The 120869-nt window shown below is 39.5% G+C and overlaps 2 protein-coding genes and 1 pseudogene across 33 annotated transcripts in view; 1 reads left to right on the forward strand and 2 right to left on the reverse strand.

Moving 5' to 3' along the window:
- Positions 1–19387: 19387 nt before the first annotated feature.
- Positions 19388–72356, reverse strand: SREK1 (splicing regulatory glutamic acid and lysine rich protein 1). 6 transcript variants are annotated; one of them, XM_023751299.1, is made up of 14 exons: positions 72084–72184; positions 60903–60930; positions 60797–60825; positions 55324–58349; positions 54922–55037; positions 49258–49422; positions 48961–49139; positions 47665–47795; positions 46673–46787; positions 38991–39110; positions 37871–38257; positions 28789–28884; positions 25298–25442; positions 19388–24185 (listed from the first exon to the last, which is right to left on the reverse strand). In XM_023751299.1, exons 5-14 carry the CDS (start codon positions 54982–54984, stop codon positions 24036–24038), a joined length of 1551 nt encoding a protein of 516 aa, XP_023607067.1. In that variant the 5' UTR covers positions 54985–55037; positions 55324–58349; positions 60797–60825; positions 60903–60930; positions 72084–72184; the 3' UTR covers positions 19388–24035. The 6 variants fall into 6 exon arrangements, with proteins under 6 accessions (XP_023607067.1, XP_023607068.1, XP_006081449.1 ...); XM_023751300.1 differs by having other exon boundaries at positions 25298–25439; positions 55324–55447; positions 60797–60930; positions 72084–72305; XM_006081387.3 differs by lacking the exon at positions 55324–58349 and having other exon boundaries at positions 25298–25439; positions 60797–60930; positions 72084–72356.
- An 11639-nt stretch (positions 72357–83995) lies between these two features.
- Positions 83996–86269, forward strand: LOC102425597 (annotated as a pseudogene).
- A 7269-nt stretch (positions 86270–93538) lies between these two features.
- Positions 93539–120869, reverse strand: part of ERBIN (erbb2 interacting protein) — a 106895-nt gene continuing 79564 nt past the window's right edge. For 11 of the 27 annotated variants that reach the window (XM_023751311.1, XM_023751317.1, XM_006081393.3 and 8 more), the window contains 9 exons: positions 115681–115795; positions 113750–113933; positions 110100–111645; positions 105415–105558; positions 102686–102802; positions 99705–99914; positions 98627–98719; positions 97445–97519; positions 94687–96743 (listed from right to left, as the gene is read on the reverse strand). In XM_023751311.1, coding sequence (XP_023607079.1) covers positions 96636–96743; positions 97445–97519; positions 98627–98719; positions 99705–99914; positions 102686–102802; positions 105415–105558; positions 110100–111645; positions 113750–113933; positions 115681–115795 — 2592 coding nt within the window. In that variant the 3' untranslated portion in view covers positions 94687–96635. Of the gene's footprint in view, positions 96744–97444; positions 97520–98626; positions 98720–99704; positions 99935–102685; positions 102803–105414; positions 105559–110099; positions 111646–113749; positions 113934–115680; positions 115796–120869 lie in introns of all 27 variants that reach the window. The other 16 variants (XM_023751337.1, XM_023751349.1, XM_014452261.2 and 13 more) reach the window with 12 other exon arrangements.

Below are 120869 nucleotides of genomic sequence, written 5' to 3' on the forward strand. Positions count from 1 at the left end.
TAGAAAGAAGGACAGAGGGGAGGAGAAGCAGGCAATGAGACGCGGTATGCTAACTGCCCCTCTCCCGGGCAACATCAGAGGGAGCTGGTGTATCAGATGGAGTGTAGCCCAGCCAAGGCAGGGAGCCCTCGTGCCCTGCTCCCCACTGGGAGCTCACCGTGGGGCAGAGCCCTGGCAGGGCACCTCCCCACCAACATGGGTGATCACAGAGCTGGCTCCCCTGTGGCCCTGAGGTTTTCAGAAACTTCCACATCCCCGTGGAAGACGGTGAGATATGATGAACAAATTGGAGAACAATATGCAGGGCACGATAATTTTTGTAGTTAAAAATGGATTCTCTAGTGTGTCTGTGTATAATCCTTTACTTGTGCAAAAACAAAAATACAGTGCAGCCCACTGGTGTGGCTCAGTGGTTGAGTGTCCACCCAGGAACCAAGAGGTCCCAGGTTCGATTCCTGGTCAGGGCACATGCCCAGGTTGTGGGCTAGATCCCCAGTAGGGCGCATGCAGGAGGCAGCCAATAGATAATTCTCATCATTGATGTTTCTATCTCTCTCTTCCTCTCCCTCTCTCTCTAAAAAATCAATTTTTTTTAAAAAAAAATTAAAAAAAAGGTCTGAGGTTCCATGTCAAATTGAGAGCAGTGGTTACTTCCCCCAGGAAATGGGGGGAGTCGGAGCAGAGGAACCTTCACTTCTTCAGGTATAACATTCAGTGTCATGTGAGGTTTAAGAAGTGAACATGGCCGAAACCGGTTTGGCTCAGTGGATAGAGCATCGGCCTGCGGACTGAAGGGTCCCAGGTTCAATTCCGGTCAAGGGCGTGTGCCTTGGTTGCGGGCATATCCCCAATAGGATGTGTAGGCAGCAGCTGATCGATGTTTCTCTCTCATCGATGTTCCTAGCTCTCTATCTCTCTCCCTTCCTCTCTGTAAAAAATCAATAAAATATATTTTAAAAAAAAAGAAGTGAACATGAACTTCTTTTGGAATAGAATAAAAATCTTTCTGCCTCTTCTTTCTTCACAGCTGTTAGCCAAATGGGAACAGCAAGTGTGGGAAGGTGGTGTCAGGAGGGGTGATCCGCTCAAGAAACTTTCTATTCAAACTTGGCCGTTACACAGACACTTGAATATTCTAAAAGTTTCTCCTCTGTTAGTCCGGAGAAAACATACATCGGTGGCATCAGATTAAAAAGTGGGCCTGTGCCCTAACCCCGTGGTTCGCAAACATCAGAATCACCTGGAGGGCTTGTTAGACCACAGATTGCAGGGGGGTCACCTCCACAGTTCCTGTGGCAATATATCCAGGGTTAAGCCCAAGAGTTTGCATTTTGAGAAAGCCCCCGGGATGCTGCTGCTGCTGCTGGGTGGCCCACACAACATTGAGACCCTCTACGCTAGCCCCTCACTGCTCAGCCTGTAGTCCCAGACCCAGCAGCATTAGCCTCACTTGGGAATTGTTAAAATTCAGAATCGTGGGCTTCCCCACACCTACTGCACCTGCTAACAAGATCCCAGGTGTCCGCGCATGTGGGCTGCAGAGCCCTCCTCCAGATGCCCGGAGCTCTGAGCCCAGCACGGGAGATGTTTCCACCGGGCACAGAGCCCCCTGGAGCTCCCCTCCGGGCCACGGCCCCATACTGCTGAGGCAGGACAGTGTCTTCTCACTGTCAGTGTAAGAGGAAGGAGGCCCCGTCCACCACAGGAGAGACCTCGGCCACAGCCCCCCAGTGACATGTAGCAGGAAACTCCCAGCTTAGCACATTTCTGCAGCCATGTCAGGCTGTCTTCTCAACGGCGCTGCCAATTTATACCCTGCTGACCCAGTGGACAGGCAGAGAGCTGGACCCCACTCGGATGGAGCCCCAACAGCACCAGGCTGGAGACACCACTCCACGGGACCTCCACCTCTGTCAGGTACTCCCAGAAACGTGCGGTCTGCAAAGCTACTGCCCAAGCAGAATACCACCCAGCCCAAGGGAGGGCCTTCTGGGCATTTCAGAGACAAAACAAGCATGAATCCAATGCTCACTTTCATCCCAGAGCCCACACAACGAGGTCAACTGTGCAGGCCACAGGCCGAACTCAGATGCATTGCCTTATGGTGGTCAAGCTGGCTGCGTCTAGATCTTCAACACCATCTGATTAGCCAACGAACCTCCTCACAAAGACACTTTGTTCCTACAGTCCAGTGAGACTCAGGGGGTAGTAGCGCTGTTTGCCCTCCCACCCCACCCAGACCTGCCATCAGGAGTCACCTCATTAAAATAAAAGACACTCCACTACCCAGGAAAACACAAGGATGGGAGAAATATTCAAATGCCTCTGAAAACACAAGAGGGGCACATTGCCTTTGTGTACAGGTAATCCATGCATGACATATGCCCATGGTATGGCGTTTTTAGGGCTACGGTAAGGATGTCCAGGTGGCTCATATATTGTTTAGATAAATGGGAGGCAGTCACTCCCATCATTGGGAAGAAAAGCAAAATTATGCCCTACATTATCCCAATTATGCTTTTAAAAATTATGTGTATCATTCTATAATATACATATGTGATATGCAGATAAATAGACCATCCATATTAGAGCGTCGGCCTGCGGACTGAAAGGTCCCAGGTTCAATTCCGGTCAAGGGCATGTACCTGGGTTGCGGGCACATCCCCAGTGGGAGATGTGCAGGAGGCAGCTGATCGATGTTTCTCTCTCATCGATGTTTCTAACTCTCTATCTCTCTCCCTTCTTCTCTGTAAAAAAATCAATAAAATATATTTAAAAAAAATAGACCATCCATAGACATCTATTCTCAATTGAATAGTCACTACACAGAAGATCATACCCAAATAATCTATGTAAAGATGCTCAGTCACCTGGAAATGTAAATTAAAGCCATAATGAAACACCGTCACCCACCCATCAGAATGGCTAAATTAAAACAAACAAATATTAAAAATTTGACAATACCACATTTTGGTGAGGTATGGAGTTACTGGTACTTACACTGCTGGTAGGAATATAAATTGGTGGAACTACTTTGGAACTTGTCCATATCTACTCAATTAAACATATGCACACTCTATGACCCAGCAATTCCACTCCTAGGTATATACCCAAAAGAAATGCTCATATGTAGATGAAAGAACATGTTTAAGAATACTCACCAAAATGTTCATCAACAATAGAATGGGCAAATTAAGAGGGGTTTTTAAATGGAATACTATACAGCAATGAAAAAATAAACACTGCTACTAGCAACAACATTGATAACTCTAACAGACATAATGTTGAGCAAACAAAACCAGATTTTTAAAAAAGGTATATACCTTACAAAGCCATTGAACACACAGAAAACTAACCTGTGGCTATAGAAATCAGAAAAGCCATTACCTTTGACAACAGGGTGATCCAGATGTGGCACAAGGTGCTTAGCCTTGATCTGGGTTTGACATTGCCTGGTGAAAATTCAAGGTACTTTTCTGTATGTATGTTATACTTACGAAACAATATTTACAAAATAATAGTAAGAGTTCTATTCCTTTTTAAGTGTTCCCAATTAAAATCCAAATGCCTCTCAGGAAGATGCCTCATTTAAACTCACCTCAGAGCCCCTGAAGAGGAACTGGCTGGTGCAGGCTGTGATCTAGGTAAGAGCCTGCAGAATTGGCTGTTCTGAGAGCCCTGGCCTCCTCTGTGGGGTGTGGCAGCAACAGCACAGGGCCCCAGTGAATACACTGCAAACAGCCGGCCTTCATTTCTAGCGAAACCAGTGCTTTTGGCTTTAGACAGCCTCTTTGTTACCCAGATCCCTTGCTACCCAGCTCCCCTCCTCTGACTAAGCACCCTGCTCAGCTTTCCTGCTCCTTCTGGCCCTTTAAGTCGGCAGCACACAACAGAGCAGAGTCCATAATAATGCCTGTTTTAGTGAGAGTGCTGCCAAAACGTCAAGGGAAGCCACAGCAAGTCTGAAGTACCCAGAGGTACCCGGCTGAAAGGTCTTCTTTAGAGCTCTCTTCCATCTTCCCTCTCCTTTTCAACTCTAATTTTCTCCATCTAATCCCTCATTGTCAACACACCCAGGATTCTGTCGTGGATAAAAAAGAGATCCATGTTCCCTAGGCTTAAGGCTGCCTAATGGATATTCGGGACAAGCTGCCAATATACAAGGAAGGATATAAGTAAAAACACAGAGCTCATTCAGGATTCTGCAGTCAGGCAGATTATTAATACAAATCACTGCATTTCCATAACAGCTGGGGAAATTTATCATTCCATTTACACACACTTTGCTCAAGAATTTTTAAAATGTTCCACAGTTTGCCCTGTAAGGGTCTTAAAATTCATATGATTTTAACCAGTGTAATGTTTGAGTGTCTGGTTTCTATCTAGCTGGTTATTAATAAACTTGAATTATTCAATATAGCAAAGTGGAGCACTGTTGTCTGCAAATATTGCTCTCAATAATCAAAGGAACATAAAGATTAAACGATAGGAAACTACTTTTCCAGGTGAACATCAAATGCCGTGCCTTCTCTGGACTGATAAAGCCTGCTGCGAAAGGGCACAGATTTGCTTTTCAGCCACAAGAACCTATTCTCCGTATAGCCATGCTAAGTCGGAGGATAAAGTAAAGAAAATCAGGAACCATTTGGTAAGTAGGGTCTTGGGAGGTTATTTTGACCTCATTGTGTCCCACACCATGTGAACCAAGCAATGCCCAGCTAAATTCTAACCCAAATTGATAGGGATGGCACACAACTTTTTTTCCCCCAGTATTTTTTTTATTGATTTCAGAGAAGAAGGGAGAGGGAGAGGGAGAGAGAGAGAGAGAGAGAGAAACATCAATGATGAGAGGGAATCATTGATCAGCTGCCTCCTGCATGCCCCCCACTGGGGATTGAGCCCACAATCCAGGCATGTGCCCTTGACCAGAATAGAACCCTGACCTCCTGGTTCATAGGTCGACGCTCAACCACTGAGCCACGCCAACGGGGTGGCACACAACTTCGTATAGGCCAAAGTCACAGTAACTTCCAAGTAACCCCCTGGTGATCCCACCCACCTCCAGACACAACACCCACATAACAAAGGAAGGATCGTTATCAGGATGTCCCGCTCCCTCGTTTATAATCCAGAGAAGTCTGATGTCCCAAATAGGCGGCATGCTCAACCTCCTTAGCACCCCAGATAGCCTCAAAGATAGTAAATTCTAGATTCTATATACCAGTTAAAGAAAACATAGTTTCTTCTATCTGACTACAGCTATGTCTAGCAAGGGCTATGACTGGGTCCAAGGCCAGATTGAGCAGGTTTATGTAATGAAGATTGTCTAATACAAGGGCTGGACATGGAAAGAAACAGGAAAGAAATGGAAAAGCCACAGTGCAGATGTCTGAGAAACCCAATCTTATTTTAATTTTCATGGGATTATTAAATCTCCACAGCACATAGATTACAAACTCTGCCTTGCCAATCTTCATTTGCTCACCAGTGAGTGTGCCCTGACCATGAGCTGTGAGCTGCAAACTGTGCTAGGGGTGAGGAAAGCAGTGAATGCTAGTAAGACACAGTCTCAGGCCTTGGGAAGCTCAGCTCATAGGGAAGACCTGTGTGTGAACACAGGCTCAAAAACAGGCCTTTACGAGTGAGCGTGCAAGTACTGCAAGTGGGAATGAGCGCTATGCTACAACCCACATTTCTAAGGGCCTCTAACAAGTGTAGTAATCTGACTGATGGCCAATAAAAGGTTGTGAACTGGTAGGTCTTGACTCTGGCTCTTAAGACACGCAAGACAAGGCTGAGATGGCTGGAGGGAGTTTTGTGCAAACTGCAGAGCCATTCGTGATTCTCGCTGAGATCAGACTGAAACAACTTACGTCTCTGAGCATCAATACCTTTGGCTGACCTTGCTGCTGAATGCTTATTGTGATTTTTGTGCTGCGGCACATTCCAAGTTCAAAGTAAGATGGATATATCTTAGTAATACATGCTGGAGAAAAATCAATTTCTATGATAAATGGTGTGATGCTTGCCTTGTCCTGGGGCTGTGTGGGCAGCCCCCTCAGAGCACAGCATACCCACTCCTGAAAGGCCACAGCTCTCTCTCTGAAGCCAAAAGTGCTTGTTGCCTTGGAATGTTTGGGACTGGGCTGCATGCCCAGGGAAAGAAACAGTATCTCACCGCTTGATTATAATACTTGCCATGGTCTGAATGTATCCCCCCAAGAGTCATGTTAAAATCCGACCCCCAGTGATGGTGGTATTAGGAGGTGGGCCTTTGGGAGGTGCTTAAGTCCTAGGGGTGGAGCCTTCGTGAATGGGATCAGTGTTCCTATAAAAGAGGTTTCAGAGTGCTCCCTGGCCCCTTCCACCTTGTAGGGCACAGTGAAAAGGCACGGCTATGCACCAGGAAAGGAACTGTGAGGTTTTGCACCTGGAGCTGGTAACTTGGGACACAACAGATTTACTATGACAGGGAGATGACTTGGGTACAGTGGGGGCACAAGAGGGAAGTAGTGTTCTCTGGGAGCCTCAGGAAAGTGTCACAGAGATGTTGCTAGTGCTGAGACTTGAAAGGGGAGCAACTGTTGACCAGACCAACAAGACCAAGAGGAAGAGACATTGAGGCTGAGAATCGGGCCGATGAATGGACGGGCCAGCAGCAGCCTGGCTGGTCTGGATAGCACGAGTGCAGAGATGGAGAAGGGCAGGCAAGGCCAGCTCAGTCACCCGCTGGCTTGCACACCCCGGGGAGGGGGGGGACTTCACTCTGAGGGCAGTGGAAAGCCACTGAAAGTATATGCAGAGAAGTGGCATGAGCAGCCTTGAGTTGAGAAAGACCAGTGTGCCAAGTACAGAGAGAGGGAGGAAGTCAGGAGGCTCCTAGCATAACGTGAACAAGTACGGGTGGGGCCTGAACCCAGGCAGCGGCGGGAGGGTGGAGAGGGTTTCTCACAGGGGAGGAGTGTTCCCACGAACAGGACTCAGTGAGAGTGGGAGTGCAAGTCGGGGCTGCTGGCTGGTGCTCTGGGCTGGAGGAGAGGCTACGGGAGGAGGAGAGCCTTCTTGAGGTCAAGTCTTAAGCTATAGGGTCTCTATAACCAGTGTTGACTTTCCCCCACCAGTTAGGTTAGTTCCATCCACTGTGTCTGCCATTATGGGAATTGACCATCCCATTCGTACCAGGGAGGCCAGTTTGGTAGCAGCATGCCTACTGCCAACAACAGCCACCCTGAGCCTCTCGAAAACACCCAGCCCCCCTTGCCTTATACTTAAGGAAGTATCTCTGGTTCTCTCGAGCAAAGAGAACATTCTAACATTCCTGCCTCCCTCAGCACCAGCACCCTCCTCAGCACTGTGTCTAGGTGGCTCTATTATCTGCCTGGCTAGCTGCAGGTCACCCCTCTTGTCCCGATCTCAAAGGGCAGGCCAGCAGCCTGGCAGGACCAGCCCAGATGTCAGTCAGCTTCCCATTACCATCCTCATATTTCCCAGCCCCACGTCCTCCCTAGTGACCCATCCCCACACGCCCCAAGGCCCCGCGTCACTGTGACCTTGGACTTGCAGATCTCCCAGTGTCTGTGCTATTTCCCTGTGCACCTGGGCTGTGCTTCACTCCGACTCTGGTTCTGTCTAGAGGCAGACCTTCGTGGGCCCCCTGCAAGGCCACATCTGAGGACATGCCCACAGCTTCCTATAGGTGCCCTGCCATGGGTCAGGAGACTGTGAGCCTGAGCCTAAGAGGCATCTGTTTCCAAAAGGCATTTGCTCAGCAATCCAAACTGAAGTGCAATCTTAAGATTGCTAAAGAATGCTCTAGAAGGTTGCCGCCTTTGGTGAGCATTTTCTGTGTCTCGGACCCACTCTTTCACCTCCCCTTACTTGCCCTCCAGGCCTTCATTTCCCTCCTCCCAAGGCTCCCGCCACTGTTCTATCGGATTTGGAAAACAAAGACTCAGAGTACTGCTCAGAACAGAAGTGGGATGCTGGGCTCCATGGAGCCTGAGAGCATACTCAGTCATTTAAAAGCTTGTTATTTTTGAGGCCCCAAGCTCAAGAAATGGGTTCAGAGAGAAAATGAAAAAATAACAAGAGATATAGCAGGAGTGCAGCCGCCACTAACAAAGGCTGTCAGCTGAAACCAATTTGGACAGCTCAGCTCCGTCTCGGCTCATGAACTTCGCTTTACCTCAGAAAAGCCCTTCCGCAAAGCACGCGCGCGCGCGCGCGCGCGCACACACACACACACACACACACACACACACACACGCTCATGCACACACATGTGCGCGTGCACACACACACATCCGCACAGGCACATGCATGCCCACACTACAGAAGGCAGGCTGGGCCTCAGATCTCCTCAGTAGGAGTAACCATCCCTGTGGTTCTGACCTCAGAGGTTTAATATCTTTTGAAAAAGTTGTGGGTGGAACTAGCTGCCCAGCAACCCTGGGCCTGAGAAATTGATTTTTTGGAGATTCTTTGGGTTCCTGACCCTCAGGAGAAAAGTGGAAAATTCCAGAAGCTGCTCCTGGTGCCCGTGTTTACACTAGCCACTTGTCCCGAAAATACTTCATCTCTCCACCCCTTTATTTTTCCAAGCCTGGAAATGGAGGATTTGAAACCCTAAAATATGTAAAGTGTCCAAACCCAGAGCTTACATGAGAGTGCATGAGTCTGAACCTCCTGAAAGTAAGAGCTGGCCTGCTCCTTGGGAAGATCGGAGGGAGGTCTTCGTGCCGGCTGGCCTCTGTCACCGGGCCATGGGAGGAAGGCCACGAAAGGCATGTCTCCCAGTCCTAAGATCCCAGCCTTCTCCTACCTTCTCCTCCTAACCTTTGGAGAAACCAACCCAGCCCTCTTGGGTTTGAGTCCCTGCACCTCCCCCTCCCTGCCCCGAGGCACAGTGTGCTCACCAGCGACCCCTGGTGTCCACCCGAAGCATGGATGCTTTCCCTGGTGCAGGCTTCTCCTTCCCCTTTCATACATGACAGAAATGAAGTGGAGAAAATCCTCACTGTAAATTAAGTGAAAAAGGCTAAGTTCAGAGCCCTGTGTATGGTAAGCTACTGATTATATAAAAAGGGGAGAAGATGAATATAAATTAGTTTGCTTGTAGACAAAATACCTCTGGAAGGATACAGAAGAAATGAATTACATTGTCACTGAGGAGGGAAACCATATAAATGTAATACCTATTCAAAATGAATTAAAACACAATTTAAAATACATTTATTTTTAAAACATTTTATTCACCAGAATTTCAAGGTAAACTAGCCAACACAGGCCTGATACAAGTGAACTTGTGGGGGAAAGTCTTGGTCTAGAAACCACAGCAGAGGGTCAAAGGTCAGAACCGTGGACCTTTGGGAGACAAGTGGACTCAAGAGAAGTGAGGAAACCAGTGTGGTGCCAAATGGTTACAGTGACAGCGTAGAACTGTAACTCCTTAGACTTTCAGTGACATTTCTGAACTTACAAAATCTGAAGTAACTGGGTTTCTTTAAACAAAATGGGGACAGGTACAAGGCTAAGGAACTGGCTAGTATGGGGCCACCTGAGCAGCTCACTTGAACAGAGAAGCTGATTTTGGGAGACCTTGAGGAAGAAGGTCAACAATTCAAAGAAGTCACAAGGAAGGTACGGGTACACAGATCAGGGATTTGAGCCAAGTCCCACCCCCACACACACCCAGAACATGCCAAACCCAATACAGAAGTTTACGAGTTCCTGCTTTCACTGAGACCAAGGTTATCCTTGAAGGAAAATCGCTTCTGAGACTCATGTTAGAGGCCCGTGGGGCAGCTCCACTGCTGACCCTACAGAGCATTTGTGTGACGGAGGAAATGACACTCAAAACACTTTCCTGACATCTGCCAGGAAATGTCCATCCATGATGCCTGCCCTGAGAATGGCCCCCCTGGGGCTGTGCAGTCCACACTGTGGCTGTAGAGGACAATTCCCCGGTAGTGACAGGGAGCCGGCAGGGACCGTTTGTAACTCTCAAAGGGAGGCAGGATTGCCTGTCCTGTCCTCTAAACAGCGGTCGCCAACCTTTAGGACCTCACGGACCACTGGTTGGCGATTGCTGCTCTAGAAAGCCTAGTGAAACACACACACACACACACACACACACACACACACACACACACCTTCTTCCGCTTTTACAGAACAAAACTTTAATGGGTAACTCACTTTTCAAAAAACTATTTTATGAAAAAGACTAAAGAATAAGCTGGTTAAAAAAAAAAAAAAAGAATAAGCTGGTTTTCCCAGCTGGCATGGTTCAATGATTGAGTATTGACCTATGAACCAGAAAATCATGGTTTGATTCCTGGACAGGGCACATGCCTGGGTTGCAGGCTCAACCCCCAGTTGGGGCCGGGGGGAGCATGCAAGGGGCAGCCAATCAATTATTCTCTCTCATCATTGATGTTTCTCTCTCCCTTCCTCTCAGAAATCAATAAAAAAAAAATTTTTTAAATAAGCTGGATTTTTAGGTTGAAAATGTGATTTATTACTATGTTATTTCTTTTTTAAAAAATATATTTTATTGATTCTTTACAGAGAGGAAGGGAGAAGAATAGAGAGTTTGAAACATCGATGAGAGAGAAACACCGATCAGCTGCCTCCTGCACACCCCCTCCTGGGGATGTGCCTGCAACCAAGGTACATGCCCTTGACCGGAATCGAACCTGGGACCCTTGAGTCCGCAGACCGACGCTCTATTCACTGAGCCAAACCGGTTAGGGCTTACTATGTTATTTCTATATTTTACTATTCCTTGAGATTTAATTTGTGCCCAATTTCTCATGGCTCAAAAATGTTAAGACACTCATGGTTGAAAGACCCTTAGAGGTGAAAGAGCAGAGGCAATTCCTTTCCTAAGACACGCTTCACGAGGAACATGCTCTGTCAGCTTCACTTAGTGACAATGGGTGATTGAATAAAGCATCATTTTAGTGATCTAGTGTGGATAACAGCTTGCTTTTCAGCACACTGAAATGCTCACAAAGTCTAATCTGCTTAAGAATCAGCAGATTCCCACTCCTTCCATCCCCTTCTGATTCAGGAGGTGAGCCAGGATGCAGTTACCCTGTGAGCTTACTCTCCAGTGTGAACTCAACGGTGACCTTAACAGTGGTCTATTATTTTGCCAGTGGCTTTTAAATAAATATGCAAAAACCTCATGGCTCCATCAGGTACCTGAAGTGGTTAAAGCTAAAGTCCAGAAATAGTCAAAATTGCTTTGGATGGCAATTGGGCCCCAGATGAAGATATTAAATGGCATTTAGGAGTTTTTTTAAATGAGAAATAAATATCATTAAACGGAATCCCAGTAAGCATACCACATACAGAAAATGAGACTGACTCAGATTGGGCTCTCCCGATTCACACCAACCGAGGGATAAAGGAACATACATTCCCTCAACAGAGGAATTAGGTGTTAAATTAAATACCTATGCAATGCATTTTCTGTTTGGATGCCTTTAAGCAAAGCACTAAATGTTTTTTTCTTTTGTCCTCTCTTCTCTTCCCCATTGCAGCAGCCCAGAAACGCATGCCCAGGAGGAAAGAGATAGGAAACAACACTTACTAAGGCCCTGGGAAGCAGGGCGTCTTGTTCCCATTTTACAGATGTAGGAACAGAAGCTCAGAGAGGTTAAATGACTTGCTGTAGTCCAGGGCTAGGACACATCAGGGCTAGAATTCACACGCTGGGCTGTGGGAGTCCAAGTCTTCACTAACCACACCTTGCTCTGCACTATGCTATGCACACAATAATGGTAACTAATGTGCTTAGGGGTTTTTTTTCAGTTTCTTGAGGCTTACCCCCTTTTCTTCCCTCTACTCCCTTTCTTCAAACCTCACCCGTTTCCATGGCTTTAAATCTATCTACAGGCTGTCCCCAAAATATATGTTCACACTTTAACAGCTGAGAGCTCAATTTTGAAAATAAAATGTATTTTGCCCAGCCGGCATGGCTCAGTGGTTGAGTGTCGACCTATGAACCAGGAGATCACAGTTCAATTCTCGGTCAGGGGACATGCCCAGGTTGCAGGCTCAATACCCAGTGGGGGGGTGCAGGAGGCAGCTGACCAATGATTCTCTCTCATCGATGTTTCTATCCCTCTCCCCCTCCTCCCTTCCTCTATGAAATCAATACAAATATTTTTTAAAAATGAAATGTATTATAATAAACACTGCCTTTATAATTATTCAAAGTGGGTGTACACATTTTTTGGGACACCCTATATTTATATAGTCACCAATAACTAAATTTATATCATCAGACAGACCTTGTCTCTGAGCTTCAGAAACTTATTCACTAGGTGGCATATCCACTTGTCTAAAATTGAACATGTCAAACACTGAACTGTTTACAGCCACCCTCGCTTCCAACAAAATCTTTCTTCCCCCAGGCTTCACCATTTCACTGCCCTTGACCCAACTGTTCAAAATGCTGAGCATCGTCCTGAATTCTTTCACCCTCCCACACACTGGAGGTGCTCCCTCCAAAATAAGACTGAAAATCTAACTGCTTCTATCTACTCTTTACCATCCAGTTGCATATCTGTGCACATATGTACCTGTTTCTTAGCTGCAGGGTTGCTGTAAAAATGTTTGGCAGCCACTCACTGCCCATCAGGTATGGCTCCTGCCTATATCTTTGTTCTCATCTTCTATCGTCTCCCCTCTTTGTTCCTTCAGTCCCAAGAAAGTGTTGAGCTCTTTCCCACCTTGGAGGCTTTGCTTCTGCTGTGGCCTCCACCTGGAAGAGTCTTCTCCTTATCTGTCCCATATCTGGCTCATTGTCATCCTATAAGACCCAGATTAAATGTCATATCCTCCGAGGCCTCCTCTAACCACACTACATAAACCATGTCCTACACATACTCATTTTTCCTAACGAACACCTATTGGTTGACTTATCATGTTTTTCCATGAGACGATAAGCTTTGCAAGGACAAGAATGGTTTGTGGCCCTGGCTGGTTAGGCTCAGTGAATAGAGTGTCAGCCTGTGGACTGAAGGGTCCCGGTTTCGATTCTGGTTAAGGGCACACGCCTGGGTTGTGGGCTCCCCATTGGGGGGTGTGCAGGAGGCGGCTGACCAATGATTCTCTCATCACTGATGTTTCTCTCTCTCTCTCTCCCCCTCTCCCCTCCTCTCTGAAATCAATAAAAATGTATTTTTTTAAAAAGAATGGTTTGTGGCCCTAACCGGTTTGGCTCAGTGGATAGAGCATCGGCCTGCGGACTCAAGGGTCCCAGGTTCGATTCCGGTCAAGGGCATGTACCTCGATTGCGGGCACATCCCCAGTGAGGGGTGTGCAGGAGGCAGCTGATTGGTGTTTCTCTCTCATCGATGTTTCTAACTCTCTATCCATCTCCCCTCCTCTCTGTAAAAAATCAATAAAATATATTTTTTTTAAAAAATGGTTTGTGGACTTGTATGCATGCATATAAGCATAACCAATGGACATAAGACACTGGGGGGTAGGGGAGGCCAGGGGATTGTCAAGGGCGGGGGAAAAAAGGAGACACATATGTAATACCCTTTGTAATACTTTAAGCAATAAAAAAAAAATGGTTTGTGTAAGTGCTGATTCCCTGTATGCCACTTCCACCTCACTCCCAGAGCCCACAGGAAGGCAGGTGCCTAATGACTGCAGGAGTGTCATATTCATCGTAGTAGGGTTACATGCTGTAGAAGGTAGACTTGTGTCCCCCAAAAAGACAAGTTCAAGTTCTAAACCCTGGTGCCTATGCATATAACCTTAGAAACAGCATTTGCAGGTAGCATTAGTTAAGGGGAGGTCATGCTGGTTCTCTTCACCATCTTTCTTCCTCGCTGGCAGCCGCAGCCATGATGGTGAAGCTACACAGGAGGTACTGCGTGCACCAGGACTAATGGGAAGGTTTTCCGATTTCTTTTTTAAATATATATTTATTGATTTCAGAGAGGAAGGGAGAGACAGAAACATCAATGATGAGAGAATCACCAATTGGCCATCCCCTGCATGCCCCCTCACCGAGGATCAATCCCCCAACCCCAGCATGTGCCCTGACCAGGAATTGAACAGTGATATCCTGGTTCATAGGTCAATGGTCAACCACTGGACCAATTTCTTAATGCAAAATGCAAGTGGGAATTTGTGGGGAGCCGCTATAGGGTTAAACCTCGGACTGACCTGTTGGCAAAGTCACAAACAAGTCCCAGCTTAGAGGGCACAGTCCTCTTAAGCATAATTATGCTTGACCTTATAACGCTCCCTAGATCTTACCTGGGACAAGAACAAAAACAAGTGAAACTCACAAGAACAGTGTAAACAAGTGAAACTCACAAGAACAGTGTAACTTTGGTAACCACTACCTTTTTTACCTCTGACTATAAAAATAAAGGCTCAGCTTGCCTCGGGATCTTTCTCTGTGGCCTCAGCCAGGGACAGGAAGATCCACGGAGACTAAAGAGAACTAGAGAGTTCTGAACCCTGTCTCCGTGTAAAACATTCTTCGCCAACTCCGTCCACACCTTTGGGAACCCCTGGCCTGCTGGGGCTGGACCCCGGCAGGCATTCCTTTCCAAGAGGAGTCTTTGCAGATAAAACTGGACTGTCCTCTACAGAAGAAAACACAAAAAGGGACAGTTGGAAGAAATTCAAAAGAAAAGACCCTGCCATGCGGTCGAATTCCAGAGGGTCATGACCAGTGCATCTCTTGTTGATATAATGGCCAAGAGGAATCAGAAATTTGAAGTTAGGAAGGCTCAACAAGAACAAGCTATCAGGGCTGCCAAGGAAGCAAAAAAAGACTAAGCAAGTGTCTAAAAAGACAACAATGGTTGCTGCTAAGGCTCCCACAAAAGCAGCACCTAACCAAAAGACTATGAAGCTTGTAAAGGTTTCTGCTCCCTGTGTTGATGGAAAAGGTTAAGTTGGCAGATCACATCTTTAAATAAAGACCTGACTATAAAAAATAAAAAAAAATGATGTCATGCTGGACTAAGAGCCCTTAATCCAAAGACTGATGTCCTTGAGAATGAATTTCTGTTGTTTAAGCACCCAGTTTAGCTTACTTTGTTATGGCAACCCTATTGTCTGACACTTGAGTAAAATGAGGTACTAAATGATTTCTAAAATAAAATTTAGCTCTAAGATTTGTGGATTTTATGAATAGTAATTAGCAAGGGAGTGAAGTTAGGTATAATATAGGATTTGGAGAACCTGGAGATAATTCCTAAGGCAGGTTTTATTCCTTAAAGGTAAAATACTCTAAGAAAAACTCTAGTATTTCATCAATGCTAGCCAAACCCTTGGCGCAAAAATTAAGACATATTTGATTCATCAAATAATTAATTGCTCATTAAACTTTTGCCACCTGACCTGAAAAAACAGAAAATCATATTAGCGTGGTTAGATGTCTTACTGTTTAATAACTATTATACTTTTAAAAGTCACGTACTGGGAAACCAAGATGGCGGCATAGGTAAACACCGGAGATTGCTGCCTCGCACAACCACTTCAAAAATACAACTAAAAGACAGAACGGACATCATCCAGAACCACAGGAAGGCTGGCTGAGTGGAAATTCTACAACTAGAAGGGAAGAGAAAAGCATACTGAGACTCAGAGGAGGTGCGGTGCGGAAGTAAAATACAAAGGTGCGGAGGTGCATGCGGAGAGGGCTGGCAGCTGAGGACACGATTGTCTTTTTCAATCAGGAGGGAGTCTCAGGCTCTGAGCTCCAGTTCCGGGCGAGTCTCTGGGGACCCAGACTCATACAGGAGAAACGGGACTGTCTGGCATCGGTCGGAACTCAAGGGCAGCTTTCTCTCGGAGGCGCTCGCGATTGCCGGGGCCTCTGAAGGCAGGACTGAGAGCAGCCATACTGCTCGCTCCACCCACCCTGTTGATCCCCTGGGACCCCGCCCCGCCCAAGCCGTGCATATGAAAGGCCCGGCCCTTTGTAATCTGAAAATTACTTAACAAACTGCAGCTGCCCCAAGGCCCCAGGGCAACTTGCATTGCTTTACAGCTGGCTTCTGCTGGGTAGCCTCAGGCAGAGGCTAGATTAGCACCTCCTTAGATCCAAGAGCCAGTGTACCCAGTAGTCAGAGTGGGACCATCCAATTACAACCCCTCAGATCCATAAGGGACACACTCAGGGGGCAGACTCAGTGAGCACCAAAGCCCCACTGAGGCAAGTCTTGCCCCATAAGGGTGTCTTCAGCACAGAAGTTCTCCCACCATAGATACAGCTGATTCTCACAGCCAGTTGGCCTGGAGGTCAAATCCTCCCAGTGTTACCTACAACAATCAAGGCTTAACTACAACAAGACTGTGCACAAAGCCCACAAGGGGGTGCACCAAGAGTGTCTACCTCAGGTAATTGGGGAGGCTGAGCCACTGGGCCCTAAAGGACACTTAGCACAGAAAGCCACTCTATCGACACAGAGAAGCATAAAAAATGCCGAGACAAAGAAACAGGACACAAATGACAGAAATGGAGGAAAGCAAACTACTGGATATAGAGTTCAAAACCACACTTTTAAGGTTTTTCAAGAATTTTCTAGAAACTGCCGATAAACTTAATGAGACCCTCAAGAAATCTAGTGAGACCCTCGATGTTGTGATAAAGGACCAACTAGAAATTAAGCATACACTGACTGAAATAAAGAATATTATACAGACTCCCAACAGCAGACCAGAGGATCGCAAGAATCAAGTCAAAGATTTGAAATACGAAGAAGCAAAAAACACCCAACCGGAAAAGCAAAATGAAAAAAGAATCCAAAAATATAAAGATAGTGTAAGGAGCCTCTGGGACAGCTTCAAGTGTACCAACATCCGAATTATAGGGGTGCCAGAAGAAGAGAGAGAGCAAGATATTGAAAACCTATTTGAAGAAATAATGACAGAAAACTTCCCCTACCTGGTGAAAGAAATAGACTTACAAGTCCAGGAAGCGTAGAGAACCCCAAACAAAAGGAATCCAAAGAGGATCACACCAAGACACATCATAATTAAAATGCCAAGGGCAAAAGACAAAGAGAGAATCTTAAAAGCAGCAAGAGAAAGACAGTCAATTACCTACAAGGGAGTATCCATACGACTGTCAGCTGATTTCTCAACAGAAACTTTGCAGGCCAGAAGGGAGTGGCAAGAAATATTCAAAGTGATGAATACCAAGAACCTACAACCAAGATTACTTTATCCAGCAAAGCTATCATTCAGAATTGAAGGTCAGATAAAGAGCTTCACAGATAAGGAAAAGCTAAAGGGGTTCATCACCACTAAACCAGTATTATATGAAATGCTGAAAGGTATCTTTTAAGAAGAGGAAGAAGAAAAAGGTAAAGATACAAATTATGAACAACAAATACACATCCATCAACAAGTGAATCTAAAAATCAAGTGAAGAAATAATCTGATGATCAGAATAAACTGGTGATTATAATAGAATCAGGGGCATAGAAAGGGAGTGGACTGACTATTCTTAGGGGGGGAAGGGGTGTGGAGGATGCGGGAAGAGACTGGACAAAAATCGTGCACCTATGAATAAGGACAGTGGTGGTGGGGTGAGGGCGGAGGGTGGGAGGAGAACTGGGTGGAGGGGAACTATGGGGGGAAAAAGAGGAACAACTGTAATAATCTGAACAATAAAGATTTAATTTAAAAAAATAAATAAAAGTCACGTACTGATAATGAAGTTACGTTAGCCTTTTAGGACATCTTTAAATACAAATTGCATTAACCCAGATATCTTGGTTAGCTCATCAAGTGTAATAAAATTATTACTGCCAGAGCCACAATTCCATGGACATGAAAATTATATTTTTCCTAATACTATAAATAATGATGCTTGGAAGTCCTGTAATAATTGAATCAGAGAAATTATCTTTTTATCTGTATTTTTGAGATGGATTGTAATATAAGTGGCATTTAGCAGAAAAAAATCCATCCAAATTTTAATTTATAAAAATAGCAGTCAAATATTCTAAGGAAATTGCTGATAGCCAAGTCCTGGGTCGTGCATGGGAAGAACACATCCCAGCACCACAGCATTCAGGCCCTGAACAGACCCTGCTACTTACACGTGGTGAGACGTGGGGCTACTACTTGCTTCCTCTTTGAGTTTTGGGGTTCCAAGTCTGTTAAAGAGCAGGAAGGGAAAAACTAGTTCATTTCCAAAATCCTTTCAAACTCTAAACTACCGTTGTCTGTGTACATTTTATTCTTATTCCTTTGCATCATATTTTTATTGGCAAAGAATTTCAGAGTTGGGCTTTCATCCTTTTTGAAGCTAATAAATGTCTCACTGATCGCTCAGTCCCTCTACCTGCCAAACAGGCCAGGCAGTTTGGGGCTGGAGGAAGGCGGCTTGTTGAAGCAGCTTCCTGCCACTGGTGCCCACGGACAGCTGCAAAGACTGTTCTTTGCACAAAGATGCCCAGACCAGGAGACAAGGAAGCCTGAACTCCAAACTGAGCTCCTTTTGTCAAGCTGCGCACCCACGAGGTTGCACCACCCAGAGGCAGCACCTTTTCCTCACACAAAGGCACCAGAGGCTTGTGACAGCCCTGTTCCTACTTACTGGATTTAATAGTTCCTTTGGGAGGTTGCCAGAGGTTCAGAGAAAGCAGTTAAAGAATATAGCCTGCATTATTGCTATCACTTTATTAGTTTATTATCACTGTTCTTAAAAATGAGTGAAGAGCCTTCATGCACAAGAATCTAGGGAGCTCTCAGACCAAATACACTGGCTATATGATTTCAAAATTCTACTTGGTCTTATATCACCATACTCCAAACATGACAACAGTCTAAGTTGCTAGTTGAAGTTTAAATTATTTGGCTTAAATAGTTGTAATTTGTTCTATAATCATATCATTCTGATTAGGGTGCATATCAGTTCAACCTCAGCTCAGGTTACTGAAATTTGCTTGCTCCCACACTATGCAATTAGTAGGAGCTTGAAGTTAGAACAAAGATAAAAGGCAGGCAAGATCCAGCTCCCGTGCAGGTGGGCAACTTCTAGGGTGGATGGTCCCCACCTCAATCTGCTCCTGAGCCACCTGGACTCCAGGCCATAAGCAGACCAGACCCATTGGGTCCAAGCTACTGGCTGAGTGAATTCCCTGAATCTCTAAGAAAATGAATTCTTATGATCTGGCAAGAAATCAGTCCTTGTAAACACTACCTCTATTGTTGGTATTTCCTGGCACTTGGAGTCTGATCAGACTGAAGTCTCTAGAATCCTGCCAAATCTTGTCCTTCCTCTTTTGTTAAGATCCAAAATGCATTTACTATAAAGACAGTAAAGTTTAAGATGTAAATATACAAATAAATGTCTCAGAAATAAGTGAAATTACTACTCAAGACTGGCAAGGTTTTAAGATTTCCATTTTATTAAAAATATAGTAACACAATAGCAGCATCATTTGATAAATCTTTTCTAGTACCATTTAGTAGTCCTACTCACATAAACACACACCACCTATGCAGCACCTTCCTGCTTACATTTTAAACTCTTCCCTTGATAATTCATAGCATTATGTAAAGAACACTATGTATTAACCTAATTAAGATTAAGGAGAGTACTATTTAACCATTAAACTGAACTATCTATACAATTACACAGTATACCAAAATGTGAAATCTCCTGTGGAAATCAGGGAATTCTGTAGATTGTTCCCCAACATTTTTCTGCCTACCCGTAACCTTAAGTTGGTAGAACTAAATCTCAACTGTAATTCTTTCAGTGTGATTTTCATGAATTTGAACTTAATATACAGGTTGTCCCACCTCCCAAATGTGTACACACTTTGAATAATTATTAATTCCAATGGGTTAAATCTGAAAAGAAAGAAACATTAATTGATCTATCAGCTATTAAGTTGTGTATACATTTTTGGGGGATACCCTGTAGTTAAGAAAATATCTATCTAGCAAATAAATGTTAATCAAGAATGAAGGGAACTATTCATTCCAGTCCTGGGAAAATAAATATTTACTGTAAAATATGTGAAGCTTCCCAAAAGGTGGCAATTTTCAAAGTTAAAATGTTAGCTAGATACAAGTAAATTTAACAATCAGGCAACAGGCTACAAACCTGCTTTTAAAAATAATATATTAAGGAATATTGTATTAGATATAAACTAATAATTTTAAATTAATTGCCAGAAACCATAAAATTACCTGAAAGTGAAATGAAAAAAAAAAACACCTATTATTTATTAAATCCAACTTAACAGAATATGGACCAAAAGTCATTAATAGCTTTAGCTTTTATTTTTAAAATAATGTATCAGTCTTTAAGCAGAATCATCAATAAAAATGTACTAAGAGAAACAAATTAACCCACAAATCCAAGATTAAGTAGGGAAGTCCATTATATTTTAAAGTATTATTTTATTACACTTATACTGGACTCTTGCTTCCAGAAGTACAATTTAGCCCTTTTAGGGGCACTAACTTTTGAAATCTGAAAATAAACAATTCAATTTAAATGAATATTACATTAGCAAATAAGCATAAGAAAGTACTAAGTATATTAAGTAGCAAAGATTTTAAAAAAATTAAACATGTAGGAAACATAATTACTTTGTTGAAATGACTCTATTTCATGGCCAAGTTAAATTCAGATACTATTTTGTGAAAATATAAAAAATGACTAATTGAAATGTTAAGTTTTTCAATGCATCCCTCCAAAAGGATTCATTCTAATTGCTATTCCAACTACTAAAGATTTAAATCAAACCATCTCTAATAAATTTTTAAACTTTTAAAAGCCTATTACTATATATATGTACTAAATACATATATATTACTATATATATGTACTATATATATACATATACATATATATCCCTTAAATTTGAACATTATCTTCAGTTGAAAAATTTGGGTCATCTTTTTTTTTATGTTTTAAATAAAAATAGACACATATATAGGAATAAATGGGGTCATGAAAAAGACTAATATCACAAGATATTTTGACAAAATATTAATTCTAAATGTGTTATATTTGAGTATGCCAAAATTTAAGCCTCTGACACTTCTGAAGATCAACATAACATGCATTTTACCTCTTGAAAAAGTAATTCTAAACAGAAAATCACAAGCTGACTAGTGTTTGCAATTATAAGTTAGATTAGATGGAAAATAACTAAGGAGATGGTTACAGAAGTGAAGGATTTATACTTGTTTTCTCACATGAAACTGGCTATCTTATGAAGAGCCATCTTATATTATTACCTTTTCAGTGTGCAGTGCTGGACAGAAAGAACAAGAGGACCAACAGAATTTGTCCAGAATGATGAAGAGCAATTACAATTTAAGGAACAGAGTGTATGTACTCTCCATATGATCAAACAAAAAAAGATATTTACAGGAGCTTTCAAGTATAAAATGGCTATCATCTTGGCCTTACCTCAAGTTTTTCTGACAATATCTACCTGGGATGAACAAGAATAATCTTAAAGAAAAAAAACAAATTCCTTGAAAAAATAATAAACAAATGGAAACATTTCAGCTCTCATACGTGAACAAGGAGAACCCCCCCCCTTTCTCTCTCTCTCTCTCTCTCTCTCTCTCTCTCTCTCACACACACACACACACACACACACACACCCCAATATCTATAGACCTAGAAAGCTTTCCTTACATAAGCTCTAATTTAAGAAAATTATTTCACTTTCTCCAGATCTCTTGTATTCCTACTTATGCCTAACTTTTACAAATCAGTCTTTCATTATTTTAAAGCTGAATAAATATAGGCAAGAAAAATAATTAGTAGCAGGACCCAAATTAAATATGCTAATTATAACATAACAAACATTTAATAGAGCCCAGAACACAAGAAAACACTCAAACTTTAAATGATTGTTTTATAGACACCACACCAAACATGCACGCTCCATGTCAAAACTACTTCTATGGAAACTAAAAAAATAAAATAAAACTAAGATGCTGTTTTGAAATGCATAACAAATACTTTCCTCTAAAATACTTAGCTTTATTAAGAAATGGTACTAAAAATAACAGAGTCAAACATTTGCTCTATTCTACTTACATATCATAAATAAGACAGCTGTTGATGCAAGACATACGTACTCCTTCACGATCTTTCCATAGTCACCATACAAGCATTCTTGTATCAGAATAAGCTGTTTACCAGCCAACCGTATGTGGTTGAAGGATTAAAATGACCATCTATACTTTACATAGTAAAGCATTTTCAAAAAATTTAATGTACACAGTGACAAAAAGGGAAAAAATACCACAGTAATTCTGGACACATGAGGTGGAATTAAGCAGCTTCATAATCAAACCAGGCTTCATTATTTGCAATAAGGGCAATTCTTTCCATTCCCCACCCAATACTTAAGTTTCAATAGTATTAACCTTAAAAGAAAACTCAAGTTGAAACCAAATAACTGATGTGCTACCCAGCTTTGAAATCTATAAGTAACTCTTCCCGTGAGGTAAGGCAACTGAGTAATCTGATTGTATTATATTGTATTAAAATAATTATACTTGATTTTTCAATAATATGCTAATTAAAAGGTATATCTTTTTTGGAAATATAACAATAATGAAAAGAGTTCTGAAACTATGAGTTATGGTTTAGGGTGGTGGGGAAATATTAGCAATGTTGTCATTTTACTGCTTGCATACTTTCTATAAAAAGTGAACCTAAGAATGATGGATGACCTATATTTTAAATCAAGTAAACAAATCCTTAAAAATAAAACAACCTCATGTATTCTCCTTAAGTTCAATTTCTGCACATCATTTATGAGAAGATGATTGAGAGGTAATAATTAAGGCCATCCCATATAGACAACTAAAGGATTTGCTTTAAGTAAATTAAGAACATGCTTCATTTTCAATGATCACAGTATAAAACTGATGGTCCCAAAACTGCACTGTTGTTTTAAGCTCTAAAGTCATTCTTGAAAACAGGACTTCCCTCTCATATTAGGTGAACTAAGTAAGAAGCTCTTTTGACATATCACTTGCACACTTCTCTATGGGAGTGAATGGAATATCCATCTAAATTCCGTATGAGCTGAGAATGACTAGTACATATAAAATTCTAGAAAACAGTATACCACATTGTAGAAGGCACTAAAGCTTCAGCTTGTGCTCCCATAGCCCATTTTGAAAACCCAAGTTTTCTTTTTATAATGATACCTTTGCCATCTACCGCTGACAATACACACTACAATATTATTCATAATAAGCTTGGAAATGTCAAGAAAGTTAAAAAAGAAGTGCTTACTTTGTGGGGAAACCCAATGATTCTAAACACTGAATACTAATACATTATTATTAGTATTCAACACAGTTGTTCTTCCTTTTGAAAGAGAACAGTAGTAGCATGCATTGTCAGTTGTTATTTTAATCCACTTATTTAAGGAACCTGAATCTGTAAAAGTATTGTAAAGAAAAACTTGTCCTAAACAGTGAGAAAAAGAAACACAATAGTGAGAATTTAACACAATCACTATAAATCCTGTGGAGTTAAGTGTTAAAACTTCTTACATATTCTGCACTTACAAGGGTGGGTATATATTTGCACCGATTTCAAGCACATCATCAATCTGTATATGTTGAAATTTTAAAAAAAAGTAAAACAATACAAAATTCAGTAACTAACACTTTTTAAAAGAGCCTCCAATGTTTATCTCCAGTCTTTGAGGAGAGTACAAATTTGGATCTTTGATGTCCCATTTATTTGTAATGGTTCTTGGCAAACACTAACAAATCACAGGACAAGTGTGCCAGCCACCATGGAAATACACAGATTTTAGAAGATGAGTTTGGGTAACATCAGTTATCTTCATGATGTCCATGCTTTCTTTTCTTACTCACTAACAAGATGGCCACAAAGCCACCTAACAACTAGAAAAGCTGTTAGCTTATCTCTTTATGCTCAAATGGATTCTTCATTATTTAACATCTTGTTAAGAGTAATTAAAAGCTTTGGATTTTATTCCAGCGTGCATTTAGAGGTGCACTTGTCAGTCTTACACAGCTTCTGTTTTGGTAGAAAGGTTTTCTTCATTTGGCTGACAATTCCCATTTTGCTGTACTTGGTTTTCCTCAGTCCTTGGTGCATCCTTGTCATCTGCTTCTTTGCCCACACCTGATTCTGGTTCTTTATTGTGCTCCTTCTCCTACAATGAATATTAGGGGATACATTTAATATTTTTCTCAAGAGTTGCCTGTTACTACATCTGCTATGGCTAAAATATGTAACTTTATTTTTTTAAGAATTAATAAAACTGGGTTTTCTCCCATTACCATTTCATATATATAGGTTAAACAAATATGTATCCATATGTGTTTTGCACTTCTCATAAAAGATGGGCAATCCATGGAAATTAAATTAGAAAAAAATAGATCAACAGAAATTTTAAAGAAGTGTTCACTAAGTGTTGTTCACTGACTTCAAAAAATGTGACAGATCTGTGGAAAGAGTAAAATAGTTGCCAAAGACACCGGGATAGATTTGTAATCTGGAAACCAAGGAAGCAAAAGTAAGGGAATGTAGAAAAGCCAGTCACTATTCCTCCTAACAAAGACTGTTCAAGAACGTCCATGTTTTGCCCTCAGCTTAAGTGAGGATTAAATGAGAACATGAGGAATAGTGCTTGGCACATAGTAAGTGCTCAAGAAATACATGTTATTGACAATGATAAACTTCTATCAGTATGAGAGTAAATAAAACTGTATGATAAAAGCTCCAAAACTCATAATGATGTTCAAATACAAATTATACCAATATAACATAATTCATAAATTCTTAAAATATTCATCCCAAAACCCTTAATTGCTAGAATTTGGTTTTCCATTAATTATCTAATTCAACAAACCTAATTTCAGTATATATTACAAAACCAATAATGACAGAACATCTGTCAAATTTGTTGAAACAAAATACTGAGGAAAATGGCATCAAGTAGAAATCTGAATATAAATATCAAATACATTTGTTACATGTACCGTAAATAGTCTAAAATTTTTCTTACTATATGCCATTCCATGATTCTCTAAAATAGAGAATGTGGTTGTTTAACTTTTAATTAGCTCTTATCTATCTATCCCTTCAAAATTTAGTTTTAAAAAGACTGTCAATTTAACAAATACAAAAGAATACCAAAAACATACAAGACACAAGACACTGTTGCCCTCAAGGACCTTTTAGCCTAAAACTACTTCTATGCAATAAAGAACAATCTCAGTTATTAATTATTAAAAGTCGAAACACTGAATGACCATTGCTTACTTTAAGTGAAGTATTGTTCTTCTCCAATTTTTCTTTCCCATCTCTGTCATTAGAATTCTTTCTTGTAGAGGTTGAACGTTCTCTCTCTCTTCTTTCACTAATATGGTCCCTTTCTTTTTCTCTCTTTTTATCTTTCTTATTTCTGCTATAAGAATATTGATAATATGTCAGTTAACTTCTAAGAAATGAAAGACCTGCTCTATTGTTGACAAAATGTTACCTAACACTAAAGCATATCAGTAAATAAGCTTATCAGTAATCTAGTTTGATCAAGTAACATAAATGAGACCTATGATGCCACCTACTCTACCCACACTCCAATTAACTTTTAATTTAACTTTTATTTTTTTTAAGAATAGTTTTTACTGATTTTTAGAGAGAGAGAAAGGAAGAGAGAAACATCGATGTAAGAGTGCAACATTGATCGGCTGCCTCCTGCATGCCCCTGACCAGGAATTGAAACAGCAACCTTTCAGTGCATGGGATAATGCCCAACCAACTGAATTACACCAGCCAGGTGTTCACATAAAACAAAATTTAGTACTGTCAATTTATTAGTTCTGAAACATTTGAGAGTTTACCTAGCTACTATAATCAGGATAAAATGAAACCAAATATATATATGTGGAGTAACTGCTAATGGGTATGGGCTTTCTTGAAAATGACAAAAAATGTTCTAGAATTAAGTAGTAGTGATGGTTACAGAACATTGTAAGCATATTTAAAAAAAACACTTAATTGCACATATAAAAGGATGAATTTTATTGTAAGTGAATTATTTCTCATTTTTTAAAAAATAACTTGGGTGAAGGTGGGGTTGGGTAGTAACTGACCACACACACACACACACACTCACTCTCTCTCTCTCTCTCTCTCTTTCTCTCTCTCTCTGTATATATTATAGACTGTCCTTTGTGAAAAAAGGGAGAAAATCAAATATATGTATCTGCTCAATTTTGCAAAAAGAAAGGAAGGATAAAATAAACAATCTCTTACAGAGGGTGGAGGGGAGTAAGGTTAAAGGAATAGGGGAGACAGTGACACTTTGTAAATATATCTTTTTGTCTAATCTGAATTCAAAACTGAGAGAAGTCTTGACTTTCGTAAACAAAGCTTTTTTTTTTCAATAAAAATATGGCTACCTCTATCATATCCTATGTCTTTCATTATTCTCACCTAAAAACAATAGCCCACAAGCAAATAAACAAAACACCCCTGCTGGGAAACATGCTCCTTACACTCTGGCAAAGCTTTTTATAAAAACTATGACTTACCAATAAAGGAATGAAAAAACAAACAAAAATCAATACCTTCCTATGTACAAACCCAACCTCCAATTAGACAATGTAATGAAAGAAAAGAACTCATTAACAAAAGCAATAAAAGTAAAATATGTATAAGAATTTAGAAAATACATAAAATCTGTATCAAACAAACACGTAAAAAACACTAAAGATGGCCTGAATAAGCAGAAAGATATACTATGTTCCTGAATAAAAAGATTCACCTTCATTAAAGTCTTATGTATTAATAAAGCTACTTATAAATTTTCTCTAATAAATGTAACTGTAATACAAATCATCAATAGGTTTTATTTCTAGAACCTAGACAACTGACTCTGATGTTCAAAGGGAAAAACAGACATGCAAACATGGTCAGGAAAGCTCGAAAAAAGAGCCATGGGAAGTATAGGGGAGAACAGGCCTTATCAGCTATTAAGAAATACTATGTAATCTGAATAATTAAAACCATGACACAGAAATCATCAGTCAAAACAATCCAACAGCACAGAACTGTGATTTTCAACAGTGTGCTGCAGGAATTTTTAAAACATGCAATACCAGACTATTTAGTCAGGAGCACCAACCTTTTCTCCCTTAGATTATCAAATTAAAAAATGACAACCAACACAACACAACAGTCCTCCTATATGACTAAAACAAAACTATACTATTTTTTGTCTCATCAGCAAAAAACGTATTTTTTGGTGTGCCGCAGAATTTTAGTAATTAGATTATGTGTGCCATGAGGTGAAAAAAGTTAAAAATCGCTGGCCTAGAAGGCCCAGAAATAAACCCAAATAGAAAAATTTAGTACATAATAAAAGCAATCTATCAAACTAGTATTAGAAAAATTGAGTTTTTAATGAATGGTATTAGGACAACAGTAAAGCATTTGGAAAAATAAAATAAAATTGGATGGTACATTTGGATAAACTCCTAATGGATCAAAGATATAAATGTAAAAATAAAACCATAAAAGTAGAAGAAGAAACAATGGGGGAATTCTATCATAACCTTAGAATAGGAAAAGACCTTTCTAAATTTATGACAAAATCTAGAAATTAAATAGAAAAAAATTGAGAAATTAAGTTATATAAAAATAAAAAACATTTGTATTTAAAAGCTGGGATTTAAATATGACAAAGTAAAAAAAACAGTTACTGAATAATTATTAAAAACTATCCTATTTAACATATTAGCAAAATTACATACTCTAAATTACCTCATAAATAAAGGTGGTCAATCTAGAAACAATAACTTAGAAAGATAAGTTTTTAAACTAGGAAAGATACTTGAAATCAAATCACTAAAGAATAGTCTCCCCAATACAGAAAAAGCTTCTGAAAATATTAAAAAAGACTCCATAGGAAAACTGGCAAAATATATAGACAATTCACAGGAAATGGCCTTCAAATATAGAGATGATCACTTTTATTCTTAAGAGAAATACAACTAAAATAACTATAATGGTACCATTACTCATCAATTTAGTGGGCAAAAACCCAGAACTTTGATTACATAACCTGTTATAGCTGTAGGGAAACAAGCACTCTCATGCACAGCTAGTTAAAGTACAGGGATTGCCAATCCGTATGAAAGGCAATATGGAAAACTCTCAAAATTACAAACACAATCCTCTAACCCTACATTACCATTTCTGGAAAGTTTTCCTACATACGTACACATCACAAAATGAATTAAGTCCAAAGTGATTCATTACAGTATTGTATAATTTAGAGCAGAAAAACTAAGAAAGCCCATTCTACCGCAGGCTGGTTAGGTAAACTAAGGTACTATCATACAACAGAAGTCCATGCAGTTGTAAAAATGAGTAAAGCAGCACTCTCTGACAAATATGGAAAGATCTGGTTGTGAAGTGAAAAAAGCAAGTGCACAACAGTGTATATTTTGTACTGCCTCTTTTATTAGAAAGATGAAAATAAGTACATATCCTCACCTTGTATGTGTATATGAAACTGGAAGGATATACAAAAAATGAATAGTCATTACTTACGGGAACAGAGTAGATGGGCACATGGGCGAAAATTAAGACCTATCACTGTATAACCTTTTATACAGTTTTGATTTCTCAACCATGGAAATGTATTACATATTGCTCATTCAAAAATATAAAGTTTTAAAAATAAAGTGAAGAGAAAATTGTCCCTCCTGCTTCCTTCTTAGTATGGGCACATACTTTCAACCTACCTCCTAGGGGATGGAGACCTCGAAGATTTCCTTTTTATGGTTTTTGATGTTCTTGGGGATCTAGAAGAACTCCTGCTCCGCCTCCTTCGCCTTTCCCTGAAAGTTAACGATATGCCATATATTACTACAGCAATTTAAATAAAGTGCAATTCATATCAGTGGACGAGTGGATTAAAAAAGCTGTGGTATGTCTATACCATGGAATACTATGCAGCAGGAAAAGAGAAGGATATCTTACCCTTTGAAACAGCATGGAGGCATCTAGTATCATGCTAAGTGAAATAAGCCAGTCAGAGAAAGACAAGTATCACATGATCTCACTCATATGTGGAACCTAATTAACAAAATAAACTGATGAACAGAGTGGATCCAGAGACATGGAAGCATGGAACATAGTGCAAAACCTCAGAGAGAAAGCTGGAGAGGTGGGTGGGTGGGAGATAATCAACCAAAGAACTTGTATGCATATATGCATAATCCATGGACACAGACAATTGGGTGGTGAAGGCCTGGAGTGGGGGCAAGCTGGAGAGGATTAATAGGGGGGAAAAGGGGACATATGTAATACTTTCAACAATAAAGATTTTAAGGAGAAACCATGATGGCGGCATAGGTAAACACCGGAGTTTGCTGCCTCGAACAACCACTTCAAAAATACAACTAAAAGACGGAACGGACATCACCCAGAACCACAGGAAGGCTGGCTGAGGAGGGACTCTTCAACTAGAAGGAAAAACAACAGCATTGCGAGGCTTAGAGGAGGCGCAGTGTGGAAAATACAAAGGTACGGTGGTGCGGCGGTGTGCGCGCAAAGCGGGCTGGTGGCTGAGGGCGCGGTTGTCGTTTTCAGTCGGGAGTGAGTCTCAGACTCTGGGCTACAGATCCGGGCGAGTCTCTAGGGACCCAGACTCAAACGGGAGAAGCGGGACTGTCTGGCTACGGCCCCTCCGAGGTTTGCAGCGGTTGCTGGGACAGAGAGGCAGAGCCCCTGGAGACGGACTGCGAGCGGCCATAGCTGCTCCCTCCCCCCGCCCTGTTGAGCCCGCCCCGCCCAAACCCTGCGCACAGCCATTTGCCGATTGCCTCAAGCAAAGGCTGGACTAGCGCCTCCCCAGAGGACTGAAGTTTTCCACATAGCTGATTCCTACAGCCAGTCGGCCTGGTGGTCAAATCCCTCTAGTGTTAACTACAACAATTAAGGCTTGGCTAGAACAAGACTGCGCACAAAGACCACAAGGGGGTGCACCAAGAAAGCATAAAAGATGCGGAGACAAAAAAACATGACAGAAATGGAGGATATGGAGCTAAGAATCGCAATTTTGAGGGCTTGCTATAAACTTGAGCAGAGCCTCACGAAAACTAATGAGACCCTCGATGCTACGATAAAGAAATTAGAAAGTAAGCATACACGGACTGAAATAAAGAATATTATACCCAATAGCAGACCAGAGGAGCACAAGAATCAAACCGAAGAAGCAAAAAACACCCAACCGGAAAAGCAAAATGAAAAAAGAATCCGAAAGTGTGAAGATAGTGTAAGGAGCCTCTGGGACAGCTACAAGCGTACCAACATCAGAATAATAGGAGTGCCAGAAGATGAGAGACAGCAAGATATTGAAAACCTATTTGAAGAAATAATGGCAGAGAACTTCCCCCACCTGGTGAAAGAAACGGACCTACAGGTCCAAGAAGCGCAGAGAACCCCAAACAAAAGGAATCCAAAGAGGACCACACCAAGACACATCATCATTAAAATGCCAAGAGCAAAAGATAAAGAGAGAATCTTAAAAGCAGCAAGAGAAAGAGACTCAATTACCTACAAGGGAATACCCATACGACTGTCAGCTGATTTCTCAACAGAAACTTTGCAGGCCAGAAGGGAATGGCAAGAAATATTCAAAGTGCTGAATACCAAGAACCTACAACCAAGAGTACTTTATCCAGCAAAGCTATCATTCAGAATTGAAGGTCAGATAAAGAGCTTCACAGATAAGGAAAAGATAAAGGAGTTCATCACCACCAAACCAGTATTATACGAAATACTGAAAGGTATCCTTTAAGAAGAGGAAGAAGAAAAAGGTAAAGATACAAATTGTGAACAACAAACATGCATCTATCAACAAGTGAATCTAAGAATCAAGTGAATAAATAATCTGATGTACAGAATGAACTGGTGATTATAATGAATCAGGGACATAGAAAGGGAATGGACTGTCTATTCTTGGGGGGGAAAGGGGAATGGGAGATTCGGGAAGAGACTGGACAAAAATCGTGCACCTTTGGATGAGGACAGTGGGTGGGGAGTGAGGGCGGAGGGTGGGGCGGGAACTGGAAGGAGGGGAGTTATGGGGGGGGGGGAAGAGGAACAAATGTAATCTGAACAATAAAAATTTAATAATAAAAAATAAATAAATAAAGATTTTAAAAATCCTATATAATAAAAAGGCGAATATGCAAATCGACCGAACGTCGAATGACTGGTCCCTATGATCGCACTGACCACCAGGGGGCAGACACTCAACGCAGGAGCTGCCCCCTGGTGGTCAGTGCACTCCTACAGGGGGAGCGCCACTCAGCCGGAAGCTGGGCGCACAGCTGGCGAGTGCAGCGGCGGTGGTGGGAGCCTCTCCTGCCTCCACAGCAGAGCTAAGGATGTCCACAGCAGAGCTAAGGAAGCAGGCCTAAGCTGTCAGTTGGACATCCCCGAAGGGCTCCCAGACTGTGAGAGGGCGCAGGCCGGGCTGAGGGACCCCCGCCCCCTGCCACTGCACAAATTTCATGCACCGGGCCTCTAGTAAATAAAGAAATGACAATTCAAATACGCAAAAACAGAAGAGTCCTTAATGCTCTCAAGTGACCAGTATTCTCTGGAAGCCAGTTTAAGCACATGTCCTTTATGAGCACGTTCTATTATCCAATTTTAGTGCAGGTCAAATTATGAACCATAAATCTTACAGATTAATAAAAAGATCTCCTAACATTTCATCTTAGAAAGGGTAGAGGACCTCCAACTCATCTTGTTTATTTGAACAATAATTTCTTGAGTTGAAAAAAATATTAATGGATGTTTCAGATTCTCTCAAGTTAGATATGTTCTTCCTTAGCATCTAAAACATGTTTTGTTTATCAGATCCATTGTCATGCATCTAGCTCCTTGCTGCCCCACTGGGGATTATTTTGTAATAAGGACACTAACATGCCTTTTTCAAGAAATGAAAAATAAGTTGGCTTGAAAAATGTGAACTTTCCAGACCTAAGTATTCAGAGTATCTCTAAAAAAGTATTTACATTAACTCATCTTATGCTTTGCCCTCCCATCTCCTACCATTTCATTACTGTTGTTCTGTTCATTTAAAATTGAGTGCAGAGTTGCTTAGAGATAAGTAAAATACTTAAAACCATGGATTTAAATATGACAAAGTAAAAAACAATTACTAAGATTAAGTGTTTATTGTTATTAAAATTATTTTGCTTAACATATTAGCAAATATGAATACTCTAATTCATTAGTAAGGTGGTCAACTTAGAAACAATAAATTTCAATATGTTCATAATTCAAGAATGAAGTATGAGGATATAGTTATTAAATGACTAATGTATCCAACTATCTCACAAGGAGTTCTGATAATTAGTGGCCATTGGCCATATAGCTGAAAGAATCAATTTCTAATAATTCAAGTTGTTCTTACCACCTCAGTAAATTGATTCTAGGTTAAGGAAACATTCTATGTTTTCATTTATAAAATAAAAATCTAAATAATATTTTAGATGTGGTATATATAATAGATATTAAGACCAAAAGAGCTTAAGAATTTTGAGAACACAAATAAATTAATTCCAACTCTACCTGAAGCTCTCTCCTCCATTACCCAACTTTATTTCCAGGATACCCCAAAATTATACTTCTGACTGATGAAGAAATTAGGTAACAATATTCCATTAAATCAATGCTATTCAGTTAACAGCTCAGCACAAGAACCCAAAGCACTTTTTCCATAGCATGAGAACATCTGTGAATTCCAGACTTTAAGTATACACAAAACGGGCTACCCCTTGATCAGTGTAACTCTTTGTTCAGGAAGTACTATGTACAGATGAATATCTAATAACTACCAATTGATGGTAAGAGCTAAGGCTAAATAGACAGCAGTTTAGAATACCAGTTAGTTGAAAAAGAAGTGGGCAGCTTTAGTAGGAAGAACTGCAGTTGGTTAGAATTAGATTTAAATTTTAGTTCCACACCTTACCAGCCACACAACTGGAGTCATGTTGCTTTTAACTTGAACCTGTTTTTACAATTGGAAAATGAAAATAACTCAAGCCTTGCAGTGTTATGATGAGGATTTAGAATACCAATAAAGTACCAAGCATAGAGCCTGGCACATAATAGGTACTCAATAAATATTTTCTCCTTCCCTTTCTTGGTCTATTTATTGATAGTAACTTTTAAACATTAAAAGGTTTTTAAACATTGCCCCTGTCGGATGGCTCAGTTGGTTGGAGCTTCATCCCTGCACCAAAAAGGTTGCAGGTCCGATTCCCGGTGGGGGCACATATGTAGGTTGTAGGTACAATTCCTGGTTGGCGGGGGGGGGGGGGGGGGGGGGGGTGGTTGTAGGAGAGGCAACCAATAGATGTTTCTCTTTCCCTCTCTTAAAACAGTAAAAACTTATCCTTGGCCCTAACTGGTTTGGCTCAGTGGATAGAGCGTCGGCCTGTGGACTGAAGGGTCCCAGGTTCAATTCCGGTCAAGGGCATGTACCTTGCTTGCAGGCACATCCCCAGTAGGGGTGTACAGGAGGCAGCTGATCGATGTTTCTCTCTCATTGATGTTTCTAACTCTCCATCCCTGTCTCTCTCATTGATGTTTCTAACTCTACATCCCTCTCCCTTCCTCTCTGTAAAAAATTAATAAAATATATTTTTTTAAAAAAACAACTTATCCTTGGGTGAGGATTTAAAAAATACGTTTTTATATATAAAAATTTTCTTTTAAAAGGTAGATTAGGAGAATATTGGAAATAAAAATATTAAGTAGACTATTTTTCTGAGCAATGTTTCCCCCATTTACTAAACAAATCAGAGCAACTGAAAAGCAGAAAAATGCTAAAAAGTGAGAAATTGTATCTCTTCACCAAGCTCCTCTGAAAGTATGAAACATTCTAAGCATTTATTTTCCAGACCCCAGAGGTTATTTAGGAATATATTTAGCACTGAATGTGAATATCTGAACTTTCTTAAATATCAAGCGACTTTAAAATGAGCCAAGAAAAAATGAAACATTTCATTCACAGTCATCAGAAAAAGCAAATTCAACTAAATGGCATCAAAAACATTATTTGGTGTTGTGAAGAGCGGTATCTAAACAATTACATAAACACAAAAGAATATGTGACACAGAATCATTAAAATCACTGTGCCATAAACATGCAGTCACAGGTCTCAACGATACCCACAGTAAATGAGGTTAAATTAATTCTTCAGGTTTTGGTTCAATGTGCTAAAATATTACCAGCTTATTTTAAGCCCATCCTATTTAACACTTGGAATGCGGGAAACGAGTTAAGTCGGCTCGCGTGAATTGAGCGTACTCCGCGGGAGCCGTCTTTAACTCGGTTCATATAGATTTGCGGTGGAGTGCGGGAAACGTGTAAACTCGGGCCGATTGTAACTGCGTATTACCAAATATTTGTTTGTAATCCACCCTTTTGGTGGATGGAACAAAACCAAAAGACAGAGCCATCTTATATTTTGGCGGGAAATTCACCCGCACTCCAAGTGCTAATAAAGAGGGAATATGCTAATTGACCCTCACGCCATTGCAAAGATGGCAGCGCCTACAGCCAATAAGGAGGGAATATGCTAATTGACTGCCATGCCCTCAAAGATGGCAGCGCCCACAGCCAATAAGGAGTATGCTAATTGCTGCCCCGCCCTCAAAGATGGCGGCACCCACAGCCAATAAGGAGGGAATATGCTAATTGACTGCCCGCCCTCAAAGATGGTGGCACTCACAGCCACAAGATGGCGGCACCCAGTCCCCTCAGCCCCGCTGGGCGGCAGGTGTGCGGCAAGGCCAGGCCTGCCCCCAGGCGGGCCCAGCCACTCTGTGTGCCTGCCTCTGGAGTCCTCCAGTCCCCTCAGCCCCCAGCCACCCAGGGCCGCCCGGGGCGCAGGTAACCAGGGCCGGCCGAGGTTTGCGCTGCCGGCAGTGGCAGCAGCAGAGGTGTGATGGGGTGTCACCTTCCCCTGATCGCCGGATGACCCCCCGCCTCTGAGGGCTCCCAGACTGTGAGAGGGGGCAGGCCGGGCTGAGGGACACCCCCCCTCCAGTGCATGAATTTTCATACACCGGGCCTCTAGTTTTAACATAAAGTGTTGCTTTCAACTCTATGCTGAATCAAGTTTTCTTAAAGCAAGTAACCAAGAACTAGTTAGAGAATTCTCAAGTAAACTTAATTTCTAAAAGGAGAAAGGGCTACTGTACTTCTGATACTAAAGTACAAAGTAGATGGAAAATTTCATCTAACCTTCAGTTTCCTCATGTTTTACAACCATGATAATAGTCTTCTCATAGACTTATTTCTTTTTAAAATATATTTTATTGATTTTTTACAGAGAGGAAGGGTGAGGGATAGAGAGTTAGAAACATCGATGAGAGAAACATTGATCAGCTGCCTTCTGCACACTCCCTACTGGGGATGTGCCTGCAACCAAGGTACATGCCCTTGACAGGAATCGAACCTGGGAACCTTGAGTCCGCAGGCCAACACTCTATCCACTAAGCCAAACTGGTTAGGGCACATAGACTTTTTTCAAGATTAAATAAGGTTAGGCATGAAAAATTGCTGACACATAAAATCTGTCATATAGTAAAAGCACTAAAATGCTTGAATTATCTTGTATTATCTAAACAAAGACTAGCATTAAGAATAAAACCAGAAAAAGAAAAAAAAAAGAATAAAACCAGGAGGTCACTGTTTGATTCCCAGTCAGCACACATGCCCAGGTTGCGTACTTGATCCCTAATAGGGGGCATGCAAAAGATGGCTGATCGATGCTTCTTCTCTCATCATTGATGTTTCTCTCTTTCCCTCTCTGAAATCAATAAAATAATATTTTTAAAAAGAATTTTTAAAAAAGGCATTCCTGTTTCTGAAATTATTTTCTATGAAAAATTATGCTTAAAATACCTTTAAAGCTTTCTTAAAATATATATTTTAATATATAGCTTAACACAAGAACTTCTATTTATTTATAGCCACGGTATCATCCGGAATAATGAAATGTAGGTTTACATAATCTTCAATCAATGAAGGTCCTCATTTTGCTGCAGTTACTATGGCAACCTACTCCACCTGGTGGCAGAGCACTTATTAAGAGATTAAGGGAACAGTCCTAAGAAAAAAGCAAAATCTTAAAAATGACAAAACAAAAAATGTAAACATTCATGCGTTCAACAAAATAGTGCAGTAAAAACTAACTTAGATGAAAAAGCACTAACACTGCAATTTCAGAAATCATTTCACATAAAACTAACCACACCACTCCAAAGAAATACGGAAGTCTAAGAGGTCAATTCTTCTATATTTAAATTTTAAAAAGGCCCTTCCACTGTTTCCATATTTTGGCTACAGTGAATAATGCTGCAATGAACATAGGGATACATATATCTTTGGGAATAAATGTTTTCACATTTTGGTGGTAGAAATCCAGAGGAGTTACTGGGTCTATGTTCCACTTTTTGAGAAACTTTCAGTTTACATTCCCACCAACAGTGAATGAGGGTTCCTTTTCTCCACAACCTCTCTAACACTTGTTATTACTTGTCTTGTTGATAATACCCAACCTAATAGGTGTGATGTGATGTCCAACTGTCCTTTGCTAGATGACTGGACAAAGAAGATGTGGTACAAATATACAATGGAATACTACTCAGCCATAAAATGCAATACTGCCATTTGTGACAACATGGATGGACCTTGAGAATATCATGATAAGCGAAATAAGTCAGACAGAAAAAGTCAAGAACCTATGATTTCACTCATATGTGGGATATAAAACTGAAAGCAAAAAATGAACAAACAAAAACTCAGACACACAACAGTATGGTGGTTACCAGAGGGAAAGGGGACTGGGTGATACAAAGGTAAAGGGTGGTAAATATATGGTGGTGAAACGAGATTTGAACTTGGGTGGTGAACACACAATGCAATATCCAGGTGATCCTATATAATAAAAGCCTAATAATGCTAAGTGTCCAATCGTCCGTTCAACCAATCAAAGCGTAATATGCTAATGATCTGCTAAGGCCACTCAACCGCTCCCTATGACGTGCACTGACCACCAGGGGACAGTCAACCACTTGACCAGTCACTATGACATGCACTGACCACCAGGGGCAGATGCTCCGACCAGTAGCTTAGCTTGCTGCTGGGGTCCGGCCAATCGGGACTGAGCGAGAGGGGCCAGACACGCCCTGGAGCCCTCCCGTGGTCCTGCCCCGGCTGGCCAACCTCCTGCGTCCCTTCCCGGCCCTGATTGTGCACCAGTGGGGCCCCTCAGCCTGCCCTACGCCCTCTCACAATCCAGGACCCCTTGAGGGATGTCGGATAGCCGGTTTCAGCCCAATCCCGCAGGCCAGGCCGGGGGACCCCATTGGTGCACAAATTCATGCACCAGGCCTCTACTATATTATAAAATTGTACACTTGAAACCTATATTATTTTATTAACCAATGTCACCCCAATTAAAAAAATAAAAACTTGCTCCTGCCATCCCACCCTCCAAGAAAATCAGCAGCAGCACCATCTGCTAGTGCTGCCACCACGTTAAAATAATGGATCACAAAAGAGAAGTAAAACTTTTCAAATAATTTTGCCCAATACCATCCATCCTTCCTTCTCACAGATTCAATCCTGTGGCAAGCCCTCTTAGAGAAATGCTTACTCTGAAAAGAAAAATGTTTTGATATTACTGTACTGATTCCACTTGTAAAGAAAATCTTGTCCCCCTCAGTTAAAATTCTTATTTTCATTTGTCATCAGTAAAAACCTTGGTAAAAATTTTAAGCATATCAAACCTGCTGGAACTACGAGATCTTCTTGATGCATTGTAACTTCTGGGCGGTGTTCTGGATTTTTTATCCTTCTTTCTTTTCTCATCTATCTCTTTGGATCTGTCCTTTTCTCGTTCCTTTTCTTTATCCTGTTCCTTTTCCTTCTCTTTGTCTCGCTCCTTTTCATGCTCTTTTTCCCGCTCTCTCTCTCTGTCCTTTTCCTTGTCTTTATCCTTATCCCGGTCCTTTTCCCGTTCTTTATCCCGGTCTTTATCTTTGTTTTTACCCCGTTCCTTTTCTTTTTCACGTTCCTTTTCCCTGTCTCTCTCTTTTTCCCTTTCCTTTTCTTTATCTTTTTCTTTCACTCTTTCCTTTTCCTTGATCTTTTCTCGGGTGTCTTTTCTCTTGTCCCTTTAAAAAAGAAAAATAAGAAAGTAAATTCACAACTGAAATAATTCTACTCCCCAAAAGGACCTTCCTCTCTTTCTTCAATAATTATCAATACAAAACAATTTATAATAGCTATAAGACATAACAAGTTTCTATCTAACTCAGTTGTAACTGAAGCTACTAAATAAAACAAATATCACTCTGGCCAGTATTACTAAATCGTTAGAGCCCATGCACCAAAGGGTTGCAGGTTCGATTCCCAGGCAAGGGCACTTACCTGGGTTGCAGGTTTAATCCCTGGACCAGTTGTGGTGTGTGCGGGAAGTGGCCAATGTGTCTCTCTCACACCAATGTTTCTCTTTCTCTTTCTCTCTCTTTCTCTCTCTCTCTCTCTCTCTCTCCAATGTGTCTCTCTCACACCAATGTTTCTCTCTCTCTCTCTTTCTCTCTCTCTCTCTCTCTCTCTCTCTCTCTCTCTTTTTCCCCCTGCCTACCTCCTTTCCACTCTCTCTAGAAATTGATGAAAAAAATGACCTCAGGTGAGGATTAAAATAAATAATTGATTAATTAGTAAAATAAAAACCAATACCAGGTGGAATTAAGTACAGAAACCTCATGAGTCATAATGGCAATCAGATCTAAATCAACAGCAACCAATATTAATCATTACTAAAACAATCAGAAAAAAAGTTTACTTTCCCTCACAACAGATTTTTAACAAATAAAGCCTTTTTTTTTTTCACCCAAAACTCACCGTGAATGTGAACGACTCCTTGACTTTCGTCTTTCCCTGGATTTAGAGCGTTTTTTATGTGGGCTCTTAGATCTACGTCTATCTTTTTGTCTTGAACGTGATCTATTATGGGATCTACTCCTAAAGAAAAACAAATTGTTAGAATGTCAAATATTTTTCTTAGAATTTCAACTTTTAGTGATGTCTTTCAAATAAGAGAATTTTAAAAACTATCCCAAAATATGTATCAATATTTTAAAATTCTCCACTATGTAGTGCTTCAGTTAGATTATCTAAAATACTTTATTTATGGAAACTTTGTCAGATTGATCATTATTCAGAACACCAAGATAAAAACAGAGAAAGAATTTAAGTTATTTCTTGTGTCAGATTTAAGTTAACATTTCTCAGGTGTGGCTTTCTTTTGCTAACTTATTTTCCTTTTTCCCCCCTCCAGAATGTCTCACAAAACAGAATATACCTCTGTGAAAACAGAAGACAAAATAATGCTAGTTCTGTGCATTATCTCTTCTTCTCATGCGAATCTCTTTTGCTAATTATTACGTGCCTTAATATAGACGACTTCTCCTATGATCCAAGTTTCCATATCACAAATTGTCTTTAACTCTTGACTTGCATGTAATGACTACTTGGGACTACAACTTATCTTGACAAGTTGTAATCTTTAGTGATTACATAGTTCAATAGTTTCTGTAAATGGCTGTGTGCTTTGTCAAAATACATATTAAGAAGATATAAGCAGGATAGTACTAGTGACAGTACTAGTGTGACAGAAAAATAACCTTCATCACTTGAGTTAAAGCTAGACATAACCAAACGTTGGATTTGTAAGGCCCTGATTTTATAACTATACTAGTGATTGGCGCCAGTGAGAGCTTTATATGTATTGTGCATGTGTGAGTCAACTTTGCCTTTTATATATATAGAATAAACTTGCTTAATTAGACCTGCTTTCTGATTTAGCTAAGTTTTTTCCAGCCTAGTGAAGCACCCCAACTTCTCTTTCAAGTAATTGTCAGCAACACAGCAGTAAATATCAACACAAAGCTGATTATTATTGTTGATCACGAAGGGAGAACAAAGGGTAAAATATTTAACTGCAGCAGTGTTTATATTCTGTACAATGAGAAAACCTAAAGTCATTTTCACAGTCTACCGTTTATTCTTTTCAGTCAGGTCAAGTTTCTAAACTTTCTAGCTCTGTTTTCCGGCTAATGAAAAGAAAATAGGATTCTCTCAAGTCTCCTATCTACCTACTCCAGGACTTCTGTGAGGATCAAATGTGATGAGGCAAGTGAAAACACTTCACAGACATTTGGTTGATGTGTAAAATGTTTGCATGTGGCTATAAAGCAAGTCATGTTCCTGGGCTGAAGAAACTCCAAGGAGGCTAGTTGTTAGGGAGAGGAAGCCGGGCATTCCTACGTGACGTAATTACCTGGCACCCACAGCGACTGTTTCCAAGCTGGGCTGGGCTATGGGCCACATTTTGCACCATGGGGTCTCGGCAGCATTGGCTGCAATTTGGTGGGGTGTCGCTCTGGGAAGGTGGCAGGGCCTGTTTCCCACTTGGGGGAAGCCAAGTGTTGCTTTGTTGGTGCCAGGTCCACGGTACCGTTTCTTTGTAAATGGCCAGTGCATGTCATGGCAGCTCCTGCATTGAGCGTCTGCCCCATGATGGTCAGTGTGCGTCTTATTTTCAACTGAACCGGCTGTACATACACTTAGCATATTAGCCTTTTATATATACAGATAGATAAAGATAGCTATTAAAAGAAACCCTTATTACTGGAATTCCAGAAGGAAAAAAACAATAGTTTTTCCAATTGTGAAATTCTCTAGGCTCCTTTTCCCACTGAAATAACTGCTTATGTAATATCTATCTACACTAATAAAAGAGAAACATGGTAATTAGCGTACGACCGCTACCCTTCCCATTGGCTAATCAGCATATCCTTATGCAAATTAACTGTCAGCCAAGATGGCAGCTGGCAGCCATGCACTGAAGCAAGCAGGGAGGCTTGCTTGCTCCAGTGACTGCGGACTCCAACATTCCCCGCCTGCCACTGCCGGCCTCTCAGCTGCAACTCTAAGCAACTATGTACTATGTTGCAAATAAGAAGCTAAACAAAACCCCAGAAACCGGCTTTCAATCAGCCAGGCTTCCGGACCGCAACATTGTATCGATGTTTTCAGCAGCGAGGCCTCAGAGCTAAAGCTGGCCCAGAATAAAAAAGAAAAAAAAAGAAAAAAAGGAGCGGTTGGGAGCTTCAGTCACCCGCTTCCAGAAAACAGCCCTCAGCCCCTCACCCAGACGGGCCAGGCACCCCAGTGGGGACCCCCACCCTGATCCAGGACACCCTTCAGGGCAAACCAGCCGGCCCCCACCCGTGCACCAGGCCTCTATCCTATATAGTAAAAGGGTAATATGCCTCCCGGCACTGGGATCAGCGGAGCAGTGAGGCCTCCCGGCACCGGGATCAGCGTGACAGGGGGCAGCGCCCAAACCCCCTGATCGCCCTGCGGCTCTGTGTGTGACAGGGGGCGGGGCCACAACCTCTCTATCCGCCCTGCTCTGTTCGTGACAGGGGAAGGCGCCCCAACCCCCTGATCAGCCCTGCTCTGTGCCTGATAGGGGGGAGCTCCCCAACCCCCTGATTGCCCTGCAGCTCTGTGTTTGACAGGGTGCGGCGCACCAACCCCCTGATCGGCCCTGCTCTGTGTGTGACAGGGTGCGGCGCCCCAACCCCTCTCCCCCACGGGCCCTGCTCTGTGTGTGACATGGTAGAGCCATAACCTCTCCATCGGCCCTGCCCTGAGTGTGACAGGGTGCAGCGCCCCAACCCCCTGATCCGCCCTGCTCTGTGTGTGACAGGGTACGGAGCCCCAACCCCCCTGATGGGCCCTGCTCTGTGAGTGACAGGGGGGAGCTCCCCAACCCCCCGATCGGCCCTGCTCTGTGCGTGACAGGGGGTGGCGCCGCAACCTCCCCATCGACCCTGCCTTGAGTGTGACAGGGGGCGGTGCCCCAACCCCCCAATCGGCCCTACCCTGAGCGTGACTGAGGGTGGCATCGCAACCTCCCGATCTGCCCTGCTCTGTGAATGACGGGGTGGCGCCCCAACTCCCCAATCGGCCCTGCTCTGAGCCTGACCAGGGGCTGCACCTAGGGATTGGGCGTGCCCTCTGCCACCCGGGAGCAGGCCTAAGCCAGCAGGTCGTTATCTCCCAAGGGGTCCCAGACTGCAAGAGGGCATAGGCCAGGCTGGGGGACCCTCCCCCTTCCCCCCCCCCCCCCAAGTGCACAAATTTTTGTGCACCGGGCCTCTAGTATATATATAAAGGCCTAAACGACCGGCCAACTGGCTGGTACCTATGACACGCACTGACCACCAGGGGGCAGATGCTCAACACTGGAGCTGCCAAGTGACAGCAACTTTGCAGAGTGCCCTCTTGCACTCCGGGACCTCTCGAGGGATGTCGGACTGCCAGTTTCAGCCCAAATCCCCGCAGGCCTAGCTGCAGGACCCGACCGGTGCACGAATCTGTGCACTGGGTCTCTAGTGTTTTTTATAATGAAATATCCTAGGAACTATTAAAATATAACAATACTGAATGCACACAACCTTAATAAACTGATGAGTCACTGGCTTTGGAGTCAGACAATCTGAGCCTAACACTCAGCTCTGCCACACACCAGCTGTGAGAACTCTGACTAGTCAACCTCTCTATCCTGAGTTTCTTCATTTGTAAATGGAGTAAGAATTATAGGGCTGTCATGAGGATTAAATCAGATGATGTATGGAAAATTAACTGCCTAGCAGTCTCTGGCACAGAGTAAATGCTTAAAATTCCTAACTCTCACTGTCATCACCATCAACAGTATAAATGAAAACTTTAAATTCTATCTTTATTTATTCCAAAGAGGTCAAATGAGCTTTCATAAGTATGCTTTATATAATTAAAACTCATTTTGAGAGTCATGTTTTCATGAATTAAAACAAATATCTATAAAAGAAATACATATAGTTAAATGCTTGTGGTATACTATGAAATCAGACAACCCTCGATTAATAATGAAATCTTGTTTTTTAAACACATTTTTTCAGCCAAAATTTGTTTTTCAACAGCTAATTTTCAACTGAACCACTCATCTATTATGTCTTTAAAAATTATACATTTATCTTCATACCACGTTTTTAATATAAGAAGATAAGTCAGAGTTTGTTGAAATTTTTATTAATAATAACCTAAGAGATACAAGGCTCAACTAATAGGTATTAAGGCAAAAATGCAAAACTGAGAACATTTTTATTCCATTTACAGACATCCACATGGGATAAAGGGCCTTTGCTTCTTTGTACTTAATAAAAAAATCTTAAGATTTCTGTTCTTAACTTTACTAAAAATATAAATAATTTGTTTTAATCAAACAGTGCTTTCCACCTTAATTAAGCAAAGAAAACCCTTTAAAATATTTAACCAGACCCCTGATAGATACAAGTTACTTGGCTTCCTACCTTACCCTGTAGGTCTCCTTAGAGTTTGAAAGTTACCGCCCAAGAATAATTATTGTATTTTAATTTTGACATTAAATATTTTCGTGTCTCTACATCACCCTCTAATCAAATACAAGTTTTTTAACTAGGAATGCTAAAAGCTTCAAATCAAGAGTAAATCTAATCCAACCAAAGATAAGATTTGAATTATTGTTAGCAGTTCTCATTTTAGAGTAATGTGCAAAACTGCATTTATAAATTAAAGTGAATAAAGGGCAATTTACCATCATGTTGCAAAAATCATTTGTAAGTCAGTTGTTTCCCATAAAATGTTATTAAATGTCTTATAGTCCTATGCTGGTCTTTAAAATATAATAATTAGAGTGCCACCCATCTTTCCTAACACTATCTGGATGAGAACACATAAAAATTTGGAAACCAAAAGTGGGAACAAATCATCCCAGTCCTAACCAAGGTCACAGTGACAAAAAAACCCTTCCTCCCTCCTAAGAGGAAGGAATAAGAAGGGTAGGGGCTTTAGAAGCACCTGAGGACAGTGAGAACATAGAAAGGTGGCCTTCAAGAGAAAGGGCTCCTACAACCCACACTCCTGCTAAGTCTAGCAGGTCAGAGCTAGCACTAAGGGCATCAAATCCCAACAGCAGGGGAGGCAAAGCCAAGAAATGTCCAACATCCCTCTCCCCTACTGGGGTGGGGGAAGTTACTTCCATGGCAAGATCCTTAAGTTTTCTGGGTAAGGGGTCCCCCCCCCCTTAAATCATCCTCTTATGTATTTAAGAACTTAGTAAAAGCTATATATGTTTCTATAAACCATGTATAAAAATATTATATGCTTACCAAAAACGTGTGTGTGTGTGTATTCATGTATATGTGTGTGTATATATGTAGATATGTGTATGTGTGTATATATACAGTTGAACCTTGAACAATGCAGGGGTTGGAGTGTTGACCCACCGGACAGTCAAAAATCTTCTAACTCCCCCAAAACTTCAGTCATCCCTCAGAATCCACAAAAGATTGATTCCAGAACTAACCCTTCCCACCACAGATACCAAATTCTGCAAATGTTCCAGTCCCTTATACAAAACTTGAGGCCCAGTGCACGACACTCATGCATGGGGGGGGGGGGGGGGGGGGGGGGGCTCAGCCTGACCTGCGCCCTCTTGCAGTCTGGGACCCCTCGTCCTTCACCCGTCTGCTCACTGCTACTTAGCGCTGCCACGGAGGCAGGAGAGGCTCCCACCATCGCCATAGTGCTCGCCAGCTGTGAGCCCGGCTTCTGGCTGAGTGGCGCTCCCCATGGGAGCACAGTGACCACCAAGGGGCAGCTCCTGTATTGAGCGTCTGCCCCTTGGTGGTCAGTGTGCATCATAGCGACCGGTCGTTCCGCCATTGGTCAATTTGCATATTAGGGTTTTATTATATAGGATGGCATGGAACAATGCATATGGTAGGCCTCTCACTATTGTGGATTCCTAACTGCAGATCGAAAATATGTACTGTCTTCAATATGTGGTTGATTGAATTCATGAATCCTAAACCCACAGATATGGAGAGCTATATATTTACTGAAAAGAATCCACATATAGGTGGACCCATGCAGTTCAAACCCATGTTGTTCAAGGGTCAACTGTATGCATGCCAAGAATAAGTAATTTATAATGCTACACAGTTAGACCTACATGAAAGCAGTCCCATGAATGAGAAACAATTAACAAATTTCAGTTTAGACTGAATAATCCTCCTCCCCACAAACCCTTACAAAGGAAAAATACCCAAATATAGTTAAAATGATGAGAGCAAAAACCTTAAAGTGGATAGTTAAATTATTTGCCCCAACAGATAAAGCTTCCCAAAGATTATCAAGGAAACAATGATATCAATCATTAAGTTTGGTTTTATTCTAGCCTAGAAAACCACTAAGGTATTAGATTTGGAGCCTGGCTCTTGTAATCAACACAAAATGAACTCTTCAATTCAATTCTGTATTTCCTTGACCTCCTTTATGTTCACCACATCCTGTCAACCTATACTAATGTCAACAATCTAGCACCACTGCTTCTATACCCTTTTCCTTCTCCAGTTCTGGCTTCTGCTGCACTGGTCATTCCTTTTACATGAAACAACTTCCTTCACTTGGATCTGAACTTGCTTTATTGTAAGGCCTTGGATGGAAGAATACAGTAAAACCACATGCCAAAGGAGATTTTGCAAACTAAGAATAACAGAGAAGTATAAACCAGTAAATAGCAAGAAGTATATCCTATTAGAGTCAAAGAAATATTTTCCTATCTCATTGTTTCAATCTCCTTGAACAACACAGAAAAACAGACTAAACTGAGCTTGCCGGTGAGGTTCAACATACTGCAGCATACTGGTTCCCTCCCCTAAAACTCTCCCCTCCTTTTCTAATACCCTCACACCTCACACACATAAACATGCACACACTGTTATCTACCTCTTCTCTTCAGGCCTAGGTATATGTGTGCATACAGCATACAGTTAGAATCCACTATATACATTTCCACATTTCAGTAACAGTCCCTCTACATCTTAAAGAAGACAATTAAGATCCCCTTTGAGTCAAACACAACAGATTTAAAAAGAAAGTTAAAACAACAGAGCTATGCTCAAAAATAAAACAAAACAGAAACAGAGCTTAAGCACAATACAATAGTTGGAACTAAAGCTGGAAGTTACTCCTGTTTCAGGTACCAAAGTACTAAAGAGAGGTAAGGACTTGAAAGCAAGATTTGGGATGGTACTTCCAACACTTGAGTGGACTGGGAAGAGGGAGGGGGCAGCAACTTCAGCAATCAGCCATCAGCATCACCATATACATGGTTCCCTTTTCTCAATATGCAAAGTTTCTGCCAGTCTGTATAAACACTAGTTTACTCTTAGAAAAATCAGAAACATTGCATCTTAAGATAGAAAACCAACTTCTAAAACTAAAAATTCATTGAAATAAAAATGATGTATTATTAAAAATTGCAATTTTAACTACAGTTAATTATAATTAAAGTGATATTTCATGGTAACCATACTTTCTGGTGAACTCTATGAAATTTCTAAATTCTGACATTTGGACAAAAACTCAGAAATCTTAACTATTTTTAATACAAAACCAAAAAAAATTAAAGTGATAGCATAAATTCTCACCTGTGTTTCGACTGTGATCTTTTCCTTCTAGAATGGGATTTTGAGCTAGACCTGGATTTGGAACGAGTGTGGGAACGAGATCGACCGCCTTTTCTTTCATTGCTCTTTCCAGACTCTGGGAGGAAAAAACCACTTTGCAGTGTAAGCTCAGAACAATTAAAGATCCCAGTTAATAATCAGGCACAAGTGGAATGTACCACATATAGTGCAAGGGGCCTACTCTCTGTACATCCTCCTCCTGTGCAATTATCCTTCAGAAACATCCAAGAAAGTCATTGCATAAACTCGTTGAGTGCAGCCACCCTGCAGCAGTACATATAAACCAGATGATTATAAACAGCTGTTCGTAATATTTTGTTGCTGCCATAATGTACGATTATAACATGTCTGTAAGTCCTATAACAGTGATTTTAAATCTTTCTTCATTTATTTTGCTAGAATTGAGGCTTAAATTCTGAGTGCTAATTTAGAAAACTTGCTCAAATGTCAACCATCTAGACAGTTTTAAATTGGATTCTTAAATTTTAGTTAGCAACACAAAAGTTTGAAGAGGTAAGTGTTCTTTTACCTTGCTAAAACAGTGTCTGTATTTTCCCTAACTCACAGAATCTCTTTTTTATATTTACAATTAAAACTTTGATGAAAAGTAAGTCTGCTTAATCATCACATTTTAAATATATTTATTCTTGTTTTTGGTCTCACAATAACATTTGTACATTGCTTTAAGCAAGTCAGTTTTGAGCAGTAATTTTGCTCTTAAAGTATAAAACTGATTAACTCAGGCTAATGTGCCTCAATTCAGTATCATGGGAAAAGAATGTGCTAAGTACTTCTTTGACCTTTGACATTAGTAAGTCACTTACTCTTTCTTGAGTTTCAGTCTTCTTGTTTGTAAAATGAAGGAACTGAACAAGATTAATTTCTAAAATCCTTGCAGTTCTAAAATTCTATGATCTTAAACTATGACCTGTGTAACAACACTATGACCTTACCTGGTTCAATAGCAGCTGAGATAAATGACTGAGCCTCTCGTACTCGCTTCATGACTTCTTCTAACTCCTTAGCTGCAGCCTGAGGTGTCATCTCAGGGGGTTTTACTATTGCATTGTTGGAGTGATTTATTCTAAATTAAAAACATTAGCATATCACAAATACACACCATCTTTTACAAAACATGAAACAATTAAGTGTTTATATGATACATATATTTATGAATCGACGCCTTGAAAGCACATTAAGAGTAATATAGCTAAATACAGAATAACCACAACCAACCTCAAAAACCATAATGAATCTCATTTCCACCTGCCATCATCTCTTGCTAACAAAGCCAAAAGCAAGAGGAGAAAAAAACTCTGTTAGCTGACTTCTTTAACAACTTTAATAGGCCAGGACAACTACTTCCCCTGCACACTTTAGAATTATAATAAATTAAAATGTTGACACCAATATTAAAATCAATCACTTCTATTCTTAGATTATAAGATTTTGTTGATAACCTCTGCACCCTGGGAAGAGCAAGGGAAGCTGTATATTCTGTACACTATTTTAATCACCCCTGGACCACAGCTGAGTCAAACACAGCTTTGAATGTGGGAGGCATTTGATAAAACTCTTTATCTGCCAGGCAACAGTGGTTTCTCTGATGCACATAGGAGAATTTCTTCAGTCTCACCCCTTCCACAATAGAAGACAAGCATTCATTAGGAAGTTATTTATCCTTTAATAGCAGAATCCCTATCAAACTGTATAACTAAGGTAATTACCTCAATAATCTGCATAAAATAGAGTATCTGATAGGCTACATCAATTTCTCATTTTGCAAACAAAGATAGGAGCCAACCTTAAAACTCAAAATGTATGATTCAGATCATTTCTGAGTACTTAATATTATTTTCTTCCTGGGATTTTGGACTTACCAAAATTCTTATTACTGTATTATTAAAAAAGTTCAACCCATATGTTAAATTGTCCATTAGTCCCGTCATAATGCAAAACCCACATGACCTGTTAAAGCTTATGGAAAAATACCTATGATCATTATATAAGGTATTTAACCAACATTAACATCAAACTAAACTTTATAAAATAGAAAATAAGATGTCTTCAAATACAACCATAAAGGCTAAAATGGTATCTCAGGTATTCATTTAGTATACTTAACACAAAGTCTTCCTTTCCACAAATTGCCAATTACTATTAAAAAGAAAAAAAAAAGCCTTAATTACATCAAAAATACTTTAAAGTTTTCCAAAATCATTAAAATTTCTTTGTTTAGGGTTTCTTACTTCAATGGCCTGTCTCCAAACATAACTCCATTAAAAGCAAGGGCCCTTGGTACAGAATTTTGGTCTGCAAATTCCACAAAAGCAAACCGAGTTGGCTGAGTCTCATCACCTGCCATCCGTACAAACTTCACTTCTCCAACTTGTTTAAAAAATTCGAGTAGCTGGTCAGCTGTTGTTGTCTGAAGAAACAAAGTAACATTTTAATAAAGTATATTCTTTTTTTTAAAATCAGGTAAATATTACTTTATCAATCTATATGATTTTTAAGAAGGGGGAAAGAATCAGTGTCTTCATTACCTGCGAATTCAAATTGCCAACATAGACTGTTCTCCTGATTTCATCAATTTTGGAAGGATCCACATTTCCCATAAGTGGTGGCTGTGGTATCTCTCCAAGTGTTGCAATATTGGGGTCTAGCGCTGCTGCTGGTATAGCTCCCAAACTGCTAAGGGAAACACCCAGCTATTAAGAAGAAGAAAAAACAAAGCACATTTTTGGTTAGTATCAAAAATTACCATTATCTAATCTTGAAAAGAATTGATCAACTCAAAAAGAATGGGAAGAAACTAGGGACTCCTAGCTTTAAGCCATGGATATGTCTGAATTATTAAGAGGGAGGTCACAGTAGTTTTTAATGTAATTCGAAATGCCACATATTTCTTGACTATCTGGATTTTTTAAAATATATTTTATTGATTTTTTACAGAGAGGAAGGGAGTGGGATAGAGAGTTAGAAACATCAATGAGAGAGAAACATCGATCAGCTGCCTTCTGCACACTCCCTACTGGGTATGTGCGCGCAACCAAGGTACATACATGCCCTTGGCCGGAATCAAACCCTGGACCCTTGAGTCTGCAGGCTGACGCTCTATCCACTGAGCCAAACTGGTTAGGGCGACTATCTGGATGTTTTATCTACTCTTAATCTTAACACTAAAAACACTCAATTCTCATTATTTGCAGTAGTTATGTCCTACTGAATTCTCATTATCTGCAGTAGTTATGTACTATCAAGTTGCCACAAACACTGAACTGTTGAATACTGAATCACTGTTCCTAGGGAAAACAGAAGGCTAGGTTCCTAACAAGTCTCTGGTCATATTTTCATCAACCAACACATAACCTTGTTTTATGTTGTGTTTCTGTTTAAAGACACCTTATTTAACATTTATTTTGATTCATTATAATTGAACTCATAGTCAGAAGCACTATCAACTCATTCCTGAAGGAACCCTAACACATATTTTCTCTGTAAGACATATCACAGCCTTCCAGCCCTTAGAAACACTAGACAGCACTTTAGCACTACATTTGGGAGCTAATTAAAATGGTGAAATCATTCACAAAAAGTACAAAATGTGAAAAACATGGCACTAAACAGACCACAACAAGGACTCTTATTTATAGGCATACCCTGGAGATATTGCCGTTTCAATTACAGACCACTGCACCACCGCAACAGGACGAGTTGTAATCTTTTTGTTGGTGCAGGGCATTGCTTTCAATTTGTAAAAACAAAACAAAAAAAACACATGTAAGGACATAAAGCACAGTGCAATAAAATCAGGTATACCTGGCCCTAGCCAGTTTGGCTCAGTGGATAGAGCATCAGCTCGTGGACTGAAGGGTCGAGGGTTCAATTCCGGGCAAGGTCATGTACCTCAGTTGCAAGCTTGATCCCCAGTCTGGTCAGGGCATGTGCAGAAGGCAACCAATCGGTGTGTCTCTTTCATACTGATGTTTCTCTCACCCTGTCTCTCCTCCCCCCCTTCCACTGTCTCTGAAAACCAATGGGAAAATATCCTCAGGTGAGGATTAACAAAACAAAGCAAAAAAAAAAGAGGTACACCTGAACAGCATTAAATCTAAAAAAAGAGCACTCCTATTTGACTTCATCTGAGAATGTACATATCAAAAACTCAAATTTATCATGATTTTGTGTGTCAATGAATGACGGCAAAAGCACCACAAGTATTGATTTTGAGTCTTCAAATAAATTTTAGCTAGTGGGTGAATTCACAAACAGTAAGAACTGATTGGATCTTGGGCATTCACCAACACCGACTGTGTACTAGTTAACAATATCATAGTACTTAATTTTTCCTGGGTTATTAATCCTCATATCAACCCTAAGAGACCGTTATTATTACTATTATCACAGATAAGAAAGACTGAGAGAAATTAAATAATTTTCCCAAAGCTACTCAGCTAACACATGGTTAAAGCAGGATCCCATCATTCACAGACTAAAATTAAAACAGGGGTAAAGTTTACCTAAGGAAAAAACCCCTAAAATATTAAACCCTTATTTATACTATTGCAGGAAAAGGACAAAAACCTTTGAGTGATCTTTCATAACACTAGTACACTCAGTTTTTAGTTCAAGCATTAAAGAACATATTTTTAATGTGTACTTAAACTAGAAAAGATGGAAATCTCAGAATTTGAAAATGAAAAAGTTTTGCAGAATTAACAAAAAACCCTTTCAAGGACAAAAACACTACCACTTCCATTTCCACTTATACAATTTAAGGAAATTTTGAGCACTGACTACATACGGATATATTATTGCAAAATTACTAAGATTTAACAACTGTTAATAACACTTCCTAAAAGTGAAAATACAAGTTGATGAAAAAAAGTATCACTTATGCTTGTCAAAAAAGCCAGTTTGCGATCTTTTAAAAACATGTCAAATCATGTCTTACCCCTGTCTAAAACTCATCCATGACTTCTCATTACCTTTGAATAAAAATTACTGGTAAATTCCTTTCCATGACCTAAAAAGCCCTAACTATCCCTCCCTTCACTCACTATGCTTCAACCACACTGATTGCAATTCTGTACCTTGAACACACAAGTTTTTCAAATCTTAGGGTTTTTAAAAAATCCTCACCAGAGGATATGTTTGTTCATTGATTTTTAGAGAATGGGAGAGAAACATACATATGAGAAACATCGACTGGCTCCTCCCGTAGTTGGCCCAAATAGGGATTGAACCCACAACCTATGTGCCCTGACCTGAAATCAAACCCACAACTTTTTGAAGTACGGGATGATGCACCACTCAACTGAGCCACCCAGCCCGGGTCCACCTTAGGGCTTTTCACATAGTGCTCCTTCCTCCTGCCCTGAAAGCTCTTCTCCCTGCTTCTGCCAGATGACTTCTTTGAGTATCAGTTTAATCATCCGCTCCAAGTCGGTGTCCCTGACCTTATTATATGAAGCTTCATTTACTCTCTACCACATGACTGGTTTTTTCCCTTCATAGTATCCTATATAATACATCCTATATAATACAAGGGTAATATGCAAATAGATCAAATGGCAGAACAACTGAACAACCAATCAAAGCATAATATGCTAATGATATGCTAAGGCTGCTCAACCACTAGCTATGATGTGCACTAACCACCAGGGGGGCAGAAAGTCAACTGGTCAACAAGTCGCTATGACATGCACTGACCACCACGGGGAAGATGCTCCAACCGGTAGGTTAGCTTGCTGCTGGGGTCTGGCTGATCAGGACTGAGCGAGATGGGCCAGACATGCCCTGGAGCCCTTCCGCAGTCCCTCCCTGCCCGATGGTGCACCAGTGGGGCCCCTCAGCCTGGCCTGCACCTTCTTGCAATCCAGGACCCCTCGGGGGATGTCAGAGAGCTGGTTTCAGCCCGATCCCGCAGGCCACTCCCTTTGGGAGGGCGCCAGATGCAGGGCTCATGGCTGGTGAGTAGGGCTCATGGCTGGCAAGCGCTGCTGCAGCAGCAGGAGCCTCTCCCGATTGGGACTGATTGGGCACGAGCCTGAGGCAGGCACAGTGAGGCCGGGATGAGCAGGAGCGGCAGGTAGGAGCTGCAGGTGGCATTGGACTGTGGGTTTTGGCCCGATCCCTGCAGGCCACGCAGAGGGACCCCACCGTGCATGAATTCGTGCATCGGGCCTCTAGTTTATTATAATCTGTGGTATCTTGCTACTAACAGATCTTAGATTTGTTGCTCACCATCACCATTTCAAGTTATCATAAAGTTGTAGAAAATACCTTAATTAAATATTTTCTATATTGTTGAATATAAAGTTTGATTTTGATTTTTAATTAAAATTCAGTGCTTCAGTCACACTAGCCACATTTCAAGGGCCTAACAGATCAGCTGCTGGTGGCTACCACACTCAATAGTACAGATACAAACAGGCATTGCCATCATGGCAGGAAGTTCTATTGGATGTGGCTGCTCTGTAATATTAAAGTTGCCCTTCTTTAGCTTAATCTACTTTCTAGCCATGGGCTAAGAAACCTAAATATTTAGTTGCCCTTTGGTCTTTGATGGGTTAAAGATGATCTGGTCTCCAGATGTAACACATTTTGCCTTCTTATTCAGAAACTTTAGCCTCCCTTTTAAATAGAAACCTGATGAACAGTTTCACTGTTATGAAAAAGTTTAAAAGTAAACCTTTCTTTTTTTTTTTTAATATATTTTATTGATTTTTTACAGAGAGGAAGGGAGAGAGATGGATAGTTAGAAACATCGATGGGAGAGAAACATCGACCAGCTGCCTCCTGCACATTTCCCACGGGGGATGTGCCCGCAACCCAGGCACATGCCCCCGACCGGAATCGAACCCGGGACCCTTCAGTCCGCAGGCTGACGCTCTATCCACTGAGCCAAACCGGTTTTGGCAAAAAGTAAACCTTTCTAATGTCTGGAAAATAAAGTTCTAGGCAGAGGATAAATAAGTACAAAAACCCAAAGGCAGAAATGTACTTGACATGTCTAAGAAATGGCAAAGGTGAAGTAGAGTGAGCCAGGAAAAAAAAGTCAGAGAGGTAACCAGGAGCTAAAACACAATGGGCCACCTTTCTTCTATTTTCTAACTAAAATTATTCTTCATAAACTAAGTTCTATAACAACAGATTAAAATATACCAAAATGTACCCAAAATAAAATTTCTAGAAAGCTCAATACAAATGATCAACTGTTGAATTTAAAAAGCATTTCCCACTATAAATCACAATGAAGATCTCCATCAGAACAATGTCATGTAAAATTAAAAGACCTAAAATTTTGCACTTCAGTTTCAGAACCCACTTTTATAACTTGGATACATTAATTATAATCATAAAATATGAATTCACTCCCTAAAAATCCAGTACCACAAAGCTAGATAAAACTTTCAATTTAAGGTGAGATTTATATTTTGTCTTGAGTTTGTTTTCGTAGAAAAATGACCCTTTTATAAAAATGTATTTTTTTATTGCTTTCAGAGAGGAAGAAAGGAGAGAGAGAAACATCAATGATGAGAGGGAATCATTGATTGGCTGCCCTCTGCATGCCCCCCACTGGGGACCGGGCTCGCAACCTGGGCATGAGCCCCTGATTGGAATAGAATCCAGGACCACTCTTTTAAAATAATTATGACCTGAATCTTTTACATAAAAACCAAGAGTACAGTAACAGCAGTATCCTTTTTTAACCCCACTCAGAAATCACAAAGGAGACATTAAATTACTATTATTTCTACAGAATTCATAAAAAAATATTTTGTCATGTTTTTACCTTATTACATTTTCTCAATTAGATAAATCCTTCTCTGAGATATTTTTTCCCATTATCAGGTTGTAAATCAGTTCATATTTTTTAAATAAATGTAGTACTCATGAATTGGGAAATAGTTACCTAGATTCTTCAATTCACCATGCTGTCTAAAATGCTGAATTTCAGTAACTGATTTGCTAATGAATAATTAATTTAAGTTCTAAATTTAAATGACTCTTCAATTACTTCAAAATTCCAAAAGATAGTTTAAGTACAGTAATTGACAATTGAGGGGAAAAAATTAAGTCGATTTTTCGGATCTCTCCATTAAAATAAAAAAGATTCAAGATAAAAATTTTCTAAGCTCTTTATTCAACTGATTAAACAGTTGAACATTCATCCCTTTTAGAAGAAGGTATATAATACTTACTGTAGTCAAGGGATTTGGGGTCGGTATGGGAAGCAAGCCTGCACCAGGCATCAGACTTGTCATGGTTGGAGCAGGAACCAATAAAGAGAGGGCTTTTGATTCCTCTGGGATTTTACCTGCAGAGGCAAGTTTCAAACATTACAGAAAGCAGAAACACCACACAAACTTTACACTATGATTTTACAATTACCCTTGTACTTAAAAAATAATAATAATAAATGAATCTATCTATCAGATCCATATAAAGAAATAAATTACAACTTAAGTCTTTCCTTTTATCCTGCTCTACTAGGAAAAATAAAAGTGAGCAAAATTTCAAAGACTAACAATCTCATTAATGGAATATTATTTTAAAAATTGAATAATGTAGACAATTATTTAACACTTTGAGCTATGGGTCACCTGTACTGGAAACTTAATGTTCATGAACCAAACGATATCAAGCATGGACGCTTTCCCAGGACGGTGTTTTCGCGGTGATCGAAAGTTGTGTTACACATGACAACCGTTCGTGTTGGCTGCATCACTAATAGCACACAGAACATCAGATACAGAAAAGAAGAACATTTTTTAAAGTTTAATCCCCAGAAATGGCAAATAACCAAATTAGTCAAAAAAAAGAAAAAGAAAAAACAAATATGTGCGAATTGAAATTTGTTCCTTACTGAGTGCCCCTATCCTGTTATTGAAACTACCTACTTGTGATGCAAACAATTTTGATAACCCTTCCAATAAATTCCATTTAATTTCAAGTAGACAAAAAAAAACAAAAGCCTACTGCATGAAATCAGCTTCAATTTAAAAAGAAGCTTACACCCATTCAGTTAGTTAAGTCACCTTCCAAGAACGTCAGGAATGCTCAAAAGAACCCAGGTCCAAAGAATATGCCTTGGGAAACTGCTAAAACTTTTTAGAATAACTAACAAAATAAGTTCCCTAATCTCAGGAAACTTTTTAAATCATTGACTTTTAGAACCAATTTATGTATACTTATCTGAAGAGTAGCTGATCCCTAAATGTGTTGCTTATAAACATCTTCTAATAACACTGAAATAACCTTAGATGCTAAGAAAAAAATTCCTGACTAAAAATTAAAAATTTACTCTGACATAAGTCCATCAATTTGTGATATTTAATTACTGAATTCTAATCAATTAATTTTAATAAGGACTTCAACTTCCATGCATTTTTCCTGGTCCTCTCTCTCTTACAGTCCCCCTCTTCCCCCCAAAAAATTTACTTCTAAAAAAGTTGACTACAGTGCCCTAGCCAGTTTTGCTCAGTGGATAGAGCATTGGCCTGAGGACTGAAGGGTCCCAGGTTCAATCCTGGTCAAGGGCACATGCCAGGTTGCGGGCTTGATCCCTGGCGGTTGCAGGAGGCAACCAAAAGATGTTTTTCTCTCTCTCTCTATCACCCCTTCCTTCCACTCTCTCTAAAAATTAATGAAAAAATATCCTCGGGTGAGGATTAACAACAAAAAAAAGTTGACTAAATGTAGCTATTTTGGAAGAACTACTCATAATTAGTTAGCTACACATTTCCATTATGAGTTCAAAAATAATTTAAAATAGTTTATAAATCATGCTAAACTGAAAATAGCACATGGAGTAAATTTTTCAAAAGCATCATGCTAGGTTTTAGTGGTAAAAACTCTTATTTAAAGCAACCAGATATGCAGAGATAAACCTCTAAACAATATTATTTAAACATATCTCTAAATATGAATGGAATTCAAGATGGATTTTAAAACTTGCTTTTAATAATGGTTACACCTTATTTACAGGAACAAAAAAATTACATTAGCTTTAATAAATGCCTACTTTTTTCTAATCTTTGAAACATCTGTCTACATTACTTTAATCTACTAATTTCAAAAACAGCTATTTTATTATTTGTGTAAATTCTGCATAAGCATAAATTCTTTAACATGCATAAAGATAAATGAAAGGTAGGCCTTACTGAAAATATCAAATAACAATATTTTATATTTAATAGTTACTAGTATTAATACATATATCTGTATACCCACAAATATACTATACTATTTATATCGCTATTAGGCATGTTTTGTTATAAATAGGAATTATTTTTAAATGTTTGTAAAACCTAAATACATCTTGATAAATCAACTTATGTCCTACGGTTATAAACTCTGTGCTCTGCTACCCTAATGTTCCAATCTAAAGTCCCAATTTAATATATTATTTGTCAATTAAATAAGCCAAATTATCCATTCAAGAGATGTAAAAAGATTACACAAACAATAAGAGTATTCAACACAGCCCAAAAGTTGAATACTTAATATTATAAAGCCTTTCACTGTGGGCTTCAAAAAAAGAAAAGCATCAGTAGATTGACTCCCACTGCCTTTCATAGTAGTAAAAAACTATTATAAAGTCTAACTGTAAGCACACTAATTTCTTCTTATCCTAATTATTATTAAAGATGCTTAAAGAAAGTTCCATTAGTTAATTTCCAAGACAGAATTTTATCAAACTTACCCTCTAAATACTATCAGCATATAAAAGTATAAAACAAATAAACATTTAGCATTTTTCCCAAATTATACTCAATGACAACTGAGAGAACAATGTTTCTCACTGTATGAAATTAATAGTCCTAAATCTCAGAATCCATTTAGAAGCTAGTAAACTCTGAGTATTTCTCAACAAAAAATTCAAGCAGAGAAACACACACACATAAGTATTTAATAGCTTTTCAAATATCCATTCCCCTCACAGGCAACTAGGTCTTTATAAGGAAATGTTATTTTCTATAATGAATAACTACCATTAAAGTGAAAGTCTCTTTGTGTCCTCTACCCCAGATTGTTATAAGAAATATACTTATTTTCCATGATTCTGTATGGCTAAAATTCTAGCAGGGAGATGCAATCAGTTGATTTTTATAAGACATATACATTTGGGAGAAAAACTGCAAAATGTTGCACTGAGGTCAGAAAATGTTTCTAATAATCGTATCAGTGTTTCAAGAACAAATGTACCTGATCAGTCTATAAACACCAATTAACATTCCCACTGCTCACTATATCCTAATTTACTGTGAAATTTTATTTTATCTTAAGGTTGAGCTCTGATCATCTCCCCATATATTTTGCAATGCAATGTTATGAATCCTTAATGGAATACCATTTACAAAGAACTGGAAAACCAGCTCACAAGTTAAAGTGAAAGAGATTTAACAAAACAAAAACAAAAAAGGGACAAAATAAAGAAAAAGAAATTAAAGTAAAGTAAAACAATAAAAAACAGAGACAGGGCGTCCATCTTCTGCGGTTCAGACTCCGATCTCATTTCCCCAATGAAGGTTTCACTTGACGGCAGGTTTAGTGGCATGGCAAACAATGCCTAACTCAGGCAAGTGTCAGGCAAGTGTAACAGGTCTGCCTTGGCCAGTCTAGTCATCTAATAATGCACAAATATCACATAGAGAAAACATACAAAACCAAATTAATAGTCAAAATCCATCTACCAGAAAATGTGGACATAAAGTTATGACTGATGATTAGGCTGACAATCTTGTTATGTCTGACCTTTTCTTTTTTTTCTAAGTGTTAACATTTATAAAAATAAATCTGAGATGCACACAACAACAAAAAGAGGTCATATTTGGACAAGCATAATGAAAGTATATTTATTTTGAAATGGCATGTTTCATTGACAATAGCTAATGCTTAATATGTATGAAACTATTACACATCAAACATTACATATACAGCTTAGAATCTCCTCACAGTAATGTCTATTTTTTTAAACCCAGCAAATTGAAAGCAACTAAAATTTTTTTCTATGGTTTTCTCATTTCTTTCATAATGCTATTTCTATAACATCAAGGAAAGAATGCAATATGAAATAAATAGAACACTACTTACAGCACCACAGTACATCACTCTTACAGAACTTACTCCACTGGAACTCCTTCTTTGATTTATTTCAAACTCACTTTGCTATCTTATTTTGGTACAATATATATAATACTTTATTACTTTGCTTGCAGTGCATAATCAGATCTTTAAAGGCTCACTATGACATTCTTTAGGTTCTATAAATTTATTTCAGTTGTATTTTATTTAATGAAAAATGTGTGTCTGAATGTTTTTCTACTACCAATTACTTTATAGGTAAGTATTCTAAACCAGCGGTTGCCAACCTTTCGGACCCCACTGACCACCAGTGGTCTGCAGACCACCGGTTGGCGACCGCTGTTCTAAAACACGTAACTAAATTGAATAAAAATATTTAAATTTTCATGTTCAAAAAGGTGAAACTTGCCTCAAAATGATATTAAAAATGCATTTATTCATCTCTATCAAATAAAACAAACAAAATAAGAAACCTCTACCTGCCCATAACTTTGAACATTTATGACAAATTAGAGCCAGGGTTTCTCAAATACTATATTAAAAAGTTTTATGGGACTACAGTAAGGTTCCAACAAAGCAGCAGCTGATAAAATTCTTCCTTCTAATTCAGTAATGAGCCAACATGATACAATACCTGGTGCTGCTAATGACTCATTTTTATGATATAATTAATATTCCCGTTTAATAAACCTTCTTTCCCCCATGAAATTACTTCCTGTGAAATTGGTATGAACTTGGTTTGCAGAACTAAACCATTACCAGCTCTTTCCTCACCTGGCTCTCCAATTTTAGGCTCACTATCTCCTTACACTTTAATCCATTTTTATTCTCCCCAACCCACTCTAAACCCAAGGCATAGGAAAAATACTTTCAAATTTATCTGAAAAATCCAGAATGTTCTATTCTGGGACTTCAAAAATAAAAGAATGATACTTGCCGTATTTGACTAATGTTTTTGACATCTCAGAATAGCATTCTGAAATAAGCATAAAACCTTAAAAGTATGGCAAATTGTTTAGTATACATTATTTTAATGTTGGTCTGGTATTTAAAAGAGGTTTTAAAATATTACATATGAAAGTACATTAAATTGTTTCAGGTAAAATTATGTTGTGAAGTTACCACCATCCACCAGTAAAAATATGTTTTAAAGACATTTAAATAACCCAATTCTAAAATCCATGTACACATGCCATAGTCAGTGCTCTAGATGAAAGTTAATTACACACCAGAACTGTCAAATTCGGCACAGCTTATTATATGAGTGGCTCTGTAAATAGAAGTTACTAAAAAATAAATATTAGTAATAATTTGCTCTTAAAGCAGGTTAAGTCATAAAATTTAATGAGTAACTATAAGGCTTCAGCCTTCTTCCCATCTTCACCAACTATTTCTTTGATGAAGGAAATTTACTTTTCATGATTTTTCTTCAATTACTCCTTCCCCCCCACAAAAAAAGCCAGAAGAAAAAAGTAAATTCCAGTTGCATAGCAAACTTAAGAGAATATTTTAAAGCTTCAATTACGAATGTTTTCTTATAACCGTAAATATCACTTAACCCCAATTTGGCAAAATGTGCACATTTTTTTACTGATGTAATATCACTAATATTGTATACACAGAGGCAAGTACTTACTCATTTACACATTTAAAATAATTTCCCCAAACAACCTTTTTTGTTCTTTTTTTTTTTTCTGGAAGCTTTCTTTACAGCTTGCAAATTAACTATAGAAAGCCAAAGTAAACTGGAGAATCCAAATAATTTATAAAATTGTTTAATGTTTAACTATTTTTTAAACTTACATTAAGTAACAAATTAACCATTTTAATATGTTTTATTAGTAAAAAATGCTTTCCTTCTCCAAATTTCATTCTCACATACATACACACATGCCAGAGCACTATCTACTTGCCAATTTCTAAGAAAGTCAAAGGTAATTAACAGACAGAACAGAGATTAAAATAGAAGAAAACATGTGAAGTACCAACCTTCTGCACAAGGAACAACTATCAGAGCTCTGTCAATAAAAACCGTGTTAGTTAGATGCTGGGCCACGCCAACACTTGATCGGTCACGAAACTTAACATAACATACTTTGGAAGAAAAAGCAAGAGGTGCGTTGCTGCAAGATAAAAAGAAAAACAATTAGACAAACATTTGGCTGGTTCTGTCATTTTCACTAAAAAATTTTCTGAGAACTTTACAGAATCAAGACTTACAAAGTTTTATTGCTAAAGATAATTAAGACATCAAATAGCAAAACTTACTCTTTTAATGATGATCTGTCTGCAAAGACTAGTGATAACTAAGCAGGCCATTAGCCTTACTTCTAAAAACTTTAAATTTAAAAAGTTGCCCTAACCAGTTTGGCTCAGTGGATAGAGCATCGGCCTGCGGACTAAAGGGTCCCAGGTTCGATTCCAGTCAAGGGCATGTACCTTGGTTGCGGGCACATCCCCAGTAGGGGGTGTGCAAGAGGCAGCTGATCGATGTTTCTCTCTCATCAATGTTTCTAACTCTCTATCCCTCTCCCTTCCTCTCTGTAAAAAAAATCAATAAGTTAAAAAAAAAAGTCTGAAAAAACTTTACATTAAATTATTAATCTGAGCAAAATATGAAAACTGTTTAATCCAAAGATGTTGAACCACATAAATACCTTTATAAAATCCTATCTAATAATAGAGAAACATGGTAATTAACCGTAACTTCACTACCCTTCCCATTGGCTAAGCAGGGTGACATGCAAATTAACTGCCAACCAAGATGGCGGCCGGCAGCCAGGCAGCTGAAGCAAACAGGAGGCTTGCTTGCTCCAGTGACGGAGGAAGCCAAGGTTCCCCGCCTGCCGCTGCCGGCCTCTGAGCTGCTCTCTAAGAAACAATGTTGCAAATATAGAAGGTAAATAAACCCCAGAAACCTGCTTTCAGCAGCCGGCCTCGGAGCTGGAGCTGAAACAGTGTTTCAATTATAGAATCCAAACAAACCCAGATACTGCTTTCAGCAGCGAAGGTCTCAGAGCTGGAGCCGAGCCTCAGAGCTAAAGCCGGCTCTCAGCTCCAGTGATAGCCATAGAAGGTAAATAAATCCCAGAATAAAAAAAAGAAAAAGAAAAAAAGGAGAGGTTGGGAGCTTCAGTCACCCACCAGCCTGAAAACGGCCCTCAGCCCCTCACCCAGACTGGCCAGGCACCCCAGTGGGGACCCCCACCCTGAAGGGGGTGTGACCAGCTGCAAACAGCCATCATCCCCTCATCCAGGCTGGCCAGGGACCCAAGCGGGACCCCCACCCTGATCCAGGACACCCTTCAGGGCAAACCAGCCGGCCCCCACCCGTGCACCAAGCCTCTATCCTATATAGTAAAAGGGTAATATGCCTCCCAGCACCGGGATCAGCGGAGCCACAAGGCCTCCCGGCACCGGGGATCATCGGAGCCGCGAGACCTCCCGGCCTGGGATCAGCGGAGCCGGGAGGCCTCCCAGCACCAGGATCAGCGGAGCCGCGAGGCCTCCTGGCCCCTGGAGCAGCGTGACAGGGGGCAGCGCCCAAACCCCCTGATCGCCCTGCGGCTCTGTGTGACAGGGGGTGGGGGCCACAACCTCCCTATCCGCCCCTGCTCTGTTTGTGACAGGGGAAGGCGCCCAACCCCCTGATCAGCCCTGCTCTGTGCCTGACAGGGTGCAGCGCCTCAACCCCCTGATCCGCCCTGCTCTGTGTGTGACAGGGGGCGGTGCCCCAACTCCCTTATCGGCCCTACTCTGTGCGTGACAGGGGGGAGCTCCCCAACCGCCTGATCGGCCCTGCTGTGTGTGTGACAGGGTGCGGCGCCCCAACCCCCCCACGGGCCCTGCTCTGTGTGTGACGGGGTAGAGCCGCAACCTCCCCATCGGCCCTGCCCTGAGTGTGACAGCGGCGGCGCCACAACCCCCTGATCGGCCCTGCTCTGTGGGTGACAGGGGGCGGTGCCCCAACTCCCCTATCGGCCCTACTCTGTGCGTGACAGGGGGGAGCTCCCCAACTCCCTGATCGGCCCTGCTCTGTGCATGACAGGGTACGGAGCCCCAACCCCCCTGATGGGCCCTGCTCTGTGCGTGACAGGGGACAGAGCCCCAACCCCCTGATCAGCCCTGCTCTGTGCGTGACAGGGGGTGGCACTGCAACTTCCCCATCGACCCCTGCCTTGAGTGTGACAGGGGCGGTGCCCCAACCCCCCAATCGGCCCTATCCTGAGCGTGACTAGGGGTGGCATCGCAACCTCCCGATCCGCCCTGCTCTGTGCATGACAGGGGGCGGTGCCCCAACTCCCCAATCTGCCCTGCTCTGAGCCGGACCAGGGGCTGCACCTAGGGATTGGGCCTGCCCTCTGCCACCTGGGAGCAGGCCTAAGCCAGCAGGTCGTTATCTCCCGAGGGGTCCCAGACTGTGAGACGGCACAAGTGGGGCTGAGGGACACTCCCCCCACCCCCCCGCCAGTGCACAAATTTTTGTGCACCGGGCCTCTAGTACCTTTATAAAAGCGCCAATCTGCAAGACTTAAAATTTTGTAACTACGTCTAAGCCTTCCCTGGCACATTTAAATTTCTAGAAACTTCATTAAAAATCTTAGAAAAAAAAAATCTTAGAAACAATGAGATAACATGGAATTAAGGTCTTTTGTATACAGTAGACTACTTCAGGCTAGGCACTGTGATTTTCCAGACAAAAGCTTTCACAAACAAAATGTTACATATTATATGCAAAAGAGCAAAGACTCTTACAAGTCCTACTAGATTTAGTTCAATCTAGGCAAGCTTATAGTAAAAAGGAAACGGCACAGATTAAAGCAATTTTTCCATAATATGAATCTTATCTTGTTAGTTTGCAAAATATACTATACTCATGGATGATCATTTTATCAACATGTCCATAATTATGTTTAATTGAAGTGTTAGTTATTATCTTTAACAAGGAAAAAATTACCCCAACAAAATATATACCAGGTGTACCGGTTAATAATGCAGATTTTTTTCAATAGATGGAGTTACACATATGTTGATATACATGTGATTTGATATGTATGCTATTTTGTTGCATTGACAGCAAGCTTCAAAACTTCATATGGTAAATTTGCTGAAGGTGTTAACATCATAGATATTTTTACACTTAAAAATGTCAAATTTTGTGCCAAAAAAAAAAGAGTATTTGCGGGAAATTTTAATTCATTATTTTGAAGAAAAGTGCTGCTGAAAGTTATCGTATACTTTGAGAAGCTTATGGTGATCATGCTCCATCTCAAGATACTTGTGAACACTGGTTTAAACGCTTTAAAAGTGATGATTTCAATGTGAAAGACAGAGAACGTCCAGGTCAACCAAAAAAGTTTGAAGACCAACAATTACAAGCATTTTGGATGAAGATGCCTGTCAAACTCAAAAACAACTTGCAGAAAGATTAAATGTTGCTCAGCAAACAATTTCCGATCGTTTACAAAGCAATGGGAAAGATTTTAATGGAAGGAAAATGGGCGCCACATCAACTGAACAAAAGACAAATGGAAAACCACCGAAAAGTCATCAGAAAATGTTGCTTCAAGGGCATGAAAGAAAGTCTTTTTTGCATCCAATTGTGGCTGGCGGTGAAAAGTGGATTTATTTTGAGAATCCCAAATGCACAGTCATGGTTGATCCAGCTCAACCATCAACATGGACTGCAAGGCCAAATCGCTTCGGAAAGAAAACAATGCTCTGCGTTTGGTGGGATCAGGAAGGTGTGGTGTATTGTGAGCTTCTAAAACCAGGTGAAATCATTAATACTGATCGCTACTGACAACAAATAATCAATTTGAACCACACTTTGATCGTAAAATGACCAGAATGTGCCAGTAGACAAGGCAAAGTAATTTTGCTTCATGATAATGCACCATCACACACTTCAAAACCAGTTAAAGACACGTTAAAAGATCTTGCCTGGGAAGTATTAACCCACCCGCCGTATTCACCAGACCTTGCTCCTTCAGATTACCACTTGTTCCGATCGATGGCACACGCACTTTCTGAGCAGCACTTCAAAACGTATGAAGAAGTTGAAAATTGGGTCTCTGAATGGTTTGCCTCAAAACAAGAAAAGTTCTATTGGGACGGTATCCACAAATTACCTGAAAGATGGGGGAAATGTGTAGCTAGTGATAGACATTACTTTGAATAAAGCACTTTTGATGTTTCTCTTGAAATTATCGTGTTTTCTTTGATTACAAAATCCCCATTATTACCTGGTACACCTGGTATACCTAGTATATAACATAAATGTACAATACTTTAAAACATGAAGGTTTTTCATACTCAAAAAGAAGAGAGTATTTGAAAATATCAGATATCCCTTGTGCAATAACAGTAATTTAGTTATAAAACAGGTCAAGGACATTTACCATAATCCTAAATCTAGTAAATGGCAAAGATACAACTTAAAAGTCTAATCATCTAATTCCAAATTTCAAGCAACCTTTACCATTCAATTAATCAATAATTTTAAAACAATCTTAACATACTATTTAATTAGTAAATATTGATCATTTTTTTAATTTAAAAAGTCTTTCAGATATAGCAACAAATCCATCTTGATACTGGTTAAATATACATATTTATGCTGTTGATCAAAAACTGTGATAGCCCAGCTGGTGTGGCTCAGAGGTTGAGCGTGGATCTATGAACCAGGAGGTCACAGTTCAATTCCCAGTCATGGCACATGCCTGGGTTGCGGGCTCGATCCCCAGTGTGGAGTGTGCAGGAAGCAGCCAATCAATGATTCTCTCTCATCACTGATGTTTCCATCTCTTTCCCTCTCTCTTCTTCTCAAATCAATAAAAATATTTTTTAAAATAATATAAAATGTGATAAAACATATTTGCATTTGGAACCTGAAACTATTCATATTATTAACATAACTAGGCTAATTGAAGTTGCAGAAATAAAAATAGAGCTACCTCTTTCTCACCCAACCTAACTCAATTCACTCCTGCCTAATGCCATCCAATTCAGGTTTCAGGCCAGCCCACTCCAACTCGCCCTCCCCCAGGCCCCAACTCAATAGCTAAACCAATCACTTCATGTATTTGTCACTGAGGTTAAATACACACATCCACAATTAATTCCTTTACATTACCAAGTCTCCAACTTAGGTCTCTCTTAGCCCTAGACTCCCAGATCCAAGAACCTGCTGAAATACTACACCTTGATAGTCACTGGGCCTACCCTTATTCAGTCTTAAAACTCATCCTTCTCCTTCCTCACCAGTCCTGCCCATTGTCCTGTACTTCACAACTCAGTTAAAGATACCACATTACCCAAGTCAGAAATCTGGGAGTCACTAATGTGAACACCATTAGCACTATACACCAAGTATTTCCAAATCTGCTTCTGGCTACATGGTAACATTCCATTTCTTTGTTCCTTGAAGTTAAATGTAGCCATGCAAATTGCTTTGGCCAGTTAAATTCAAGCGTAACTGCCATGTCACTATTCAGTGGTTTAAGGGCCATTGCTCAGCTCTTTTCTTCTGCCACAGTGATCAGCAACATTCAAGAGATGAGTGGCTGATACATCAGCTTCATCCCAGAAGGAGTGACCACAATGAGTTCCCCACCCTACCAGTTTAGTGTAAGAAATAATCTTTTTTTAAACATTTTTTTTTATTGATTTCAGAGAGGAAGGGAGAGGGATAGAAACATCAATGATGAGAGAGAATCACCGATTAGCTGTCACCTGCACGCCCCCCACTGGGGATCGAGCCCACAGCCCAGGCATGTGCCCTTGGCCGGAATCGAACCCAGGACCCTTCAGTCCGCAGGCTGATGCTCTATCCACTGAGCTAAACTGGCCAGGGTAGTATAATCTTTTTTTAATAAAATTCCTGAGATTTGGGGATTGTTTCCCTCCTTGACCTTTCCCTCTTCTTCATACAATTGTTCATTAAATCCTGTGTCGCATTAATTCAGGCTTCATCATTTCTCATCTGTATTACTACAATGACTCCTAACCAATCATACTGCCTACATCTTAACTCCTAATTAATGGTCTTCCACAAAAGCTGCCAGTGATCATTCTAAACCCTAAATTTCATCATGTCACTCCACTGCTTAAATTTCTTCAAAGACACCCTCTGTTCTTGTTTATCATCTAAATGCGCCCAGAAATCCAGGCATAAAAATACTTGTGGTTCCCAGCACACATCCAGAACATCTGGGCCATCTTTGTACATATTGTTCCATTTGTTTATGATATCTCTGTAACTCCCTTTTTAAATGGTAATTCCACTTTTCTTCAAAGCTCAAGTTTCCTGGAAAGCCTTTTTAAGATATCGAAGTGATTAGATACCCATCTTATATGTGCTACCAAAAAACATTCTACATACTTTCAGCACAGGCCTTTCCGATGTGAAACCCTCAACAGATGTAAACTTTAAGCCACAACTGATTAGCCACATTTCACTGGCTAGCCAGCAACCTATAATTTGAGTGGCTTGACCAATTAACTGGCAACAATCAGATTCCCTTTCTTTTGCCTGGAAAGTCACTTCGAGTCAGGGCTTGAATCAGATGCCAGATGACTAGTGAATAGGTCTGTAAAGAAACTGAGCAAATACACAGAAACAAACTGAGCTCACAAAGACTCTAAGAAGAGGCTTTATACCTTAGATGCTGAAACCTTTTTGATTCCCAGTCCCAGGTCTCATGAGGCCTGGCTGTACTCTAGTCTTTATTCAATTTAATGAAACCTCCATTTTTTTCAATGTCTCTTTCTTGAGGTAGGTTGCAGAGCACTGTTTCTGTCTTTTGCAACCAAAAAAAAAATCTGATTACAATCAGCTACTAAAGTCTTAGCAACTGCAACAAGTAGCAGTATACTCTCTTTTAGGACTGAAATTTAGAATCTGACAAACCACCACTGAAACATTTTCCAAATTGACAGATCTTTTGGGGAAAGAATGAAAACCTAAATAATCACTGTTGAAAACTAAAATATATTTCCAAATACCCTGTTTGAAACCCTTATCACTTCAAAAACCCATGTCACTAGAAAATGTGAGCCTGGTCAGTAAAGCAACTACATGTTAAAACATGCCACCAAGATTAAGTCCAGGAACAAATGAAAAAATTCTGGTCTATTCTGAACAGCATTATCATAGGAGCATGGATAGTAGACATGGCTACACCATTGCTTTAAGCATTTTCTTCACTTTTATCTCCAATTACCTTCCTTAAAACAGAGAGTAAAGATCAATTTATAGTTATTTATACAAATGTAAACATGTGAGCTTTTCAGAAGAGGTAGTAACACTTTTATTTTGAATATGATAGGCTAAATTATGATACAGTAGCAAGCATATGTACAGATAATTAGTATCTCAGTAAACAAATGTGTATTTATTTATTTATAAATCAGGATGTTTCCAAATCTTATATTTAAAGTTTTCTCTCTAGGTGGAAGAGAGAATTAATGGTGACGGAAAAAATAAAATTAAATAAAAAAGTAAAGCTTTCAAAAAACAGTTCATTACCAAATTAAATTAAATAAAAAAATAAAATAAAAAAGTAAAGCTTTCTAAGCTATTAAATAGATTTTCTTTAATTTAATAGGATTATCATTTTATAATGAAATTTTTACTTTTTCAAAGGGGGTTACATTTTTCATTTGGTCTAAATGTATGCCTCTAAAGAAAGTAGCAGTATCCAAATAGCAAATTATACTTTGACCTCATTTGCTGAATTTTGTTTTTTAAAATATAAGACTTTCTACAATTGTTGTTTTTAAGTCAGAATTTCTGAAGATTTATGCAGAAATCACAAACCAACTTTTTGAGCATAATTTAAATTTCCTGGGCCCTAACTGGTTATTTTGTCTTTCATTAAACATGGTAATGACACTGCACAAATTTTTAGAAGGCAAGTTGGTAATAATATATCTAATATTTTATTATATTAATACATACCCTTTGAGGATCTATCACCAAAACATGGACAAAGTACATAGTTTTATGTATGAAAATACTGACACATGAATTATAACAGGGTTTCTCAGTAGGGCTCCAGTGATACTCTGTATGGCACAGTTCTTCCTTGTATTAGACTTTTAATGTGAATGACTGACACCCAATAAATGCCAGAAGGCCCTCCAATCATTATTGACAATCAAAAGTACACATTTCAAATGCTTGCTTCTAAAATCCACTTACACACACACACCCCAAAGCAAAACAGGCAGCCAATACATCTCCAATGATATAATTTCAATGACACAAACACTAAGGATAGATTAGTCTGTAAATATTATTACTATAAGTCAGCGGTTCTCAACCTGTGGGTTGCGACCCCTTTGGGGGTCGAACGACCCTTTCACAGGGGTCGCCTAAGACCATCGGAAAACACATATATAATTACATATTGTTTTTGTGATTAATCACTATGCTTTAATTATGCTCAATTTGTAACAATGAAATTGGGGGTCACCACAACATGAGGAACTGTATTAAAGGGTTGCGGCATTAGGAAGGTTGAGAACCACTGCTATAAGTAAAGCACTGAAAAATGCTTATTTGTATAAATCCTTTGATCACACCATATTAAAATAAACACATATAGAAAGGACTTGAAGAAAACACATGGAAATGGAGAAAGGTTTTGCTAGGGTGGTGGGAGAGGTGGTATTTCTCTTTCTCTAATGTTCATAAAGTGACTATATTGGTTGTATTTTTTTAACTAAATAAACTTAAGTAGTTGACAGATTTTGCCTTATTAGTACTTTTGAAGACCAGAGAGAAGAAAACCAGCGAGCAAAAAATCAAGTGTTGATGCTATAAATGGTATTAGAAATCAGGGACAGGATCACCCTTTGAAGGGAAGCACAATTCTAGGGTGTAGACAATTCTGATCTGGGTGCTGGTTACACAGAAATGTTCACTTGGGATAAATAGACTTATCCATGCACTCTTCTATTGCACATTATACCTCAATAAAAAGCTTGCTGCAAAAATTTCATACTGTCATTAACACTGAAATGTATATCTTCCATACAACTACTACTATTGCATTTTTATCCATTTCAGCCCAAACCTTCAAACACATCTGTAATATATCGACCATATTATATGACAACTTCATTACAGAGCAGAACAAAAGTATGTCAATATTTTTTAAAAACAGGAATAAGGGATTGCACTTATGGAAAAACTGGTTAAGGATTTTGCCTGGCCCATATGTGTTATATTTATGTTACAGTTTCATTAAACATATTACAGTTTGTGACACACTCACTTCATATTAATGTACAATGTTTAAATAAAGACCTCTTTATTCTCTTTGACTTTTAAAGGGCAAGTAATTAACACTTGATTTCAAAAAACAGTTCATTACCAAGTGTCAGACAATTACTGGCAGCATGTTGCCACCCAAGCCCACATTGCAACTATGTAAGTGGTACTATGTTGCCAATGAAGACTATTCTGTGACGTAGTTCTACCTACAAGAAACCTTATTACCACAACCTTACAAGCAAGGTTAGTTTACGAAGATTTATACACAAAATATTTTTACTGCATGATTCCAATTCTTGCAGGATACAGCACTCCTCCAAGCACTTCTCAATTATTAAGAAGTTTCCAATGCTTAAATGGATAGCAGAAAGCATTTTCGAAGGTTAAATAAGCATGTTCAAAGCTATGTATGTCACAGCTAGTCAACAAAGATGTGCGTGTATGTACACTTATCAAGTATGCTTGATAAAATATTACCTGGATGTATTCATGCAGAAGCAATCTATATAAACCCAGATTATGAGTCATTCTACAAAAACGAACTACAAGACATAGTATCAATGTCATGACTTTTAAAAAGGTGACAGGGGGCTGTTCTAGATTAAAGGAGATAACCAAACGCAATGGGTAGAGTCTGATTACAATCTAGGTCAAAAAAAGGAAAAAAACATTAGAATATTTGGGGACTTTTACTATAAACATATATTACCTTATCAATGTTAATTCCTTGGGCATGTAAACAGTGTGGCATTGTAGGAAGCTGTGCTTGTCTTCGGAGATACATACGGACATGTTGAGGGATGAATGGCTACAACTACTGCACGTACTTTCCCAAGGACGGGAAGGTGGGAGAGGAGAGGGCGATGAGAAGGGGAGACAGGCGGAAAGACTCAACCGAGGCAAGCGATGAACGCAGGTGAAGGAAACCTGGCTGTTCTTTCAACCTTCCTGTATGCATGAATTACTTCACAACAACAAGCAGAGGGCTTTGGGGGCCAGCTTTTATCAATACCTAGGAAGTAGCAATGCGATATACAAATAGAAAACCTAAAGAAAGACTTAAATGAAATAAACCAAAAAGGCACAAATTTTTTTAAAAAGAAAAATACTGGACACCTCCTCTCCCTTCTTTCACAGGATTTCGACAAAATAAACAAAATAATGAGGATTTTAAGATTCTAAGCTCTATCGTTTAAAAAAAAACAAAAACACGTTATACGTGTACGAATTTGAACCACCCACAAACCCCTGACAAATTCTGAGTAGAGAGTATTACTGTAAAAGGGAAATCTTACTTCAAAACACACTACTTAGGAAGTGTCCGCGACCTGGCCTATCTGGACTTTGAAGAATATGCAGCAGAGAGAATCCCGCACCAACTAATACTTTTTCTGGAGGCGTCGGGACAGCGTGACCTTCCAGGAGGAAACACTCATCTGCGGCCGAGAGGGTGACGGGACGTGATGTTTAACCACACGGAGGGGCTCGGCCAAGCGGACCGAGAAGATGCTGAGCACCGCCCCGAGAACAAACAGCCCAATTCCATGCAACCCCAGGCTTCCCGGCAGCAACAGCGGCCTGGCACCGGGCCCTGAGAACCGGACAGTTCGCAGGCGCATCCCCGCGATTTTCGCATCGCGCACTAGGCGTCCGCCGGGAGGGCAGTTCGGGGCCCACCTGCGGCCATCTTAAGTTCTGGAAAAAAGGGGAGGGGGAGACCCCGAATTGCAGGATTCGGCGGCGAGCACTAGTCCTGGAGGCACGAAAAAAGGGCAGCCTTTGTAAGAGCTCGGTGCAGAGATGAAGCCCCCAAAGCCCGGCTCACAAAAAAGGTGGGATCGCGGTGCCCCTCGCCGCCCTAATCAAACGTGGGCACCAGGTAAGGCCGGGCGGTCACGTGACGGGCACCGCGCGCCCCCGTCCGCGCTCCCCCGCGCCAGTCCCCAGGTCCCCATGGCGCCCGCGCCCCTCCCCCCGCCGAGCTCGAGCACTTACTCCGGGGGGTAGAGCCGCAGCTCCTCGATTTCTCCTAGGAAGGAAAAAAGCGTCCGCATCTGCTCGCTGGTCACCGCCGACGACAGGTTCGTCACCTGAATCACTGTCGTAGGGCTGAGGCCGAAGCCTAAGCCCAAACCGAAGCCGCCGCCGCTGTTCATCCCGCTCCCACGGCTGCTCCCTTCAGTTCCCCAACGTCTGCGACGCGTCAGCGACGGAGCCGGGAAAGCGGAGCACGCGCGGCCGCGAGCGCGCTCCCGCTGGCGAGTCCCGGCGGCGGGCAGGTCTAGCCGCTCATTTCCCAACTCGCCTGCTCCCGGGGCTGCGCGCGCCGCCGGAAGCGTCGCTCTGGCAACGCGGCAGATCTCGCGAGGGGACGGCCTGTGGCTCACTGTCTAGGAGGCAGTGGCTCTGGCTCCTCTTCTACCCCAAGGGGTTTGTCGCCTTTGTTTACCCGGATGCCACTGGGCCAAATGCTTGCGCTCCTATAAACGTAGGAAACTCAGCTCTTTCCGGCCTTTAGGTAGGACTAGGGAACGGAAAGCCCGGCCTGCTGTCGCCGGAGAGGAATGACGCTGACATCACAGAGAAATACTTAACCAAACTATAATCGCGTCATTTTAATATACAGGCAGCTCCCCCACCCCAACTATTTAAAAAAATTGGCCGGCCTCATAATTGTGAAGGAAAAAAACGTGGAAAGTTTTAGAAAACGTGTAAATTAAGGACACAGGTAGTAAGATCAAGGCTGTGCGGTCATTGTTTATAATGTCATTTATGCGCTCATTCCGCAGGTATTCATATTTATTGTTTTATGCACCAGACACTTAGACAGGGGCACATAGAAAACAGTTACAGACGGGCCACAGAAAACTTGCAACCTAATGAGAGAAAGTTACAGTAGTATGTGAAACAGTAGTATGTGAAAATGCCATCCCCAGAACTCTGAGGGTCCTAGAGGCAACTTTCAGTGGGTCCACAGGGTCAAACCATTCTATGTAATAAAAGCCTAAAATGCTAAGTGTCGGGTTGTCCAGCTGTCCATTCAACCAACCAAAGTATAATATGCTAATGATATGCTAAGGTCGCTCAACTGCTTGCTGTGATATGCACTGACCACCAGGAGGCAGACACTCCAACTGGCAGGTTAGCTTACTGCTGGGGTCCAGCCGATCGGGACTGAACGAGACAGCCCGGACACGCCCTGGAGCCCTCCCATGGTCCCTCCCCAGCTGGCCAACCTCCCGAATCCCTCCCCAGCCCCAATCCTGCACAAATGGGGTCCCTTGGCCTGGCCTGCACCCTCTTGCAATCTGGGACCCCTGGGGGGATATCAGAGAGCTGGTTTAGGCTCAATCCCACAGGCCAGGCGGAGGGACTTCACTGGTGCACGAATTCATGCACCGGGCCTCTAGTTTTATAATAATACTAGAGGCCTGATGCATGAAAATTCATGCAAGAATAGGCCTTCCTTCCCCCAGCTGCCGGCACCGGGCTTCCCTCTGGCACCTGGGACCCAGTCTTCCCTCCTCTGGCTGCCGGCAGGCACCGGGACCCACTGGCTTCCTTCTGGCCCCAGCTTTGCCAAGAAGGATGTCCGGAAGACGTCCAGTCTAATTAGCATATTATCCTTTTATTATTATAGACTAGAAGCCCAGTGTACAAAATTCGTGCACAGGGTGGGGGGGTGGTCCTTCAGCCCAGCCTGCACCCTCTCCAATCTGGGGCCCCTCAGGGGATATCCAACTGCCAGTTTCGGCCCTATCCTGCAGGATGCAGTTGGACATCCCTCTCACAATCCGGGATCGTTGGCTTCTAACTGCTTGCCTGCCTGCTTGATCTCCCCTAACCACCTCTGCCTGCCTGCCTGCCTGATCGCCCCCAACTGCCCTCCCCTCCCCTGCCGACCTGATTGCCCCAAACTGCCCTCCCCTGCTGGCCTGATCGCCCCGACTGCACTCCCCTGCCGACCTGATCGCCCCCTACCTGCTTGCTCTCCTGCGCTGGCCTGATCACATCCTTAACTGCTTGCTCCCCTGCTGGCCTGATCACCCATAACCGCCTCTGCCTCGGCCCCCGCCACCATAGCTTTTTCCGGAAGGAAGTCAGACATCCGGAAGATGGGAAGATGTCCGGTCGACCGGGTCTAATTAGCATTTTACCCTTTTATTAGTATAAGTATGTGAATATTGGGAAGATCTCTGGAACCCATAAATCTCTTAGGGTCTTCAATATTTTTCAAGAGTATAAACATGTTTGAGAACTACTACCAGAGGGATAAGCACAGGTCATGGGAGCACCTAAGAGGGCCACTTAAACTTAGTCTTACTGGAAAACTTCCCAGGAGAGACGTTGCACTGAATCTGGAATAAATAGGAATTAGCCAGGCAAGGAGGGAGGAGTAGTGAGGGGCCTTCCAGAATAAGCATGCAGAATATACAGAGAGAGGTCTGAGAGCCTAAATGAGTTCCAGAATATTCAGATTTACTATTGCTAGACCAAAGGCTGAGAATGACTAGAAATGGATAAAAATAATAAGCCTTGGTAAAAGGTGGTGTTTGTCATACTAATAGATCACTTCATCATAATCTGTTGGGAGCTATTGAAGTCCCTGGAGCAGCAGAGTAACCATGATCAAAATCATGTGTTAGAATTACTGTCTCTGCAGCATGGAGATACATTGAAAAGGGTGCAAATCAGAAGCAAAGGGACTGGATTGTGGTAAAGGAAAGCAAGGGATAGTCCTAAATATGGATTACTTGATCATCCTATCTAATAAAATAGTAATATGCAAATTGACCATCACTCCAACACACAAGATGGCCGCCCCATGTGGACACAAGATGGCTGGCAGGGGAGGGCAGTTGTGGGCAATCAAACCAGCAGGAGAGGACAGTTGGGGGGACCAGGCCAGCAGGGGAGGGCAGTTGGGGGCGCCCAGGCTGGCAGGGGAGGGCAGTTAGGGGCGACCGGGCCAGCAGGGGAGCAGTTAGGCATCAATCAGGCTGGCAGGGGAGTGGTTAGGGGCAATCAGGCAGGCAGGCAGGTGAGTGGTTGGGAGCCAGCAGTCCTGGATTGTGAGAGGGATGTCCCAGATTGGAGAGGGTGCAGGCTGGGCTGAGGGACACCTCCTCCCCCCCCCCGCCCCACTCCACCCCGTGCACAAATTTTATGCACCGGGCCTCTAGTTTGAAAATAAAAGAAGTAAAAGCTATTCATTCAGAGAAGTATATACAGATACACATTCAGTTTTAGACACACTTACAAATGCTTTTTGGTCCTCCTAAATGGATTCCTAGGATTAAAAACTTCTAGTTTAGAATACTGGCCCTCAGACTTTACGGTGAATCAAAATCACCTCATTGGCATGTTAACACAGATTGCTGTCTCCATCCCCAGAGTTTCATATTAGGTCTGGAGCGGGCCTGAGAATTTTAATTTCTAACAAGTTCCCACATATTGCTGCTACTGGTGGTGACCTGAGAACCCCACTTTGAGAACCACTCGTTCTAAAAGCAGTACTTAGTAAATTTAGTAATCTACTATTGATGATAAAGCAGAAGAAGGAATTTATGTTTCTGGCCCTGGAGGACTGTATAATAGTGCTATAATTTAGGCCTAAAAATAAGAAGAGCAGCTTTGTGAGGAAGGAGCAGAAACTACTGAGATCCATTATGGACACATTGTGGAAAAGAAATGTCAGGAAACTGTCTAGCACTAAGATACAGTGATTTAAGCTTGAGGGTAGATACAGCTATTTCAGGCACACATAAGCAGAAGTGCAGTGTGTAATATTAAAGAAACAAATAGTCAAATACAAGTAAAACCAAACAAGGAGGAAGGATAGTCACAAAAGTAAGGGGAGGAAAAGTTTTTGGGGTTTGTTTTTTTTTTGCATTTTTATTTATTTTACTAGAGGCCCGATGCATGAAAATCCCTCAGCCCAGCCAGCCTCCTCTCACAGTCCAGGAGCCCTCAGTGACCGAGGGTGATCCGGCGATCAGGGGAAGGCGACACCCCATCACACCTCTGCTGCTGCCACTGTCGGCAGCGCAAGCCTCAGCCGGCCCTGGTTCCCTGAGCCTCGGGCGGCTTGGGCGGCTGGGGGCTGAGGGGACTGGGGGACTCTGGAGGCAGGAACACAGAGATGCCAGGCCCACCTGGGGGCAGGCTTGGCTTGCTGCCCGCCTGCCACCCTGATGGGGCTGAGGGGACTGGGCACTTCCATCTTATGGCTGTTGGCGCCGCCATCTTTGAGGGCATGGCAGTCTATTAGCATATTCCCTCCTTATTGGCTGTGGGTGCTGCCATCTTTGCAATGGCACGAAGGTCAATTAGCATATTCCCTCTTTATTAGATAGGATTTTTTCAAGTTTTTTTTTATTTCAAGAAAAACAATTTTGCCCTGACTGGTTTGGCTCAGTGCATAGAGCGTCAGCCTGCAGACTTAAGGGTCCCAGGTTTGATTCCGGTCAAGGGCATGTACCTTGGTTGCAGGCACATCCCCGGTAGGGGGTGTGCAGGAGGCAGCTGATTGATGCTTCCCTCTCATCGATGTTTCTAACTCTCTTTCCCTCTCCCTTCCTCTCTGTAAAAAATCAATAAAATATATATTTATAAAAAAAGAAAAGAAAAACAATTTTAAATATGTTACATGCAATAAACCTTAATATTTCAAGAAAAATGATCTTAAATATAATAATGTTACATACAATAAACACCAATTATTCAAGAAAAATGATCTTACATATAATAATAATACATGCAATAAACATTAATATTTCATGAATAAAAGGATTTTAAGTATAATAATATTACCAAAACTGTACTAACATAGTATGATATCACAAAAGTTGCAGGAGATATTAAAAATCTGCAAATAACAGGATTACTTCCATTATATTTTAGAATATTTTTTCCCACTGGCTCTATTTTTGTTCATCAGTTTATATTGTTCATTATATTCCACAAATCAGTGAGAGCATATGATATTTATCTTTCTCCAGCTGGCTTATTTCACTTAGCATGATGCTTTTAAAGTGTATTTTGTCGGATATGAGTATTGCTACTCCAGCTTTTTTTTTCTTTTCCATTTGCATGGAAAACTTTTTTCCATCCCTTCACTTTCATCCTGTGTGTGTCTTTTGTTTTGAGATGGGTCTCTTGTAGGCACCATATCGTTGGGTCATGTTTTTGTATCCATTCAGCTACCCTATGCCTTTTGATTGGAGCATTTAATCCATTTACATTTAGGGTTATTATTAAGAGGTACTTATTTATAGCCATTTTAATTCCATATGGCTAGGTTTCTCTCTCTGTTTCTTCTCAGCAATCCCTACAGCAATCCCTTTAGCATTTCTTGTAATGCTGGCTTGGTGGTGATGAACTCCTTTAGCCTTTTTTTTTTTTGTCTGGGACGCTCTTTATTTGACCGTTGATTTTTAATAATAGCCTTGCTGTGTTAGGGAATGACTCAGCCCAGGAAACTTGGGGTGTCCGCCTTCTGAGCTCTGTCCCCCGAGTCTCCAGTCCTGAGTTCTGCTCTCACAGCTCCAGTTCACTTCACCCTTCTTCTGCTAGAGCACAAAGTGGGTGGCTCCACGGGGAAATTTTGTGTGTTGGCCCTTTAAGAGGGTGCCCGAACTTTCAGCTGCCACTTCTTGGCAGACAGCACCCCACTGCTTTTCACAGCTAGATGTTATGTGGGTACCCTCCTCAGTTTGGTGCTCTCTGCTCGGGAGCCCAGCTTCGGGATTAGATCCCAGAGTTCTTCGTGGCATCCCACCCCCCACAGCTGAGACATCTCTTCGGGACTGCAGTTACCATCTGTGGGTGCCTGGGCAGCCCTTTCATGCCTCCACCCCTCCTACTAGTCTCTGTGCGGGTCTCCACCTTTGGTCCTTGGATATCAGGGTTCTCTCCTGTGAGTTTTCCATTGATTATTCTGGGAGGAAAAGTTTAAAGAAGAAGTGAAGTGGTCAGAAGAGAATGACGAAAAGTATCAAATTCTGCAAAGATGACAAAATCAGGGATAAAATGTGTCAATTGATAGATATAATGTGACTATTTAGACCCCCCCCCCAAAAAAAAGCTACATGAACCAGTTTAGAGAAGCAAAAGCCATAGTGTTACATCCATTATGAATCTCCCAGCAGAATTTCCCAAGCCTGGGCCTGTCCTAGAACTGCCACTCTGGCAAATGTCAGACTGCTCCACCCTGGACCTCTGAGATAATTTTATTTTTGTTTATTTGGGGGCGGGGGAGAAGCAACACCTATTTATTCCTGACCTAGATTCCCCATTGTCATAGTTTTATTACATGTGCTTTATCTTCAGACTTTTTTTTTTGCTGAACCATTTGATACTCTGACACGTCATCCTTGATATTTCAGCATTCTTCTCCAATGAGAAAAGCACAATGTTATTATTTTACCCAAGAATATTAAAAAAATACTGTCGTAATCCATCTTCAGATTTTCCCAATTGACACGAAACTGGTTTTCATAACTCTTATTTTGGTCCAGGAAGAAACCAATAAACAAGCATTTGGTTGTTAGCAAAATTATACCTCCAGTCCCATTTGATTGCCATACAGGTAGAGGCTCTAGACATCCTCTTCTCCACATGAACTCACGGAAAGATGAATACTTCATGAATCCTTAAATGAACCATTTGGGGTAGGAAATAAATCCTCATAATTGAATTCTTATTTGATAGGGCTTTCAGGCTCGACATGGCTTCTCCTGTATGTCCTTAGTTATAGGACTTCTGTTCAGCTAGACTTCAGGCAATTCTGAATGATGGTTGTTCTGTACCTTAGTTGTAATTTTGATGTGGTCCTGGGAGGATGCGAGTATCACGTTTACCTACTCTGCCATCTTGACCATAAGCCTGCCTCTGAGATATTTTAGAATTCCAACCTCCATGCCATGTTCTGTCTCCAACCTCTGTAATCTTTCTCATAGCCCCAATTTGCATATGCTTCTTCATTACTAGTCCTCTTAGATGAGACAATCAGTGACAAAAAAGCCTCAGCTCAGAGAGGGCTTCTTACAAGTAGGCCCAGGCCCACCGAGCAAACCAGAAACCAAACAAGAAAGATCAACTCCAGTAAGTAAATTAGGAGAGACAACTCCAGTAAGTAAATTAGGAGAGAGAGAAGAGAGAGAGGGAATAAGGGAGAAAGAGAGAGAGAGAGAGAGAGAGAGAATTTTATGGGTGCTGAAGCAATAGGTGACTGGAGAGAGCAGTTCCAGGGAGTACAGACAGACAGGGAATGCTTGTGGTGTGAAGGTATGCAGATGAGTGTGGACTGTATTTACAAGAAAAGGTTTTGGTGTCTCTGTTTACTCTTCTTATCTTGATTTTCAAACAAGTAAGATCTGCAAAGAAACTACTCTATGAAGTTTTAAAGTAAATTTTGACAGTAGAGACTAATTTAGAATAATTTCAGATAAGGAAGAATCTGTAAGTAGCCCCATCTTTAAAGGAGTGCTGATATATTCTGAAGACAGCAAGAGAGCCCTGGAAGGGGAATAGGTTATACTAAAAAGAATCAGAGTGTGAACTATGCATGTGGAGTCCACCTGTGTGTGGATATGTGTGTAGTAGTGTCTTTCAAAATAGGACTTCCAGAACTGAAGCAGAAACGCTCTTAGTCTTTTCCTGTGCTGAATCACACTGCCCTGTCCTTTTTTGTACTCAGAACTCTCAATTAGTTCATGATGTTTCCAGTGGGCTAGCTCTGGAGCCTCATCATTAAATGAATCCTTAAATGAACCATAACTTTTTTATTACTATTATTACAAAAAGTAATTCTAGCTGGCTTAAACAGAAAGTGTAGACAAAGTTGGAAAGTTTATTTCATGGAGTGGAAGAAATAATTGCACAACCAAATCTTGAGAAGGGGTGTGACCATGGCATATTTAGAACAGACTTTGGATAATCTAAATAAAACAAAATATGTAGGGAGACAACGAAGGTGTTTAATGGAATTGCAGAAAGAATTGCCTGAAGAAATCTTAGAAAGGGAGGTGACAGGGCAGCTCTAGGACCTTCAGTAGCAAACATTCATAGACCATCTCAATAGTGTTGTGAATCAGCTCCAATAACTCCCCAGCTCCTGGCAACCACTGCTCTGCTTCTTGTCTTTTATACATGTGCCTATTGGGGGAATTATATATAAATGTAGTTACACAACACATCATCTTTAGTACCTGGCTCCTAACAGAGCATAATGTTTTTGAGGTTCATCAGGAAGATGTATCAGTAGCTTATTCCCATTTAGTGCTAATCGCAGACCATTACATGAATATTCAACATTTTTTTTGTTCAACAGTTGATGACATCTGGATTGTTTGCCGTGTGGGGCTATTGTAACTAATGCTGCTATGAACACTCCTGTACAACTTTCATTTCTCTTGAGGAAATGCCTGAGAGTGGAATCGCTGGTTCATACGATGTTTAACTTTTAAGAAACTGCCAAACTGTTTTACAAAGAGACTGTACTATTATACATTTCCACCAACACTGGATGACAGTTACTGTGTCTCCACATCTTTACCAACACTTAGCAATGTCATCTTTTTTTATTACTGCCATGCTAGTGGGTATGTAGTGGTATCACATTATGGTTTTAATTTTCATTTTCCTAATGGCTAATGTTGAGCAACTTTTTATGTGCTCATTAGCCATTCATATATCTTTTCAGGTGATATGCCAATTCAAATATTGAAATCTTTTTTCATTGTTTAATTTGATTACTTGTCTCCTTTTATAGAGTTGTAAAAGTTCTTAATAATTCTGGATAAAAATCTGTTATCAGACATGTGACTTGCAAATATTTATTCTCACTCTGTAACTTATTTTATTTTTTGAACATATATCAATGTTTTGTTTTTTCATTTTTAATAGTGTCTTTGAAAGGGTAACAGTTTTTTATTTTCAAGTCCAAATTATCAGTTTACTTTTATGGATTGTGGTTGTGTTGCCACACCTAAGAAATCTTTGCCTAATCCAAGTTCACAAAGATTTTTCTTGTGTCTTTATCTAGAAATTTTTAGTTTTAGCTCTTCCATTTAGGCCTCTGATATATCCTTTTATGTGTAGTTTGAGGTAAGGATTTATATAATGTTGTTCTTCATCCTTTTCCTCTTTTTTTTCTTCTTATTCCTCTTCCCCTTCTTTATTCTTCTCCTCCTCCACCTATTTAACATGATATTAAATTGTTTTAGCACCATTTGTTGAAAAGACTATGCATTCCCCATTGAATTGTCTGAGCATCTTTGTCAAAATTCAATTGACCATAAGTTGAACAATTTTATTTCTAGCCTTTCAATTCTGTTCTACTAATCTATACTAGTATATCTATCTTAACACCAATACCACACTGTCTTAATTACTATATATTCATAAGAAGTTTTGAAATTGATTACTGTAAACTAGCCAAGTTTATTCTTTTTTTTCAAAATTGCCTTAGCTATTCTAGATTCTTTTCATTTTCTTTTCAACTTTAGGATTAGCTTGCAACATTTCTACAAAAGCAAACACAGAAACCTACTAGGATTGTGATAGATTGCTTTGAAACTATAGGTCACTTTGGAAAGAACTGTCATCTTAATCCTGAGACTTCCAACCCATGAATATGGAATTTCTTTCCATTTATTTAGATCTTCATTACTTTGTCTCAGCAAGGGCTTTGTAGTGTGTTTTCACTTCTTTGTTAAAAGTATTACAAAGTATTTTATTCTTTTTGTTATTAGGAATGGGATTGTCTTTTTCATTTCACTTTTAGACTGTTTGTTGCTAGTATATAGAAATAAAATTATTTTGTATATTGGTCTTGTATCCTGAGAGCTTAATAGTTTTAGTAGTTTTGTTGAGTCCTTTGGATTTTCTACAAATAGGATTATGTCATTTGTCAATAGGAAGTTTCTTTTTCCTTCTGATATGTATGCCTTTAACTTATTTTGTCTTTTTTTATTACCCTGACTAGAACCTCCAGTACAACACTGAATAAAATTGATGAGAACAGACATCCATTTCATGTTCCATATCCTAGCCATGTTTCAATGTCCAAGAGCCACATATAGCTATTGGCTACCGTATTGCACAGGACACATAAAACATGTGCACCATTTCAGCAAGTCCTATTGGACAGTGCTGGCTTAGACAGTAAAATGCCTTTAAGTAGACAATTCTTTCTTTTTTCTTTTTCTTTCTTTTCTTTTTTTTTTTTTATTAATCATCACCAGAGGATATTTTTTCCCCATTGATTTTTAGAGAGAGTGGGAGAGAGAGAAACAGAGAAAGAGAAACATTAATGTGAGAGAGACACACCGATTGATTGACTCCTGACCAGGGCCCAGCCGGGGATGGAACCAACAAACCAAGTTTGTGCCCTTGACCAGAATTGAACCCGAAACCCTTCAGTCCACCAGCCGACACTCTAATCACTGAGCCAAACCAGCTAGGGTGAAAGTTCCTTCCTGAAGACACAACTCAATTTAACAGTACTAATTCATCCTTTTATAGAAGATAGATACCATGTTTGGTGTTGGCAAAATAAATTTTAAAAAGAATAAGGTGACTCTATTAGTTTAGTAAATTTATTTAAAAATATTTTGCTAAGGATAAATTTATTATATTTGAAAAATCACCTACCAAAGTGAACAAAAGTAAGGAAAGCTCAAAAAATGTTTTACCAAAAGACACACCAGGAAGTAGGAGTGAGTCACTGTCATCTCATTATTAGATTATTAAATTGACAATTTGAAAAGAGACTCCATTTACTCTGGATACTGTGAAGGCTACTGCTGTCCTGCACACATGCTGACCACTGTGTCAGAGATGGAAAGGGGCCACGTTCTGGTTTAACACACAGGTGTCCATCCTGAAACTTCTTAAAATGTTTAGTATTTAACTGTGTTCTAGAATCGAAGGAAGCACAATAAAACAAACTAAATTACTTTTTCTTTTTGTTTAGAAACTGCCTCAGGAACATCTTTACTACAATCAGGTCAGAGAGGATGTAGGATCTTATGTAAATCTAACAAAAAACAACTTTCTGATGACATGTGGCAGAGCCCTCAGGCTTATAGTTGGATCATAATAAACCAAAGGTCACCTTATGTGTCACAGAGGGTGTTTGTGTAAACATTCAAGATGATCAATTGAATTCTAAAATGGCTATATTGATTAACTTACAGATAAACTAAAATATCAAGAATATTGGAGAAATCAAGAGAAAAACCATTTAGTATGGAAAATAACTGCCTTTCTTGCCTAATAAATTCAAAGGCATATTTATGGAAATATTCCGTCCTTTCCAAAAGAACTATCTTAAATATCATATTTGATTTTCAATTATATACAACTAGAGGCCTGGTACATGAAATTCATGCACTTGGGGGGGGGGGGGAGTCCCTCAGCCCGGCCTGTGCCCTCTTACAGTCTGGTACCCCTCGGGGGATGTCCAACTGATGGCTGAGGCCTGCTTCCGTCGCTGCACTCGCCAGCTGTGAGCCCTGCTTCTGGCTGAACAGCGCTCTCCCTGTGGGAGCGCACTGACCACCAGGGGGCAGTTCCTGTGTTGAGCATCTGCCCCCTGGTGGTCAGTGTGCGTCATAGCGACCAGTCATTCTGCCGTTCAGTCAATTTGCATATTAGCCTTTTATTATATAGGATGCCAGATTTCATTTTTCCTATCTTTATTGAGATATTTGTTTATGTTCAACAGAAAAGATTGTGTAAATTTAAGAAAATGTAAGGTATTTATTTGAACATAAATATATTGCAAAATGATTAACACTAAAGTGTTAGCTAACACCTCCATCATATCACATCATTATCATTTCTTTCTGTGGTGAAATCATTTAAAATTTACTGTCTTTACATGTGAATTTTTTGGTATTTTTAAAATAACCAGGAGACCCGACGCGCCGCGGCCCAGTTAGAAGCCGCATGGAGAGCTGCGCCTGCAGCCGACGGGGAAATGTTACAAGGTGAAAGGAGAAACGGAATCTTAATCAACTGGTCTAGAATTTTACAGTCAGTGCCCTGGCTGATGGAGTTCCTCTCTCTGGCTGACCACGTTGTTCCCATGCTGGACTATTACCGCAGCATCTTCACTCTCCTGCTACACCTACACCGGAGCTTGGTTTTGTCTAAGGACGGTGAAGGGGAGATGTGCTTCCTGAACAAGCTGTTGCTGCTTGCTGTCCTTGGCTGGCTTTTCCAGATTCCCACAGTCCCTGAGGACCTGCTCTTTGTGGAAGAGGGTCAGGTGGATGTCTTGGAGGTGGATACAAAAACTTCAGAGCATGGTTTGGATGGCGTGCCTGTGGTGGACCAGCACCTGCTCTGCACTTGCTGTCCTTATATTGGAGAGCTCCGCAAACTGCTCGCTTCATGGGTATCAGGCAGCAGTGGGCGGAGTGGGGGCTTTGTAAGGAAAATCACCCCCCACCACCACCACCAGCCTGGGGGCCCAGCCCCTCCGGACCACCCGGGGGCTGCAGGCACAGTTGGCCCAAGCCTTTTTCCACAACCAGCCACCCTCCGTGCGCAGGACTGTGGAGTTTGTGGCAGAGAATTGGCTCTAACTGTGTCAAACGTGGCAGAGAATTGGCTCTAACTGTGTCAAACACGTCAAGGCCACGCTTCTTCAAGAGCAGCTGGTGACACAGAGACAGGAAGGGGGAGATCCAGGCCAGCTATTGGAGATCTTGTGTTCCCAGCTGGCCAGCTATTGGAGATCTTGTGTTCCCAGCTGTGCCCCCATGGGGCCCAGGCATTGACCCAGGGGCGGGAGTTCTGCCAAAAGAAGAGCCCCCTGAGGAGACTCCGGCAGCCGTTCTGAGCAGCGCAGAGAACATGCTGTGGGGCTTGCGACAGAGAAAGCCTGTACTTGGTTGTCAGCCAACATCACAGCACTGACCAGGAGAGAGGTGAAAGCGGCAGTGGGTCGCATGCTTCGAGCCCAGGGTCCGGAACCGGCTGTCCGGGGGGATCGGAGGGGCTGCTCCCGTGCTTGTGAGCACCATGCTCCCCTCCCCTCCCACCTCATCTCCGAGATCAAAGATCTACTCTCTGTGGCCGTGGGGCCCCGAGACCCTGAGGAAGGAGTGTCCCCAGAGCATCTGGAGCAGCTCCTAGGCCAGCTGGGTCAGACACTGCGGTGCCGCCACTTCCTATGCCCACCTGCCGAGCAGCATCTGGCAAAGTGCTCTGTGGAGTTAGCATCCCTCCTTGTCGCAGACCAAATTCCTGTCCTAGGGCCCCCAACACACCACCGGCTGGAGAGAGGGCAGGCTCGAAGGCTCCTCCACATGCTGCTTTCCCTGTGGAAGGATGACTTTCAGGTGCCTGTTCCACTGCAGCTCCTGCTGAGCCCAAGAAACGTGGGGCTTCTGGCAGACACTCGGCCAAGGGAGTGGGACCTGCTGCTGTTCTTACTCCGGGAGCTGGTAGAGAAAGGTCTGATGGGACGGAAAGAGATAGATGCCTGCCTGGACAGCCTCCGTGAGGCCCAGTGGCCAGAGGACTTTGCTGAAGAATTAGCAAGGCTGTTCAATGTTTCTGGCTGAGCCCCAGGTGCCAGAACCCCAGCTAAGAGCTTGTGAGCTGGTACAGCCAAACCGGGGACTGTGCTGGCCCAGAGCTAGGACTGAGAAGTGGCCCTGCCTTGAAGTCTCACCAGAACCCTGGCACCCCACCTGACTGCCTCAGGAGGAGACCCCAAAGCCCAGTGCCACCCCAAAGTGCCCAATGCTGACTGACCCCTGCTGGTGCAGGAGTAGCTGAATCTGAAATTAGGCTTCCTACTTACATGTGAAGTAAGTATGTGGCTGCCTGGCTGCTCATCACCCTGAGTCCTTGAAGGAGGAGGAGGGAACCCTCACCTGAGGGTTCAGGATTACGGTGGAAAAGCCTAGAGACTCCAGCCCTGGAGCAGAAGAGTTGGCACTTATTACTTGGATACTAAATGAAATTATGTGTGTGGGCTTGAGCCCCACTTGCTGCTATCCCAGCATCTCTAAGTCATGACAGAGGCAAATGACATTGTTTAACTTGTGAGTAAAGTTAAAACATGAATCTTGGGAGTCTACATTTTCTTGCCACTAGGAGCTGGACTGCCATCTCCTTAAAAATGCACAATAGATGAGGTGGGGCGCTCCCAACAGAAACCCAGCCCTACCCCCTGCACCTCCCTGCCTTCAGTCCTGTGCAGGTAACTCTTGACCCTAACTCCAGGAGCCAAGGGTGGGGGCAGAACACTAGAGCTTTTTTAAAATAAACTCTTCTTTACCGAGAAAAAAAAAAAGAATTGAACACACTTGGTTTTACTTTAATCTGAAATGAAATTTAACTGAACAGTTATCAATAAAAAGGCAAGTTGGATGCCATGGGAATGGCCTCTCCAGGTAGTTTCTGGATCCAGTTATGACTGATCCTTTGATGAGCTTGGGCCACAGGATTGTTAATTGAAAAACAAAATAGAGTCCTTTGCTTTAAATAAGTGGATTTCTGTGATGGACTTTTCCCTATAAACATTCTCTCCAGATTCGACAAGTGATTGATATTTTAAGTTCTACATAAAATATAACTCTACACAATGATAGATATTAACTTAAAAATGTAATATGTAGTTATTTTGTTATATTATTTTGGTCTCATGGACGTTTTATGTTTTCATTTGCCTTTCTCAACAGTATTGTTAGAGTTTTGGAATATGTACAATATATTATCTTTTTATGATGTTTACATTTAAAGCAAAAGAACCTGTGTAATAAAAATGTGCATTAGAAAAAAATAAAATAAAATAACTACACTGTGTGTTTTCGCCAAACTTTGTAGCAATTGTTTTATACAGATGTTTTGTAGCAATTGTTTTATACAGATGTTTAATATTTAAGTTATTGTATTCTTTTTTATAAGTATTTTGATTTGCAAGGATTATGTTTTATATTATCAAGAATGCATTTGAACTTAGCATTAAAAAAATCTCGGCAATTTTCAAGTATATAATACAGTATTATTGACTCTAATCACCATGCTGTATATTAGATCCCACAACTTATTTGGCTTATAACTGGAAGTCTGTACCCTTTCACCAACATTTCCCCATTTCTCCCACCCCTTCAGCCCCCGGTAAACAACATTCTACTTTCTGTTTCTGTGTTTGGCTTTTTTTGGATTCCAGATATGTGATATCAAACAGTATTTGTCTTTCTCTGTCTGACTTATATCACGTAGCACAATGCCCTCCAAGCCCAACCACACTGTCAAAAGTGGCATGTGCCCTGACTGCGATTGTAACCGAGGACCTCTTGGTGCATGGGTCGACGCCCAACCACTGACCCGCACTGGCCGGGCAGGAATACCAATTTTGTCCGATGACAGCCAATTCTAAAGCCAATATTTAAATTTGTTTTCTCTTTTATAGTTAGGAGTTTAGATCAAACTAGATAATACAAGCTTTTAGAAATTATCTGTAGTTAAATAATATCCAGATTATTTTCTGGATTTTTAGTGTCATAAAAAATTTTGTTACTGATCAAAATAAAAGATGCCCAGGAATTATTTAAGTACAAATAAATGTACATTTGATTTTTCCTAATGTACTAGTCTATTGGAATCCTTCCCTCTTTTTAAATGTTTTAATGCAGGCTGGCTTTTGTCAATATATTTTATAATATAATGAATGCTCGATAACGAAATTCTTAGTTTATTAGTGGTATCTCTAAAGCTGTATCACAAATAATGATATTTAAAAAGGGAAGATTATATTCCTAGCAGGTTTGTCTCAGTGTATAGAGTAGTGATGGCGAACCTATGACACGCGTGTCAGAGGTGACACGCGAACTCATTTTTTTGGTTGATTTTTCTTTGTTAAATGGCATTTAAATATATAAAATAACTATAAAAAATATAAGTCTTTGTTTTACTATGGTTGCAAATATCAAAAAATATCTATATGTGACACAGCACCAGAGTTAAGTTAGGATTTTTCAAAATGCTGACACGCCGAGCTCAAAAGGTTCGCCATCACTGGATAGAGCATCTACCTGTGGACTGAAGGGTCCCAGGTTCGATTTCTGCCAAGGGCACATGCCTGGGTTGTAGGGTCGATCCCCAGAAGGGGACATGCAGGAGGCAGCTGATCAATGATTCTCTCTCATCATTGATGTCTCTCTCTCTCCCTCTCCCCCCGCTCTTCCTCTCTGAAATCAATAAAGATATATTAAAAAGGGAAGATTATATACAGCTATAAACCACTTTCTTAACATAGTAGCAAGGTTTTCAAAAACATTGAGGTAAAAAAGCTGATTTTCTGTACTCTGACATCTATACAGTTGCCTAATGTATCAATAAATAATACTTGAAAAACTTAACCAGTTAAGTCTGATTCATTTTTAAACTACAAATACGGTGATTATAGTAGTGATGTTTTTGTTTTTGTTCCTAAAGATAACAAACATGCTTTTGGGTTGGGGAGAAACTGAGGATGGAGAACAGATGGGATTTTTGGCAAAGAGTAGGCAAGTCTGACGGCAGGAGTTGGTTAATGCTCTAGCATACGGTGCTGATAACACCTCTATCAATTAAAGAAGTGCCACCAGGATTTGCCAGTCAGAAGACAACTATTTTTTCTAAACGTCGAGAGTAGGTTCATTATAGCCTCATATGGGGCCAAACAGCCAATTTAGGATTCACTTTTGACAGATGGCTGTTGGTTTTTCAATGAATGCATGTTCATGCCAGGGAATATTGCTAATGTGAAATGTTACTATTTATATGATACTATATCACCATCTGAACAGCACATGCAGAATTTATTCATCACCCACAACATTTATTGAACTCAAATGTTGAGTACTTTTAATATGTACATGAGAAAGCTTTTGTTTTCAAAGCTAGTTATGCTGCAAGTCAGCAACGGGCTTCTCACACTTTCATTTTATACTCTCTCCCACAGAGTAAAAGCCAAAATCATCTTTACAATGGCCTAACAGACCCTGCACAACTTCCCTCATATGTCTGACCTCTTGGCCTGTTTTCTCTCCTTATGTGGATGAAATGTAAAATTCCAGGGTAACAACTGGTCCTTTCCACTGTGTTCAGTACCTACTGCATACCCAGAACACTGGAGTGGATATAAAAGATTCTTCCATCATGGAGTTCCCAATAATTTTGGAAATAAGACTAAATAATACACATAACAATATGAGAATCAATTATGTGGTGTAAATTTTAAGTATCAAAGAATAGGAAAGTTTGGAGTTCAGAAAAGGCATGAAGACGACTAGCTCCTGGCATCCAGTTATCATCATAACAAAATAGACTGAAGGCCCTCGGTCTTTCTCTCTCTCACCAGTTTCTCCTGAGCGCCGGGTGGGATTTTTCAATGCTCCAGATTAAGCAAGTGTAAGGCATTTCCTATTCCTGAGGTCAACTAGTGGCATCACCACCTATCCTTCAAATCCAGCCACAACTTGGGAGTCACTCTTAATTCCTCCACCCTGACTGCCTCCTTACCCCACTGTACCTTATTAATCTGGCATTCCAGTATCGTGGCTTCTGCCAGTATTATCTCTATTCTGGATTTTACAATACCTTCTAAACATGTCACTAAATCTAAGTTTTTGGGTATTTTTTTTTACCCCAGCTACTGCTACCACATCCATTTTTCACGAGTGAACTTTATGAAGTTCAAGTCAAATCACTTGCATCACTCACTATTGTCCTCAGAATACAATCCTTTGCATGACACCAATAGTTTTGTTATACACCTTTCCCAGGTATTCTGGGTGCTCGCAGGTCTGACAGAAGGGAGTGGAGTGCTCTTCCTATCACCAAATCTAACAAGTCCCATTAGGGCCAGTATTAACCAAGGGGGTCTGAACGAAGGGAGTGGGGTCTGGGGAAGGGACTTTCAAAATGGGGTTCTAGACACAAAACCAAGGCTGGGGTTTTAGGCTCTCAGACAGGGTCCACTCTAGCTCTGAGTTAGAGGGGCCATGGGGAATGCAAGTAGAAACTGAACTATGGCTAGTTGTTTTTAGTTTTCTACTGCTGTGACCAGAAACTTAGCAGTTTCAAACAACCCATATTACCTCACAGTTTCTTTTTTAAATATATTTTTATTGATTTCAGAGAAGAAGGGAGAGGGAGAGAGAAACATCAATGATGAAAGAGAATCATTGATCAGCTGCCTCCTGCACACTCCCTACTGGGTATCAAGCCTGCAACCTGGGCATGTCCTTGACTGGAATCAAACCCAGGACCCTTCAGTCCCCAGGCCATTGCTCTATCCACTGAGCCAAACCAGCTAGGGCATTACCTCACAGTTTCTGATGATTAGGAGTCCATCCATCCATGCTTAGCTGGGAACTCTGCTCAGGGTCCTTCAGGCTGCCGTCAATGCAGCTGGGCTGTGTGCTCACCTGGAGCTTGGGGTCCTCTTCCAAACTTATTCAGGTTGTTAGCAAAACCCAGTTCCTTGCAGTTGTAGAACTAAGGCCCTCAGCTACTAGAAACTGCCCATCTCCACTGGCAGTTCACAGTAAGGAGCTTCTTCAAGGTCAACGGAAGAGCAGCTCTCTTGCTTCAAGTCTCTCGCTTAGAGAAGGCCTGGCATCTGCCTCCTATCCCTTCGATCCTGTGGATCCTCCATTTTATCATCTTTTTCTCTGATACTAGCTATAAAAACTTTTACATTATGAAAAGGGAATTTTTCTTTTTTGATAACTTGTTGGTAACTGCCATCCATTAATTATTTACTAGGTACTATTACTATCCCTGCTTCACAAATTAGAAATGAGAACTTCCTTAGTTCCCAAACAGTATTAGTTAAATAGATCTGCAATTCAAGACAGCTGGGGAGGGGACAGTTGGGTAGCCTGTGTCCTGCTCAGAGTGAATAAAAAAGCAGCAGCAGGAGCAGCAGCTGGAGACAGGAGGTGACCTTCTTTGTAGAGGTGGATATGTGGGTGATGTCAACCTGGGGTGTCCTCTGAAATGTGAGGAAATCTCACTGGTGCCTGCCCTTCAAACAAGATCTCCAGGACAGAGACAATGAGAGCATATCTAGGGTGAGGCTCTTGTTTAAAGTGGAGAACCTATGAATGCTACACTGGAATGCAAGAGGGATTATTAATAAAACTTGATGCATTTTTCTATGGCCTATACGGAAAAGAAGGGGCATGTGCATCGTATTTGTGGAGTGCAGGAATTAGAAGCAATAGCAACTTCATTAGCTGGCAGAACAATTCAGAAAGATCCTAATAGGAACAAATGGTAAACCCCATCTTAGAAAGTGAAATTCAATAGTAATAAATATAAGGTTCTGCCTTTGGACCTGACTTTTAAAAAAATTCTGGCCGAAACCGGTTTGGCTCAGTGGATAGAGTGTCGGCCTGCGGACTGAAAGGTCCCAGGTTCGATTCCGGTCAAGGGCATGTACGTGGGTTGCAGGCACATCCTCAGTGGGAGATGTGCAGGAGGCAGCTGATCGATGTTTCTAAATCAATGTTTCTAACTATCTCTCTCCCTTCCTCTCTGTAAAAAAATCAATAAAATATATTAAAAAATAATAATAAACAAATAAATAAAAGAGAGAGATCCCTGTGATTTAAAAAAATTTTTTTTTGGTAAAAACACATAACATTGTTTAGTTTCTATTTGTTGTTGTTGTTAATCCTCACCTAAGGATACTTTTCCATTGATTTTTAGAGAGAAAGAGAGGGAGGTGGAGAGACAGAGACATTTATGTGAGAGAGATGCATCGATTGGCTGTCTTCCCACACACGGCCAGAGATCAAGTCTGCAACTGAGGTACGTTTCCTTGACCAGAATCAAACCTGGAACTCTTCAGTCTGTGGGTCGATACTCTATCCACTGAACCAAAACAGCTAGGGCTAGCTTATTTTTCTTTAGTTTGTTTTTGAACAAGGAAATTAATTGAAAAAAGCTCATTTAAAAAAAGATCCTTCTAGCCCTGGCCGGGTGGCTCAGCAGGTTGGAGCATTGTCCTGTGCATCGAAAGGTTGTGGGTTAATTCCCTGGTGAGGGTACATACCTAGGTTGCAGGTTCGATCTCCAGTCGGGGTATGTGCAGGAGGCAACTGATCCATGTTTCTCTCTCCCTTTCCCTCTCAAAAACCCTTTCCCTCTCAAAAAAATTAATAAGTTTCTAAAGCCTTGCTTTGGAGGAACTAAAGGAAGGTCAGGTAATGAAAAATATTTCTAGACTTAATTTTCATGCAAAATAAAATTAGCTTTATTGAATTCAGGGGAGTGGGGCTGGGGAACATAATTTTATAGCTTGGATTTCTTCCCTTAGCGGTCATTCATGAGCTTCTCATACTTGATCCTGAAATTAAATCGAGGGCAAATGAGCAGCTTAGATGGGCCACGTGAAATCCAATGGGAGATCGGAACTTTCCTTAGGTGTTTTGTTTATTTGAAAAGGTAATTATAGTAGCAGGATCATTTTTGCCAGCCCTTTCCTAACAATTCTATGGAAATGTTCAGGAACCGCTTTATTGTTCTCGAACATAAAACCCAAGGATTCCCTTTTCTCCACTTCCTCACCAACACTCAGGGAGAAGGCAGGGGAGGTGGGTGGGAAGAGATCAACCAATGAACACTTGTATGCATATGGACACAGACAATAGGGTGTTGAAGGCCTGGGGTGGGGGTGAGGGTGGGAGATATGTAATACTTTCAACAATAAAGATTAAAATAAAACAAAACAAAAACAAAAACAAACCCCAAGGAGATTCTACCGAGGTGTTTTCCCTAAGCTCTACCGAGGTGTTTCCCCTAAGCTCTGTTTAGAAAGTTTCTCAGATGCTTGGATGTTGTTGGGACTGTATATTTTTGGAGACCATAAACTTATTTTGTAACTTCACAAAGAGAATGCATACTAAAAAGAAGATAGCATTCTCTTAAGAGTTTTCCAAAACTGAGTAATGATGCTTACTATCCACAGGGCTTCAAGTTTTACAGAGGTAAAGAAACGTGCCAACCTTTCCTGAACCTAACCGTTTGAACTGGCTGCCTATATAATCTATATTACCTTTTTAAAGAAAAGTGATCTTTTTCCCTTTGTACATCATCAACTACGTGTATTTATGCTTTTGATGAAACATGAAATTATTTTAATTTTGATTTCAGTATCTCTTTTATAAGAAATCTATATACCTTAAACAAAAATAAGCTAATAAGAATTTCAAAAGAATGGAAAAAAATATCCTTCCAAGTAGATTCGATTGATCACCAATTTCAAACTAACTGAAAAATATTTCATACTCCACTGGCTTCCTTTAAAGTAAAATACAACACTTTCTCCATACCCAGAAATAGATTTTCTCAGTGGTCAAAGAAAATAATTGTATATCTTTCTCTTTGTGACAATTCTTCTCACCCTGAATTTCATAAAATCACACAACTTTAAATAGCATTAGTTTATTACCTAGTCACTGTGGTTACTTAAAACAATCTAGATATATACAAAAATTTGGAATGTTTTATAAATGTTGACAAAAATATTACATAGCTGCTAATGGGATTTTTTTTTTAAACAGCAAATTAATGCTTAAAAGTTTAGTTCAATTTATAGCAATATTTGTGTTTAAATTTTTTAAAAGTATATAAACATTTAATTCTAAAGAGGTCAGAAGAAATTTATAAAATAAATACATAGGGAATTTTAGAATTTCATGGTTCTGGTAAACTAACGATTCTTTAATGAATCGTTAAACTTTAGTTTTATGGGTACAATTCTGTACTGAGTAAATTACCCTTAACATGACATTTTTAATGGTTTAAAATTTTAGGGTAGTCAATTTTAAACACTGTTACTAAAAATAAGAAAGTTTTGATGGTTTGTTACATGATACTTATTAAAATAAAGTCTGTTATGGGTGTAGGCCTTGACTGTAAATCACTCACCTTTAAAAAAACTAAAAATGTCCTTTCTATGTCCTCAAAAGATTTGAATTATTACTCTTTTAAATTTTGAAACTTTATCATTACCAAAACAAAAATTTGAATGAAGAGTCCTTGTTATTTCATTTCAATTTTCCAATATTTTAGAAGAAAACTTTAGTTATTATTTTAAGTGCAAAACTTTTTGCTATTAGTTTTTAACATTATATCATGTATCATGTTACTCCTCTTGGTAACAAAATTTCCTTATTCAACTTTGTGTTACAAGAACATTTAAAAAATATTTTAAATTAACTAGAGTAGAAAAAATACTAGTGCATATAATAATACCTGCATTTGTAATATTTCAATATAAAAGCAGACAATTAAGTTTAGATCATTGATAAATCAATTGTTCTTTGTGGCTTACTTCCTTTTCTAAAATTATAGTTTGTGTATCTAATTCGAGGTAAAGTAGTTGAAAATGTAATAATTATATCTATTTTATGTATTCCTATTAAAAGCAGAAAATGACTGAAAAATTGATTTAAATCAATAAAACTGATGTGAAATACAATGTAAAATTACATATATTGAAATTACATTGTAAAATTACAATGCTAAAATAGTTTAAAATCAACTATGAATAAAGGGAACACCAAGGCTTATCTTAAAGAATCTGTTTGTCATTCTTTTTTAGAGATTACAACACACATACAATAAATGAATTTTATCAAAATACAGCACATTTCTTCTACTATATCCATAAAAATCAATTCCTATGTAAATAGTACTGAAAATCAACAAAAATGAGTTAAAATTTACAAAGAGTTGTTAAAGGGTTTCAATCAACATTAAAACTATACAGTACAATAACCAATTGATAACATCTTGAAAGAAGTGCAATATTTGAGTTCACATCTTTTTAAAAGTTACTCTGACTAGTAAGAGGAATGAGTCTAACTCACTTTTGCAAAATAATGTCGATTGCTGTTTTTGCTAGTCCTATAAAAGTCTTAATTAAAACACGGTTGAAGAACAAAGAATAACATATTAAAAATTCCAAAATTATATTTCTTAGTAATTAAAAATGAATTGCAATAACTGAATATTGCTCTAATGAAAGGCTCTAGATCAGCCTTGAATAAAAACAGTTATTGGTCTTCTATGGCACTTTTTTATGGTCCAAATATCCATGCATTCATTCTTACCATTGAATGCTATTCAATTTTTATTTGATTACATACAGAAAAATAAAACAAAATTTTGTTCGGATAAACAAATTAATAAACCTCTACCCAAAATTTCTTACACTAATGACAACAAAGGCAGTTGGTGGTAAAACACTATTACACTGACACACTTAGAAACCCTTTAAAGACTCTGAAGTGTCGAGTTCACATTTAAGGTTACCTGTAGGAACAGCCCTTTATTTGAACACCTTTACACACTGGTAGGCCCCAAGGACCCATCCCTTTGCTCTACAACCCTCCACAGCAATGCTCTATCACTGTGCCAGTTTCACAAACTTGCTTTGGTTTCCTAGCTCCATGCGTACTGTTTCCTTTTACTTTACCAAGGCAATGTGAGGCCAAACAAAAGCAAGAGGCTTTCCTAAATCTTCTTACATTTTGTGTCATAGCAACACAATCTTAAAACTGGCCATTTTAGTTTCCTTTGCTGCTTAAAATAAAAATTATAAATTAAGATTGAAATGGAGTATTAATTATAAAACAAATCGCAAATATCATTTGCAAAAAAAAAAAAAAGAAAACAAGGGATTTCCATATCACAGAAAAAGCATGGACATACATCTACAGTAGAGTTTAAAATTTCCTGTGACTAAAAAATGGAAAATTGAATCACCAGTAGGAAATTTATGTAGTCAATGTCTATGACAAGTACAGATCCTGTAGAGCTCATAAAATGCAATCATCGTCTTTTTTATTTCTTTAAAAAGACATTACATTTTTTATTGCATTATTCTATTAATAAAAACACATGGACAGAAAGCTGTTTTTTCATTCTTTGCTTTCAGATTTTTACAGGAATTAACTTAATCAGGCCTTGGAAAGTGAACCCATCAGCACCACCTTCACCTGCTCACTCTTCGATTCAATATGCACATAGCAAAAGCCAACACTTCAAATCTCTTGCCCACAGTAAAAAAAAAAAAGGTTTCAGCAGAAAAACATTAATAATCAGTTGAATAAAAATAAGGGCATAAAAGCTATGAGACAGCTAGCTCTGCCATCTGTCTCTGGGCTACAATCAAGGCTAACAAGAGCCTTGCACAGAGTTCAGTCTGTATATGAAATCCAAAAATAAATCTACAATCTATACAAAAACAACATACGTTTGTTTTTGTAGCCTTGATTACTATGTCTTTAAAAAACCTAACAGGAAGTTTTATATGGTTTGAATTCAACAGTCTTCCCTATATACTGTACAGTGGTTCTTTCCCTCTAGCCACAAGTTTCATTATTTCATTAATGTACAAATTTGAACATACTTTTTTTGAGTTCTTCTTTATATATAAAAATAGTCAAAATATTAATTTCCCCTGCAAATATCTTCCAATAAATCTTGCTGTCTTCCCCCCCTTTTTGTCCACAGTTCTTATGAGGAAACCTCTCGTACAATGATGAGTTCTACTGTGTTCTGGAAAGTTTTTAGCAAGGACACTGCTTGTCCATGTTCAATATTAATGAAACTGTAGCCATTAGCCTAGAAGAAAGAAGAAAAATATTTTTTAAAAAACTAAACATTTCATAGTAATTTATTTGCAGAAAATAAAGAATGATTTTGGCAATTGAAAACAACATTGAGACTCCTGAGCACTAAAATAGAATCTCTGAAGGTGGGATCCAGGAACCTATATTTTCAGATGATTCCTACATAACAGCCAATGCCAGGAATATTTGTCAAAGACACAGTGCTGTCAGTGTTGTGTGTATGCACTACCATGCGATTAAAGCCACCAAGTTGCAGGGGTAACAGATCAAGAACACTACACTTCCTATAATTTAGGCTAAATGTTTACTGAGGTCTTACTGTGTGCCAGACACACAGTTCTAAGTGCTTCCATGAATTAACTACTTTAATTCTCCTAACACAACAAAGATTCTTTCATCACCTTATTCTAGAGAAGTTACCATTTTTGAACTAAAATAAAATACTAAAATATATCAAACATGTATTAAAAGTATCAGTATGATTTTCCACAGTACAAGGTGGAAATTATTTAAACTATGAAAGCATTAGAGTAGCCTATAGAAAATATCACTCTTTTTATCCACAAATATTTAAAGATAAACTTCATAAAATGCTTATTTTCAAATCAGGCATTTAATAATTTCTTGATGAGGAGGCAGATTAATTACAAAGTAAAAAATAAAGGAAATAATAAAAAGATGTATCTTAGTTACCTGAATAATTTTATCACCTGGTTGCAATAATTTTGATGCTGGTCCTTCAGGCTGTACCCTTGTTACAAATATACCCTTTAATAACAACAACAAAAAATTACTTAATGGGAAGCAGTATGCATAAATAACAGAGTACCAAGAAGCAATCTTTCTCAGTATGCAAAAATTTGAATTGTAAGGATTTCTCCTTGTCTTCTCTGAAAACATCGTGACAACCAACCCTATTATTATTATTATTATTTTATATCCTCAGCCAAGGAGTGAGTATATTTTTTCCATTGATTTTTTTTTTTTAGAAAGATTGGAAAGGGGGAGGGAGAGAGAGAGAGAAACATCCATGTGAGAGAGACATATCGATTGGTTGCCTCCCACACGTGCCCTGAGCGGGGGTGGGGATCAAACCTGTCACCCACTGGTGAGCAGGCTGGTGGCAGGGCAACCCAACTCTATTATTTTTATTTTTGCCTCTGACAATTCAGTATAGTTATTTCTGTTTAAGTGATGAAGTTACTTCTATAGATGTACAGAAAAATAATTACGAAGTTAAAAATCACTTCACAGTATGAGGAACATTTGAAATATTTGGTTAAATTTATATTCCTTGAACAATTAAACCAATCACATTTCAAAACAAAAAGCTGAACAATACCGAAAGAAATAAAAAGGTGTCTGTCTAGATTTACAGAAATACATGTTAGATTTTTACATATGTACTAGAGGCCCAGTGCACAAAATTCATGCATGGGTAAGGTCCCTATGCCTGGCTGGTGATCAAGTCCGATATGAAGGGCAACTGGTGGGGCGGTCAGGGGCCCCCACAGGCACCTGCCTTGGCTGGCCTGGCAGTGCCTGCTCACTGGCCCGGCCCCCTGCCGCCACCGCCAGTTGCCTTCCTCAGCCCGCACCCCAATCGCCCCACTGCTGCTGCCAGTCGCCTCCCTCTGTGGGGTGACCAGGGGGGCAATCGGGGGGCCCCCGCTGGCACCTGCCTCGGCTGGCCTGGGGCCTGTGGGCAGCTCCTGCACTGAGCATCTGCCCCCTGGTGGCCAGTGCACATCATAGCGACCGGTTGTTCCACCGTTTGGTCAATTTGCATATTAGGCTTTTATTATATAGGATAATAGATATTAATAGTGAATAAAACTTTATGGGTTTTTAAAAGAATATATAAATAAAACTCACATCATCATCAGGTCTGAATGGGTTTCCTCTTCCACCAACACCTCCTGATATGCTAAATCCAAGTTCTGGATCCTTTTCAACTCTCACTCGAATCTGAGATATCAAAATAAGGTAAGTTGCAACACAGTAACATCCATAGTTAAGTATTGGTATATTAAGTTGTAACAAACAAACATAACTACGTAGGGATTCATCTAAAACAAATACCTGGGCAGATGAAGTGAAACTATGACATGGAATATTATGTTAATGAGTTAGTGAGTTAACGGCACAGCTAGGATTATAAAGCAAAGCTCATAACTTAATCTATTGCTGTTTTATGAGAATAGGCAACCAATTAATGTTAACCCTATTGTATTTTTAGACATGGATCTTAAAGACATAGCATACACATAAAACATGTACATTATTAGTTTCTATTTATGAAACATCTACATTACATAGTATCTCTGTCTATTGGGCAATCCATAGATCCAAAATGAATAAAGCATTTGTTCTCTAAGTTTCTAATAATATCATTTTATCAATAAGCTATCAAAATATATGACTATATGACTAGCAACTTTTTTTTTTAAGTACTTTGTAAGATTTAATTCTCAAAGTAGTTTGGAGACTAAAGTCAAGTTTCACAAGCCGAGTGTCAAATAACCATAGCAAACCACAACATGCCAATTCAAGCTTAATGGTCTAAGGAGGAAAATGGGAGACATCTATAACACTGTTAACAATAAAAAAATATATATTAAAAAAAGTTTAATGTCCTATTTATATTGTTGAAGAAGGTCTGCTTTCATCAATCAGTTTGGGAAAAATAACCACCTTAGGAAAGAAAGAAAATCATGCCTAAAACACTACATCTTATGTCAATTAATGAGAATGGGGGTTGGGGTCATAAAGTCAAAAAAACACACAAAGTTTAACACTTTATAAACTTAACAGGAAACAAGACCTTTAAACACAAAATGGTTAAAAAAAACTATGTTAAAATTCTATATGAATTTATTGCTAATAATTAAATAATCTATAAAATACATTAAAAGCTTAGTCTCGTATTTCAAATATTCTTGATCATTCTTACCTCTTGCCTTGCCAGCTCATGGCCTTGTCTAGGAGAACAATGGGGCTGTGTATATGGAGGCTGGTGGGCCACTTTCAGCATCAAGTAATCAATTAGTTGTTCTCTAGAGGGATGCCTTGCCACAGATGCCTGAGGAAGGGGGTGATGTATTTGACTATAATTTGCCTGAGGCCTGAGAGGCTGGCCCATCTGTCCATTACTCAAAGGCATCTAAGAAAAACATGAAGTGTCTTAAAATGACCAATAATGATGTCTTAATACAAATAATTGGATTTTCTTCTTGGAGCATTTCAAAAGCACTAGAGGTTAACATTCTAAATCACAGTGTCATGCCACTTATACTAGTTTTTCTAATTTTACACTAAAAAAAACCCCGTTTATGTTTTAATTCTAAACTTGCCTGAGTGCTTGATGATAGAATGAGTTTTCAAAGATTTTAAATGAAAGTAAATCATATCTACATTTTAAAATATTTGCTTTTCTGTCTGATATAAATGCACCTATTATTCTCACATAACCAAATGTTAAAATGGTAAACAGTATGCCAAAAATCTTAAATTTAAGTAAGCCCATTAAAAGGGTATCTTTTCCTATACTATCTTTAATTTCTCACATGCACATAAAACATGCCTTTGCCAATGGTTTTTCTTTAAAACAAAAGTAATTTTTTGGTAGAATATTTTCCTAAGCCTATGTCTTTTCTATATTTATTCCTTTCTTTCTAGAATTAACAAGCCAATTCAGCTATGCAGTGCTGTGTATCAGTTAGCAATTTCAAAACTCTCTAAATATTAATTCCATAGAATAGTAACTACAAAAACGAAACTTTGACATTCTATTTTACTTTTCACATGCTAAACAAAATATTTGAGATTATTTTGGTGTTTTAAGAGAATTATCTTTGTTTTAACGCAGGGGTGGGCAAACTTTTAGACTCAGGGCCACAATGGGTTCTTAAACTCGACCGGAGGGCTGGAACAAAAGGATGGATGGAGTGTTTGTGTGAACTAATATAAATTCAAAGTAAACATCATTACATAAAAGGGAAAGGTTTTTTTTTTTTTTTTTAGTTTTATTCATTTCAAACGGGCTGGATCCGGCCCACTGCGTAGTTTGCCCACGGCTGTTTTAACGCTGTTTTAACGCCTTTCATTTTTAGAGATTAAATCTGAATTTAAAATCACCTTGTAGCATTTGGCTAATAGCTTATTCTGTTAGTGAGGAACCTGTCTGGCAAATAAGGTTACATTTGTATTGTAAATATTTGCATGTGAAGAGATTCTGATTGGAAGAGGAAATAAATGTTTAAGCTATTCAGTTACTTAAAACATCATTGTTGATTATTAATAAAAGATGACCTCATCCACATGGAAATCATAGAAAAATTGTGAGGGAAATATTTGAACCCTATTTCCCTAAAAATTATCCAAAAGTAGAAAAATTGGAAATGCTTTTCTTTGTAAACCTTGCTTTGGTAAAGATGATTTTCACTTTTTAAAAGAGTCCTGTTTTTCACTGTTTTATATTTGAGAAGCTAGTTAATTCTGAGGACTGGAAACATATGCGAGTGTTTAATGACAGATGGTATTAGCACAAAGATGTCAGTATTTCCTGAAAAGTCTTTTACTGGGTATTTACCACTCGATCACTGTAGATTTGAAGCAATTAGTTCGCCCAGGAGTACCTAAGTAGTTGTGCTGTTTATTACTTACACACAACTCGGTAGACAGCACTTGCTTTTCTCCATGTTTATATCATTTTTTTCCTATGTGCAAATTCAATACTTTTCTCCTGTGGAGAATTCTCCAGACAATAATTACTTGTGACCCATTCTTAAGGCTCCTTGACACCCAGATACTTGTTAGTGCCTGACTTTCTACATCAATGTTAAACGTACTCGGGTAATATATTAAGCTATGTATAATACACAGGTGGCTCAGTGCAATAAAAAGCATAAAACAAACTCAGCAACCTAAACCATACAATGGATTTTAAAATGAAAAAACAAAACTGGATAACAGAGCTCAACTAAAAGAAAAACCAAAAAATGACAGATATGTATGAAGTTAAATGTTATGTGGCTGGGTTTCTACTCTCAAGAACAATATAAAAATTTATATCATATATAACTATGCTTCATAATTATATCTGGTTATACTAGGATATGGAATTAGTTAAGAGAAAGGACAGAAGAGAGTACTAAAGAAAATAATTATCGCCCTAGCCGGTTTGGCTCAGTGGATAGAGCGTTGGCCTGCAAGCTGAAAGGTCCCAGGTTCGATTCCGGTCAAGGGCACATGCCCGGGTTGTGGGCTCGACCCCTAGTGGGGGACTTGCAGGAAGCAGCCGATCCATGATTCTCTCTCATCATGGATGTTTCTATCTCTCTCTCCCTCTTCCTTCCTCTGTGAAATCAATAAAAAAATATATATCTTAAAAAAAAAATAAGAGGAAATAATTATCTATCTGGCATTGGTGACAGAAAAATAAACTTTCTAAATGAGTGACGCTTTAGCTACAAAATTAATAATAATAAACCATCATCTATTCTACCACATATAAAAGTCTAATTACTTTTAGTTACATTTAAAGTATTTTAATATGCTTCTGGTAATAATAAAACAATTTCAAATGAAGAATTTAAGGTAGGTTCAAGTTTAACTCTTCAAATAGGTTTATCACGAATGCCAAAATCCCTTTGATTCAAATGATAAAATAAGTAGGTGATACTATAGACATACAAAATAATACAACAAAATAATTCACTAGTGTAGGAAAAAATCATGGAATAAATTGAAAAATAGCGGAATACAATTTTCCATTTCTCAATTATTTTAAAAATAAATCCTTACTAATAACTAAGCAAGGAAGGAAAGTTCTCAAAAAAGTATTTTCAGTGTTAAAGCATCTATGCTATTTCTAGTTCAAAAACAACAAACATAGTAAGCTCACAGATACCACTTTATTTCCTGAGCACCTACTTTCAAGCTGTCTGGAGGAACATCTTTGTGACTAAGTGTAGCTGATGAGTAGTTGTGCTGTCCTGAAATGAATATATCATCTTGACAAGGATCTCCTGGACAGGATGTCTGGGGATGCTTCAAATTAGGGGAAAATAAAAAATAAAGAAATAATGATCTTTAAGATGTACAACCAAATGATGATGACACTTGAGAGATTAGGGAAAAAATAGCGCTATAGAAAGATGAAGAACCAAATGAAACATTAACATCACAACTGCCATCAATCTGAGTACCTTTATGACTGATGTTAACTAAACTGATCATTGTAATCATTTTGCAATATATACATACATATATCAAATTATCAAGATATATACCTTGGACTAATACAATGTTATGCCAATTACATCTCTTACTGGAAAAAAAAAAACTAGCACTTTTAGTCATCTTCCAAAGTTAATGGCAAAATGTTTTTGTTGTTTTTTTTCTGACCAGGGCTGGGGATTGAGCCTACAATCCAGGTACATGTCCTTGACTGGAATTGAACCTGGGACCCTTCAGTCCGCAGGCCAACGCTCTATCCCCTGAGCCAAACAGGCTAGGGCTGTTTGTTCTTGTAATATATAAAACATATATACAGATACACAATGTTATTTCTTTATAATGCTTTTAGTTTTATTTACAATAACAGCTAGCTGTAACACTTTGAGCCACACTCTTAATCCAATTAAGAGTCCCAAATTTTAAGAGGAACTAAAATATATTCCTGTTGAGCACCACAAAAAGTTTTTTGGTAAAATAATTACCTGATGTTCTTTCAACAGCATAGTATCACCGAGGATTTTCTTTTAAATGATGAGCAGTACCAATAAACATACCGCTAAATAAAACTTATTTTACCCTAATTTTATCATACTAATATTAGTCAGCTCCATATTTTCAAAAGCACTGGTTTGGGGAAATGCTTTTAAAATTAACTAACCAGAATTCCTATTTTTATATGTCAAGTGATACCCTTATATTATAGCTTATCTCACTGATAGTTTTAGATTAAAAGTAGACGCAATTTCATTATCTTGAACATTTCTTATAAATATACTGGGATACAAGATACCTAAAATTTTCATTTTAATTTCATTCTAAATACACTTAGCTATATTTTAGAAAACTAGAGAAACTTACTTTCAAAATAGTACATGGGTAGCAATATAAATATGCAAATTACATCATCATGTCGAAAATAATTTGAATCTACTTCATTATGACATGCCATAGGATACATATAAACCCAAGGGTTTATAATGTAATCTTAGAAACTGTATCTGCAACAGATCTATCATGTACAGTTAATTGCTAGTTCAAACCATGGCTTAGCATTTTTAGTACTTTGGTCTAATTTTGTGTATTTAATTAAATGAAAACTTTATTTTTCTTCTCCATTTTCAGCTGTGCTTTCAGAATGCATAAAAATCAACTTAGCTCATAGCTTAAGTTTAAAGTCAAGCCTGAATGTACAACTATGTTTATTTAATCTTTAAAAGAACAAGTATATTATAATTGAAAAAGTAAAATGCAACAACAGACTCAAAGGCTCTGAATTTAAGAATAACAAGCAAAAAATATTACTGTGTAAGAATTTGTAAAGAACAATTGTTCCAGATGACTGTAAGATTACCCCTGAGTTAATAAAGGCCCCTGTCTTTACTTTGACTTCAGCTATAATAGTGCCAGAACCCTCTCTCTTCCTGTTTCAATTTGGTAAGTTACAAAACGATTGCTGCCACTATAACATAACATAGAAACCAAGTGGTGTCAGGTGACAGAAGGCAAAGCAAGATGGGTGAGACACAGTCAGAGCCAAGCTCCTATCCTAGAACAAATCAGGAGTATATTAAGAAGGGGTGAGGATGGGGAGAGTAGATGCTCAGGAAAAAGCAAAGCACCCCAAAGTAAGCAGAGTCAATATGGAAATAAAACTGGGGAGGGGATAAAATAAGGTCATAAGGGAGAAAGGTCTTTTCAGGATGGAAGGAGAGGGGCAGAGGAAATATTTATTTGGAGGCTATGCTACTACCTCAAGTTGTTAGGAAGAGAAAATCTTAAAACAGAGCCAGGCCAGAGTTGTTCTGTTCTTTCTCCTTCTCTGCTATTCTTACACCCTATCCTTTCACTATTAAAAGAATAAACCTTTCATTTTCACCACGAATGACTATGGCTGAAATGTGGGTAATAAAGAATTTGGGTTTTGTCTTTTCATTGTACTTATTGCAATTTCTCAGCCTCAATTTTTATATTTAGCTACTTATGATCAAACTTAGTTCCACTTAGTTCTTAGTGCTTTTTTTGGCCAATACTCAATCACTAACATGAAAACTACTGCTCCCCACAACTCCTCTGTGGATTACATATGGCACAGTCTTAAAATCTTGAGTTTAGGGAGAGCAAGCTAGTTTCAAGAGAGAAAGCACTACAAATAATAATTTTTAACCCCTCTCAGTTATTTCTATTGCTTACCCATTTTTACATAAAAAGAGTTGACTACATCCTTAGTTATGACCATAGAAACCTAAGAGATAACGACTAAATCAGCTTTGCAGCAAGTTTTAGCACTAAGCCATGGTGGAACTGGGAGGTAACAAGATACCTAACCCCACAGCAAATTTTATTTTCCAGAAACGTTAAAACATTAAAATGTGGGGTTTATTTCTCTCTGTGCACTAAAGTACTGGTCTACTGCAGGTACTCACTCGGAAAATGTGCCCACCAGAACCTCTTCCGTCTGCAACACAAAAGGCAAGACTGCCTTGGCTGCCATGCAGGTCCCTAGAGCTGCCACAGTGAAAGCTGCTTACAGCAGTGAAATTGGAATTAAAGGACCGTGACAGCACGCTCTGAATGAAGAGGGGATAGATTTAACAGATTAGTGTAGCATGCAAAATTTACAAGACATGTTATGTATAGATGCATTTACAAGTAAGCCCAATACCACACAGAAATATCACGCAACACGGAATTTCAGTGCTACTGAAAGAAACTGGCACTATTTACCATATAGATACATGACAACATACAAATATACACACAAATCACATGTAATCCCACCATTCAAGTTTAGACATCAAAAAATAGGAATTGGCCGAAACCAGTTTGGCTCAGTGGATAGAGCGTCGGCCTGCGGACTGAAAGGTCCCAGGTTCGATCCGGTCAAGGGCATGTACGTTGGTTGCGGGCACATCCCCAGTAGGAGGTGTGCAGGAGGCAGCTGATTCATCGATGTTTCTAACTCTCTATCTCTCTCCCTTCCTCTCTGTAAAAAATCAATAAAATATATTTTAAAAAAAATAGGAATTGATGTCATACCTAGATGTATCTGTACAGCTATACATGGGACACAAACTAATTCCTCTTAAAGATAAATTTTACCAACAACCAGTTAAGTCAAAATAAATTTCTAGAGTCTGCTTCATTTTATAGAAGTTATCTTATTATTAAATAAAAGCAGAGTTTAAATACATAATATAGCACAAATTATATTTGGCAAAACATACTCAGCTCTTGGCCATTGTAAAAGTTTACTATAAACACAGAATTTTAGGATATAACATTTAAAAGGCTCCCACTGCTCTATAATTACCAAAATAAAAACAGAAACTAGAAAGTGCACATATAAAAACTTTCTCCCATCCAAATAAATAGATATTAAAAAACATTATATTTTAGGAGTTAGTAGTGCCCTTTGCTGCTTAAATACAAAGAACAATTGATAGAATCCTTCCAAATATTGAGTTTATATAAATGTCTAATCACTAATCCTAGGGCTGCCTGAAAATGTACCTCAATAAATGCACTGCCTGATTCTCATTATTCCTGCTTCTTTACTTCCAGAGTTGTTAACTGCTATTCTTTCATGTACATGCTTTTAGTCATGTTCCTGAATATTGAGAGTCTGATGGTAAAACTGAGAGAAACCACATTTTGAGCATGGCTTGTAATGAAGAAATATGAAATGACGTTACAAGCATTTCTATGTTACTCTTAGGGACTATACACCTTCTCCAGATTATGAAATTGATGTCTACTATTAAGAAACATTAACATGACATTCCAGAATTAAATGGATCTATAAAATTACAAGGTACATTTTTAGTTATTTTGTGGATTTTAAAGTAATAACTAAAGAAAAAGCTAAACTTAATAGGCTAGGCCTGTACTTTTCCAAACCATTTCACGATAAATAAGGATTTAGCAGAGGCAATTCAGAGGTTCCATAAACAGCTGGTTAGAATGTAAAAATAAAGAAATTATACACACAGTTACATACACATGGTTTGTTTTAACATGTTGTTAACTTGAGTGGACTGACTGACCCTGTTTAAGGACATGTAGATTTGAAACAAAGCCTATTATGCCATCTTTGAACACATATGACGTTTTGTAAATATTTCACTGAATAAGAAGGCTTATGCTCAGAACAGGTCTGGTTTTTAATTCAGGCTTGTGCTCAGACACTCATATAAAACTGCACTCCATCACAACACATGGAAACACTGAACAGAACAGTGCTCGGCAAATGTCCTGAGCACTGTTGTTCATTACATGCAAACAGTTGCATAAGAGCAACTGAACATAAAAATTGTCATGTTGTGTTAATCTTTAATCATATCTGGTTGAGTGCTTACGTATCTAAGTTGTTTTAATTTAATAAGTACTATTAGCAAATGCTGACTTAATTCAACTTTGAAATAAAAAATTTTATTCATTTTCAGTGTTGTTAAATTTTATTTATAAATAAGTCTTGAGATTTTTGAGGTGAAACCTATTTTATATGTGTGGATTCTAGATAGTTTGTTGGGGTGGGACAGGTGTGACTACCACAACGTTTCAAAACCAAGTAAGGGTCAATAACTTATCTATTTCTGTATTATTAATAAACTCCCAGCTGGGCAAAGTAGCAACTTTTGATTGGGGGACTTACCCCTAGAGGTAGGAAAGGCATTGTGAAATTCCCTGAAGAAATTTTTCAAATATCCACCATGCCATCAGAATTATGTTTTGGGGAGGAAAGGGGGATTACAGAGGAGCAAATAGAGATCTTTCATCAACCTCCACCATTGTCAATCAATACTTTCCAGTTTGGAGTCTACATCACATTGCCCTATGCATTTCCTAGTTTCACTTCAATTCTCATCTCTAAATTACCAGTGCGCAAAATTGAGACACTACTTTCATATACTCTCCAAGCAACCGTATGGCAAATTTCTAAATATAAAAAGCAGAGAGGCACAATGAACAATGTAGTGGCTGCTACTTGCTTCCATTTACTAAAGTCCAGGCACTCTCTGTCAGATAGGAAAGTAATGGGAAAATAGCCATTGGAGATGTCAACTAATATTAATATACTAGAGGCCTGGTACACAACATTCGTGCACTGGGGGTGGGGGAGGTCCCTCAGCCCAGCCTGCGCCCTCTTGCAGTCTGGGACCCCTTGGGGGATGTCGCAGAGGTGGGAAAGGCTCCCACCACTGCCACTGCACTTGCCAGCCATGAGCCCGGCTTCTCTCAAGGGATGTCTGACTGCTCGCTTAGGCCTGCTCCCTGCAATTGGACATCCTTAGCACTGCCACGGAGGGGGGAGAGGCTCCCGCCACCAACGCTGCACTCACCAGCTGTGAGCAAAGCTTCTGGCTGAGCGGCGCTCCCACTGTGGGAGTGCACTGACCACCAGGGGGCAGCTCCTGCATTGAGCGTCTGCCCCCTGGTGGTCAGTAGGCATCATAGCGACTGGTCGTTCCACCATTTGGTCGATTTGCATATTAGCCTTTAATTATATAAGATAGTATAGTATAGTATAGTATAGTATAGTATAGTATAGTAAACAAACTCATCTCATCCTCCAAATCTGCTATTCCTCCTCTATGTTCAGTAGTAGTTACTGGCATTCCTCAAAACCAGTTAGTTATTCCAGGCACCAATCTCAAGTTTAATTTCTTGATTCAATGGCTGATTATAGGAATATTACAATCAAAAGTAAATTCTTATCAAGTCTATTTCAGAACTGCCTCTTAAATTCATTTCTTTCCCTCAATTCCACTAATATATTCTCATGTATTTTCGGGACTACTACTAGATGGCTTCATCACCCAGTCAACTTAACTCTGTTGCCTCTCCTCCTCAAACCCAGTACCACACCAGAAGTTTATTTATAAAACAGCTATATTACTTCTCTGCTTAAGAGATTTCCAAATTTGTCAGCAAAAACATACAAGTTCAAAGAACCTCAACTGTATGTACAAAGTTATAGCTGAAACACAATAAATAGATGAGAATGAAGTTACCTAACCTTACAGGTGGCTTAGTTATTTAAAGTTGAGAGGACAGCATTGCATAGAGCTAACAATTACAGGCAGAGATGCAATGTGGATTGATATAAGGTACTAACTATATTTTAGGTATTTATTTCTGAAAAATTCGACTTAAGGAATTTTTTAAAATAATGACTAACTGAGGTTGTATATTTTTAAAAAACCAGTATCTTATATTTAATAAACAGAGGTAAGATAATTCTTGGGTAAAATCCACTGAGAGGTACCAAGCTAAATCCTAAAGAAAGAATATGCCTTATACATTTGAGCACAGAACTGTGACACTAATATATGAGTTTTACAGGATATTTAAAAATGTTAACTTCTTTCAAAAAACAAACATCTATACACTATAGTAGAGCCAGACAAGTGAGTTTAAATAGGTCACAAATGCAATTCGAAAAGAGTAATGCCATGCCAGAAGCCATCTGTGTCAGTGACAGTGTTAGTCATATAACTGGGGGGAAAAAATCTTAGATGAAATATTTACATTTACAGTACATCTGTTTTTCTGTTAACTGTACAATAAACTGCTTATTTTTTGCATACATATTTACATAATTATTAATAGATGACAAGAGGTCAGAAAATGCTAAACAGAGGTACATATGTATATACATGTATTATTCATAGTATGTGTGGCACAATCTAAAAATCATACACAAAAATAAATAAAATGAATGTAAGCCTATCAAAAAAATATTGGGGAGTAAGAGAAGGAAGAGAAGCTTATACTACCATCTCAACTGCTCTCAGTCTGACAAGTCGGAACTTGGAACTCTATTGTCAGCATCAAGGAAAAACTCCTAGAATATAAATATATAGGGTGTCCCCCCAAAATGTATACATTTTCAACAGCTGATAGCTCAATTTTGAAAATGAAATGTATTTTAATAAACACTGCCATTATAATTATTCAAAGTGTATGCATACATTTTTTAAGGACATCCTATATATTCAATAATCCAGAGTATCTTGTTTCACCTTGTTTTAAAAAAACCCCAAGAATGCCAAATTTGTAAAAGAAAATCAGTAAATTCGTGAGAATGAAAAAATACATGTTTAATTACCTTTTCTAACTTTTTGGCTTCTATATGTCGTAGTACTTGTTCTCGCCAATCATGAGGAACTTTATTTTTTCCTGGAGGATCTAATAAAGAATGCTCAGAACCAACCCTTGCATTTGGTCTTTTTGAAGGACTAGTCCGTGAATAATTGAAATCACTAACTGACATAGTTCTCTCTGGTATTTCACTAACTGAGGGTCGAGCACTTTGAGGCCTAGATGTATTTGGACCATCAATGCTATATGTTCGTGCAGAAAGAGGTCTCTGTGATCCTGACATCATTGGAGCAGTTCTTCCCACTGAATGTAACTCCCTGTATGATAAATAATCTCCTTCAGGGATTTGGGCCCGCCTTGTGGGACCTGGCTCACTAACATTTACAGAGGCTGTAGAGGACACACTACTTTGTCGCTGAATTGTATTTCGAGTTGCTCCAGGAATGAGTCGGTCATTTGGTGAGATGGCCCACATTTCCCCATGTCTTCCTGGGCCAAGTCTTGGATGTAAATGGTATCCAGTATTAGCTCGAACATTGTTATGGTTAGAGAAATTCATATTGGCAGAATGTTTATTAGCATAACTGTGGTTTTCTGTGCTCTCTGATCGAGGAAGGCGCTGAGAAGGAAAAGTGACGTGATCCATTTGGGGATTTTGTTTGGAGTGCCACAAAGTGTCCTTGACTGCAGCGCTGCTACTGTACTGGATGTTATATTGTGGAGGACCATATATCTGAGGCGCAGATTGTGGACCACTTGCTACGGGGCCTCTTATATTTGGCTCTTCAGGATTATGATTTGAATCAAACTTAAAAATTGCCTTTGTACCTGATATTAAATCAGAAGATGAAGAAGAACCAGTAAATACTTGCAATGGTTGATCATACAAAAGTGTAGCTGACTTGCTCCTGACTATATTTTTTCCATCAATAGATGTGACTTTAGCTGTTGCACTTGGCTGCTGAAGTCCATTATCACTAAGAATGTCATAGATTTTTAGCTCTCCAGTCTCCATATTAGTTATGCTATGAGATTTTACAACAGACCCAACTGGCCCACTTCTCTGAGGGGAGAGATCTTCGGTGCTCTTGGAAATACCCATATCAATAGAAGGATCAGTGTCCTGGGGCTCAGTCTTCCGAGGAGACTGTGGAGTTTCCTCAGAATGTCCATTCACCTTATTTACACATTCCAGATTAGGACACTTGTTTCCATTTTCCAAGCGCTCAGCTTGTCCTTTAGCATTAACGCTTAAAAAGGCCGTTCCAAACATGATATCCTGTGCCTTTGATCTTTCTATTCTCTCTGGTTGAAATGTATCATTGGTTATAAGTTTATGAAGATTCATATTGATATGGTCTAATTTGTGAGATTCATCAGATGTGGCTATTGAGTCAATACCTTTCTCAATAAGAACTAATCGTTCCTCAATATTCAAATCATATTCAGGTAAGTTGAAATCTTTTTTATCATGAACCTTGAATTGTTCCTCTGTTGAATGGTTTAAAATATCTCCATTTTGTAAAAGGCTGTTAAAATTTTCATCTTCTTGCCTAAAACAAAAATAATGTTATCAAAAACATCATAAAGCCCAGTTTTCTTAGTAATGGGAGATTTATATTAAATGGAGAAAAGTAAAACTATCTGAAAATTTATAATCAAGATTAATTTTCATCAATGTCATAAATCACTTAGTCACAATATAGTTTGAGCTAAGTAAAGAAAAAAATTATGTGTCCTCTTCTGGTACAGCTTTTCACAACTGTGCTAAAATATGAAATGCTTGCCCTGCCGGTGTGGCTCAGTGGTCGAGTGTCACGGTTCTTTCCCAGTCAGGGCACATGCCTGGATTGCGGGCTTGATTCCCAATAGGAGGCATGCAGGAGGCTGCCGATCAATGGTACTCTCTCATCATTGATGTTTCTCTTTCCCTCTCCCCTCCTCTCTGAAATAAATAAAAATACACTTTAAAATATGACATGCTTGAAAGATGGGCAGATACATGGAGAAAGAGCCAATAATTTGAACAGTTGAGTAAAACGCACAGAACATTTTTATGAATAATTCCGAAACCTTATATTAGCTATAGTTATCATAATAACTGTTATTAGATTCAAATATATAGATAAGGAAATTATATAAAGAACTAAACAATAGCTCTACAAAATATGAAATATCAAAACTGAAATTAACCCTGGCTGATGTTGCTAAATGGTTAGAGTGTTGGTTTGTGCACCAAAGGGTCTCGGGTTTGATTCCTAGTCAAGGGCATGTTACCTGGGTTGCAAGTGTGATCCCTGGTCCAGTGGGGTCTCATGTGGGAGGCAACCAATCATTGTGTCTCTCTCACAGTGATGTCTCTCTCTCTCTTTTTCCTTCCTTACCTCCCTCTTCCTCTAAAATTCAATGGAAAAAAATATCCTCGATGAGGGTTAACAACAACAACAACAAAACACACAAAAAACAAACAAAATACACAAAAACCTGAAAGTAAACTTAATCTACATTGAATTTGGGAAATATTTAAAGGTGATATTCCAAAATTACAGAAAATACTTTATTTCTGCTTGGTAATATGAAAACATGATTGTGTCTTCGAATTGTATTTCAAAAAGTAGTCAAGTTATATTTCAACAAATATTCCTTAATATTAATCTTCCCATTAGGTAACAAATACTCATGATTAGAAATACAACAGAGATACAGCTATATCTTTCTTAGCCTTTATTTCATTATATAAAAAACATGATTTAGAATATACTAAACTACTTCCCAACATCAGTAAAATTTTATTATTCAACAAATTACTCATTATCTTAACATCTAAAAGGTTATAAAAATTAATAATTTACCATACTGGGTCTTAACCTCAAATTCAGAGAACAGATATAAATGATTAATCATAATTACAACTACATAACAGCTAAACTCATTTTGAGATAAAAAAGGCATTTTTCTTTTCCAACAATATGAATCAATACATACAAAAATTTGACTTAACTATGTCGCCTGGAGCATAACAACAATTGAACTCTAAAAAATATTTAGCAATATCCATACATTAAGCTTTGGGTTCAGTAGTAACCCAAATCTTTCTATCAAATACTCTACCTGATAGATTAACATCAAAGTAAAATGGTACAATCTTACTTTGATAACCAAACTTGAGAGCCCAAATAATAAATTCGTTTTAAACTTCAGCTAAATTCCAACATGTAGGAATTAAGCCTTTTTAGAAAAGTTGACCTATAAATTTAAGTCTAATCCAAAGATACATCACTAATCAAAAGTATTTAAATAAATCCTTTAATTTGGGGCATCACCCCAAAATGATCTTGCATTTCTAATCCTAAAAGTATCAGTTTCTAATTGAATTACCCCAAAATAGGTTATTTATGTTGTAATATCTAGAACTGTTCAACCTTTTAATGAAGAAAATAAGAACATATTTTAAATCTTTTCTCCGCCCCCTTAAAAAACTAAAAGGGAAAGGTATAAAAGCTAAAATAATTAGTAATAAAGTGGAGAAGAAACCATATACTGCCTGAACCACTTCTATAATATTTGTGAAATCCTTAGGTTGGTCATATATATTTATTTGCATTTCTAGCTCTATTTTTTGTAAAAATAAATTATTTTGTTAAGATATTTACAAACCTTCTTTTGGAATTAATACCAATGTGAGTTTGTTTCACTGGAGAGCAGAGTGAGGTATCTTGACTACTATCAGTATTAAGAGAAACTGAATCAGACATCCGGGATGGAGAAGAACAGTTGCTATTATTCTGATTGCTATTGTGTGTAACTTCATCTGATAAAGAATCTATATCCTTTGTATCATCTGAAAGAAAGAAAGAAACAAACAAAAAACTCAAGCCACTGATAAAGTCACCAAAAATCCTGTGTGAAATACTTCCCAGTGATGACAAATAGCATTTTATATTGCCCTGGTTCAACGTATAAGGTAAAGAATTATATAAATTAATAGATAACCAGAGGCATCTATAAAAATTCAGCCTTAATACACACAAACATGAAAGAATTTTAAAATAGTGACAGATACCTTTACTTTTTAAAAATATAACCAAAGTTAGGTTACCCAGAATTTTATTAGTTTGAATTACTGACAAGATTATATTATTCAATGTGTTCTAAGGCTATGGGTTAGTTTTAGTAAATATGCTTTCCCACTCATTTCAAAGTATAGTTTATAGCCTTATGTAAACTTATCTTGGGGAGAAATTATATCATACATGTAAGGAATTGTTTTTATCTATTCTGACAATAAAAATGAGCAATTCAGTCAATCAAAAAACAACCACCAAACAAATCAAGAAATTTTCACAAGGTCAGCTCTCTCTTCATATTTTTAAATCATTTCAAAAAATTGTACATGAATACTGAACTCTTCATATGTGAGATGGCTTTATGTGTAACAATAATATAAACAGAAATAGACAATATTCATATTCCAGTATAGGTAGGTAGAATAAATAGTATTTTTAAAAGTAGTGATAAAAAAGATAACATAATATCTTAGAACCCTCAAGAATGTTTTTAACTAACTCAATTCTAGCCAAATCATAGAAAGAGTATATATATAGATACAGTCATAGATTACATGAATCTGAATTAAGGATATTTTTGCTGTTCCAAATATTTCAGTTCAAGTAGTCTAGATTGTGTTTACAGTTAAAAACAGTAGCAGAGGGCTCTCTAATTCAACTTTAAGGTATTAGGGTCTCAGATTATGAATTTTTAAAATAATGTTAAACTATCTGTAACAATTTCTTTCCTAGATATATCCTCCTTCTTCCAATTCCAAATCATGGGACAATTGTGATCATTAGATAACATGTAAAATATTTAGCATATAGCAAGTAGCAATTAGTAAGTATTCAACATATATTACCATCATTATTATTATGAAATCCAAGCTATTTGAGGAGCACCTTGCTAGCAAATTTCATTAATGCCATAAAGGCAATAGCTGGATCAATACTTGTTGGAGGTAATATAGAGATGTTCAGACACTAGTGGGGAGGAGTGAGGGAAGGTTAAAAGTAAGAGACAGATATCCTTCAAGTCCCCTTTTATGTTAAATGAAAGAATGGCTGGAAAAAGAATGGTTTAAAATAAGTTCTGGGATAGATAAAATAACAAACATCTACTATACATCCAGTATTGGGCTAGGTTTCAGTACATTGAATAATCTAGTATATTTAATATTCACAAACTCCTTCATTAGCCTTACTTTATGTCAAATTAGATATGTACACATGGATAAAATTAGGCTCCTCAAGGATCATACAGTAAATAAGTGGTAGAAATGGAATCATAATCTAGACTTGTCTCCCTATAAAGTCCATGTCCTTGTAAGTAGACATGCATGAGGGAAGAAAAAAGGTCTATCAAGATTTTCCTTTAAAAACAAGAGAGAGAAGAAAAAGACCTTTCAAAAAAGTATGTTTTAAAAATTGTTGCTAAAAAGTGTTTTAAATAACATAATGACATTTAATGATATTCCAAAACAATTATACATTTTATTCAGCTCATTTCTAATCTCAGAGCTTTCCTTCACAGCTAACCTTTTTTGCTATTACTAAGTGCTACCACTTTTGGCTGGATAATAGAGGTTTCAATTAATGGTGGTCGCATCTCTGCCATTTTCATCTCTTCATCAGAAGAAAGTTCTTCAGATTCCTAATTTAAAGACAAAAGAGTGAAAACATTTATGAAAATAGATTGTTTTTTTAAATGAATAAATATTACGTCATAAGAACTTTATAAAGAGAAAAGAATATTTAGAACATATATGAAACCTTTTTATAGTAACAGTGACTAATAGTAGTATATGATTTAAAAATTTTTAAGCTATAGCAATAAAACTGTGGTAGTTATTAACAATATTCCAAAGCACCTATGGGATAATTTCCTGGGGCAGACCTTAATTCAAATTTATTAATGATTACTATGTGCCTAGTACTATGTCAGGTGCCAGAGAAATAAAAATACATAAAACACAATCCCTGCCATTGAAAAACAGTTTGCTCCAACAAAAACCTCTTCTTCCCATAATCCTCAAATTTATGGCTCCAAGGATCACTGGGTTCCAAGGAATCAGAAGAACTGAGATGTTCTTTTACTAATATAAATTAATAACAATTTTTGCCCAATTTGAAGACAGAATTTTATATTCTCCAGGAATTTTTCTCTAATATTTAGCAAATATCCCAAGTTATCTACCATTGAGAGCTACCTTGGGTAGGAAACAAAAAGACCTATTAATGGGAAAAATTTAATATTGTATATATTACATATAAAATCAGCTTAAATTATTCTACTAATATGATAAAATAAATAAAAGGTTTTAAATAGGTGTTCTCTTAAAAGTGCTAAGACTTTTAGGTACTCGTAAGTGCCATAATAAAGATATGGACTGGAGTTGGCAAATGTTCAGTGAAAAGGCTAGTCAACATTTTGCACTTTGAGAATAGTCTCTGTTTCAACTTCTCAACTCTGCCGTGTGGACAAGTGGTCATAGACAATAATATAAACTAATGACCATGGCTATGTACCAGTAAAACTGAATTTCATCCCATTTTTCATATCATGAAATATTCTTTTGATTTTTATTCCACCTTATAATAATGTAAAAGCATTTCTTAGCTTGCAAGCCATACAAAAACAGGCAGAGGCCGGATTTGGGCCACAGTTGTTTTTTTTTAACCCTGTTTAAAACTGTATGATGATGGAAAGCGTTAGTAGAATAGGAAAAGAATGTAATTTGGTTTAGTTGTGATGGGTGAGTTAAGAAAGGAATGATATTCTGAGCAGAGGAAGGATGAAAATATGAAAGGATGGCAAATCTGCGCCATGCAGCTGGAGCTCAGGATAAGTGTGGGAGAGACAGAAAAGGGAGACTGGATTACATGGTGAAAGATTATGCTCTGAGTATGGACTCAATTAAGTATGGGTTGGCTGTGACTGGAGGTTGCCTAGCCAGGAACTTACAAGATCAGACTATCTTTTAAACTAGTAATGCTGGTATTAAGAAGGTATAGGAAGAGACTGGCAGAAAGGCATCTAGCTTTCACAATAGCACTGAAGAAAAGAGACTGCATCTGTCCTTAGGCAATGGCAGTGATGGCTAGCAAAGAGATTAAGAAATTTTGGAATTAACAGGACTTAGTGACAGAATGAATGGGATAAGAAGGGGCAAATGTTCTGTTCTAATCTTTTATATCTGCAGCATTTATTTTTTTTTTTTTAAATTTTATTTTTTTATTTATTTATTTTTAAATATATTTTATTGATTTTTCACAGAGAAGAAGGGAGAGGGATAGAGAGTCAGAAACATCGACGAGAGAGAAACATCGACCAGCTGCCTCCTGCACGCCCCCCAGTGGGGATGTGCCCGCAACCAAGGCACATGCCCTTGACCGGAATCGAACCCGGGACCCTTGAGTCCGCAGGCAGACGCTCTATCCACTGAGCCAAACCGGTTCGGCATATCTGCAGCATTTAAACTGCTGGCCAGACTTCTCCTTCATGAAATTGTATTATTCCTGGGCTCCTGGGAACTGCAGTCTCTACATCTCCTCCCACCTTTCTCCTTTGCTCACATCACAATCTTCCTGCAGCTAGCTCATATTTTTTCCTTTCTTATTCTTTCCCCCTGGATGGAATCACTTTCTTCAATAATTATGTTTAATGTAGACATATATCCCATTTATAATCTAGCTTTTGTTTCTCACTTGAGCTAAAGATCCCAACTATCTAATGAATATGTCTATCTGATGGTTTTGTCATTTCTTCAAATTCCACCTAACTAAAACAAACTTGTCCTTCCTTGTCTATTTGTTCTCTTAACACATTGCGTACCGCACCGAAATGTCTAAGACATACGCCAGGGACCGCACGTTTTTGGGCAAATTGCACGTTATTTAAATCATCATAACTACAGATCATAATGCACTTTAGGTGTTGTTTTTCAATAATTATAATTATAACATTTTTATTTACAAAAACAATTAAACAATTAAAGTTCCTAGTACTTTTCTAACGTATGGTACTGCGTAAAACATTTTCCTCTATGAAGAGGGGCCAAACAAAATTTACATAAGTATCTAGTTTAGCTCCTTTTTCCATGGGCGGCACAAACTCTGCAGGCTCTCATAGGAAATTTTTTCTTTCCACTCGCTGGAATACGCTTAGGTTCATGCTGCTTCATATCACCTGACAACCTCTTGGGTGGATCTTTACGAGGTGCTCTCCTTGCACCCCCAGGGGAAGGGCTGGACAGATTTGTCTCTGGTTCCGGAGAGCCTTCATTATTGTCATCTGTTATCCAGTCTTTCGCCACCGATAGCAGAAACTGTTTATACTTCATTTTTGCTTGTGGATTGAGGACGTTGTACACTCTAAATGAAAAGTCCACAGTTTATAAGGTACAGCACTACTTTTTTTGTCCATTTCATCGTTTTCCTTAGAATGGAAATACGAAAGGAATTGATCCGCACGGTCAACGCCTTTCATGTGGGCATTGTATTCCTTGATGCAGGTAGGTTTTACAATATTCTCTCCTGTTTTTCTTTTTTTTTTTTCCTGTTGTCGAGACAGAAGTGTCATGGATCGTTGATATCATTCGGACAACCCGCTTGTCTTCCCATGCTAGGAGAATATCGCCTTTTCTGGAAAATATTATGTCACCTTTCTTCATTCTTGATGTTTTCATTTCCAAATTTGGCGGTAAACCTCTACTCTCCCTAGTAGTCCCACAGACTCTAGTTTTGTTCTGTAGCAGCAATTCAACAGTAGATGTAGCATTGTAATAATTATCCTGGTAAATATGGTGCCATATGCCAAGATAGGGTCCAAGGACTGAAAGAACAGTTTCTTGCAATTTCCTTCCTTCAGCGCCCCATAGTGGACAAGACAGTGTGTTGACATCTAAGGTCCATAACAGATGGCGCGTGAAAAACGAGAACACTCGTGAGCGGTCCTTAACAGATGGCGCGCGAAACACGAGAAAACTCCTGAGTGGTACACAATGTGTTAACACCATCATTGCTTTCAGGCATGGTTATATGACTGTTTCCTCTTCTCCATTCCTTAAAGGCAGGGGTATCACACATTATATCTGTAACATTCTTGCAACTAACGTCTAGGCTGCATTTTCTACTATCATTACTCAAAAGCCCTTAAACTTGGAGAATTCAGTATCTGCTGCCAGATTTCCCTAATACATAGCCCTTCACAAGTAATGCTCTACTAAAAAGCCTTCAGTGATCCCCCAAAGATGATAGAACATTAAGTTCAAACTTCTGAGCATGGCTTCCGGGAGTTTCATAATCAGGAACCAATCTACTTTACTAATTTTATTTCATATTATTACATACTAGAGGCCCGGTGTATGAAAATTCATGCACTGGGGGGGGGGGGAATCCCTCAGCCTGGCCTGTCCCCTTTCACAGTCCAGGAGCCCTCAGGGGCGGGAGGTGACCCGGTGATCAGAGGAAGGTGATGCCCCTATCACACCTCTGCTGCTGTCACTGCCAGCAGCGCAAGCCTTGGGCGGGCCTGGTTACCTGAGTCTCGGGTGGCCTTGGGCGGCTGGGCAGCTGCCATCCAAGGCTTGCCTGTGCCTCGGGCTGGCCCTGGGAGGCTGGGGGGCTGAGGGGACTGAAGGACTCCAGAGGCAGGCCCTCGGCAAGGCCGGCCTGCCACCCCAGTGGGGCTGAGGGGACTGGGTGTTGCCATCTTTGAGGGTGGGGTAGTCAATTAGCATATCCCCTCCTTATTGTCTGTGGGCGCCACCATCTTTGCGATGGTGTGAGGGTTAATTAGCATATTCCCTCTTTATTAGATAGGATATTTATCACCCCTGACATATTTAGTCAGATGAAACATGCTCTTTTCTACATTTTCCAAACACCATTCATTTGCTCTCATTATGCTTACACACTTCATTCAATTTCATTTCAGCTAATTTAGTATTTAAAAATGCGGGTTAAATGCCTTCTTCATCTTAGAGCATCCTTGAAATATTGTATCCAGAAAATATCTCTTTTCCAAGTTTCTGTAGCCTTTAATACTTGACTTGTATTAGTACTTTTCTTATACACTTCACACAGTCTAACCTTAATTATATCATTACTAGTGGCCCGGTGCATGAAATTCGTGCATGGGGGTGTGGGGGGGGGGTAAGGATGTGTGTGTGTGTGTCCCTCAGCCCGGCCTGTACCCTCTCTAATCTGGGACCCCTCTAAGGATGTCCTACTGGTTTACAGGGATCGGGCCTAAACTGGCAGTCGGACATCCTTCTCGCAATCTGGGACTGCTGGCTCCTAACTGCTCACCTGCCTGCCTGCCTGATTGCCCCTAACCACTCTGCCTGCTGGCCTGCTTGCCCCCAAACTGCCCCCGCCCTGCTTGCCCCCAATGCCCCCCCTGCCAGCCCGGAACGAACCCAACTGGTCCCCTGTGTCAATATGGTCACCCCACTACTAGGCATTCTGGTGGACTTGCATTTGCATCTGCACTCGACAATGGTCCGTCACCGCCTAACCGCCCACTCTCAGACAGAATTACCTACATATGATGCGGTGACTGCGGTCCTAGGGCTCACGTGGAGGTTCAGTAGGCCACATTTTGTTACAGACGCGATGACAGTCTGTACACTGATGCTTGATCACCGCCCTCGTCTCCTAGAACATAAGCACGATGTTACCCAGAAGTAAAGCCGACAGGGTCGTACCAGTGACCCAGCAAGTGT

The sequence above is a fragment of the Myotis lucifugus genome, unplaced genomic scaffold (assembly GCF_000147115.1).
Source record: "Myotis lucifugus unplaced genomic scaffold, Myoluc2.0 scaffold_0, whole genome shotgun sequence".
Taxonomy (NCBI): domain Eukaryota; kingdom Metazoa; phylum Chordata; class Mammalia; order Chiroptera; family Vespertilionidae; genus Myotis; species Myotis lucifugus.

Coding starts and splice junctions, on each gene's coding strand:
- SREK1 (XM_006081386.3), bottom strand. CDS start 72,244: ATGAACAGCGGCGGCGGCTTCGGTTTGGGCTTAGGCTTCGGCCTCAGC. Junction 46,788..47,664: donor CTCAGCTGCTATTGAACCAG/GTAAGGTCATAG, acceptor TTTTCCTCCCAG/AGTCTGGAAAGAGCAATGAA. Junction 39,111..46,672: donor AGATCACAGTCGAAACACAG/GTGAGAATTTAT, acceptor GTTTTTCTTTAG/GAGTAGATCCCATAATAGAT.